The sequence below is a fragment of the Centrocercus urophasianus genome, unplaced genomic scaffold (assembly GCF_019232065.1).
Source record: "Centrocercus urophasianus isolate 14NV4802_14NV808 unplaced genomic scaffold, USGS_Curo_1.0 seq_20, whole genome shotgun sequence".
Classification (NCBI taxonomy): domain Eukaryota; kingdom Metazoa; phylum Chordata; class Aves; order Galliformes; family Phasianidae; genus Centrocercus; species Centrocercus urophasianus.
In genome coordinates, this window is record NW_024884756.1 from 2,129,389 (window position 1) to 2,270,699 (window position 141,311).

At 45.2% G+C, this 141,311-nt stretch overlaps 3 protein-coding genes and 1 long non-coding RNA gene across 9 annotated transcripts in view; 2 read left to right on the forward strand and 2 right to left on the reverse strand.

The window, feature by feature from the left end:
* Positions 1-2,969: 2,969 nt before the first annotated feature.
* ASB18 (ankyrin repeat and SOCS box containing 18) lies at positions 2,970-12,678 on the reverse strand. The gene is made up of 5 exons (XM_042822361.1): positions 12,444-12,678; positions 11,457-11,724; positions 4,662-5,160; positions 3,869-3,982; positions 2,970-3,155 (listed from the first exon to the last, which is right to left on the reverse strand). The coding sequence occupies exons 1-5, from the start codon at positions 12,676-12,678 to the stop codon at positions 2,970-2,972; spliced, it is 1,302 nt and encodes a 433-aa protein (XP_042678295.1).
* A 9,274-nt stretch (positions 12,679-21,952) lies between these two features.
* Positions 21,953-107,065, reverse strand: IQCA1 (IQ motif containing with AAA domain 1). The gene is made up of 19 exons (XM_042822045.1): positions 106,995-107,065; positions 99,536-99,860; positions 97,570-97,683; positions 95,169-95,357; positions 94,403-94,474; positions 83,904-84,094; positions 63,250-63,334; positions 56,935-57,063; positions 52,358-52,433; positions 47,366-47,472; positions 47,073-47,168; positions 43,013-43,071; positions 41,399-41,481; positions 39,163-39,270; positions 36,178-36,377; positions 30,271-30,357; positions 27,563-27,740; positions 25,532-25,770; positions 21,953-22,397 (listed from the first exon to the last, which is right to left on the reverse strand). Exons 1-19 carry the CDS (start codon positions 107,003-107,005, stop codon positions 22,311-22,313), a joined length of 2,436 nt encoding a protein of 811 aa, XP_042677979.1. The 5' UTR covers positions 107,006-107,065; the 3' UTR covers positions 21,953-22,310.
* On the forward strand, positions 82,765-97,823 carry LOC122162094. 2 transcript variants are annotated; one of them, XR_006169424.1, is made up of 7 exons: positions 82,765-82,996; positions 85,083-85,301; positions 86,612-86,907; positions 88,665-88,735; positions 89,719-89,775; positions 95,253-95,607; positions 95,882-97,823. It is a non-coding gene; the product is annotated as an uncharacterized LOC122162094 (long non-coding RNA). The 2 variants fall into 2 exon arrangements; XR_006169423.1 differs by lacking the exon at positions 95,882-97,823 and having other exon boundaries at positions 95,253-95,784.
* Positions 107,066-135,221: 28,156 nt separating the features above from the next.
* Positions 135,222-141,311, forward strand: part of ACKR3 (atypical chemokine receptor 3) — a 14,185-nt gene continuing 8,095 nt past the window's right edge. The window contains exons 1-3 of one of the 5 annotated variants that reach the window (XM_042822041.1): positions 135,222-138,722; positions 138,846-139,051; positions 140,472-140,950. The gene's annotated coding sequence lies outside the window, so the exon portion shown is untranslated. The other 4 variants (XM_042822043.1, XM_042822042.1, XM_042822039.1 and 1 more) reach the window with 4 other exon arrangements.

Below are 141,311 nucleotides of genomic sequence, written 5' to 3' on the forward strand. Positions count from 1 at the left end.
TCCCCCCATCCCGCAATCTTTTCTTCACTGCATTTTCGGGCTGGAAAGAGGAGGCAAAAAGGACGAATGTCCCCCCTCCCCCCCATCGCCCCGATCCTCTGCGTGCATGCGGACGGCTTTATCAGGAAGGAGAGAGGCTCTGGCAGCACCGTTGAACGCCCCGAATTCGTTCGGACTTGAGCGGTGGGGAATGGGATCTGATTCTTTTTTCGGATGTAGAAAACTGCAGGCAAAATATCTGGGGAGCGGCGAAGGAGCGGAGCGGAGAACGGCGCTCGGAGGGACAGAAGCGGATCGGGGGGACCCACACGGGCACATATGGGGGAATTCCGCCGCCTCCAATCCCGGAGAAAAGTCTCAAATATTCCCGGGTCAGGGGGCACCGGCTCATTAAAACCACCGCGGTCCTGGAACAGCACCGCAGACATTAAAGCGCAGTATTTTTCAATTAGAGCTGACGAATTCAATCAAAATTCCATAGATTAGGATGAAATGAGGCATGGGTCATTTACAGGGGAATTTAATTGCAGAGCCATTAGACAAATAGTATATTTGCCATTCTCACATTATCCATCATTTCAGACATCAATAGAAGGAACAGCATCTTTACTAATACAGCAGCACTTCCCAATCTCTGCCTGTAAACACTCCCTGTCCCCATAGCTCCTGATTATATCTGATTTCATTTAAAGCCATGGGGGATTATAAATGCTCATGCAATCAGGTTCATTAGGACTTCAAAATCTCATTTCTGATTCGTATCGCTTTGCGCATCGCCCGCCCCGGCGAGCTGCCACCGCTTTGCAAACCCAACGCCGGGGCCGGGTCAGGGCTGGGGGGGCTCCGATAGGAGCACGGGACCCCCCCGGGGCTTCTGGGCCGGCTTCTGCCTGGGTGGGGGGATCAGGACCCCGCAGGGACCCCTCGATGGGAGACTTCGGGATCTCCTTTGGGGTCTCCGTTGGATTTTCCATCGCGGTCCCATTTGGGATCATTCTCGGAGTCCCCTTCGGGGTCTTCTCTGGTCTCTCCCTTGGAATCCCTTTAGTGTCCCCTTCCCTTTGCGGTCCCGTCCGGTCTCTCCCTGCCCCGTTCCATTCCCAGCCCCCTGGGAAAGCGCAGCCCACGGCAGCCTTCATTCCCACCATTTGGGGGTTTTTGGGGACGGAAGCTGCCGCGCGGGGCTCTCGGCATCCCCTACGGCTGCGGGGAGCGGGGAGCAGAGCCGGACCCGACCCCCCGGGGCAGGGCGAGGAGAGGGGGCTCCGACATTCCGCCTTAATAGCGGCTTAATAGGAACCGCGTTCCATAAACCACGCGCATCCAGAGAGACCGACAAAAGCCTCCCGGAAAGCCTTCATTTCACCCAAATGTATCGTGTGTTAGCTGCCTCAGTAATTTAATTGGAATGAAACGTGAAAAATGTGTCATTTTTGAAGAATTTATGCATCGCTTCCCGGAAATCTCATTGTCTTAACTAGCAGCCTACTGCGTTCTGTTTAGCAGTCATAATCGCATTTTTATGTGGCTCCGTATTACAAGTTAATGCGACCTCCCGCCTCCGGCTGCCGTTCAGCCCCCGCCCGCTCACTGCCCTCCGCGGCTGCGGAGAACTGCGCGGCCGCGCAACTTTGCAACTTTGCGGAGCCGAGCCGCGAGAAAAGGGGCAAAACCAACAAAAGCAGCGCAAAACTATTTTGTTTTTATTATTGTTTTTGTTCTTTTTTTCTTTTTTTTTTTTAACTTTTTTTTTTTTTTTTTTTTTCCCGGTCGGGATTTGGATTTATTTTTTTTTTTAATTTTGCCTTCTTTCTTTCTTTCGCTCTTTCATCGTCTTTCAGTTGGCTTTTACGGCTTTCTTACAGTTCTTTTTTTATCTTTATTTTTTATTTTACCTTTCCTCTCTCTCTCTTCTTTCGCTTTCTATCTCACCTTTCCCTCCCTTCCCACCGGCCGCGCTCCGCCGTTCCCACGGCGCCCCCTGCGGGACGCGCGCAGCCGCGCAGCCGCCGCTTCCCACGCGTGTCTGCGGATCCCCCCACTCCCCCCGCGAGCTTCCCGCTGTCTCCTAGCACAGCCCAGCTAGGGCACGGCTGCTCTCCTCTCAGCAGCTTCCAATTCCCCACTTAAACCCCGAAACAAACGTGCAAAGCAACGGAGCAGCGTGTCACACGTGCTTTGCAGCGGGGTAATTCCCGCGGCCCAGGAGGCGGAGTCAAGAGGCACGGATGGCACATCTGTGCACATCTGGCAGGGATCACTTCCAGAACTCCAGCGAGGAACTTCTTTCTCTTCACCATCTCCATGCTCAGCACCGGCTGTGGGAATCAGGGCCTCCATCCTGTACCCATCACTGTAGTGAATAGAGGAGGGCTGCGTGGGTGCAGAGCTCTGTGCTCTGTGCAGCCCAACATGAAAAAAAGGCTGATTCTCCCCCTCTCCTTCATTTTATTTGATAGTGAGTGTCACTGAGCAGTGAAACAATTGGGTGAGTGCTTCCAAGGGGTGTGTTTGCACACGTGCTTTGCTTCAGCAGTCAATCATGTGAGGATCCAAATGCTCCCTGCTGTTCTGTGTCAAGGCACCACAGGCAAAGACAGCCCAAAGGGCTGCACGCCCACCATCCTCCGTGCCTGTTGACAACGACAGGCAGAATGGGCACAGGAGATGGCACCACAGCCAGGGGAGTGGGTGAGAATCCTTCTGAGCTCCTTGGTCCTGAATGTCACCCACACTTGCAGCACATCTGTAGCAGCCACTCCTCATTTTATTACTCCTTACAATCCATGGAAAGCACAATTAGAAAAGAAAGAAACAAACAAATCCATACCAAATTACAGCTGAAAGCACATTTTGGTTATGCTAGAAGTCCCTGAAAAGCACCGGTCTGTCATGACGACAGTGGCTCCTCTGCTTGGCCAGCAGCAATGGATGCTGCCACGGGGAAGACGCAGAGGATGGCTGTGCATTCAGAGCAGGACACCCTCTGGTTCCAGCAGCAGGTAATCCAGCAGTGGTTTGGGCACAGGCAGTGATGGGATGAGGCAGTGGCACCGGCTGCCAAATTTCTTCCGAATGGTGGAACGGCACAGGTGCTGTAGGGACCGGACTGCGCCTGCCAGCCGGAACAAGGACTCATAGAATGGCTGGTGCTGCTGCAAAGAGAGGCAGGGGAAATAAATGAGCACCTTATTATTATTATTATTACTGTTATTTAGTTAAGCCAAGCAAGCCAGAGATGGAGATTTAAGGGGTGGAGGTATGAAATCTGCCGTCCGTGTTTGGTGATGCAAAGCTGAGATGGCTCTGTTAAAATGGGCTCCAATGCTTACAGCTACACTTATTTCTGTTTTCTGTTTTCATTCTTTTTTCCTCCTGTAGTGGCAATGCTAAGTCATGGCCTGAAGCAGTGATTGAGCACCTGGTGAGAAGGCAGGGCCAACCCAAGGGAGCTCAGCTGCAAACAATGTACCTGAGTGATTGGAAGGGCTGGAGCCAGGATCCACCCCTTTCCAGACCTTATTTAAGAGTTGGCAGTGGAGGTGAGGGCCTCTCTTGCTGGAGATCCCTGTCTACCTGAGGTCTTCTAAAGGAAAGATCCATCTATCCTCTTTCTCTCTCATTTGCTGTAGCCAAAGACTTTGCCACTCTGCTTTTGTGGCACCTATTATAGCACTACACCTCTCAACAAAGGGAGCTTCAAGTGTTTTAATTTCTTTCTGGGATCCCGTTTGGTTTGTCTGGTCACCTGGAAGCTACCTGCTTATGACAGCATTTTGGTTTATTTTCTTGCTGGCACCAGTCCCTGTTTTGGCACAGCATGGGGGTGGGCTGTGCTGTACAGCTGGCCCCTTTGCTCTAGCCTTACCTGCAGGACCTCCTCTGGCACAGCCTCCACCCACTTCTCAGAGATGGGGATTTGTGAGTAGGAGTTGATGAGGATTTCAATGATCTCTGGCACAGCTGCACAGGACCTCAGCACCTACTCATGGGCAAAGAGGGAACAGGTGATTGGGGGGTTAGATGGCATTTCCCAGAGTAGAATGTTTTCTGTAAGCTGTCGATGAGGCTCATCCCTCCCTTCTGCCCTCTTACAGGGTGACTGGGGTGGTCCCTTATGGATCTGAGTTGCTGTCTGCCTCTGTGTATTTTGGACACATATTTGAAGGCAACAACTGCCTTGTTGTGGCAGTGTTTCGTCTGGATGTGGTTCTTGCCTCCTGTTTACATTTTTGGCTTGTGAGTGTTAAGCCTGGGTAATATTTTCTTGATTGTTTGATGTAAAATCAATGAGACGCACAGCCATAACAAGACTGCACTGATGGCTGCTGTGCCAAGCCCAGTGATATTAGGATGTGTGGAAATGGCCTCAAGTTGCAGCAGGGGAGGTTTAGATTGATTATGGGGAAGAATTAATGCTTGGACTGAAGGATCAAGCATTGGAAGGGGCTTCCCAGGGCAGTGATGGAGACCCTATTGCTGGAGGTATTCAGGAGGTGTGTGGATGTGGCACTGAGGAATACCAATTAGTGGTGCCAGGTGATGGTTGGACTTGATGGACATAACAAAACCAAGCAGAGGGGATCCTGATTTCAAACCCCCACATATGCTAGCCCACCCACAGCCCAACCTGTTTCCACACCACCTGTGCCCACCAATACCTTGGCAAAGGCATGGGGCCATATTTTTTGGGATCCGTAGTTGAGCAGCAGCTGCACGACTAGGTGAGGCCTCAGCTCCTGCTTGAAGGCAGCTGCCTGCAGCACACAGCCCAGTGGGGAGATGCCGTTGTAGTCAATGGCATTGACATCTGCCCCACGCCTCAGCAGGAACCTCACCAGCACGTTGTTGGCTGCCCCACAGGCTTCGTGCAGAGGGCTCCTCTGCAGCTCGTCGCGTGCATCCAGCTTGGCTCCGTGCACCACAAGCAGCCTGCACAGCTGCAGGGCATCCTCAACAGCATCTGGGGCCTGCCTGCAGACTAACCCCAAAGCCGTCTCACCCCGGGTGCTGCGGGCATCCACATCTGCCCCGTGCCTTAGGTAGAGGTGGGCATGGTCATAGAGGCCGTGCTTGGCTGCCACGTGCAGTGCTGTCTCCCCGCTGTCCTCGCTGGGCAGGTCAATGGTGGCTCCGTGTTTCAGCAGCAGCTCGGCGCATCTGTAAAGCCATGGTATGGGTGTGTGTTGGGGGGGGGTCTGCAGAGAGGATGGGGAAGGGTTGGGATCCCACGGGGCTGTAGTGCAACCATTGATTTCAGGGTGCAACAGAGGGCTGCTCTGCACTTTGGTGCCGTGTTTCCACTCTGGTGGTGGTTTGGACAACGTTTCCCTCATGCCTTAGAGCAGTTTCATTCATTTTTTGACTGCTATGACAACCGAGCTCATGCTGTCCCTACACCACTGGTGGATGAGGGCTCTCAGCCTGGCTGTGCCCATGCTCGTGCAGATGCCCTCAGTTGGCTGCGGGCTGGGTTCTGTCTCAACTGAAGGGCCACAATGAGGACACATAGGGAGATGGGCTCCTTCATGCTGTCCATCTGTTGGCTGAAGTTTCATCTCCTGGGGTACTTTGGAGAAGATCTACATAACCCAAAGCCTCAGCTGACATTCATGCCTTGGGGTCAAGTGGTCTCTGGAGCACCACTTGGGACACCCTCTTCCACCTGAGGTCAGGAATCCTTCTGACAACAGATAGAGGCTGAAGGAGCTGGGTATGCTGCCGTGGGTTTTGCGTGTATATGTGTCTGAGTAAGCTGATGTGATCAGCCAGTCCTAATGAATCAGGATGGCTGCCATGTTTCCAGGACTGGGTGCTGTGGGGGCAGGGAGGCACGCAGCTGTAGGGGCCGAGCTTTGTGGCACCAAGCATTTGTGTTTTTAGCTATTTCAGATGTTTTATGGGGCTTTCTGTGGGGTCAGGTAGCAATGCAGAAGCAAAATGAGGAGAACCTGAGTGGGAACAGAGAGGGATGGGGAAGACGAGGAGCCCTGGGGAAGAAGCACGGTGCCAGAGCAGTGCTTGTTTTGTCTGGCCTAGATGAATGGTAACATACCTAGGGATAATAATGCAGAAGTATTAATAATACTAAATAAAATAAAGGTTACTTGAGGCTCTCTGGTTTCTGCAGCAGCACTCCTTCTTGAGGCTTGCTAAGAACTTGCTGTCCTTGGCAGTGCAGGACCTGACAGCACCTCCCTGGTCCGCTCTCCTGTGCATGTCAAGCCCCAGTTTGCTGGGGAAGCTGCTGCAGAACAGTGTGGCCAGAATATTTCTTCAGCCTTTGTTGGTGTAGTGCTTCCAGACCCTGCCAGACTGCACTGGATCTGCTGCCAGTGTTTCAACAAGACATTAAAAGAACCCCAAGGTCTAGTTTTTTAATTGGTCTTTTTAGTTCTGAGGCTGCAGCTTGCACAGGAATCTTACACTGAATACTTTCTCTGTGCTCTGTGTCCATTGTTCCTTAATTGATGTTTGATACTATGGACCTAAAATAGTCCTCTGAACTTAGGCTTTGCAAAAGACATAATCTGACAGTGCAGGTGATAAGCTCAGGGCTGGCTGTCATGCATGTTGGTCTCTGCATTTCCTTCTGGAAAGGAATGAATTTACCCCAGAACTGTTGCATGTACTGGGCAGATCCCACTTTAAAACACACATGACTCCTGTTTCAAGCAATGACTTGTGCTGTCGTACCAGTGGAAAAAGATATTTCTGCCTTAGGTGAGAGCATGCAGCAGCACAGTCCTTGCTAGGAGGTGTGGAGGGGAGTCTGGGGGAAGAGGCTGTGCTGCAGTGGTCACATCCCATGGAGCAGGAATGTATTGCAGGACAGCTGACACTGCAGGGAGTCAAACTCCTCTCAACATCCCAAATATTCCTCCAGGCACACCAGTCTGGAAACCCCACCTTTCCCAGATGCTGTTTTTGTTATTGAGTTCTATGGCTTCATCTCATCCAACTTGCTGGAGGAAACCCAAGTTGTTTGGTGGTGGATTTTTCCCTCTGTAATGTCAGTGAGGGGCTATAAATAAGGGGTGATCTCCTGTGGAAATTGTGGGCCCCGAGGAGGACCACGTGCCTCCTGTTTCAATGTGTGGGGCAAAAGCAGGTGCTGGTTAGCAGCCAGCCTGGGGCTGTAGATGGGGTAGATGCCATTCATGTTTGCTAGCTATTTGCTCTTATTTTAGCATCTAATCTCTGTTGATGAACTCATGCACTCTAACACTTTCCCAGCTTGTCTGTCGTCTCGTTTTTCTATTCATATCTTCTTGTTTACCATCAAAGGTAGGCTGAAGTCCCATTGAACAAGGCTGAGTTAAACTTGCTGTTTTTTTGAGTCTCCTCTGCTTTGGTTTTCTGGAAGTACTGCAAGAAGTCAAGGGCTTAGTGCAGCCAAACTTAAGGTGTGAGGTGGCAAAAGAAACCGCCAGCCTGGTGCTGTCATCTGGTGCATGCGTTGGTGCCATGGGTGCTTTCTAAAGGGCAAAGTGCCCTCAGCTCTGGCCACAGCTCACAGTGCCTCGTGAAGGTGCCATGGAGATGAATGGTAGTCAGAGATCGGTGTGAAACATCATAGCCAGGCTAGGAAAGAGAGCTTTGGTTTGAAATGGGATGCAATGAGCAGCCAGCAGGAGGAGCAGAAGGCTGGGGCGGTCTCAGGGAAATTTCTGTCCCAAAACCAGAGTGAGCCCTCAATATTTGTAATCAAAATCTGTTTGTTTTGCTGCTGCTGCTGCTGCTTTTTCCCTCCCTAGGGTTGAAGTGAGGCTTTCCTGTCCTTTACTTGCTTGTTTTTCATGGCAAGGGCTGCTCAGAGTGAACTACTCTTGATCTTGTCTGTCATTTCCTGCAGCTTGAGGAACACTCACAAGCCTGAATGCGAGGATAACTTTTGCTAATATCATTAGAAAAGAGACTAGGAAGGTGCTTTTCTTTAACATAAAATTTCGCCCATTGGGTAGGGAAAGCCCATTGGAGAATGATGGTGATGCTTGAGCTGTGGGCAGGTGGCTGGATGTGGAGGGATGCTGCTCAGGGCCTGAGAGTGTCTTCGCCAAATCCTCACGAGCAGTTGGTGTGCAGCTGTCCTGCACCTCAGCTTGGCTTGTTCCTGTTACACCTCATCCTTTGACTTCTTGAAAGTCCTATTCTTTTCCAAAGAAGGCTCTTGTTGAGTTGTGCTTACTGTCTGTTCTGAGTGCGTTCTTTTCTGCCCAAGGTCTGTCACAGAGGTGGCCTTCCTTGAGTGAAGAACAAATTTCCAAAGCAGAGGCCCTGAATGCTCTGAGTTTTGTATTCCAGCAATACCAAACGGAGCAGAGGACTTGATTTAGCACTAGATGATGCTACATGCTGGCTCTCAAAATCCATGCTCTTTTGTTTGTTTGTTTGCAGCAACTTCTCTCTGGCTGCATCTGGTGAGGGTGGGCTGATAGTTGGACTGGATTGATCTTAAAGGTCTCTTCCAACCTTAATGATTCTATGATTCTACAATTCTGGGAGAGGGAGACCATTCTTACTCCTGTTTTCTGCTGGCTTCTTCCAGACTTGCCTTACTTGAGCTACCCTCACTTAAAAGCACCTCCCTGAGCTCCAGTGCTTGCCCCTTGCCTCACTTTATATTGCTGGGAGTCCCAAGGACACAAAATCCCCTCTTCACTGATTCTTCTCATGTTTTATCTCCTGTCCCCAAAGCTAGAGGGTCAGAGCTAGAAGACAATATCTCTTCCACCTCTCAGGGTGTAGAAAAGTAAAAAAGTGAGCACAAAGATCCGAGTCAGGCATGAAAAAACTCCTTCCAAGGGGGCCAGGTACTCCAGAAACACAATTCTGAAGGGGTTTGGGTGGCATTAGCACAACAAAGGAGAGAAAGAGTTGATGACCGAGGGCTTTTTTCATGCCAGCAGGTGGCTCTGGCTGGAGGGACAGCCTAACAGATGCGTCAGATTGCTGGAAGCCCTCACTGTCAGCACAATTTTCCTAGTCGCGTTGCTCGACATGGCACAGGGCAACAGGGAGTCGTTAAGCCAAGGGCAGAAGCAGTGCCATCTGTTCCCATCCTTAGCATGGCAAGCCCTCTTCTGCAAGGGAGAGCCTGGGGATGGGGAGCTCTGGGGGCCTTCCCCTCCGTAGAGACCCGTTGGGAAGCTCCAAGGGAATCTTGTGCTCTTTGGACAGCCTTTCTAACCTGGCAGATCTGGAGGACAGCAGAGCAGAGGCTCAGTTGGTGCCTGTCCTTGAGTTCCCCATCCCTTCTGCTGGGGGTACTGCTGTGGGATGGGGGAGAACACGTCCTGTTCTCCACTGAAACCACCCTGTGCCTGCTTGCCGTCCTGATGCAGAGAGCAGAGCCTCTTCCTCTCCCCCTCAATTATTTTTATTTTATTTTTTGGGGTGCCAAAGAAGGCGCTCTCCTTTAATCATCCCGGCTTGAGAGGGAAACGAGAGAGAGCCAGGGAGAGAGTGCAGTGAATTTAGAGACTCATCTTACCCCACCATGTTAATTATCTCTGCTGTAAAAAAGAGGTCAAGGAGAGGAACTCTACTAAATAGGGCGACGTTGGCATGAACAGCTCCTAAAGTGAAGAAGGTAAGACTGAACTTTACTGGAACTTTTTTTTTTTTTTTAAATCTCTTCAAAAAGCTCCTAGATTAAAGCTCTGATATCCTTTTTGTTGAAATCTCATGGATTCTGAAGCTCAAATGGCTGGAAGGAAGCCCAGATAATTTTTTTTATCCCAGTCACTGAGAGGCTCAAAGGTTTTAAGTCCTGCCCCCATGGTGAATTGCCGAGTATATGGGAATATAGAAGAACCCAGCACATTGGTGTTCTGGCCATTGTTATCAAGAGGGAGAAAAATAAAATAGCTCTCTATGTAGGTCAATGACCTGCTCTTTATTGTCAGTAAAAAATTAAGGATGACCTAAAATCTACTACTTAAAAAAAAAAAAAAAGACAGGGTAAAGTAGTCTCCCCCTAATCAAAGAGGAAATGTTTGTGTTACCTCAAGCTTGACCTCCTCAGTCTCTAACTTTAGCAAAGTCTTTGCTATTGAAAAGCAGTGGTCGAAACCTCAAAACCTGTCTGAAATGTCTATTAATTTTTGATCTTTCAAGGGAGTTGGCTTAGTTATTGTAGAAGCCCCCGTAGCGTAGTTAAGGGTCTCTCAGCATTTCCATTATAAAGCCCCAATATTCAAGGGCTTATCACTCAGCTGTTTCCACGTTGCACCTGCCTGGTCCCTGTGTTGTCTTTTTGCTGTCTCACCTGCCATCCCCCTCCACCTCTTTGGGGGGAATAGCGTGCAGATTGGTGATGGCTCTAATATTGGGATCTCTCTTACGTTTTGCTCAGATCTCTGTGGGATGAGGGATGTGCTGGTTGTCAGCCACATCCTGAGCCCCTTCCTCACTGTTTCTGGATTGAGGGGCTTAAAACACACCAGGTGGGGCTCTGGGGAATGCTGGTGAGATGGTTTGGGGGCTGATGGATTGGCAGTGTATCACCAGAAGGGCTGTCCAGGAGAGTCCAGAGGGAAGGAAGGAGAAGCAGCTTGTTATTAATGACAAGGGCTGTTGGTGCCATCCTCCCTCACCCTTCCAGCCTGGGAAGTAATTTGTGTTGTGGGCGCCGACACAGCCCTCATCGCATCAAGGCTGTTTGATTAATACAGGGATTTTGGCTGAATGGTTTGTGTCTTCTGCTCTATTGCAGAGGCTCTTATTTATATGACGGGTTTGAGATATTTATGTCTGAAAACCTTTTCCTCTCCGGCTGCCTTTCTTTTGCTGAGCTCTTGCTTGAACAGATCTCTGACATCTGGCCCACAATACATTGGATCTGTAGTGGGTACCTTGCCTTCAACACCTACTTCTATTTAAGCTCGCTGCCTGCCTTAAGGGGAGAGGTTTGAAGCCAGGGTGGCTTTTGACTGAAGCTGGCAGGCAATGAAATTCGCTGCAGCCCTAAGCGGTTTCATCAGGATATCAAGGGGCCGAGCTCTTTTTAAAATCCTGATTCCCCAGGCCTAATGATTCAGGCACTTAAAGTCCTACTGGGCTGAAACTAGACACACACACGCACACACAAAACCCACGGAGAGGGCAAACACATGTATTTCTAAAATGCAACATCCGTGCCTGTGTCTGAAACACTGAGACTGATGCAGCTGTAGAGGAGAGCGGATGCACGCGGCTGAGCCTCATAAACCAGGATAAAGTGAGATAATCCTAATTGGGATGGATCCACCCATGGGACAAGGGTGCAGGGCGCATCAGATTAGGAAGAGCAAGCGCGCTAAACGGCACTGATATCTCACGTGGATGGGGCTGAGGGTCAGGGAAGAAAACCCCAGGCATCTCCCAGGAGGAAGCATGGCAGCTGTGCGACCCTGGGCTGGGGATCTTTGCAAGGACAGAGGTAGGGGAGGTTTGGGGGAAGGTCCTCTCCTTACCGCAGCGAGTTGCGGGTGGTGCAGAGATGCAGCGGGGCCAGCCCCTCGTCGCTCTGGAGGTTGGGATCAGCCTGGTGCTCCAGCAGTAGCTCGACGCAGGCAGCGTGCCCCCCACGGCAGGCTTCATGCAGAGGGGCCCAGCCCCCCGGTGCCAGATCGGGGTCAGCCTGACGATGCAGGAGGTGCCGCAGGCAGGCGATGTGGCCCCGGCTGGCAGCGATGCACAGAGGTGTGCTCAGCTCCTGCTTGTATTCCAGCGACCACAGCCCTGCAGGGGCGAGGGAGGTGAGTGAGGATGGCCTAGGGAAGTGGAGAAGCACCCAACCTTGCAGGTGTTTATGTGGCTGTGGTACTGAGGGGTATGGCTTGGTGATGGGAGTCACTAAGTCAAGTTTAATGGTTGGTTATCCTGAAGTTTTTGTTCCAACCAAGGTAATGCTATGATTCTGTGGCACGGTATGAGAAGACACTCGTGCCAGGTAGATAAACACCCTTGCTGCAGGTTCTGTTCCTTCCCTTCTCCTGTGGGCAGCTGCTGAAAGCCAGCCAAGGGGTTCCTGCCTGCAGCAGAGCAGGAGGAACTGTTCTTGCTGGTACAAAGAAAGCCCAGCATCTCATTACTGCCAGACAGGAGTGAGGTGACCTCTCCCAGCTGCCACCAAGGAATCTGGGCTGCAAGCCCTCTTGCAAGCATGCCTGACCTACAGGGTGCCCCATCCCAGCCTGGAAAATGATGCGAGCACACACTTCTTGCACTTTCCAGCCCCTCCATGTTAGTAGTACGTACAGAACAGAAGAAAGCAACCAAAGTGCAGAGTGTTTCTGGTTAAGGCAGAAGGGTTCAACCCTTTAGCCAAAAAGGAGGCATCTCAGGAACAGGTTGCAGTGAAGGCAGCACCAGGCACTTCGGTGTCCTGTGCAACTCCCATTTGGTTAGGTTAGTAAATAGCTGGGGTTGATCTGGGCTGGTTTTTAAAGAAAAAGTACCTGAGAGTCCATAAAATGCTTGGCTTTTCACCTGCCACTCCATCTCGTTTTTACTGATCTCAAAAACCAGGTTGACATCTTCATAGTATCTGTCTGTCAGCACCTGCAGGCTCCTCAGGTTCCCTGTGACCAGGGCTTGGTAGTACTTCTCTGCAGGAGATGTCAGTGGATGCTGTGAATCCAGTTTGGGAGAAATCTGCAGCCTCTCTGTCACTGGTCCTGGTAACTTGTCCATGCCAGTGCTTCCCCTGCAGCCGGGAGGGCAGAGGGGCTTTTATAGGTCATTGTTTCCATTGTCCTGTCCTCATTGTCTAATTATAATCCAGTTAAGGCTCTATTGTTGTGATATTTATAACTCCAGAGGGGTCAGATGATAATGGATACCCGATACAAAGAGGGTCAGGTGGTCCCTGGGCTGTGCACGTTAGCACCTCTTTGATTCAATATTCTAATTGCCGCTGGCAGATTGATCCCAATGCCCTTGTTTCAGGCTGGGAAATGTAACCAGCTCCCATCCGACCAACCCCATATAAACATTCATGAGCTCCGTATAAGAGAGTACCCGAATGAGAAAGCCTTTTTCTCTGACACTTTTCCATACCTGTTGGCATCTCGCCACAGCTGCACAGAGAGATTCCGTGCATTGCATCAGGGGACAGCACCGTGCAGCTGGCGTGTCAGCAAGTCTTCTCAAGGATGCAAAGCACTTGGCAAAGCCCACTGAGGTAAAAACCCTCCAGAGCCTTTGGCAGGGAGAACTGCTTCTCCTGCAATGCCTTGTATAGGAGAGAAAGGAGCCAGGCTGCTCCAAGGAGGGCGCTTGCAGCCATCGGCTCCCTCAAGGTCATGGGAGAAGTCCATGGTGGGGCCAAGAATAGAGCTGGTATCTCGTGACTTGTGTCTCGTGGCTCTCAGTTACAAAAAGCCCCATGTCTTCACCTGCCAGCCCTTCCTCATGTGCTTGGGTCCTTCCTGCAGCCCTCTGCAAGGAGAGGTCTTTGGGGCTGCTGCTTAGAGAACCTGTGCGTGCCCTGGCTCAGTGCACCCATGCTGTTAGCTTTGCTTGGTGAGGCTGCAGTGACATCAGACTCTTTGGCCCTGGAAGAGCAGGGTGCTGAGGAGGCCTGGCTGTGAGTGCCCTGTTGTCACCACCTGCCCAACAGCAGCAGCCTTCCAGAGCATCCCCTTCCCCAGACCACCCTCTGTGTGTGCTGGGAAGCTCCGATATTCTCAGACAGACATGGGCTAATTTTGCAAGGGGTGTCTGTGTATGTTTGCATCTCGGGCATTAAATGCTGCCAACACACTGAAATGCTCCGTGACCCCTTCTTGTGAGCCTTGTAATCAGCATCTATTTGCACGTAGCACTCACTTCTTGGGTCATGCTAATGACAGGTTCAACAGCAGTACTTGCAGGGAGTTAAAAATAGTCAGGAGTGGTGAGAGCAGAAGAAAAAATCCTTTTGTATCTGAGTGGCACGAGCACATGAGCCTCTCCCAGTTTCCTCATGCAGGACCCAGCTAAGCCTGGTGCTTTTTCCACTGATGTGGGTAGAGAAAGTTGTCAGGATGAAATGATATTTCCATGTATCTATAATGTTATTATAGAAACAAAAATGATTTACTGGAGAGAGGATTTGGCAGGCAGAACACCTGCAAAACATCTTGAGGCTGACCGGAAGTGGGGAAGTCATCCCTGGTCGGGTGTCTAAGGTTAATTATAAAACCATGATGTGGTTTGTGTTGCCAGGGACCCTAGAGCCCACCCAGCTCCAACCCCTGCCATGGGCAGGGACATCTCCCAGACTAGGCTGCTCAGAGCCCCATGCAGCCTGGCCTTGGGCACTGCCAGGGATAGGGCATCCACAGCTTCTCTGGGCAGCTGTGTCAGGGCATCGCCACCCCCAGGGTGAGGAATTTCTTCCAAATGTCTGTAATCAAATTCTACCACCTGTGACCCACGCTTTGCAGTGATGTGTTAGAAGCCCTGGGCAAGCCTCCATTTTGAGTGGTGGAGGGCTGAGATCCCATGGTGTGCTGTGAAGCTTCAGGTTGTGCCATCCATTCAGCTATCAAGGTCTCTGTGCAAATGCTGCTCTGAGGGCCTGGGCCTGCCACAAATTTAACCTGGGATCACCTTATGTGTCCAAAATTCCAAATGCTGGTGAGAAAAGGGTGATCACCCCATCAGCAATAGGCTCGCAACCATTAATCTCTAACGTGGGGCAGCATCTTCACCATCTCCTTGAATATGAGCATTTGCAGAGTACACCTCATTTAACAAAACATTAAGCATTTTACTTCCCCAGATCAAGCATATCTATTAATAATGACTTAAATTGTCTGCACCAGCTTCACATTACAAGGAAAACTCATCGCTGTCACACAAAAGAGCACAACATGCAAAATCAAAACGACTAAAGCAAGAGCTTGTTTCCTAAGCCGTTGCCATGAGCTGCCTCATAGCAACTTTGCCATAGCACTGCGGAGACTTCAGATCATGGTTTCTTCTTCTGCCAACCCCAAAGCTTCAACACACAGTCTCTAGATGGGGTAAAAATCATCGGTGTCCAGACCCAGTGATTTAAAGCTGCCCTCCAGGAGCAGGAAAACAAGTTGTTGTATGTTTTTTTTTTTCCCAATGAAATTTCAGCTGTGTGTGCACGCAGGACCCCCTGATGCGAAGGTGGCTGGCCAGCTGCTCCTGGCTTCAAGCTGAATCCATGATGGATTTAAGGTTTGCACCCTCCCAGCACCAAAGAAACAGAGATAATTAAGCCAGGTGGGGCTGCCCCACAGCGTTATGTGACAACCCGCCTGCTGTCCCACCTACCTCGGGAGGCTGGTTGTGCAAGGCTGGCTCTGCCAGGCTGGGCTCTACGGGTCCCTGTGAGACTGGCATGGGCATCCCCAGCTCCTGCTGCAGGGCTGGGTGCTCCCGGCGTGGGGACAGCCTGCTGGGCACGCGTCACCACATTTATATTTCCTGCACTGCTCAGCCCCATGTGACAGCACCGTGCCCCCAGCCGAGCCTCTATGGCTGAGCTGCTGGGCAGGAGGACAAAGCACAGCGGGGATGCAGCAGGGAGGTGGGCATCGTGCCAGCAGCCCCCATAAAAGTCCTGTGGGTGGGAGCCTTGCAGGACTGGCCTCCTGCTGAAACACGCACTCGTCAGGAGGCTGCATCGATTTTCTCTAGGCTTTATTGGGAATTAACCTTTTTTTTTTTTTTCCTTCAGGATTGTCAATTAACGTGCAGACAGGAATAAAACCCTACAGCTATTAGCTGCACTAAAAATACAACGTGCAGGCTTCCCCTGTCCCCTCCCTGCCCAAGCAGCACTCGGCGTTAATTACCGTGTGTGAATTCAGCCTGGGTGTGCATCCTGTTTTAGGGGGAATCACGTTTCCATCGGCTGGGGGCTGGCTGGCACAGTGCTGATGATTATTTAACCCCTCAGCAATGTTGTGAGATGTCACATGGAGAGATAAGAGGGAAAGCTGTCTCCAACTGACCTTGCGTCACATGGCCGTGGATCAGTGCAGGGCTGCTAATGGCATTTGCTAATTAGCAGTCACGCAGCGGTCCTGTCTCTCTCCCCAGCAGTGTGGTCTCCTGCTTGCCTTATGTGCCTCCTAGCACACGCTGGCTTGCTCATGTCCACCAGGTCTTCTTAGTCCTTCTTTGAAGAGCTGTTCCCAATGAGCACTTCTCTCATTCTGTACAAGTATCTGGGATTGCCTCCACCCAACTGCAACACCTTGCACCTTGCTGAACCCCATTAGCTCCACAAGGGCCCACTTTTCAAGCCTGTCCAGTTCTCTCTGGAGGGCGTCCCTTTCTTCTGTTGTATCAAAATACGAGGCCAGAAGGAAGACATTGAGGATCCCAGGATGAGTTCCTGGGCCACAGCATCACCACGGAGCAGGAGAGGTTCTGGTTTTGCTCTGAGGCTAGGTTAGCTTCCAGCACCTGGAAGCATCACGAATTTGGGAAGGGCATATATTTACAGGATGGAAAGAGTGTTTCTCAAGCACGCTGTAATGAGAAAGTTAAGGGGATGATAACTTGCCCTCTGGGATGCAGAGGAACTAACTCAACTATCCCTTTCTGTACGTATGCATTTCTGAGGGATTGATTTATTCCTTATCAGTGAGCACCTCTGAACTTCACCTGACAGCATTAATTAGTGAGGACCAGGCCCAGTTCATTACCGGTATGACCTCTCCTTAGCACAGCTGTGGCTTACCAAGGTGGCCATCTGGTTTGTATGCTAGTTCACACCCATCAGGTTGTGCTCCTGCAATGGGTGAGGAGCTCCCTTCCATCCCTCACCCACTTGGGAAATTACAGGTTGGGGAAGCATCAGGATGGAGTGGCTGATCCTTGGGGCTGGCCGGCACCTGGTCCATCCATCATGTGGGTTGAGCTGTCAGCAGGTACCAGTGCAAAGGTACGTGAGTCTGTCGGAGTGCCTCTGGCCTCAGTTGGGGCTGATTTGGGTTAAAAGCAGCAGTTTTACCTGCAGGATTGAGTTAGTCTGGATAAAAGCGATAAGGAGATGGTTATCCTTCTACTCAGGCATCTGTTTGTCTTTGGGACCAATGTGCCATGCAGAAGTACATTGATGTGCTGGCACACCTGCGCGGGGAGTAGAGAAAGGAGAAGATGCTGGTCGGAGCAGGGCTGAGCCTGGGGCAGTGGGAACCCAGAGGATGGCTGCTTTGGGTTGGCAGGGAGGGGCCAGTCCTGTCAGTGACTGATAGAAGCGTGCTCAGCATCCTGCCTGCCTGATTGAGGGGCAAGAGGAATTTTCCCCAGGCAAAGTGTTGTCGGAGCAGGAGGCATGTTGCTCTTGCTTCCCCTCCAGAGTTAATTATACCTAATTAAGCCCTTGCCTTCCCCAATACATTGGCCCCCAGCAGCATGGTGTGGTTTCAGGCAGGCTGTGCAGCAGAAGAGCTCATTTTCTCCTGCTGTTGGGACACTCTATCCTGTGGTACGGGGCCTGCTGTGGTCTTGTGGGCTTGGATTGGTCTTTCTGCTTATCAGATGGCAACTTTCAGCCCATGTGAATGTATTTTGGCTTTCTGAGAGCTAAATGAACAGTGGTAATTTTGATGGAGAGGACAGGATTGTACTCAGCCCTTAAGCCCTCTTAACAAGGCTGGGCTGATCCCACCAGCTGAATAACAAATACTCAGATTGTCTTGTGCTCTCCAATCTCTCTTGGTGTTTTTCATAGAATCTTAGACTCATAGGATGGTTTGGGTTAGAAGGGCCTTGAAGATGATCCAACCTGGCCTTGAATGCCTCCAGGGATGGAAGCATTCTCTTTCTTCATGGCATTCTCCTTCCCTCCACCCTTCTTCTTTTTAGAATTTAATTATGATTAATTATTTACTTAGGAAGCAATTGTCCTACTCCATTAAATGGCCCCTCAGTGGTTTCTCCTCGTTTCCCATTGTGTATCAGGACACAGGGAGCTGGGACAAATGATGATCTAGCTGGGATTGAAAAACAGTCCCAGTTACTCCTGGGACCTGGGTTCTTTTGTTAATGATGGGATCAGTATTTTTAAGGAGAAATGGCCCACCTATGGGAAGCCGTACAGCAATGGCGTTGCAGGAAGCCTTGCAGAGATCAGAAACGCTTTGAGCCTCTTTTGAGACAAGGAAGATGTAAAAAGGCAGATGTTGCTCTTCTTCCAAGGTGAGGGGGTGTCTGCAGGTGGGTGAATGTGAGTGTCCCATCCCTGCAGGCACTCAAGGCCAGGTTGGATGGGACTCTGGGCAGGCTCAGTCTGGTGGGAGGCAACCAGCCCATGTTTGGTTGGGGCTGTATGATCTTCAAGGTCTCTTTCTACCTCAGCTGTTCTGTGTTCTATGCTTTGCTCTTGCTTTGTCACTACCATTGCCCATATAAAAAGTCAGTAGATGCAATGGGTTGTCCAGCCAGAGTAAGCCTTGTGCTTGGAGGAGCACAGATGCTGAGAGCGTGCAAAGCTCAACAAGAGCCCTAAATGATTTGGGGATCTTGTGCAGCTTGTTATCTTCAGTGTTTTATTATTTTTTTTTTTCAAATCCCAGCAAGAAGTAATACTCTTTCTGTTCAGAATAGAAATGGCTTGATGCCATGAGGAAAAATAAAAGGAAGCTCTACCTGGTGCTGTGATGATTTGCAAGGCTAGTGAGAGACTACATAAGGCGTTTTCAAATAGACTCTGATATTTTCAGTGCTTAAAGAGGGCCAACTACGTGACACCCTTTTTGAAGTCCTGATTTACAATGGGCCCAGGCTGAGTGCATTATAATTTGCTGCCAGAAGTACCAAAGTCGCAGTACTTTCAATAATGAGGAGAGAAACCCTAATATGATGAGACTTTTTGTATTGTGTTTAATGAAAAGCTAAAAATGTGCTAATTTGTAAGTCCTGTTGTGGTAGTGGCATCAGAAGCTTTTGAAATGCATTACTGACTTAGGAAGTATTAAGAAAAAATGACATTTTGCTACTAGCAGAAAAGTCAATTATAACGTTTCCACACTTTAGAAAATTGCTGATGCAGGATGGGAGTTAATAGAACAGTCAGTTTCACTTTGTATTACAGGATTTGGGGGGTTTTGCTGAGAAATGTCTTTAAAAAAAAAAAAAAAAATCTAACATTATCTTAAACAATAAACTCCCACCATGTTGGTGGGTCGCTTGGTGGATGGATGCATTCCCCAGTGATGGATCCAAAATGTCGTGCTGCTCCCCTTGGGGTGGGTTGGGTCAATCGTCAATACCAATATGGCCCTGCTTTGTTCTGCACAGGCTGATTTCTGCCTGATGGTGGAGGTGCCAAAGCATCAAGCTCTCTGCAAGGCTGCACTTCCCCATCTCCTTGAGAGGAAAGCAGCATTAAGTATTTCCTAAGCTGCTGGGAGCGGATGCTCACGGAGACTCATTGCCATTGACTGCAAGGTTCAGTGCTGGGTGCAACAACCCCCATGCTGGGGGGATGCTTCTCCCCATAACCCTGCTTCTGGATCACTTCGTGCAGGCTGGCAGGGAAAAACAGTTCCCATGAAATTGGCAGGGATCACCAACAAGTGTTGGTACTGCTTTTAACGGGCCCTGCGGCGCCTGATTAAAGGGCTTTGGCCACAGAGGCATAACCTGAGCTCTCAACATAAGCCAGGGGGGCTAATAATACCCGAGCACATTGTGAAAGCATGACCTCATGGTGCTGGCAGCCTCTGCTCCCAGCAAGGGCCGTCTGGGAGATTTATGGGGCAGGGGTAGTGCCTAGGGTTTGTAACCTGCACCTGGGTGCTCTCAGCTGCTTAGGGGTTTGCCCAGGGTGGTGGTGGGTTCCCAACCCTGGAGGTGTTTAAGGGATGTGGCACTTGGTGGGCATGGTGTCCAGTTTGATGGTTGGTAGTCTGTTCCAACCTAGGTGATGTTGTGATTCTGTGCCTGTTGACAGTTTCTTTCTTTAATTGCCCGTTGGCTTTCATGAGGTTTTCGATGAGAACAAGGATTTCTTAGGAACATCCCTTCCTTAGAACCAGAGGTTTTTTGGGGGGGAGGGTCCTACTTGCTGAGTTACAGCAGAAAGGCAGGGAGTGAGCACGAGCACTTTTTAAAAGTCATGTCATATGTACTTTTCCTGGGTTTGGAGGAAGCAATTAAGCCAATTAATTTATTGGTAAATTATCTGATGATGAAGTACAAAATAACTGCAATGAAACGCTGACATTCACATTAATACCAAATTAGTTACTGTATTATGACTGTTCATACAATGAATGCCCAGTAATTTAATAGTAATGGGACATTTAAATAATTCAGTTGATAATTCTCTAGATCACTTACATATATAAATGGGCATGACAGATTCGTTGCTCAACTTTGCTGTGGATTGCCTCCCACAAGGCAGCCTAGTGCCCAGCCTGCTTGAGGTGCTGGCCCCAAAACAACCTGGCCTCTTGCTGGGGGCTGTGCAGAGGATGGGGTGTGCTTCACCAGCCAGAATGTGGGGGGGTTACCATCCAATTCGAGAGCTGTGGAGATGTGGCACTGAGGGATGTGGTCAGTGGGCATGGTGGGGTGGGCTGAGGTTGGGCTTGAGGATCTGAGAGGTCTTTTCCAATTGGAATGATTGTGTGATTCTACGAAAGAGGATTTTTCTTCCTCGCCGGGTGTTAGGGCTGCCATGCAAGGAAGCTGCACCTGCAAAGCGCTGTGCAATGCCTGCAGTGGGCTTTGCCATGCTTTTCTCTGCAGCACCTTGGCATAGCAGCACTGTCTGTGGGAGACCTGTTAGCCTCACGGCATGGTTAGGCTCTGCAGCAGATCCAGCCAGGGCGACTTAATTCAGTACTTCATCCACTGACATTGAAATTACTGTGGGCTGGCTCTGCTTGTTGCAACAGCTTCATTTTCAAGTAGCTGCGCTTTCTGTAATAACAATTATAAACAGCATTACAATTGTTCCTTGGCTCCCTAAGAGGACTATAGGCGGGCTCAAGCTTGACTAAAGGCAGCCAAACATGGCTGAGTTTCCTGCTCTCTGCTGGCTTTGCCCTGGAAGCCAACCTCCTGCCTGCTTTGTCCCATCCTCATCACACTATGCACGCATCAGCCTGCTGCAAGTCACCAAGAAGAAGGTTGCAAAGACAGAGTCTGCAAAGAAGGAGTAAAGAAAGGGAAGCCAAATGTTGAGGCTGCTCTGTTGGAAATGATTAAATCAGGGCCTGGAAACTTGTACTCAGCAGTCCCTTGTGTAGGTCACGATGAGGCTCCAGCAGCTGCATTGCTGCTGGATGGCTGGAGGCTGCTGGAAGACTCACACAGCCTCACAAAACCCTGGGGCTTTGCACAGGGATCTGGCAAACATTTCCTCTCTTGTAATATGGGTCCCCCAGGGGATGCAGCCTCAAGGCAGGAGGGCTGAAATTCAGGAGATCCCTGTGCCAGGTGGCCGAAGGGGCTGGCCAGTGAGGACCACAAGAAAAGGGAGTTTGCTGTGTTAGCACAGCAGCCTGCTCCTCCTTTGAGGAGAAAACTCACTTTATTAACCAGACCCTTCTGCTGTGCTCAATGATATGATTACCTGAATTGTTTTCTGTACCTACAGGAATCTTTCCAGGCTTATGTTCTGCCTACCTCTTCCAGGAGCATCTTTTTCCAGCTGATTTCTCTCTGAGAGCAGGAAAGGCTCTGTTCCATCCCCCCCTCTTCCACCAACCTGAACATCACCCTTTGCTTTGGCTCTGCTTTTGGTGTTGTTTTCTGTGAATGCATGCATTAATCTATCCACACCGATGCATCAAAAGGTGAAGAAGTGCATGGCTATGTAAATACATGGCATTAAGTGTCTTATAATCCATCCCAATTAAAAAGCAGTCTTTACGGCCGTAATAGTTTTATCGAGAACTGTAACACATTAGACTTACAGATACATAAAGCAGTTAGTTTTATAAAGCATATAGGGTATTAAAGTAATGAAAGACATTAACGTGACATCAATTTTTAAGGAGAGTTACTTGCTGAAATAAATGAGGGTAGCCTAAAAGTTGATGGCATGTTACAGTTCTGAGTAATGAACCCCTCTGCCCCCTAAAACCTCTCGGAATAAATAATGCTTGAGCAAGTCGATGGCCATTAACTCTTTATCCTCTGAGAGCTACTCGTCACATTGATGTCTCGTCCTATTCTTTAACATTTAAAAATACATTCAGAAATGAGTTCTCTTTCTTTTAACTTGTGGTGCTTTATTCCAGAATGCCTGCTTTCCTAACATCTCCCCCTTGTCCAGTGATGGCCGTTGCCGGACACAGAATTCTGGAGGACATTGGTGTTGTCTCTTTTCCTTCACCTTCTTATTTCTTTTTCCCTTTTCCTGCTTTCTCTCTCTTTGCCACTGCTTTGCTTCGTGCTCGACCCAGCGGTGTCTTGGCATACCAAGCCTGGAGAACCAGAAAGCATAGGTATGTTTTAATAATGCTAAAAAAAATAATAATAATGAACAGTTAAGAGACTTTTTACTGCTACAATGGAGCACTCTGTACAAAATTCTTAAAACCTTGGCCGGTTTGTGGAGCAGCAGAAATAAAACCCTTAGATCTCTTGAGGACATCATTATAACAAGAAGTATGGTGATTGCCTGCGTGAAGTGTGTCTCATTAACAGGAATACTTAGCCAGGCCATTTGTGTTGCTATAGTTATGGAAATGTTAGAACTTCTCCGATCAACCCTATTTCCAAGGCGTATAGCTCTTGTCAAAACCCTTTCTGGTCTGAAACTTGGCAGCAGACAAAGCATATGCTTCTCATGGTTCTGCAAATCGACCCAGACAGTTTTTATTTCAATGAGAGAGCTTAAGAAACCAAACAAACCCCGAACATTAAAAACCTGTTTATTGCTTTCAGATGCCTGTTCACAGTCCTGTGACTTGTAAATGGTTTTGGTATGGTCGCTCCGCACACTTGCCAAGCTCCTGGGCTGTAATGTCAACAAGGCCACGTTAAAATAATGTAAAACGAAAGAGAGGGCAGTGCTTTAAAATGAGAACTGTGTGGGAATTAGTCAGTCCTCATATGTATACGCAGAACTTTATCAGCAAGGCCTGCCCACACCAGAGATTAACGTGCCACTAGGTGCTGACATGATGGATAAAACGCATTTGTTCTCATTTGGCTGTACTCTTCCATCTGAAACTGAAGTCTTTCCTCTGGCCACAAACCACTGTTTAATGCCACGGCTCTGTCTCCTCTGGTGCACGTTGGATATTAAGAACCATTTACTCTCAGAAAATTCTCAGTGCTGCAGTGGCACAGCTGCTCACGGTGGTCTTGGGGTCACCATCCCTGGAGGTGTTCCATAACCATGGGGATGTGGCACTGAGGGCCATGGACATTGGGCATGGTGTGGTGGAGTTGGACTTGAGGATCTGAGAGGACTTTTCCCAACTGAATGAATCTGTGATTCTATGAATCTATGTTTTCAAATGCAACAAACTGCCTGCTAATGGGCATGCAAGGCTGTTTGCTTTTGACTTTTTGATTAGCAGAGCAGCTACCTGGTTACCAGGACAGCTATATGCTTTAGGGAAACTCCTGGGAAAGATCCAATGGAACAGGTTGCCCGAGGAGGCTGTGGATGCCCCATCCCTGCAGGCATTCAAGGCCAGGCTGGATGTGACTCTGGGCAGCCTGGTCTGCTGGTTGGTGACCTTGCACACAGCAGGGGGTTGGAACCAGATGATCACTGTGGTCTTTTTCAACCCAGGCCATTCTAGGATTCTACCTGGTCTTAATGAAGCCAGCTCCTCAGATACGGCTAAAGGAAAAGATTTATCACTGTAGGCCACCAGCACCTGAGCTGGGGATGTAAGTGATGGACGGTATGTGACAGATCAGAGTTACAAACCTTCAGGAATGACATCCGCAGCTCTTTGGTATGGGTTTTCCTACATCTTACACGTGTTTCATATCAGCCACTGCCAGGCAGAGCTGGAGTGCTGGCTGAGCACCCGTTGCTCTGTAGGACTCCTGTTATTTCTGTGCGAGGATTTGTATCAGTCCCACTAGGGCGATGATTTTTAATTTCAGGAACGTGGCGGATGGATAATTGGGCCAGAAATTGGAGTAAATTGGACAAAGAAATCACGTTATCACAAAATTTTTGCATTATTTATATTCATTTCGGAACGCTGGCGGAATATAAATGTCAAACAGGGAGATTCATGTTTCCAGAGAATAGAAATCAAAGATTCATCACAGCGCTAATCTTCACTTTGAATGCTGCTTTAAGTTTTAGCCACCCCGCTTCAAAAGGGACAAAGCAAAGCAACAGAAGAGGTCCAGCAATGGCAATGATTAGAGGCTCAGGAAAAGGTCCTTCTGTGTGCGGAGAGATGAGGATACTGAGTTAATTGATGCACGAGGCCATTTTGACGGTCCTCATCCCCTGTGCCATATTACAGGTGCCAGGTTCCGTGACATTTAAAGGGAAACAAATTGAACGCAGATAAAAGGAAACACTTTCTTAAGGGCTGTAATTAACGCAAGGAAACGACGGCCGTGGGGCGCTGAGGGCGACAGTAGCAGTGTTCAAAATGAAGTGCTGCCTGCGTGCTCCTTGCTGTACAAAACAGGCACGGCTGTGGGAAGTGGAACAGCATTCGTGAGTTAGACTTGTGCTAAATGCTAGCTCTTGTGTTACAGGGCACCAATGGATTTACGACTCGGAGCTGGGAATGATAGGAGGTTTTTTTCTGCGCTGCAACACTGAACCATTAGCCTCTCCCTGAGGAAAGATATTGGTTTAGATAGGAAGCACGAGGAAAACAAGAGTGATTTGCCAAATATCACAAATGCTGCCTATGCTGAGTGAGCCAAATGGCTCAAAGTGGAAATTGGACAGCATTCAGCAGAGCTGGGAGAAATATCCACTATCATTAGGGTAGCAGTGGAAGGTGGTTTGCACCAGGCTGCTAGGGACTGCATCCTATTTATTTGCAAGGTGCTATGGGGATGCAGAGCCAAGGGATATGCAAAGAGCAGAACGGAAAGGAAACTTCTTGGTGGGAGACCTCCATGGTCTGCAAGCATGCCCATGGAATCATTGAACCATGTTAAGCTTGGAAAAGCTTAACATTTCAGATCATCTGTAGCTCAATCCCAGCCCACCATGCCCGCTGACCACCTCTTGCAGCATGACCCATGTGTATTTGAGGTGCGTGCAGCACACCAGTGTTTGCCTTAAATATTTTATGGCCCTGGGAGTGGAAACTCACTTTTTGAATCCCACAGACAAAAACTCGTGTGAGAAAATTCTCATTTGAGAAAACGTTAAGAAAAGGACTTAGAATTTGACCCCGAGGATCCTGGATGTCCAAGCTCTCTGCCTCCTGAAGAAAGTTCAGCCAGGCTTACACTTGTCAGCTCCCACCAAGCAAAGATGAATGCACCACACTCATGGCACACGTTTATCCACACATGCAAGGGCACCAGCAGAATGAGCAGATCCCCAGGTCAAATATGCCCGGACAACAGGGGATGAGAAGAGACAGCCAGTTAGCACAGCTCCTAGCATCACCTTAAACGTTTCCTCCTCCTCATTGTACACGGGGTCCTGGCTGGCCAGCGGGGTGAGGAACTCAGCAGTGCGCAAGGGCTTCCTGGCCATCTGTAGGAGGCGCAGCTCGCTCAGCACTGCCTGCACTGCCCTCACGATGCAGCCCTGGGTGAAGCCATCCGACAGCTTGGCCAGGCAGCTGATGCTCAGCAGCTTGGTGATCTCTCCACCACGCTGTGTGATGGCGTGTTTCCATAACGCTGCTCAGCAAAGTCCAAAATAGAAAGAGAGAGAATGCCAAAGACACATGTTAAGGAAAGCAGGAGAAATAGTTCTGCATTACGGGCACACAAGGTAAAAATGGAAAGGGCTGTTTAAATAAATGAGTGTACATGGAAAGGAAGCTAGTATTTTCCCATTTGGGGGTGCAGAGTGAAGCACCTCCATTAACAGCCTGGTTTTATTTGGGTGACCTGATGGGTCACCCTAAGGACAGAGTTAGGGTTAGGGTTCCTCCATGCGCATAGGGCTGGCATGGGGACTTGAAGTCTGGTTTTGAAGCCCAATGCCTCCACTATGCAGGCACATGTTGTATGCAGGTGTAAATGTCTCTGTGATTGGCATTTTGTTTCTTGAATAATGGTGGACCTGCTTGTTTCTTGTAGCTGCAAGCTCAGACCAGTGATACCCGAACTGCCTGAGATTTTGCTGACAAAAATGAAGTAATCAGAGCAATAGTTTGTTGTTGTTGATTTGCAATTTGCAATCAAGTGGAATATCTCAGAGAGATATGAAAAGGTTGGGTGGAAAGCTGGTGTTACCAGCCTAATGGTTTCCACTGCACGTTTGCCACCATGCACAGAATGGAGTTTTCTGGTCTGTAGCAAAAGGAAGGTTGTAGTGAATGGGTAAAGTCTGTGCACTGCGGCTGTTTGTGGTTGTTATGCCATGGCCAAAAAAGGTTTTCGTCAGTTCTCAGATTGGCTGTCAGGCACTGGAGTTTGCCATGATGGGAAGATGAGCGCTCTGTGCTGTAACGACCTTGTTTCCATTGAACGCCAGGGCAGGCACTGCCTTAAATGGGACAACATCAAAGAATTAAAACTAGAAATTTAATCTCCTTCAATATGTCAAGAGTTAACTTTTTGGGGCATTCTGAGGTTTGCAAGCTGAAATCCCTTCGGCTGGCCCTTCTGACTCCAAATTAGTGGTGAGAATCCCAGAATGTGACAGGTTCAGTCCCCAGGAGTGAACGTAGCTAAATTCAGCTGCTATCACCTCCTTTCTCTAGGTCTTATTCAAGTCCCTTATCTGTTAGCAATTAATCAGAGCTGTAACTTAACATGAAACACATGTTAGCCTGCTTAAGGACCGTTTCCCATCCACACTGAAAATTATTGAATGTGGGAGAGATTTACAACGTGCTAGACAGTCAAAATCTGTCTTGAGCTTGCCCAAACATGCATCATCTCAGTACCTTGGCTGCCTCCTTGAAAGGCAGCGCAGAAGTGGACTTCAAAACACAGTTGCATCATTTTGTAACGAGATGAAGATGTGGAGCAAGATTGTCTGGTTTACTCAGAGCACAGTTGTGTAGTGAGGTCTCCGGACTGAATGTGGCTTCTTTTCATTCTGTATTCTTCTGGGATATGATCCACCAGAGATCAGTGGCATGAAAGGAGTCTGTTCTCCTTGATGTGGTGATCAATAGGGATATTCATGCTAGGAGCTTCCGATGGGAGAAATGCACCATTCAGAGTCCTGGCTTAGAAGTGTTTGGTGTCACTGTGAATAGTCCTAAATCTTTCTTCCACATCATCTTTAGACTGAACCTCAACGGCCCTTCTGCTTATGAGTCACCACATCCAGACTACACAGTACCCAGAAAAGTGTATTAAACCACATGATACAATCAGGAGAAAATGATACCTCTGGGAACAAAAGCCCATCTACCAGCCACTTCTGAAGGACGTGAACAAACCACCACTTTTCTTGCAGTAATTCACATTATTAAGTGCATCAGTAGTTGTCAGAAAGACTCGAGGTACTTGCCAAATCTTGAAGCATAGTCAGGCCGAGGGATCAGGATGATTTTTTGGTAAACTTTGCAGAAAGGTTTGATCTTGGCATCAAAGGGCCGGCTGGTGGTCCCCACCAGCAGCACTCTGTCCTCTGCTTTCAAAGCCTTCAGGAATTTGGGGAGAATCTTTTCCAGACGTTTCGGATTCATCTTCAGAGAGCGCATGTGAATACAAGGGGGAAAGAGTTCTTATCAGTACTGACAATTTAGAGTTAATGAGGTGAAGCAACGACTGTAGATATGAATAATGTAGGTATGTGTGTTATCCACAGACATGCTATCTGCAATGGGATTTGGTTTTTTTTTTCACTTGTTTCTTTGCAACTTAGTACAAACAGGCTAGATGCTCAACCTGAGTAGAAAGCCCTTATCTTCTGCAAACTGATTTCTGCCCAGGGATTCGTGGGTTTGAGTGCTTGTGTTTTTTATTAGAGCATTTGCTGGCTCTCTCCTGGAAAGCAGGAAGGAAGCAACAACTCGTTTAAAGTAGGAAATCCTCATTTTTCAGTGCAAGAAATATTGCTTGGACCTGCGCACTTGGTGATCCCTAATGGATAGAAAGAACACATGGGTATGTAACCTGGCCTGGAATTCTCATAGTTCAGGAAGGTTCTCGTCTACCAACCCCTGCTGGTATTTTCAATATGAAAAACACACTCCCTGATTTCTTCTTTGATTTCACCTTGCTGGGAATCTCAGCTCTTTGAACTCGGGACTCAGATCTTTGTGATGATTGCTGTTAGACCTTATTATGAATATTCAACTCTTATCGACAGAACAGATGTCCGTTGAGCAGAACTTTTCACTGGCTACTCAAGTTTGAGGAGGATCAAGTGAAAATTGGTTGGGAAAACTTCATCAAATTGCTGAGGTGTTATTCTGCAAATGAATAACTGGGTTAGGGATCCAGTGTTAGATGTGAAGGTTGGTGGCCCTGCACGTTGCAGGGGAGTTGGAGCTTGATGATCCTTGAGGTCCATTCCAACCCAAGCCATTCTATGATTTTACGTATTCAGAAAAGTCTGATGACTTAGAAGCCTCTCCAGAAATAACTGAGGCTTAACACCCCAGTCAATCACACTCAATGGAGAGCCTTACTCTAGGTGTGCGTTTTTTCCTATGCAGTTGGCAGCTGCCTCAATTTCAGACCAGCCTTTCTTATACTAATAAAGTGTCTTTTGCTGGGAAAATGTGATCTGTCAGAAGATGCAGAGAATTTTTAAAGCAATTGACTCCTGTCTCACAAAAATAAGCCCCAATTTATCCCCTGCATTTAGAGCACTTAGAGTTTTTTGGGGGTGATGTGATATTCACGGATACCCATTAGTCCCTCTTTTGTTATGGGTGCTCATTGCTTAACCTGTAGGAATCTTTATTTTCAAATCATAAACGTACTGGTGCTAGAGACAAGGGAAAGATTCCACGCTTGTGTCAAGCCTACTGACAGGCATTTGTGTGTCAGCAGCTCCTGCTACACTTTTGAAGGTAATGCGTGTCCAGAGTGCACGCAGTTAATGGATATGTACTGAAAGCTAACATTACCTCCTCCACCTTGAAAGAAATATATCAGTAGCAAGAGAACCTGTCACAGAGGCAAGCTAGGATCTCAGCCATCACGTGCACCTGAGCTGGAGAAAAGTGGGGTGAATGGTGAAGGTGACCCCTATTTGTTTGAGTGGCTTAACTGCTTGCATGTCATCCATGGCAGCTGGGTTACCATAACGTATTTGATATCTGACTGCTGTGCACCCTTTACAGAGGATTGGACAGAGACTACTTTTTTTATTTTTCCTTTCAAAGCAGATAAAGCTTAAGAGTGCTCCAGGCAACCTTTGGCCTCTAGCCTTCATTTTAATCCCCATTTGCACTTGAACGTTCACTCCCAGCGTAAGAACCACTAGAGGGCATCAAGCCCTGCACACCCATGAGCTCACGCAGCCCTCTCAGCACTCAGTGGCCTCATCCAACATGACACAGTCTTCCAAATCACCAGGCTCGTGTCCATCACACAGCCCAAACACGAAGCACTTGCCTTAGGAAAAAAAGAAAGCTTTGGTTTTGTGAACTATTTTGCAAGCAGCATGAATCTAATCAGGACTTCAGGTGAACAGCTCTCTGCTGCAGTGGCTGAGTTGCTGTGCCTATTGGGCAGTGTTTTAATTTTCTTTCTGGTGGGGAAGCTGCACAAGGCAGGAAGGAATGGAAGCAAGCAGGACTCCGGGGAGCCCAAAGAAAATAATCTGTAAACATAAGTGTTTAATATATGCTCTTCGCTTTCACAGTGGAAATTTATCCTCGTTACTTTATTGTTCACTTTGGCTCCATCCAATTTCTCAAATTAATAGACTCGAACAGTTTAAGCTCATCTTAACTTTTAGCTTCTTGCCTCGCGTTTCGAAATTCTCCATTATTCTCTCCCGCTTTTCAGTGCACTGATGAGCAGTGGCTGGACTATTTTTAAATACAGCAAATACGGCTGGGTAGGAGAGAAATGTGACTTCTTAAGAGCCCCCGAGAGGTCACAAGACTCTCTTAAAAGCAAAAAAAACATTAGTGAGACAAGCGATCATCAAGCAAGCTTCGGTGGGTCCGGTCATACCAGTATGTGCTGAGCTGAGAGATACACCTGCTCCTTTGTGTTGGAAATTATCAGCACCAAAATAAGAAAGGAGCACCTCACCTGTTCTTCAGCCTTGGGCACTGCTTTGTAGAACGTTTTCTCCGTGTCTCCGATCCACACGACTGAAGGCTGCAGCTGCTTGGCCACCTAAGAGAAAATGGGAGAGGGAATGCGAGAAGTTGATTAAAATGGCCATAATTTCATACCTGGGTGCCTATAATCATGCTTCTGAATCCATATTTCGGCAATTACAATTAGCTGGGTTTATTTTTTTCCCCCAGAAATGAGCAGCACTCGTGAGCAGCGTTGGCTCTGCTCGGTAGCGTTGGCACATCAAACGGATTCTGTTTAGGAAGCTAAAGGTGAGAACTCATCCCAAATTGGATCATTCTGACTGCTGTGCTTATGCTGCACCTCCCGACCCGAATTCGGCTGTGGTTCTGCAAAAAGGAACCCTTAAGGAAAATAAGCTGGCAGGCAATCTGGCTTACAGCATAACATTTAATCCGCAGTCAGCCCGAGAATTAAAATGGAGCCTGTTAAATTGGAAGGGGGAGGGGGGTCAATAGAAATGGGCTTTCTGGCTCCAAAGTCAGAGCACTATACCTCTGGTTCACAGCAGGATGGCAGCAATGCTACAGGCTTCTTCACATCTTGCACTCTCCCTATTGCTATAGAAACGCCAGTGGTTTAGACATTCTGCTGCCAAATTTTAATCACTTTCCAGTGGCTCTCAGAGCTGTGTTGCTTTGCTCAGCAACAAAAGTGATGGCTTGAGGAATCAATGGGTAACAAGAAAGCATTCTTCTGTCCTGCTTATTTTTTTTTTTTTCCTTCCCCCAGTTGAAGCTGCTGCTTCCAGGAAGGAAGCTTACAAAACCACTAAGTTGTATACATCATAAGCTCAGCGCCTGACTGACAGCTGGAGCAGGAAGAATTAAGATGTGAACATCTTCCTTCAAAGCACCACAGTTCATTTTTATGGCCAAGAGCACGGCTGCATCCGTGCAGTAAAAATGCATTGAAGAGAAGGGAAAAGAATGGCAGATGAAAGCTGTGAGGCTTGTTTGCTCCGCTGTGCTGCTGATGGGTGAAGTGGAAACAATGCCATCTTTGGCACGTGGCACGTTATTTGCAGGAATGTGTCAGCCCTAGAGTACATCAACTGGTACCTCCAAGTTCATTGAGGAAAACAGAGCTTTCTCTTTGTTGGAAGGCAGAGCTATTCAGCATTAATAATGAAACCCATAGGTGGTGTCGTGAGGAACACAATGAAAATCTTGCAGAAATGAATATGTGGGCCTTAGCAGTAATGTGAATGTTTATACATACAACCTAAGGGGTAACTGCTCAGCCCAGCAGAGCAGTGAGCAAGCAAGCTGGAGCGAAAGGACAGACTGAAATAGCACAGCTGCCTATCTAAGGTCAGACACTTCTTATCTACCTTTTATTTATCTATTTTCAGAGGTGTGTTTTACATATTCCTACACCAGTCACTCTGCAAGGCACATCAGAGGGGACAGGCTTGCAGTTACACTGAGCAGAGCTGTACAGCAGCACCTCAGGGCTTTCTACTGAGCATCCTGTTAGTCCAGAGCTCACACACCTGCAAGAAATGCAAGCAGCCCTGCTGATTTGCACTTGCAGGTGAAGTCAATTAGCTCCTAGCTGCTTATAAGCAGTCTCGAAGGCAGGTGGAAGAATGCTGTGGTAGTGATCCTGTGCTAGAGCTGAAATGGGAGGATTCTTTGGATAACTCAGACTCATAAGGATCAGAAAGGTAGGTTGTTGTTTCTTTTAGGATGATATTTGCATTTTATGTGTTATGGAGTCTGTTTTGACATGTGGAAGCTCTGAGTTAGAGACCTTCCCCAAACTCAGCACTGCTAAGGGGAGCTTTCTAACAGTGGCTGACCTGCATGCTGATGTGGGCTGCTTTTCTACTAAAGCTGATGCAAAGCAATGCTGCGTGTTTTCTTTCTTTAGAGAACAGCCCTGTCCTGGTGGTTTTGCTCTGTATGGTGCCATAGTTGCATGAAGATAAAGAGCAATGCAGCTTTCCTGCAGTAATTCCTAGATACCTGTATGTCTGATGCTGCAGCCCTATCTGACACAGGGAATGAGGCTGGGGAAGGTTATTAAGCTGTTAGCAGTAGCTGAGCTCTGCTTATGCGCTTCAAAGGGAGTTGTGATGTCTCCTCAGCAGGGCTGCTACAGCCTGGAGGGATCTTCCCCATTTGGCTCAGAGGTGGTTCTGTGGTTAGCAGCTTTCTCAAACAGCCTGAAGGCTTTAACCAGCCTAGGGTTTCATTTTAACTCCTAAGGAAGAGCTCTTACCATTTTCACACCTGTGCTCTTCTTTTTTTTTGTCTCTAGTTAAGAATACAGTGCCAGCTGCCTCTTAAATAGATGCTTCCCTGTGTGCTCTGGTCAGGGCAATGATTTGGATGCAGGCTAGATGTGGCTCTGGGCAGCCTGGTCTGGTGGTTGGTGATCCTGCACATAGCAGGGGGGTTGAAACTGGATGAGTATTGTGGGTCTTTTCAACCCAGGCCGTTTTATGGATGCTGGCTGCTTCCTGCCTTTATCTTTCCAGTATTGGGGTGATCTAGCAGGCAGTGATCTAGCAGCCCAAACACAATGCATTGAGTTCTGTTGTCTTCTCCAGATGACAGATCAGGCTGCCAGGAGCTTCTCATTCACACTGTTGGCAGATATGCTGTACGTCCCCATGGAAGCGCTTAATCTGAATTATCCACAGACAGTTCGAATCCATGGATAATTAAACGTGCTGTACGTAATTAATTTGTAGCTGGTGTGTTCTTAGCTTTGCTGCATTCTCCCTGGTTTGGAGGAGCTGCCAGCAGATGGCTCCTTCACCCTTCTAATCCTGCCCAGTGTCAGCAGCTGGTGATATTTATCACCCTAGGGTTTGGGTTTCTAGCAGGCTGTGCTGCAGCAAGATAAGAATTGCTCCTGGAGAGCTCGAGGCAAGGCTGATAGCGCTGTTCCCACGTATCAGCTGTGATGGGAGTCCCTTTTGATGGTGAAATACTCAGTGCCCTAATGTAAACCATTCCTGATACTTCAGATTGTCTTAAAAATGACCTGCCCATAGGGACGGTACAGCAGTGGTTACAAATGAATGAACTTGATTCAGTGTGGGGGGGCGGAGAACCTGGCAAAGTTATGTTGCCTCTCAATGCAAGGATTATACCATTTAATCTTAAATCAACTCAACCACTCTTCTTTTTTTTGTGTAAGACATTTGCCTCTGATGTGCTATATAGCATAACCAAAGAGCCTGATAACACAGTCTACTGACAGTGATGGTGATGAAACACCTGCAGCCTGCTTGCACTGCAGAACTGGTCAGTGGAACTTGTGCACAGAGCTGCTAATCCCCACGCTTCTGTGCTGCTATTTCCTCCTGACCAGCTTTCCCAACCTTTTCACCTGGTCAGTGCTGTGTCATTCTGGTAGTGATTAACCTGGTGGCTGCTAATGGGGGACTGCTTTGTGCCTTGATGAGAGAGCTAACCCTTGGTTGGTACAAGCTGGCAGAAAACTCCATTTGAATTCAAGCTGCCTCAGTGTATTGGAAATGTGATTTTTAACTGAAATGTTCCAGAATGCTTTGGTTTGAGCTTTGTGTCTCTGAGACAGATCCTCTCTTCCCAGTAGAAGAGCTGACTTGGTAGGTTTTGTGTCTTTATGGAGAATGCAATTGCTGGAGCTTGGTGTTCCCAGCTTTTTTAATAGCTTTCCCATTCAGGATTAACCTTCCTTCTGTTTCTTTTGAATAGGCAGATTGAAATGTGGGGGTTTTCCTGCTCTGGTATGAGAAGTCATTACCCTCATGTGACATCTCAAATGCATGCTTTGAGCAACAAACACGTCTCTCTTTTGGATCAGGGCTGGTATGTCTCTTGTTGTCTCCTCCCAGAAATAACAGAGGAAAAAAGAAACAGATTTGGCTCTTGAATCTGAAATGAACGAGATCTTCATTTTTTCCAGTGCTATTCACTGGTTCAGGGCGTCTCTATGAAACAACTGCCAGCAGCCAGCAAACAACTACAGAACTTGAAGGAAGGGGTAGGGTTCCAAGCTGCCAAGGACAGCTTAATCAGCTCTGAGTGATGGCAGCTGGAAATGTAGATCAGAACAAAGATGGGAGCTGACCTGGTAGTACTGACCAAGCTGGCTTCCATCCTGGCTCTGAGAACCTGTGCAATACAGAATAGTGAGGGGATTAGACAAATTAGCAACCCAGCCATGGGGATGGAGGTGATGGGGAGAGGTCAAGCTGCCAATGGAATTGGGAATAAAAATTAAATGTAGCTGACTTGCATGATGCTGAGGCAGATGTTATGAATTGGTAGGGGAATTAAAATGCAGATGAAGTATCCTCTGGGAAGAGGGAGTGTGCTGTGCTATTTTCTGTTATTAGAGGAGTGGAGTTTGGGGCAGTGCTGCTGCAGTTGGAACAAGTCACCTTTTGGTAAGCAAGTGCCTGGATGCTTATTCCAAGTGACTGACTGTGAGCAACTTCCATCGTGGTGCTCTGTGGAGGAGCCCCAGAGTATCATCCCTACTTCTGGAGGGTCTGCAGTAGAGAAATAAATTTGGGTTGTTTCTCCCTGATTATGGGGATTTTTGGACAATGCTACCGTTTGATTTTGTACAATCTGGAAAAACTAAGGGTTTTTTAACAGATAAACATGGATGCAAACTTGTGTGTATATGTATATAATGTGTGCCTACATGTGTACACATGCTATATATACTGGTTGGAACATACATATTAAAAACAAAAAAACAAAAAAACCAAAAACCTCCTTAATTCACTCTGCTGGAACCTTCTGTAGGATGCTGCCCTCCTTTCTCCTGTGTTTAACAGCTCTGTGCTCCAGCAGGGACTGGGTGGTGTGTGTGCTATGCCTGCAGTCAGATGTGTGCTTTGCTAGTGATGAGGGCACAGAAAGTCAGCAGAGGGGGGTGAAAAGTGGGGAGGGGAGGGAGTACCAGCTGAGCCTGGTGGCACAGGGAATGCTAGACCCAGTGTTAGTGTTACAGCCTCAAAGGGCAGCTTTTCCCCAGGCACTGCTCTGACCAGCAAGAAATGGGCTCCTTGGGGATTGCATTGCTTTTAATTGTGAAACCTGTCTCCTGTGGTGATAGAGGCACCTGCCACAAAGCCTGCTCTAATACTGGCTTTAATAAAGGACACCTGATTGAATCCCAAGGAAAGCCCATTTGAATTCAGTCTTTTAGCAGGCCTTTGGTGGGGGAGAAATGCTGCATTGGGCTATTCCTAGTATATATGCTGTGGTGTTGTTTTTTTTTTCCTAAGTGCATTTCTTCTGGAAATGTTTACCAGCTTCCTTCCTTAGCAGAAATCCTGCCAGGGTAGCATCTCTTCTTACTATGAGGATTTGGAATATGTTCTTCACAGCTCATATGCCTTCTTTCATTTCCAGACTTCTTGTGTGTTTCTGTTAATGTAATCTTGAACTGAGATTCTCTCTTTTCAAAAGCTTGCTGATAGGTAAACAGAGAGCAGTACAGGAGAGAGCTGCTTTGCAGCAACAGTCCCAGGGAGGGAATTTGTGACCACCTCCAGTCTGGTATTTGATTAAATGCTGCATGGAATGCATTCCTGACTGACATGCACATAAACAGGAAACTTTTTATCTGATGCTTTTCATATTCGAGGTAACATAAAGCTTGTAGAAATGTTGATGTGAAAAATATGGCCACTACAGGGGATTTCTCAAGGGGCATTTCATCCTTGGCTGTCAGCAAGTGGTTTGGGAGGCATGAAAGCAAGAAGGGAATTTCAAATCTGGATTTGCACTCTTTTTTTGGATCTGGTGTACCTGCTGAAACAAAACTCGGGACCAGGAATCCATCACAAGGTTGTTTTCTGATTATTGCATCTTTAGTAGCAGTAAACAAGCACAGTACCTTGAGAACCATGTGGAGCATCATCTGCACGCCGTTCTTGCTTGGGTACTTCCTAGTGATGTTGGAAGGGGAGAGGTTGAAGAGGTTGGCTCCAGTTTCTGTGCAGATAGCATGGACCAGCATCTTCTTTCCAACACCAGCAGGGCCAGCTAGTAGCAAGGCTTTCACCAAAGGAGCTTTCTCATGGACAGTTTGGGAGCCTGTAAAAAGTCGTACGGTGCTGTTACTGCTTTCATTTAAGTCTTGCCATAAAGGTAATGAAACAACTCTACCTCTTCTCTTCACATGAAATATTTTATAATGTGAATTCATTGTTACATTAATACAGCACAAGAGCTGCGGAGTTGATTTCTGTGTAACCAGAGCTGTGGCAATAGCACACTTGAGTGCACAGTTGCTAACTGATGTCAAGTGAAGGCCTAGATAGAGGCATACCTGTGGCTTTAAGCTTAGCATTTGTCAGAGCAAGTCTTCCTGCACTTGGACAAAGGTGTAGATTCATGCTGCACGTGGGACTAGCAGAACTCCTTGCTGCTGTCTGAAATGAAGCTTTCCAGCTTCCCCAGCTTTAGAGAAAACAAGCTAATGGTACTGTCTATTACTGCTGCATTTGTCAGTGATTTTGAAACCAGATGTTACCATTGCACTTGTTTACTTTCTATCTGCACCTCCATTTTTAGGGCACATTTCCTCTCCACTGAAAATGAGTAACGTTTCAAACTGACCACCTCACTTAGGTTAGCCCTGCTCCAAAATCTTTCATTGCCTATGTTCCTCCCGTGCACTGCTGCTGCTGGGTGGCATCAGCTCATCTGCAGAGCAGCACGTGTTATCCTCCAGCCTGGAACATGGTAGCTGCATGCTGCAATGCAAGTGACATGTCTGCTTGCAGAAAGTGGATCCATTTTCTGTTCTCTTCATTTCATTTGGTTGAGCATTTCTGGTTGCTCTGCTTTGCTTGTAATGGGTGCTCAGTACTTCCAAGTGTGCCTCGTTGCCTGCTGTAGGTAAGTTCAGTCTGAGCTGTAAGATATCTGCTCCATCACCTGGGAAAGCCTGGCAGAAATGCTTGTAGCACAGTTCAGGTGCTTGATGGTGATAGAAACTCAAGTTTTAAGAACTTCCTTTCAAAGAAGGGTTTCTGATGAGGCAGACAGGCAGGCAAGAGTGGTACTGAACAACAAATCCAGTGAGGCTCCTCATCTGTGTCCTGAAGGCTGAACACTCTGCATGGATGTCAGTGATAAGTGCCATTACTTCAGCACTGTGCAGGATCCAGTGAAGTTGTCAGCCACCCAGCCTTTGGTACAAAATGACCAAATATTAATAATCTATTACTCTTATACATGGATGTGTTATGGAGGGGAGTAGTGAACTCCTCTGTGGTTGAAGATGAAGTGTATCTTCTACCATTGTCTCCTGCTTATTTCAGCTGCTTGTGTTCTCAGTGCTGTTTCAGCTGGAACTTTCCTTGCTCTCAGGTGAAAACCTCAAGAATAAACTGTACACAGTGATATAATGATTAACTAGTTCTGAGACCAATTAAGTGAAATGTCATCCATAACAGATTGCCCAGAAGGTGAAACCGTTCCTGAGACTTTCTTGGCTTGGGAAATATTTTTTTTAATTCAAAGGCATTTTTCAAACTCCTATTGCAAGTATGCTGTTTGCTTAACTAGTCCAGGGTCTCTTCTCTTTAGATGTTTTTGCCAGTTTCATAAATGGTAGAAAATTTACAGGCTTTCTTTCCCCCCCGCTTTGGGAGTGTCTTGGGGCTTGATTTCACTCGATTAGATGGTGTTAAAACATAACCTTGGAGTTATCTGATATGTGAAAAACCACATGGAGTCAGTGAGAAGAGGGATAACAGCTCAAGTCTCCCAGCTGACTGCAGTCATGCCTGTGGCCAACCCCTGAGCGTTACCCCGAACCAGATGGGAAGACTGGCTAGGGAGAACAGTGTTGGTGCTGGTAGCATCGTGTTCCAATAACTTGACTCTTCAGATTGAGCTGATAAGCAGAATGAACACTTCTCTTGGGGATAAGAGATGTTTCTCCCAAATTTCAGATGAAGAAGGGCTGTTGCACTGAACTTTGGGGCATGCTGAGCTCCTCTGGTGGGCACTGGGTCCTCTGGTGTGTGCACCCCAAACAGCCCAAGTGATTGTCTTTCTGGAAGGCATGCAAAGGGTGGGGAGAAGCAGAAGGCTGTGTCATCTTTGCTCCATTTGCCAGAATGGGAAGCACTGAGATGCTGTTTTGCCCATATTAAGGGGATGAGCAGACAATGACACGGCCTGGGGGTGGATAAGGCCAGTTAAAATCTTCCCCAAAATCAAACCACAAATCGAAAATGATGCAAATGAAGTATAGGAGGCCCTTGAGGCAGGCACTTCTTGCAATCAGTGGAGCTTGGCTTCGTGCCATTCCCAAGCAAAATATGAAGCAGACTTTGCATTAAAAATGAACAACCTAACCCAGCAAAGCTTTGCTGGATGCTGCTTAAGTCTGGCATTAAAACTGCAAGGGCATATTTAAGTGCTCTCTCAGATGTCCAAAACATACTCAGACTAATTCCTTAAATGATTGCATTGTTTGGTACTGAGTAACATTAGCCAGCTTGTAAAAGGTAAATTGCAACCTTGGCCCTTCCCTTAACTTGATTAATTTTGATCACTGGAGCTTGTTTTAGCTATTATCTTTCCCAAGTGATTTCTTTTTATGTGCTGCCATTCACAAACTGTTAACATGAGAACAGAGATGGTATGGAAAGGCAATACCTGACAATAGCATGTGCAAGCTCCTCAATGCACTATTAAAATGATACGGTCTTCACTTGGAATGCCTAATTGAAAAACAATTACCCTGCAAAATGCTTTAGATTACCATTAATCAAGCGCTGTCAAAGCCAGTAAAAATGCATGTTAGCAACAGGAAGCAAAGCTATCATAGCCTGCCTTGCAGTGATTGCTGCAGTGCTCTTACCTAATGGCAGTATTCCATACAGTGCTATTAGCTGTCTGATATCAGCAAGAGAGGGCATGGGCTCTACGTCCACCTGATGCAGAGTGGTCCCCAGATAGCTGTATTCACCTGTGGGGAGGAAGCATGGGATTAATCAATGTGACACTGTGTTTTTATAAAAAGTATAACTCAAGGAACGTGGAACTGCCATGGGAAATGCTGAGCCATCATGGGATGGGTTCTCAGATGGGGGGCAGTATTGGGAGTGTGACCCCGAGACATTGGAAAGGGGAATGGAATGAGGAACACTGAACACACTGTGGGTTCTCCCTGCTAACCAGGCTGTAGGTGTTCAGTCAGTCTTGAATAACCTTTTCAAGAAACGTTGTGAGGAAGAACAATTAATAGTGCTGCAAATCACGCTGCTGGCAAGTGGCTTCCAGACTTGGGCTTTTGCAGAGCTGGGATGCTGGTGAACTGCACTCTACCAGAAGGGTTTTGTAAAAGCAGGAAGAGACTAACACCTTTCCTCCTGACTGTGGCTCATCTCGACTTCGTGCCATGTGAGACATTTAAGTGCTTCTCCTCATTTGGTGGGGATTTCACTTTGTAGTTCACCTTTTTTGTTCAAAACCAACCCCAAGGAAGCGAAAAATCACTGACATTTACTGAAGTGATCTAATCTTGCCTCAGCTCTTGTTACAGAGCTGTGGTCGCATTGCTTGACCTGTCAAAGTCCATCTGGAAGGTGTGTTGGAAACCAAAGAGCCAAAAGGACAGGGATACTTGTGATAACTGAGTTGGTGATTGTTTCTTAGTGTAAGTTGTGTAATCATGATGAATACTGGTGAAGAATAGCAGCATTTATGTTCTATTGGAGATAAAAAGGGGAAGCACGAGGGCTTTCAGAACTGGTAGGTCAACATTGGCCATGTGAGGGAAAGTAGTGATTTGGGGCAAAAAGGCAGATGAGTTGTGGTGCAACTGCCCCTCCCTTCCGAAGGATGAAATTCACTTCAGGTTTTATCTTTTATTTAAGGAGAAATCAAAAGAACCGGATAGGAATTAATCTTCACAGATTTAATTAGAAGGCATCAAAGGGTTTAATTGCAACTGAACATAAATCACAGCGGATATTCTCTGACTAATTTAGATAAGGTCACCAAGAAAATTAGTTCAGCGATGTCGGTTTGTCATAGAGAGGGACGTTTTGGTGTCTTTACTCGCTGCGCAGCACAATTCCACCCTTTGTCCTTTTCCTGGGAGCTGGGAGTGAGTGACCTTCCTTGGGCTGCAGCCCTGTAGGAGCAGAGCAGGTGAGGACTGATTTTTCTGCAGGCTTTGTGCCCTTGGGTATTTAAAGGGAGAAATGCAGCGTTAAGAAATTACTTTAAAGTCCAAACCTTGCCCAACTTCAAACACTTTCTGTCTCTTGTTCTGGCAGCTTAAGCAGCATGACTGCTGTTTGGAAAGGCTACACAGACAGCCTGAGACACCTTGGTACTATGATGCGATGGGGACCTGTCATAAGTGTGGGTAACCAGATGGGCATTGCTATACTCTGCATTTTTGTGCCCAGGATCTTCTGCTGGCAAGGAGTGTTATTGATGTGACTTGGAGCAGACTTTGCATAGCCAAGAAGCCAAGATTCAAACCTCCCTTGACCTTGAAGATGGACCAAGTTCACCCCAGCTTGCTCCCCAGTTTGATATTGTCTGCTCTTCATCATTATCTGTTAGCCAAGACGTGCTCTCCAAACAACTGCACTTGGGATGTCTGCTGGATAGAAGCGAGTTTGGGAAGGACAGACAATACTGGTTGGGCAAGAGGATTCTGAAATGTAGAACTAGGCAGAGGGCCTTTCATTTGAACCAAAGCCCAGATACATCTCAAGGTTCAGGCAGGTGGAGGGAAGGGGCTGAGTTCTCTCTACCTCCTGTGTGCTCCTGAGAGGATGCTCTGGTTACACCTCAGATGGCTTGTGCCATCACACGCCACCCAAAGCCTCCAGGTGCTTGGAAACAGCACCAGCTCTACAAGCAGACCCAGGCTTCAGGAGCAGAAGTGAAAAGCATGAGGCACCCCTAAGGAGCAGACATGATTTGCATACGTTGCTTTAAGGTATTCAAGTAGGAAAGTCCTGAAATTGTAATTACTCTTCAACTCGTTCTTGACAGGAAACAGAGGTTGGTGAACCTTGAATGGCTGAGATTTGGTCAGATTAAACATCGTATTAGCTGTAAAATGTATACTTTACCAACATAGTCAGAGAGATTCACTGGCTTGGCTTTTATTAGTACTCCTTCTTCTGCCAGTTCCTTGTACAGAGAATCAATGGTCCTGTGGGCAAGAGGCATCACTCAGAAGTTCTGGGGCACTGTAAATAAAACCTCAGTCCTTCAGCAACTGAGCTAGCTTCACAGTTATTAATGCTTCCCCTGCTTTATAAATGTACCTTGAAGCCTGGAGTTTGAGGTGATCAGCTCCATCAATATGAAATCAATAAGCATTGCTTTGTACGTTACAGCAGAGTCCTTTGCTCCCCCTTGCACACTCCTGCACTGCTCCCATTACCCACTTTTAGGTGATGTGAGATCAGTTATGACTCATGTAATAGACTTGTTCATTAATATCAATTACTGGGAAATTATTTTTAAATTATACAATAATAGCAATCCTAACACTACTATACCTATTCACTTAGCTCTCCAATTAGTAGTAATTCATTAATTCTTCCTGGAATTTATTCTGTTTGCAATAGAGTCACCTCCAGTCAGGAACATACTGGCAATGACTCAAGCAATCAGTGATCCATCTACTGCAGTGTTTGGGTGAAGATGGCCAGAGGGTTGGGGGAAGCCATACAGTAGAAACTATGACATAACTTGTGCAAGGGAAGGGTTTCTTCCTGTCTCTACCACTAGTTGGTAAGATTCAACATCTTTATGTCTGTAGTCAGTTTCCTCCTTGGCCTCTCTTTTGGAGATCCATCTGAATATTAACTTCAGTGACATTTTTTGGCCTTAGATTTTACACATTGACACCGATGCAAGGACTTTATGCAATGATTGCAGCTATCTGAAGTTCTTGTTATACTCTTAGTGTAAATAATATAGATCTGAGCCTTTTTAGGTCTCTTACCATACCTGTACTTTTCACATTCTCTCATTTCAATATCTAAGCTTTTTCTTTCTGCTACCCATCTCATTGGTATGTCTTAGTATTGCTGCAATAAGAATACATAATAGAAGCTCTCAGCTGGACAATAATATTGTCCCTATATGTATTTGAGGACTGTAGCCTTTTTCCATTTCAGCTGGGAGGCTTTATGCTTATGTATCTAGCAGCACAATTGACATGGCAGTAGTAATAAGCAAACACAAAACCTCAAATTCTCCCAGTAAAACAAGGTTGTTCAAGAGAGCAAGGATAGACAGAAGGCTGTGAAGTCCTCTAAAACTGTTACTGATAAGACTGATTTACACAATGTGTTTTACCACCGAAGTGTGACTTGCAGAGCACAGGGCTGTCTGCAGCCTCCCTTATCAGACTGCAGCTGAGATGGGAAATCTGCCAGCCAGCCCAACCACCAGGTGCTTCTGCACCTGCAGACCCAATTGTTAATAGCTTTGGGAGGCCCATACTCTGTGTGTTCTCTACCTGTGACTCTACAGACTCAGAACAACCACACTGAAGTTAACAGAGACTAGCTCAAGTTGCAGAATGCACCTTAATTTGTGTGTGGTGCTGGAGGTGGGCTGTGTACCCTTAAAGCAGTGTTCTTTGCTCCTTTATTTGGGGGACTGTCCTTTCTGGAGGGCAGTGGAGAGGTAGTGGTGGTCTCGGGTAGAAAGGTCCTATCTTTATTTACCTGTCAGGAGTTAGATCTTCCTCCAGCTCAGATATTTTCTTCTTCCCCGCCTTCTTTTTCTGAAGATCACAGTGAGAGGCAGGAATTAGTGGCATTAGTACAGATATAGATTTATCTACTTGAACCTACTCAAGTAACATGAGGACCGCATCCATTATTTGGACATGATTTTCATTACCAAAGAACCCCAAAGGAACAATCATATCCTTGGATGCTATTGGGGGGCAAGTCAAAGTCATACCCCTGTGTATAAAAACACAGGGCATGTTCTCATTTGGAAGTGCCTCACTCACAGGAGAGGTGAAGCAGCTCTGGCTTTACCTGTAGGAACTTCTCTCCCTCGTTCCTGGAGCGGGCATAGCCTTAACCTACAGAAGAAGAAGGGTGTGGGATCCCATCTGCTTCTGCAGACACTGCTCAAGTTTTTCATGTGGTGTTAAAATACACGTGCAAGTAGCATCCCTAAGGTTCCTCTGTGTGAGCAGGACCTGGAGACAATCCTCCACCCCATCCAGCTGACTTCCCAACCTGTAGGCATCCCTTCTGCCCTTGCCTTCCTAATGCCTTGGGAAAGAAGCTCGAGGAGGTCAGAAGAACATGACCTGACTTCTTGACGTTTTCAACATGCTTTCACTATAGGAAGATGCTATATCTTAGGTGGCTGCATTCTTTATACGCTGATGGGGAGGAGGAGGAAATAAGAGAAGGAAAACATAGTAAGATGTGAATCAGTAGCATCAAGCTCCTCCATTAATTACGGCTTAGGGGATATAAAATACAGTTAGGGGTAATTAGCAGTGGAGAGCATCATTAATCCTTGTGCTATATATCAGCACCCAACACTGGTGTGCATGCAAAGTGCTTCAGTGGCACTACACACACAGGACTTGTTCTACAGCTTAAATCTAGGCATGCACTTAAATGGGTAGTAGGTCAAGACAAATTTTTTTTCTCCTTAGAATGTGCAAATGGGCTTTTCTCCTAAAGAAAAGGAGCAGGAAGAACAAGGCATGTGCAATGCTGCTTTAACGACTGAGGAAGTACTGAGATGCCAGCAGTTTATTTCTGTGCTCCTCCAGCTTTGCCTCTTTTAACCTTTCTTCCAGCAAATCAGAAGCTGCTTATCGTGGGGTCTGACTGGGAGGAAAAGCAGTTTCTACCTATGTGAAGACACTAAGCATATGGTGAATTTATTGGCCAACTGGTGGTGTCCTCGAGGCAGCTTCACCAATAAATGCAAGGCAAAACTGTACTGTGCAGTGGAAAAATGTGTTTTCCTAATCATATCAGCATTTAGGGGGAATTTGGCAAACACTGAGATGTGATAAAGGGAAATATGAATTGTAGACAATGGCTTCCCTCCAAAATGCCTTGCTGGGAGCTGCTTTTACTTAGGAAATGATAATGTTTAATGAATGTGAACATGCTCGTCGCTTATAATGGAAATCTCCTTGTTCCTATCTCTGAAATGTCAGTCTAGTTTCTGTTTAGCCATCCGTTCACTCGGTTATTTTCTGCTTTGACACATCACTGTTTAGTGAACTGCGTTTGTTATTACTTGGCAGATGACAGAAGACTCTTCTGTGCTCAATGTGGTGTCTTGTCTTGCTGTGTGGGCTCAGGAGAATGTTTTCAGTAGCTCAGAGGTTGCCATGAGCAAACACAGCCCTGGTTTGAGACTGCTGCCAACTGGGGGGGAAAGCAAAGAGAAGAGAGTGCTCTTGCTGTTCATGGGAAATGAGTGTCCCAGTCTGTGAAGTGTTGGGAGTGGATCCTTTGGATCACTTGTGATGCTGGGATAGGAGGCTGAGCTTCACTGGCTACAAAAAATCCAATGGGCCTTGTGAATCAATGTCCTCAGGCCTGTCCTGTCTTCAATTCTGGCCTTATTGCAGTTTTGCCCTTACCAAGTCTTTGGAGTGATGTCAAACTCTTTGTAGCAGCTGCTATGGTCAATCTCTCCTGGATTGAATCATAGATTCCTAGAATGACCTGGGTTGAAAAGGACCATAATGATCACCTGGTTCCAACCCCCTGCTGTGTGCAGGGTCACCAACCAGCAGCCCAGGCTGCCCAGAGCCACATCCAGCCTGGCCTTGAATGCCTGCAGGGATGGGGGGCATCCACAGCCTCCTTGGGCAACCTGTTCCAGTGCCTCACCACCCTCTGGGTGAGAAACTTCCTCCTAATATCTAATCTAAACCTCCTCTGTCTCAGTTTAAAACCATTCCCCCTTGTAATTGCTTTGCTTCTGCCTGGCTGCATCTATGTGGACATCCAAAGCTTCATTGGGATGCTAGCAAGGCATGGGCTGCTTTACCTGCAGTTGGATCTGAATCCAGTCCTTAATTCCTTTGGGGATTAGAGCAGGAAAAGCAATGTAATAGATGAGAGAGCACTCAAATGCAACTTCCATGTCAGTGGCTGCAGAAAGCTATCTGTTATCACCTACACGGGGTGCAAAGGCAATGTAAAGACAGCAGGTCTGCAGCAGTGTATGAGTGTTACACCTTCAGCCTGCTGATCCACGGCCTGCAGTCAGTGAGCTGCCACTGCATCATGCAGAGATGCACCTCTGTTTCTGTTGCGTATTCGTTCCCTCCCCTGTGAGTGTCTGAGGATCAGGAGCCGCCTGGAGCACGTCCTGCTCAGTCACAGTGCACCTCTGAAGGAGGACATCTGTCTCTGGGCCATAATGATAATTAACAGCAGAACTGTCAGTAGGATGGGATGCTTCCAGCATGGGCAGGAGCACGTAGGCTCTGCCTCAAATGACAGTGGTTGGGCTGTTGCAAATCAGGTGCAGTCTAATTAGGTGTTTCCAGGCTACCTTAATGATCTAGAGACCCGTTCATAATGAGCAGAGCAATCTGCCTTTCTGCACAAGCTTATCGTTCCTGAGGTGGCAAATGGGCTTTTTATCTTCAGGTGCTGAGAGAGTAACTCTCGATAGGATGAAGTGTCTGCTTTTAAAGTTAAGTGGTGTTTGATGGTTTGGGAGGTTGTAAATCCAAAGTTTCCCTGTGTGAAGCTGTTTGAAAAACATGTTTTGAATTGGAGAGCTCCTTACAATCCCCACCACTCCTTTTCAAAGCTATCTGAACCAATATTTCTCAGAGAAAATCTTTTGGGAACTTATTTAATTAGCACTGCTTTTCCTTCTTCCCCTCTCCCCTTCTCTCTGGCTACTGGCACAACATGGGAAAACAAAAGTTAAATAAACTCTCACCACCCAAAACCGCCCCAACGCCACTGAAGAAACAAACTGACTTCAAGCTTCGAAATCACGACATGACGTTTTGAAGCAGGGTTTTGTCCAGCTGATCTGAAGCAGCCCAACGTGTCTGCCCAGAACAGCTCACAGATTGCTGCAATGTTCAGTCTGGGCATCTTAAGCCTCGCTATTTTTGAAACTGACCTAGAAACCTAATCAGTATCACTTTTCAGAGTCGCTCCAGTCTTTCATTATTGAATTGCCCTTGCGCCTTCATCAGGTGAAAGAGCATTTCTCAAGATAATTCGAGTAGAAGTGCTGCAAAATCAAATATTTGCACACTAAAAGGATTACAGAAAAGGAACACAACACGAGATTAGGGTTGGCTATTTGCCCTGCGCCTTTTAAGTGGAACTGCTGATTGAATGGTAGGGTCTGTAAGCTCCCAGTTATTTTTGTACTGACGTGATCTCAAGTTTAAATGCTTGGGTAAGGAATTCTGGGAGCCCTGGGCTATGGTATTTTGTATATGGCAATCCTGTGCAAATAGATGTGAACGTGATGTGTGGGTAATGCATTAAAATGATGGATGTCTTGATTTGCGTAAATAAACTTGGCTTAGTCATGCATCCCCAGCTCCTTCCAAAGCAACGTAGTTAAATAAGGTGCACCTGGCTGTATGTTGCTGTAGGTAAGTGAAAAGTTTCACCAAGACATTGGAAGTGGTTGTTTGATGTACAGTTACCATCTTGCAATTGGTATCCATGAGTCTAACTCTTGCACTGATCACACTGTGGGTAGAAAATTGATGTTTACCCCCAAACTCTCACAATTTGCTGCTCTTACCTTTTCACTTTTTTTCCCCTTTTTCTTTTTGCTACTCTTCTCTCCATCCACGGCCAGCTTGAGATCCTCCAGCTTTTGTTGCATCAATTCATCCACCTGTCCAGACAGACACAATTAAATCTTTCTAAGTCTTCTGTTCTGCTACCAGCTTGCAATGAAGCGTGGAAGCAGAGAACAGATAGTGGGCACTCTGGAAGGAGGTAAGGTCAATGCCAGGACTGGTTCTTCCATTTTCAGAGAAATACACACAAGCAATGCACGTTATTAGAGTCCCCTCACTGTTGTCAGCTCACCTGCACTCTGATCTCTTCTTCTACTTCTTCCCGCTTCTCTGCTTTGATCAGCTCTGGGTCGTGATCCTGGAGGAAATCCCTTCCTTCGTCTCTGTTCTGCCAAACGGCTGTTATCCAAAAGAGAGAAAAAAGGGGGGGAAACTTACAGAAATCGTTGATTTCTTCAATTGCTTCTGGAAGCTTAAAAATAAAAAATTTAGTTGTAGGCAGCTCTTACTAAATTATTAGTGGTATGAAAGAAGCAGACTCGAGGGACCCTTACCAAGTTCAGAGCCCTGTTGTGGTAGGATCTGCAAATCTTGAGGTTAATTGTTGCTTTTTGTTTTTGTTTTTTTTGCCTTGGGCTGTAAATTGGTATTGGGTATCAGGAGGATAATAATGGGACATTGAGGCTGTCATGTGCTGGTTGTAAAGCTGAATGCCTGGAGTGTTGCTCACTACCCGCTTTGGACAGTGCGACGTTGCTTAGCCATACCACGTCTCATTTTGGCCTCTTTTTCTCTCTGCTTACCAGCATTATGCTCAATTCTTTATCAAAAAACAGTTGCAAAGGCAGCTCCTGTCTTGAGGGATGTGCTTGCTATGTGGCTTCTGGCTGGCACAAAGCAGGGAACCAGAGTAAAGTGTTGTTTATTCCAGGCATTTTTCCTTGTTCTCTCCTGGTCAATTCTTTAATGCTTAGTTAAAGAGGACTTCAGCTGTTGCAAACGTGTAGGAATTCACATGGAGTTGGAATGTGGGCCAGAAGCACTGGGATATGCAATAGACATAGGAGTGAGATGGGGCGACAAGTCTGACGAAGCAATATCGTGCATCCACCCATGAATGACACAGAGTTCATTTGGGGAGTTCTAGGCTTCATGGGCTGAAAGGTGGCTGAAGTCCTTCCCCAAAAGACACAGGACCCATCTGATAAGGCACCTTCATCTCTTAGTGTTCTCCAAAGCAGAAGTAATAAGGAGGCCAAACTCCAGGTTTAAAGCAAGCTGGTGCAGGTCAATGACCAAAAGAGCCCCTTATCTATAATAAAGTAATTAATGATATGGAGGTATGCTTTCTTTTTTTTGTTGGTGCAAACTGTAGTTTGGTCTTCAGAAAGAAAACTGAATGAAGTCTGGCAAGCTCTGTATATGTCTGAATTCTTGCTATTAGCAGAAAGTACCTTTTTAATGGAAACGCCTCTCCTCTTTCTACATTTTTTTTTTTTTTTAAAGCTAATTTAAAGGAGGACAATCCATAACTTTCACTTCCTTGCATTTCAAGCCCCGGCAGTATCTCTATAAATGACAGCTAATCTCCAGCAGTATGCACTAATTCAATTTCCAGATGATTTAAAATGACAGCTTTCTACTTTAAGACATAGGCTCCTTTATGAATCCGTTTTGTAAAGGGGACTCTTTCCTGTACCTACTGCCATTTCTAAGGCACTATAAATTCAGAAAGGCTTTCACAGTACCCATAGGAGATCATTCTGGTTTTAGCCCCGCTAATATAATACTGGCTGCTATTTCCATCCTCGACGAATTTTTCAGAGCCCAATTAAGTGCAGAGTATTTGCAACTTTACACGTGGGGAACAGTTTTTGCAGGTGAGTAGCTTTAGTTCCATCACAAAACGTGGTCAAGATGGAGAAGGACAGCGGGTTTTAGGGAACGAGGAAAGAAACTCAAAGGTATAGACATAAATTTCTTTAAATTACTCATGGGTCATCAGGCAGCATGACAGATGTCACATAATATTTCAAGAAGGAGAGCTGACTTGCCCTCGTTACAAGGTACCTCCTTCAGGGTTACCAGTTTGGAATTTCAGCCCTGGGGAAAGGGAATGTTACACGGGAGTGATGTGAATTGTTAAACACTTTCTTGCTTGGGTCAACAGGTTGCAGGTGTTTTGTTTTCACAGGAGTGCTAAGGTTTAGGTGTTTATTTTTCATGGAGGGATCTGCTGATTTCTTTTCTTTATTCTGTTCTTTCCATGATTGTTTGTTGTCATTTTGTAAATAGATTAGCAGTTAATAGCCATGGCAGACAAAGCAGTGATGCTCCTTGGAGCTGTCTTTGCTATTACCTGGCAGTGAGTTCTCTGCAGTATATTAGCAGTCTCAGGAGATGCATAGCTCATAGACATCAGATGCTACAGATACAGATACAGATGTGTTCTTTCACACATCAACAAAACACCTCAAAGTTATTTTTAAAGCGAGGTCAGAAGGCTGAGGATGTTGTCTGCAGTGGTCAGTCTGGTGTTTCGTTACAGACAGTCATGCAGCTATGAAGCTATTTTTGTGAGCGTGTGCAGTGCAATTTTATATCACCCCTTCTAAAGCAGTGCAAGCTTATATTTGGATTGTTTTATATGCAGACCTCTCCTAGCTAGCCAAAAGACAGCCAGTGCTGACATCTCTTCAGCAGCATTAGTTTTCCTTTTGCAGACTAGCAGGTAATTCAAACGAATAAGTTTTTCCCCCAGAGGGTGGTGAGGCACTGGAACAGGTTGCCCAAGGAGGCTGTGGATGCCCCATCCCTGCAGGCATTCAAGGCCAGGCTGGATGTGGCTCTGGGCAGCCTGGGCTGCTGGTTGGTGACCTGCATACAGCAGGGAGTTGGAACCAGATGATCATTATGGTCCTTTTCAACCCAGGCCATTCTAGGATTCTATAAATTTCAGAGCAGCTTGCAACTATTAATTAAAACACTTCTATTTTAAAGCATGATGCTTCTCTTCTTAATGTGACTGCTTTCTGGCAAAAGGGTTCAAAGCTTTTGACAGGAGGCAAAACCACACAGTGTCACCCCGCATTAAAGTGGGTGTTTGGGTGGAACTCCAGTTCCAACACCAAGCAAGTTAAGGACTGACTGGCTGCTGTAAAATGGGGTAATAGTGCTTTGCTGCCTTACAGCATGACGGGTTGCAAAAATGAAACCTAAGAAAGCTGAGGGGGTGATTCAGGCTACTTACATTTGCTCCACGTACGCTTTTGCTATTCCCCTGTAAAAGCAGATGTTGCTTGCACAGGAATTGCCTGTTTCCAGCAACACTATGTAAAGTAAGTGTTTGAGATAGGGCTTGGCAAATGTAGCTTAGCAACTAGTAAAACTGACAAATACAGTTTTGGGAGAACAGAAGTGTTCCTGAGTTCCACTGAGGTTTGTTTAATGGTTTTAGCTTGGTAGAGAGAAGGGGGGGAAGTGGAATGGAGACGCCTGTAAATGAGACGCTTAGAGCTTGGAGCAAACTGTTCTGCCTCTTTTTAAATGCTTAAGCAACCTAAGAATGCATCGGCCAGTCTCAAAGGATGGGAAGACTTTCCTAATTCTAAGAGCTGGGAGAGAGGTGACAGAACAAAAACATTCAGTGTTTGGACAGCTATCGTTTCAGCAGGCTGCAGCCTCATCCAGAAGGCTCTTGAAATAAATTGATTGCAGGCACCTGGTATAAATCTTACTTAACTCAGCTTCCTTACTTCAGTGACGCTTTCAAGATTTATGCAGTAATAATCTTGAACTTCTCTGAAGATTGCGACAGTAACTGAGCTATTTTGATACAACAATAGAGAAAAGCCCCAGTGTGGAAAGACCAAACTCAAGCTCCTTTTTCAAAAGAATTCTGCTGCGGAAATGAAAGCAGGCTGAAATTAAAAATACAAGAAATGGCTTGCACTGCCCTTGTCAGATGTTGCAACAGGTTTCCTTCTGGGAGCCTTGAAAACCTGAACCTCATCCATGACATTTTGTTGAACAGCCAGCAGGTAGAATTGCAATGAAGGGTGTGATAGCTGTGTGATCAGGCAGGACATAAGCATCAAGTGCTGGTGAAGGGGGCAGGAGATGGCTGCACGGAGGAATTAATAGCTGTTAACTGAGAATAAATATGGTGTTGAATAGCTTAACTGGAGGGCTACAGGCTCTTACTGTGTGTAAGACAAAACTGCAGCTACTACTTGAAGCTCGTATGAGGAGCTCATTCTGTCAGCCTCCAAAGGATGCTGCCTGTGCCTGAGCACAAGACTGTGGTGTGCCTGCAAGTGCTGTCAGTACCTAATGGTGTGGAAGAGCTATTCACACTCTAGGGACTCAATCCTGGTGCCTGAATGGGAATGTCAGCTCCCCAGACAGCTAATGTGCTGCTATAATGTCCCTGGGAGGCTTTGTGAGATGCAACACCCTCAGAACAGCTCTCCTGCTTGTACAAAAAGTTAGTGTGAGTAACCTCAACAAGTGTTATATCTCCACAGTGCTCAAAGGATGTATCTTGATAGAGGTGACAGCATATGAGCTAGGATTCAATTACAGTTTGGGTGACAAACACATTTCTCTTCCCCTCATAAGCCCCCTGACTTGTTACTTGAGATAGCTGTGGAGTATCAATCCTATCACAGGACCTTACCAGCCTCTGTGGTGCTTCTGTTGCTAACACTCACACCCAGTGCCAAGTCACTGTGTAAAGCCCCTGTGAGGTTTCCCATAACCTGCAGGAGCATGACGTGGATAAACACAAGGATTTTGTGAGTTCCCAGCTCAGCACTGCAATGAGGAGCACTAGATGCTGCAGGGACTCAGCAGAAGCAGCACTGTGGAGCACTGGGAAGCTGAGCTGCTACAGAATCGTTAAGCTTGGAAAAGACCTCTAAGATCACTTAGTCCTCTCTGACAGGGCTTTTAAATGACATTACTATTGAAATGTCACTTTTGTTGCCCTCAGAAAATCTAAGAGAGCCTCTGTATGTGCAGTGAAGCTCTTTGGTTCTTGTTGGGCCACTTTTATTCAGAAATGTACCATCGTGCATGATTAGCACAATGATTTTGAGAGACCTCTAGGAAGACTTGCAGTATTGAGGGACTCCCTTCTTAAATACCAGTTAAACTAATGTCTCCATTTCTATAATGTTTCACAGTTCAGGCAGCTGCACGGTTTGACCTTATAGGAATGACATTCAGATTGAGCTGAATGAGAAGAGCATTCCAGCTGTAATTGTTATCTTTTTGCACTGACCTTTGTATTGACTGTTTCCTTCCTCCAGTAATGGAAGGAAATTACTTGGAGCCATTTTCCAGCCCTCATCCTCTTCCTAGGTTTGTGAAAGGTGAAACAAAAAGCAGACTGTTAGTATGTGGAAACATATGTATAAGAAATTCATAATCTTCTTTGGACTTTTAAAGAATTGATGCAGTTTGAAGGAATAAGACACACCGTTTCATCACACCACCATGAAGTGTTTTGACTACAGTTCTCCAACCAGGCTCTAAAGGAATCCTCTTCAAAAGAAGAAGAGGGCGGAGTTTTAGTTTATCAGCTGATCTACTGAGGTTTCAGGAATTAAATTTAGGTTTGTTGGTTGCTTGCAACATGTAATTTAAATTACCTTGCTATTTTTTCAGTTACTCTTGGGTTGCCTCACTTCTCTCCCCAAGGAATTCCCAACTTGGCGTTAACTCCGAATGGTTGAAACCTCATTTTAATCCATAATTAGAAAAATATTGAACTTGGTGTAGTTTGAAAAACAAAATATTTTGTTTCAACTCCAGCAAAACATATGGATGTTTTCGAGCCTAAAGCAAACAGTGTTGACATGTTCCTCAAATAGCTTATTTTCATTGAATTGGTATTTCAAGTTGATAACGTTCTGGCAGGATTTTCCAAGTTTCTTCATGCTGAATCAGTCGTGAGTCCTCAAAATGTTAGTAAGGAAATAGATATATGGGAAATGGTATGGGAAATGGAGGAAGAGCCAAATGTGGATTCACCCAAGATAATATAGGTTGCTTGTGGCTTTTCTAATCAATCTGTAGCGTGTGAGTTCCTGGAATAACTAAAAGAAGCCAAAAGCAAGAACTATACATGTGCTTCTGTATCTAGGTGCCATTACATCAGCAGATACAGTTGCAGACAGGTCATGTTAATTATGAAATATGTTTTTAATTAAAAGGTATTATAGTAATTAGTCTGGGCCAAGGAGGACACGCAAAAGCATTCACCACTTCTATCCTATGATCCATAGCTATACTTCAAAGAGGTTCAGGAGTTTCTTAATCACTAACAATTTGAGTTAGATAAAAGCAAGTATTGGAGGATTTGACACTTGGAGCTTAAATTCCCAGTAGCTCTGGTGTATTCCCAGCTTCTCCAGGGTAGCATTTTCAGATGCATTCTTAGATCTGCATTAGGCATGCTCCAACTCTGCTGCCTTCTTTCAACTTTTTTTGTTACGTCTTTCAGAAAATCATTAAAATGCATTGGTCTAAAAGAAATACTTAACTGCTAAGTGTTAAAAATAATAATTAAAACAACCGAAGAGACAGCCTTAAAATTAGACTTAGTCATTTCTAACCTCAATAAAGGGAGGATGCATATTTTATTGCTAAAAATGTGACAAGTCATTTTAACTACTAGTTGAACTGATTTTATACACCAATGTAAATAACATTGTTGCATTGGTTTCAACGAGCTGAATCAAAACCACTGCATGTCCGACCACTGTTGGAAAATGCTGCTCTGAATTCCCTCTTCCTATGCTGACAGCATAGGAGTCAAAGTAAAACAAAGGAATTCTCTTCCTTTGAAGTCAGTTGATGTATTTTTCTGTGTTTGGTGGTGGGTGGATGGCCGGATGGCATGATCTTGAAGGTCTTCCCCAACCTTGGTGATGGAATCCATGCTTATTCCCTGTTATGTGCTGAAGCCCCTCAAACCAGAAACACACATTCTGATTTAAGCACGAGCGTGGAAATAGGTGTTTTTGTTTTCGAGGCTTTCTTCAGTTTAGCCCAAGTCAGATGGCTCTGTGGCTTTATATTCTCATTCAGGATGGTGAACTGACTCCATGCTGAGCTTCTGCTGTGGAGGTTTTGCTAATGGACTTCACGGAGGACTGAATATCTCACTGTTTAATGCCTGAGGATGAAATCTAGGGATTGCTCAGCTGCACTCACATTTGGTGAGAGAGACAAAGTGCATTACTGGGTGAAGCAGCTCAGGCTGGTCTAGCGTGTGGAAGAGGGATCATACGGTGCAGAAGTTGCTTTTGTTCTTAGGTGCCCCATGGGAAATCAGATCAACACCTTCCAGAGAAGAAAATGAAGTTGCTCTGATATCAAATATGCTTCTTTAGAGATTGCTATCAGGCTTCAGAAATATTTAAGTTTCCTTCTGGGATCAAACTTTTGTTTTCTTAAAGAACTGAAGTTAGGAGCAAGGCTTTTTTTCTGACTGCCCCACTATGACTTATAGCCTATACTTATTTTAATAAGAGTCCTGCTGTTAGAACTTTTCCATGTACTTCCCAACTGCTCTTAATATCTACTTTTCCCTGTCAGTATTATAACCTTGGAGAGAATGTTCCCTTTGTTCTTTCTCAATGAACCATAGAGAGCCTGATATAATGGCTCGGAATTTTACTTGACAGGACTTGTGATGGCTGAAGAGATGAGAAAGACATTGAGTTGCAAAGCCTCAGAGCTCTATGCTGTTATTTCACCCAGTTTCAAAACAACCTTGCAGAGGCTATGAGAAGAGATTCATTTCTGGCACTGTGTTGATTCTTATCTAATAAAAGGTGAAAGAAACACAACGAAGAATCAAATGTATCCTGTGAAAGTGCTGGTTTTAAGCAGGTGAGTTAGCTGACATCCAGATTTAGGAGCTCAGGATGGTTTTAGTGTTTTTAGCACGTACACCTCACTGACTTGGACTGTCTGGAACAGCTTTCTCCATTGCCTTTGCAAGACCAGATGCTTTGTTTTGGGCCAGCAAAGCTGGGAGGGCATAGGACAAGGACAAAGCCATTGGAGAACACCCTTGTGCAAGCATCTCCTTTCTGTGTAGCTGTGAATAGCAATGCTCTTGCAAGTCTGTAATTTCAAAAGCTTTTCGATGCAATAGCTTTCATCGCACATACTTTCATTTGATCTTCCCTAGAGATCTGCAATGCCTGTGCTGATTTAAGGGGTCACGGTAGGAAGTGACCCAGCAGGACCGAACTTGGCACTAGCGTAAGTGTCTTGAAATCTTATGGATAACTTGGTATCAATATTATTTGGCTTAGGTCTGAAGGCATTACGCTCCTCTTCCTTCCTTCCTTCCACCTGGGCTGGCTCAGCTCTGCCAGCTAAGGCATCACTATTCCACTTCCCACTCCTTGGAGTTTGGTGCCTTTGCTATTGCTGTCACCTTGATGGAAAACGAACAGATGTGTGATCAGAACTTAGCTTCCAGTTCTCCACATTCTATATTGGACTGACCACTGCCTCTTCTAGCTGGTGAAGCAGCATAAGGCTCAGAGCTTGGAAAACACATCTACGCATGCTTCTCCTTCAGCCTGCTGTACGTCTTCATTTATGAAGGAAAATAAATCCCATATTCTGTTTGGAATGACCCAATCAGCATCTTTACAAGTTGAAAACAGCTAACTAAGCTGCAAGTTGAGACTTTGGATATCCTCATCCAAATTAGTTTGGTTCTTTCTAAGTTCATGCCGTTCAGTTTCCTGGCTAGCTGTTATGAGATCTGTCTAGACTGATGGTTGATGATCTTTTTTTCGTTTTTTTGTCGTGGTTTTTCCAGGCTTAAGACTTAAATTCTGTAAAATTTGCAGAGAGGAGTAAGCTTTGTGCCAGAACAATCTGACATCTCCATGTACTCAATGAGAGATTAATGACCCATATTAAAATAATATATATTCAGATATATATATATCACTTCAACTTTGTTTATACTACAGTAAGCAGAAGTAGTTGCTTGAGTGAAAACCTACAATTTTTGTTGTGAAGCTTGCTTATGAAGATGCCCCTAGTCACTGCACTGTTGTTTCACAGGTTCCTTCCTCAGTAAAGCTGCTTCTGAAATAACTTGGAAGCACACCTTAGGGGTAACCAGAGCCTGAGTGTAACAAAGACTTCAGGGAACTTCTCATACATTAAGTGGTGTCCGCTGTGACTTGAAGCAGAAAAGAATTCATACCCTAAGAATGTAAACTGAAAATGCATGACTGCAATTTACAGGCATACAAAATATTGGCTTGCAGTACAAAAGGCGCAGCTGGCCATTAGCAAACTGTACTTAAATTTAAGCTGGATGTCCCAGCAAGCTTGGAAATGGGTATCTGTAAGAGATAAAGGTTCTTATTTCTTGAGTTGCTATGTAAAGGGGTGGTGATAGCCAATTTAACCGTACTGCACACTGAAAGTGTAGATGCTTGGTTATGAAACTGGCCACCATTTTGTCTGCACAAAAGGAAACAATGCCAAAGCCATAAAGTGTGTTGTTCCTCTCATCTGTGTCTCTGGCAGTCTGTCTGCCTATGTCAGCTCTCCCCACTGAGCTGAGCTGCGGCCATGCAGACTCCTTTCCTAAAACAGGAGAGGTAAACTGGAGTTCCCTGGGACTGTGGTAGTAGTTGAAAGTTTAAGGAGGACCAGCCTCAAACACTCCCTGGTTCTCCTGAACCTAAAGCTGAAACCCCAGTGATCATCAGTATCAGTATGATACACATTCATATCCTCTGTCCACTTACAGCTGAGTAGACTCTACCACATCTCATTTTCACAAACGAGTTTTCTTATGTGAAGCCTTACCTTCTTTCCTGTTTTCTGTGTCTTCTTTCCTTTTGCTTTTTCCTTTCCTTTCTCTCCTTTTTCCTTTTTTCCCTTTTCGGATTTTTTCTGCAAAGCCATTTCCCTTTGTTCAGCCAGCTCTGCAGCAACCTGAAAGAGAGGAGTGTCAGAATGTTCACATGCAAGCTGTGTTGGGCATGCTGTAAGAGTTGTGGGGTTTTTTTTTTTTCCCCTTGGTTTTGCCTTTCCTACATGGAGGAAATCCAGTATCCAGTACACTGCTTGGTAGTCCTCCATTGTGATGTACTTACTGCTTTTTTTCTCCCCCCTTGTAATTTGGATGGTGATGGAAACTCCAAATAGCATCTCTGTATTATGAGGGATAGAGGAGTGGGCCTGTGTAGCTCTGCACCGCTTTAGAGGTGAAAAAGAGAGCAAGGAAGGCCCTGAATTGTGCTCATGAGTCTACGAATCTGCATTTCAGCAGATCCTGGGCATGGCATGAAGAATTTTAGAGCTGATCCATTACAGAGAGACCCCTTTCATTTGTGCTGACAGGCAAACCTCAGCATGACTATCCTAATACATCTTTCAGAAAGTGATGATTTTCATGTCCCAAACCACCAGGGCTTTTATGCAGTATGAACGGTTCCCAAAACCACCCAGAAGCACAGTATCCTAATGATATACAACTGAAAGTTCCCTCTGGGTTTAGGGCTGGGTTATGGATTTGTCTTAGCGTTTTTGAGGCAGATTGATTTTATAGAGGGAGGTTTTGAGAGACGGCCTCAAGGCATGTCTAATTTCAATATTTGGCTAAAGACTGAAAGTGTTCTTGCAGATGAGATTGGATAGAGATACTGTGATGAGCTCTGACAGATATGCAGATAGCCCAGCATCTTTATCCCAGCAAGCTATCAGCAGCTGATAACCAGGCAGGGCTGTATCAGCTCACTTCCTGGCTATTTACACATTACTACTATTTGCTTTTTCTACTATTTCCATCTTCCTGGATGCCTCTGATTCTCTCATGCCAGAGATGAAATCTAAGATTGTGTACTGATGAGTAGATCTGTGGTCAATGCAACTAAATAATACATCATTAGTACTGGCAGTACTGTGAAAGCATAGAAAATAGATTTCCAAGTTTAAGACAAACGTTTCCTCTAACAGTAGAAATATTTGTTTTCTATGAAATGCATTTTAATGCTTTAAAGATTGGACAGGGGAAGTGGAGGGGCAACACTGGCTATACTTTGCAGTCAGTGAAATTTCATTACTGGATCTCCCCAAGCATTCCAGTGTTGTACATTTAATTAAATATGGTAATTTAAACCCCAAGCACCCTTCCGACGTATCTTGCGGCGATGAGCAGTGAAGCATTTCATCCTCTTGGATAGATTAATAGATTGACTAGAGTTAAAATAGGATTGTAGTGTCCCAGCAGGCCTGCTGTATCCAAAACCAACAGAGCTACCCAGAGTGTGTCCTATAGTGTAGTGCTGATACCCAGCCAGAAATCCAACCTGGTCCCTTCTGCATCCAACCTCTGCTCTGCATGCCTACCAAAGGGCAGCCATAACCACTTCCAGCATCTCAGTGCTGGGCTGATCCAGCAGGAATCCTGTAAGCACGCATGTGATCAGCAAATGGCTTTCGTTTTAGGCAGTGCTACCAAGTTTTACTGGCAGTGCTTTAAGCCTATGCAGAATCTGATTGCAACAATTTGTTGTTGTGTTTTTATACAGATGAATAGGGTTAGACCAAGCTTCTGTGCTTATTAACCCACTATAAAGGGGTGCAACTGTTGAACTGCCCTTATCCTTTTGTCTTGCAGAACATGTAACCATGTGCAGGTCTGAGATGCTGAGGCACCACGTGGCTGGCAGCTTGGCCAGCATGTGAAGCCTAACTTCTCTGAAGTCTCTGCTTCCCAAAAGAGCATGACAGGGCAAATATAATTTTGCTTTTTCTGCATCAGATACACCTTCTCCTCTATGTTCCTTTAGTGCAGATTTTGCAGCTCTGCTTGCTCCTCTGCTCTAAGCAGCTTCGTAATTGCAGAGGACTGGGAGCTGGGGTGAAACCAGCTGTGTATCCAACCTTGAATGGTTCATACTCTTATATACAGAACAATTTCCCCTCCAGCTACAAGAAGAAGCCTGAAGAATCTGACAATAGAACAGGAATGAAAGGAAAGGACAAGCAAAGGTTAGTTTGAGATACTAAGCAATTCACCTGCATTATAATACCTTTTTTTTTTTTTTTTTTCCCCACTGAAAGAAAACTTCATGGTGGAAATAAAAGCAGGTGTCTTCCTAAATTATTTTAGACTTCCCTTTCTTTGCTAGGTTGCCTCTTTTTGAAATGAGGCTGAAAGTGCTTTGAGAACTCTTAATGATGGGGAAGAGAATGCATATCAGTGAGGGTGGATGAATTTTAGCTCTGGTTTTTCCTAGTCTTGCTGTAGGAGCCCTGCTGGCCAGATGATTACTTCTACCCTGTAACTTTTTTCTTTCAAGGATGAAAAGATGTATTTTTCTCTAAACTGATCTTCCACAAAAGCCAAATCAAATTTTCTACTTGTACATCCGCTTAAGTGTTCCCAAACTTTCTTCAATGCAAATTCTCTTTATTGGGAAAGGAAGAGGCAATGGAACTGAGTGTCACCTATGGATGGAAATGCATTATGTTGGAGTTATGAGCCAAGTATCTGAGACTCCCTAGCTGCCAGCAGGACTTCCTCGTGTTCTCTGTTCCTCAACCACAGAAAGCTTGGCATTGGCTCAGGCAAGCAGATACTTGGGGTAAACGTTCTTCCTCAAGAATAAGCCCTTCCTTCATCTCTTGAAAGAATTCCTTTGTTGAGCTTTTTGCCTCTATTAGTGTTGTAGACATAAATAAATAGAGCTTGGGAATTTCAGATCCGCAGCCATAGTGGGTGTGAGACAGCCTCGGAGCCTTGCAGTTCTGGCTCTAAGACCATTTTGAACAGAAACACTTAATTGGCACGTAGCTTGTGGTCTCTGGAGAGAAAATTTGCTCTCTTTGAGAACTGTGTAGAGGAAGAAGCTATTTTGATGTCTAAGACAAAACAAAAAACGTTTCTTCTCCCAAGACCATCTGAGATGGGAAGAAATGCCACCCCCATGTTCCAGAGAAGCATACCAAACAGCAATGTGTGCACTTACATCGCCTGTGCATCTCTCTTTCCCCCAGCTTGAGGATGCTCAAGGGGCTGTTGATGCTGCCTGGCTTTAGGCACACAACCTAGATTGTCTCTGCTGGCTAGAAAACAAGTTCATCACACCCAAGAGGCAGTGAAGAACCTGCTTGGATCTGGCACTGCCATTCACAGTCCCACTGATTACTGGGATTCGTGAGGACCTTTAGCTGTCGGCAGTAATGAATAGTAATTAGTGCCACTAATAGCTCGCAGACTGCCAAATGAGGCTCAGGATCTGCAGCTAATGCCTGCTTTTTCTCAGCCCTCTTCTAGATGCTGCCGGATTAAATACTGAGATTATGGTAACATAGAAATGACTTTGAGCTCCAAGCAGCAATTTGAACGTGTAACCAAAATCTCAGTCTTATTTTGATAAGCTACTTAATGTTGGTAATGAAGGGGGTTTGGGAGCGAGGGAATGGCTGCTAAATGACAGCTCTCTTGGCTTACTTTCACGGTGATGAGGCTTAATGAACTACAGGAAGAGATTATCGTTCTGTTGGCAGAAGTGTGGGGGCAAAGCCAAAAATTGTCACATCTGATGATTATCTCTGGAGCAAAACATAAAAAGCCATTAGGGACAGGCAGATGCAGGGAGATTACACTCCTTCAGGAGATTCTGCTCCTGAAAAGTGCGTAGGAAGTGGAGGAAAAACTCATGTTCAGTTGAGACAGCACATTTTTCTGACTAAGTGACTGAGTATCTTGCATTGGGATCTCTCTGGCTTACCTTTTCGAAAAGCATTTGCAAAATGTCTTGAAAGCAGATTGTGCAGGAGGCATTACAAAGTCAAGTAAGGTCAGAGTTGTCAAAAGATAAAGAAATATAGAATGTATAATAATGCAGCAATGGTTCGTGAAGTGATTAATTTGTATTTTATTTTCCCCAAAGTGTCTTTACTTAAGCCTTGTAAAATGCTCACTTGTTAAATACAGTTCTGCCCTGGTTTTCCATGGAGTTTAACTTGGGAGCAACCAACCCATCCTAGGAAGGTAATAGATATAAGAAGTGAAACCTTCTGTCTCCCCTGAATTCAAGGACAAAAGTCCCATTAACTTCAATGGGGCCAGGATTTCACTTATAATGCTACACAGTAGGCCAAAGTGAAACAAAACCAGTTAGCCTTGGGATTTTTAAAACACAGGCTGGCTCAGATGAACACAAAACATTTTGTTTTTCTGACATTCAGGTAAAAGCATGAAACTTCCTTTCCACAGCTGCATTCTGGATGCCTGTAAAGGGCATGTGAAGCACCTCCTGCTCTCAGCTGTGCTGGATGGAAAGGGAGGAAAAAAATGGCTCTGGGGATTTCTTCAAAATCAGATAATTGCTAGTGAAAATTTGCAAGAAAACTGCCTTTTTTTTTTTCCTTACAAGTATTTTTCCTTTTATGCAGGGAAAAAAAACAGGCAGCAGAACAATCTCTGCAGGCTTTTGGCTTCCTTTATATTTTATGCAAAGAGAAAGCAGATGCGCAGGAACCACAGCAAAATGGCTGAAGGTGGGAGTTCAAAGCTGGGAGTAGGACGGGGAAAATATTTCTCCAGTGCATGTTACCATCCCTTTTTGCTCAGTGTAATTCCTTGCAATGCTTTCTATTTTTTTTATTTTTCCCCTCTCTGAATTGTGCTTATCCCTGTTGCTTGCACCTCTAATTACCATCATGTCCCCAAGGCCTTCTCCAGCAACAAGCCATGCTTGCTGGGCAGCTTCCCTGCTGCTCAGGGCAGCCAACAATGCCTTCTTGATTCTGGCATGTGTTTCTACTTTAGAAGCTGGAAACTGAATGGACTGGTCTCCTTCATTCTGGGACTGAACAACAGAGCGACTGAGTTGCAGAGGCCCGCGGGGTTGACCTTGTTGTACTCTGAACTTGATGGAAACAGGAGCATGCTCTGAGCTTGGTTTCAGTGAGGCACAGAGAGCTGTTTGTTGCAGAGCTCTTGTGTATTTTTGTAAGCAAAGTAACTACTGGTTAGAGTACTGTGCTTTATGCTGGGTTAATGTGTATTTACATCTCCCTGCACCACGCGGATGCTGCTAACATGCCCCAGGCTTTTCCCAATGATTCCAGGGACTGAATCCAAAATGTTGTTTTACCATAGTTGTATAAGATCATTGGTGGCAGGCGGCTAATGAACAGCCTTTCTCAACAGGGGAACTTTTAAGGACTGCAGAGGTCAATCAGTGGCTGTTTGGTTTTCCTAGCGTGTTGGTAGCCACCACGACTGGTTCACTTAGGGGCCAAATCCTGCTCCTATGTGCAGGGTTTATAAATTCCCTCAGCAGAACCTTTGTCCTGCAAAGATCATTCTGGATAGTGGAAGAGGTTCAGAGTGCCAACTGCTGCTTTCACTTCTTCAGCTGCTCTTAATCACCTTCCCTGTGTGACAGAGAAAGATTACCAGCCACTTCCACTAGCAGAGAAACCAGAAGAGTTCTCTGTTTGTTTGTTTCCAACTGGGAAAAGCAACTGAGATCATTACAAGGATGCATAGGATGAGCCAAGATAATTTCAAATTCAAACTCAGCAGCAAATCAAGGCCTAGGTCTACGTGCATAAGAAACTCTTCTCTGTTTAAACTCATTAATGGTAGATTATGCTGACACAGAATGCAGACACAGTAGAACCAATCTCAAAATGTATTTTCTAAACATGGCAGCCCCGGGTGCCAATTTAAATCAAAGCTTTCTAGATGAGGATTAAACTCTTTGATATATACCTCCATTAGCACCAGTATGGGTACCATACAAATCCCAGCTAGCACCAATTGAACCACGTGGATTTTGCTATAGGAGAGTGGCTCTTTGTAGCTGAGCCCATTGCTCCTGGCTTCCTCAGACATCTGTCTGTATAATCTGCATGGCTGGGTGTCTTCCACCATGACTAAGTGGGTACATAGTCTGAAAGGGAACTAATTTTGGTAGTCAAGCTTTGTGGTTTACCTTGGAAGAAAACAACTGTTTCTTTTTCATTGTGAAGCCATTTAACCACAAGATTCCTGAAGAATTAGAGGACTTTGTTCAGAAAAATTGCAACTTAAAGCATGTTTTATAGAGATTTCTTCCCCCATCCCATCAGCCTTTTGAATTAGAGGAATGATAGTACCTGCTCTGGAGTTTTTTGAGAAAAAATAGCCATTGAACCTCCTGCTTCTTTTGCTGGATAATCAGGAAACCTGCCTATGATATGCCTGCAAGAGAAAAGATGGAAAAGAAGTTAAAATCCGTATTTCTTCACCTGTTACTGCCTCCTGGGGTGGTGGCTTTTTGTACGATTATGTGACCCATTGAGCATCAAAACTTCTTAAGGAATTTCTTAGGATTTACTTCATAGCCAAGAGATGCAGCTTGAAGTGCTTACGTTTCTAGCTCTGCCGCTGTGCTTTCAATATCTAGCTTTAGAAAAAGGATCATTGGGTTTTAATCAGTTTTTGATCTGTAAATTCCAGATTGTATGTCTACATGATTCCCTCCCTCCCCCCCAGTGTTTCCAATGGACAGACAAAGTTGGGTAGTGAAGGTAGTGAAGGGGGAAATTGAGAGGCTTTGTGTTTGGTTGATAGTAAGGAGAGCATTGGTGTGCCCAGATCTTTTGCAAGGATTAAAATATGTGATTACAGTCCAAAGGCCATTTGCACTGATAGGAATCTGTTACTTTCTTCACATCAATAGCTTTTTGGATTACAGCAGTAAGATTTTTCTGTTTAGTAATATCAGGACAATTTTCTGTTCCAAATTCTGACACTTCAGAAAAGTACCTGTGCTGCTTTCAAATCAAATAATTATGTTTCCTCTAAGTGAAATTTCCCTTGAGGAGAAAGCAACTCAGAAAGGTTGACATGATTCATAAAAATTGCATTCATTCTTCTAAAACAACTGGTATCTTAAGGGACTTTCCTAGCCTACTGTTAAGCAGTAGACTCAATTTTGAGCTGAGACCAGTGTGTGTGCTTTGGATCTCTAGCTGTTATTAATGTAGTACCAATTAGAGAAGAATAAACATACATTCATCTGTGAGTGTGAGCTTTGACTTGCATGTTCTGCAATTACTAGTTCTGTAGGCAGGTTTAGAACTTTATTCATTGTATTCCCAGAAACTGCTTTGCATGAATGAAAGGGTGCCCTTGTTAGTGTGGGTCTTTTTTTTTCCCCTTAATAACGGGCTTTTGGCCTCAAAAAGCCAGCATCATCAGTTTACTGGATGGTAGATCGTGCTTTGTTTTTAGTCTAAGCAGCCAGAAAATAGCTCGATTTTTGTATTAAATGTGACATTATTTTAAACGTTGCTGCAAACCTGGCTTACAGCAGCAAGAAATCTCAAAACCTGATATTAAGGCTGTTGCTACTTTACTGATGCCAGCTGGGAGGAAGGAAAGGCAATATGCACTGTGGGTGAAGAATCATTCTGGAGTCCACCACCCACTGGATGTAGTAGTGCCAGCTTTCAATATTTATTAGCATTACATTTGGTATTTGCACTAGCTCTTCATTTTTAAAAATATTTACAGTCTTTGCAGACAGAAATATTTACCTTTTGGATACATATGATGAGTATATATCTGAGTGCTGATGAAATTACATCAGGTTCTTCCCATTTGGTTTGTTTATAACCTATATTCTTGTGTGATCTTTCAGCTCATAGTTGGTGCAGCTCTTTGGGATGGCACGACTCATCTTTTTGTGGCAGCTATTTTGCAAGAGCTTACATTGCAAAATAAGTTCATGTTAATAGAAGTTAATGCCAATCTTTTGAAGTGATAGGAAAAAGACTGTCAGCTATTTACTATCCTGTCAGCTGTTTGGGGGCTGGGTCTTTAGTCAAGGATCATGCAGAATGTAAGTTCCCATGGTCATCTGTGACCTGAGAGCAGGCAGCTACTGCACATTTCAGTCATGCTGATTCTTTAGGGACATCTGTTTGTTCCTTCTGAACTCCATCTTTTCATAAGTATCAACTGCTGCCCAGCAGACATGGAGCACTGTTCTCATCTCACTTCCCTATCTGACCTCCTGTGGGTTTTACTCTTGCTTCTCTAAGTTTTAATGCCCATGGCTTCGGTCTTGTAATGCCTGGAAATTGTGCACATGCACGACCCTTACGACCAAATTCCTTTTCTTATGAAACCCTCTGAGTTCAGAGGTTAAACCAGGGATTCACTTGACCTGTAAATCTGTACAGAAAAATTCAGCCACTGATTTTTTCCTGGTCTGAAGTCCACTTCAAACGCAGTAAGTCACAATTTTCTTCCCCACTTTCTTTTTGGTAGCAGCCTACTCAAAATGCCACCGCAATGGTTCGTCTCATGCATTTCTTGTAAGCTGTTATTTTGGATTCAATTGGACCCAAAGCTGTATTTTGTGTAAGCTTGCTTTATGGTTGCCAGTAATGACAAAGCATCAGGCTGAACTAAGTGACCGGTAGGCACTTTGCAAATAGCAAGGCTGTTCCTATATCCTTGCTCCATCGGATGTGCTACCTGTTGCCCAGGAAGATTTCACGTCTGTTCTGCATCAAAGAGGGAACACTCCTTGAACAAAGAGGATCTTCCAAACACTTGGACTGATTTTGTGGTTGCTTTAGAGTGACAATTGTTCAAATACTTTTAAACTGTGCTTCCTTTTAGAAACGTCCTACAACCAGTGAAGCTCTCGTGATCAGAGCCAGTTCTCAGGCAGTAACACTGGAAAAAACAAAACCAGATGATGTAGGAACTTCTCCAAACTAGAGAAAGCAGTTCTGTTTTATGGAACCAGGAGGGTGAGGTGTAGGAGGAAGGCTCGACAGTTGAAACCCTTCTCGGTTCCAACTCTGAAAATGGAACAACCATACAGAAAACCCAAACTTGCACAAGGTGGAGCTGTGTATGTTAGCAACATACCTGAAAATCCATACCATAGTTTGCAACAAGCCTGAAAATCGAAGTGGAATGAGGAGCATTATATATGCACCTTCATTGCTTGTTAATTCTGAGAGGTGAGGTGTAAGAACACTCACTGTAAAGCCTTAGACCATGAGAGATCAGTAGGTGAGAATTTGAGGCTGGTTATTTAGGTTGCTCTCTCAGTTGAGTGAAAAAGGAGACTCCTCCCATCTGCTCAGTTGGTTTTTTTGGTATTCAGAGTACCTTGATGCTTCCTTTGTGTAGGTCGCTATACCTAGCTGACAGATAACCCACAAAGGCCCTCATGCTTTTTCTGCGTGTCATTGCAAAGAGAATAGTATGCAAAAACTAAACTGTCAATCAAAGTCTGAAAGTCTGGTTGCACATTGACAAGTAGTGGAGAATACAGAAACAATTTAAGCTCTGGGTGAGAAGGCTATCGGAGTATGTAATGTATGAGCATACAGCACATGTCAGAAATGCCTGGTTCCAAGGCAAGTCAAAACTCAGTGGATCTGTTATTTATTATTGTCTCAAGACTTGCAGGAAAATAATCTATGCTTTTCCAGCGTCAAATAAAACTGTGCAAATGCCAGAACTGGAAGACACAACTCTTATTTTCAACGTGTTTGCTTCAGTGGGAGTGCTGACAACATGTTTAGGACAAGAAGCAAAAGCAGGAACAAATTCTGTAGCCATCAGACTTCATACGGAGGGTACAGTTCTAAAAGAACAGATGAAATATGTGAGAAGTCTGGCTGCTCACTTAAACTCAAGTGGCTGCATAGAAGCAAACAAGGCAAGACTAAAGACTCAGGGCTGGGAGGCAAATTTCAGCAGTAGCATAGGGAAGCCTGCAGGCAAGGAGTTGAGTTGAGGAATGGGAGAAATCCGCTCTCTCTCAAGAAAGCGGTGCAATCCTTTTAAAGGGAGCATAGCATGGGTTTGGTAAGCAGCTTTACAGAAAAGCCATTTAATTGGAGTGAATGGAAGCCCTGAATCTAAATCAAAACAGCTCAACTGGAAGAATAGGGGGATGAACAAAGATGGAGGAGTGAAAAGTGAAAAGAGAATTAGATGTCCAGCTAATTAGGAAAGGGTCTAATGAGATTCTTGTGTTGCTGCTCTAGATACATCCTGCTCTCTTCTCTGGTTCAGTTACTGCCCTCCCCATTTCCAAAGTTACTCCTCTTACGATAACACAGATCTGTCAACTGTAATTGAAAAAGAATGATCTTTTATGGTCTGCAATGTAAAATCTTTTGTCTCTGATCACAGCACAGATTTCTGGCACTTCTGGGCTCAATTTTCTTTTAGCGCACAGCCCAGGTTTTAATGAGGTTTGAATGGTTCTTCAACATCTCCAAATCACCCCCAGATTTGGTATGAGTCAGTGTGATCGGCAGTCTCCTGCTGAAGTCTCTGCTAGGCACTGAAATGCCACGGCACCCCAGTTCTGACCTGGCAAATAAATTCCTTGTCTGGACAACGGCCGTGCATTGTGCTCATCACATCTGGTGCTTCTACCCCTGCTCATTTCAGGAACATCACTGTTTTTCCTTGCATCTTTTCTCTCTGTTCCACATTGCTCAGGAATGGTTGTAGTTAAGGCTAAATATGGCTGTTGATTTACGAGAACATACTGTTGATATAAACAATTTGTCTGGTAATAGACTCAAGTTACTACCTACTTTATTCTCTGGCGTGATTTTACGTGTGTTATTCTTTCTTTTTGGCCACCACTTCTTTAGCTAATTGCATGAAAGGCCTTGTCACGAAAATAAAAAATGGTTCTTTGGAGAAAAGAAGAGCATTTAACTCTTTTCAGGTTAAGAAAGGATGTGGGCCGTGCGCAGAAGAGAAGGCATGAATGATGGTTGTCCTTTCTAGGCAGAGGAACAGCAGAGTGTTCTGCACAGAAAAGGAACAAAAACAAAGGGTGAGGGCTCTGTAAAGAAATAAACACCTCTTTAGTTTGTAATTCTTGCCTGTTCCTGTAATCCAACTCGATATGGGTTCTCTTAAATGGAAACATTGGTTTATTTTAAGTATCTTTGCTGCAGTATTTTCTTTCCTTTTGTGTGTGTGCTTCTGTTAGTTCTTCAAGAAAAAATAACCTACACAAATATAGAATTACTTATATAGCAAGATTGATTTCCACAGGCTCCCTGTCATCTTTAATGGGTTTGGACAGACATATTACAACTGATGTTTTATCTATGGTTCCGATCCTCCAAGCAGTTGCTTGAGGATTATGCAGAGAAGTAATTCAGTGGGGTGACCTGCAGGGAGAAGTGTTTGGAGGATTGGAACCCTTATTGTTCTGGCTAAATATTTGGCTTTAAGTTTAAGATCAAGTGTTGTGAGGCCAGCAGTGTGCGAGAAGAAACATTCCCATGGAGGACCAAGTGTGGGAAAGGTGATATCCTCTATTGTAGTAACTATCATAATGAGAAACAATAGATGGTCTTTGGGGTACCCAGTGACTTTCTTAGATCTGAAATGGCAGAACCGAGCTTCAAAGACAAGTAAGAGTTGGGAACAGTTGTTGGGGATGCAGCTCTAAATGTGGAATGTGGTAATTCTTTGTGATAGTTTTATTACACGTAGTTTTTATTGGCCAGGAAAGGTAGACCTTTGGCTGACCCAGTACAGCTGTTCTCAAGCTTCTTGAGTTCCCAAAGAACAGTTCTTACATTGAAATAAATAGGCTCTTCTTTGTCAAGAAGTTATTTTACGTCTTCCAGAATCCTCCTGGTCTTTTAAGGATAGCATTAGGTAATTAGTGGACCAGGAAAAAAAGAGAATTTCTGTTCCTGTTCAGATGGCCTCATCATAAGTTTTCTGTGCCACAGCTTCTGTCTATCCTGCCTCCTGCCATAAAAGGATTTTTTGACCTATTGGTTACTTCAGAATTCTGACCAAATATTCCTGGCTTGAGTTTTCTCTTTGAAATTTATCAGAAATATGGGAAGGTAGCTCTGCGAGTACTGCTGGAGTCTTTGAATGGGAATAAAAGGCAACATGGGCACGATTATTACTAAGGGGAAACAAAAAGTCTTATTTAACACCTTCAATAATTCAGCTTACATCTTAAAAAAAAAAAAGAAAAAAAAAAATCAGATTAAAAAAGTTGGCAATATCAACACTACCAGAATGTCTCGGCGCCAGTGATTTTGCATGCCCCTGCCTGCACCCCCAAAAAAGATTGCCAGTAATTTTCTTGGAGCTCAGATCTGAATTAATTCAGGACTGAGAGTCAGTCAGACCCTGCCCTAAGTAAATGAACTTGCTTGCAAGAGTTAGTAATAACATCCAACCCATACCGAAAGCTTAGGCAATCCTAGAGAAGTTGGATATTAAATTTACCCACCATGGCACAGAAATGGAAATAAAATTAAAGCGACTGGAAAGTAGATTCTTATGATTCAACATACTTTCCTTGACAAGGAAAAATACTTTCCTTGCAAGGCAGAACAGTAACAGTCTTGGGCAGGATTGCTGTGAGCCTGTGTGAAGCGAAAGCATCTCCTGAAGGACTCAGGGAGATCTGGATCCCATCACTGCCCTTGGAGGGAACGGTTTCTGAATGAGGAGCAGGGCATGTAATGCTTGTCACGTGGTAGTCTAGTCTGCAGTATTTCTACTGCTGTTGGCCCTACCAGACCTGTCAGTAGATGCCTTATTAGTGAAGAATTCATCTAATTGACTGTATGCAATTGGGGTAAAATTTTGATTATCAGTAACAGGCCCTAGAGAACCAGAACTCCTCTGGTTTTACTTCTCTGAAAACTACAGAAGGAAGAATTAGCAATCTATTAGTGTTGAGATACCAAGAACATACAAGGCAGATCTAAAAGCAAAATACAAACTCGATCAATCTGACTGATAACTCTAGAAACAGAGTATGGTGCATCACAGCTGTTGGAATGACCTGCAGGCACAGATGTCCAATGTGTTTTGTTTCTTAAGGTTACACTTTGGTTCCTCATTCTATTTTGGATGTTTCTGTGACCCAGTATTTACTGGACCCAGGTTGCAGGCTATGATTCCTCAGTAGTTTGTCTCATTAGGTGAAGGGCTGTTCATCACCTTCCACAGGTAGATGTCCCTAGGCTTATTTCCAGTGTCATCTTCCTGATGACAGCCTTCTGAAGAATGCAATTCTGTCAGCCATGCTGTAATGGGACTGCACTGTGCAATCCTTATGTGGAGAAAAGTCCCTGAGGGCCTGGCACCACGTTTGGGGAACTTGGCCACTGGAGTAATGGGTACACTGGAGAGCTCAAAAGTCTCATTAAACTCTCATCTGTTTTATTTTTGTACATCTTCCTGCTCTTTCCAGAGTGAGGTCAAAAATACAGAAGCTGACTCAAAGAAAGGCCAGGTCAAATTCCCCATGCATTTACTGAATTCCTTACCTTTGGTCAGCTTATCCCGCCTTCAGAGAATGTCAAATCCTGACTCAAATTGGCAATATTTCCTGTGCTTAGTATTAAACTTAAGAGACTGAAACAATTATGGCTGGTTTTAAGCAAGATTACTTTAACTCAGACTAGAAGCTTTGCAAGAATAGCTTTCCTGCAGAGTCAGCCAGAGGGAGTCAACAGTACTTTATTAACACAATATGAAATCTGCAAAGAGGGAAGTAAAGCATGCAATTTTGTAGCAAGGGCAGCCAAAAGAAATAACCTGCCCTCCAACATCACCAAATCACTTGGGAAGTGGAGTGAAACAGAGTGCACTGAACGTTTTGTCTTATCGGATTTGCTGGTGAAATATTTGAGCCATCACTTTTGCTTCTAGAAGCCATGGTGCCAGGGAAGCAAAATGCACCTCTTTTGGAGAAGAATGAAGGTGCAGACTGGGCAACTTTGAGTTGTTTTGCTGTGGCCCATCACTAATCTGTGCTTTAAGCTGTAGGTTATGCTTAGTTGAGGGCTGAGCTGCTGCAAAAATGCTGCTCATGTATGAGCGATGCGCTGGCTCTCTATGGACTTTGTGATGCTTTTGTGTGTGCTGTATGTCTTCTGCTACCACTTGACTGTGAAAGGCACTTGAAGTATTTAAAGGGAATTAGAGGTATTAGCTGACTAAAAACTGTGAGATGACCGTGTTCTCCATGTGCTGGATGGATAGTTGGATGCGTGCATAACAAATGCAACACACCTGGGGCACATCAAGCTCCCTGCATGCACTGCACAGTGTCTGCATCCTGGGAAACTGTGGATGAATAGCTTGAAAACAGAGAATCCTTGTGCTTTGATCTACCCTGTTTTTAAACACTTGAAGAAATACAGCATGTAAGAGTAATAGTTATCCTTGTGTGTCAGTGGTTAAAATGAGCAAGGCTGCCTGAGGCCATGTCTAAAACCATGTGATTTCTGTCTGGTTTATAACTGATTGCATCATTTTGCAGTACGAGGAAGATGGGTAAATCTGAAGGTAGTGCCTGGTGTGTTTCAGTGGTTCATTTCCCTCTTCTAAGTCTGCCTTACGTGCATGGCACCGGTGTAGAAATACAACTCAGTCTGATTTCACTGATGTAATTTTTGCCTCCTTGTACTCAAATGATCTGCATGTGGACATTGTCCTGTTCCTGCCCCCTGCACTGCAGCCATCCTGTTCATGGATCACTGTGCTGCTGACCTGCTGTGTAGCCACGACTTGTCTTCAAGCCTTTGTAAAAGGCAATGTGCAATCAGCATCTGTCTGATGTCACATTACTGCTTGCTGCTTTGTTTCAGACCAAGAGCGTAGTGCTGTGTGAATAGGGCTGCTCATAGCTAAGATGGTGCTTTCTTTATGAGTGCTTCTGATGTGGGAGTACTTCAGTGGGGAGTGAGAAGCTGAAAATGTGGAGAGTTATATTCCCAAGTTAAGAAAGCAACCAAATATGACGATGCCTGTTTTACTTCTGCTAACACTGTTGTCCACCTCAAGCACTCCTCCTGGTCCCTAATGCTTGTGGTCAATGCTAATAACTAAATGGCTCGATAGCACCAAAAATAATTTAGAACCTCTGCTTTGGCAATTCAGAAGCTGGTGAAAAAAGACAAGGAAAAACATAAGATCATAGGATGGCTTGAATTGGAAGGACCTCCAAGACCACCTAGTTCCAACCCTCCTGCCTTGGGCAGGGTTGCCAACCAGCAGATCATGTACATTGATGTTGGAAGTGCAATTTGAAAAGAAGGGTTGAGACTTAAAGGCCAAACTGTTTACTCACTTATTAACCCTAGAGGGTTTTTTTCTTCTCTCTCTCTCTTTCTGTTTTTTAATACTGGAAATCAAACTGCATTGCTTTATGGGCCTATAGACCGTATCAGTTGTTTGGAATGGCCTTTGTTATAGGAAAGCAGAGCTCCCCAGGGGGAGGAATGTAAAGATTAGTTTAGGACAGGAAAGAAATATAGGCATTATGTGGGAGAGGCTACAGTCAGCTTCTCCCACCTTGGCTCCCATGAGTTCCCAGGCCTCCCACAACTGCAGACCTTGCAATCCATAAAGAATAAAGCCTGTGTTATATAGAATTTCCCAGCAGAGGATGAAGGTGAAATGATACGTTGGGCACAGCACTGCCCTGTCTGCGGCAGCTCTCAGGGCTGAGCCAGTGATGGGAAGCACATGGACTCAATGTGAAAGATGGCAGAGCTCCGGCTCTGGAATTTGCTCCCTTGGAGCAATTGTATTTTGACTTGGAATACTTTGAGGACTCCTGCAGCTACACAGACTGCAAGCTTTAACTTACAGCTACTCTTTAAACCAATATCTTCAAAATTACTTGCTGGATTACATGCTTTCCAGAAAAAAATCTGCAGGAAAGACCCAGTCTCCTTGTGAGATGGGCAGCACAAAACAAGAAAGTAAATTTCCTTTCCAAGCCACCTAAGGATTAGTGCGTCAGTAAGGCACTCTGAGAGGACAGAGGGGAGTATGAGAGCAGATTTTATTTAGGAGTGATGCAGTTTCCTGATGTTATATAAATATCTCAGTAAGCACTGAACCCTTTCGTGTAATACTGAGCGCACTTTTATGCAAGCATTAAGCTCTTCTATGATTCTACACTTCTTTCCCAAGTGAACCAATGTTGTATTTCTAAGGTATCACACTAAATTGGTCTGTGTTGAAATTATTAATTTGTACAAGCCTAACAAGAGCAAGTAAACCCCTTGTAAGCACTGTAAAATCTCCCTCACTCAGCCTAGGATGGCGACTCTTAATACTGCAGTTGCCTAAGTCCTAAGGATGCCTGACACAGCAGACAAAACATAATTGGTGATGCTAATAGCTGGGCGTGTTTGGAGAAAATGACTGTAAGTAATTAGATTTTCTGTTGTAAATGTTCCGGGCTGAAACACAGCCTGACTTTAAAGCCCTGGACCCTGACCTGGATAATAAAAACAACCTGCTTGGTAAGGTCTGACCAATCACCCCTACACTGAAATGTTCAGTAAAACTGAAACATATTGATTCTGGAAGGAATGGGTGAGACTCAGGTTTCAGGCAAGTTCTCATCCCACCCACAGAAATACTACCTCAAAACCTTTTCAGTGTTGAGGTTCCAAAGGAATATAGGTTTGGATGGACCAGCTTTCATGCTGACTTTGCATGGGGAGGAGTCTACCTGCATGCTCGGCCTGCTTGCACAAGCTGTGGGTTTGCTACATGCTTGTGTAGCAAATGTGCTGCTTGCTGCTTTGAAGGGAAATAGCCAGAGGTGCTAGAATAGAACCACAGACTAGAGACATAGAATCGGGTTGGAAAAGATCTAACAGCTGAGTACAGAGGGAAGGGGAAAGAACTGAGACAGGGGAGGTTTAGTTTGGATATTAGGAGGAAGTTTTTCACCCAGAGGGTGGTGAGGCACTGGAACATGTTGCCCAAGGAGGCTGTGGATGCCCCATCCCTGCAGGCATTCAAGGCCAGGCTGGATGTGGCTCTGGGCAGCCTGGTCTGCTGGTTGGCGACCTGCACACAGCAGGGGTTGGAAGGAGATGATCATTATGGTCCTTTTCAACCCAGGCCATTCTAGGAGTCTATGAATGAGCCTCACCTGCCCTGGGCATACTACCAATCCTGGGATCACAGTCAGTGCAGCTGTCACCCACAGCTCATTTGCTATAGGGATGTGGAGGTGGATGGATGCAATCTCCTGCTGTGTACACCTCTTCTGTTTTAGCCCTGCTGGAATTTGTCTTCTGCCCCAAATGGGAGGGCATAATCTTATTTTAACTAAATGCATCTAGATATTTTATGAACCACCTAAGAATCTGCTTTCACTGAAGCTGTGCTCTCCACCCCCGTGGAAGCCAAGTTTGAGTCTAATTGGGTCCTTTGATATTTGGTTTGAGAAAGAGATGAGGCCAAGCCTACAGGTGAGGGAGAGATGAGAGCGGAATGGAAGAGGTCTCAGAAGTGCAGTAGATGTTACACTGATTTCCAGTGGAAGCCTGGATCTTCTATGCTGGACGATGCAAATCCCCTGTGTGAGGGATTCATTTAAAATTCAGCACTTAAGGAACTCGTCAGCAGCTCGTTAAATAAACATGCTGGCATATTGAAAGCACGTTGGCCACATTCAGCCTTATGTTCCATCAGACATTCTGCCGCTATCGTCTCCAGTATGTAAACTCCCAAAAAGCCGCTGTCAGTGAAAAGGGCGAAACAACCGCCTTTCAGAACTAAATATATCCCTCTCATCCTGTGAGAAAGAATAACAGGCTGCCATTCACAGCCCCATTCCCAACCATAACTCGCATGCCTTCATCCTCTCCATACTCAAAATCAGACTTCCTGGCTGGAGACAATCCTGTCTTTTTTTTTTTAATGTACCCACCTGAGCTCCCTTACTGACGTTTGGAGACTGCTTTTTTGTCTCTGCATTGGACATGCTTCATATTTTCCATCAGTCTTTGGTTCTGGCTGTACCTGTTTTTCAGATTGGTACCTTGTGGGCTTTTTTCCCCCCAGTTATATGCCTCTTTCATCCCTCCTTTTCTGATTCTGCTTCTCTAGCTCCTTGTGACTGTTTCTGCTCCCTTTTTGCTCTGCTTCTTGTTACAGTCCACACCACATTTCTTTTTTTCCCCACTTGCCTCCTTTCTTCTTTGCATTCTACAGAGCTAAGGCTGAAAATGTCTTTTCTACCTCCTTTGCTTGCTTTTCCAAAGAGATCTTTCTGTGGAGCAAGTTTGGGAACCACTGCTCTGTGCTTCCTGTTCGTTTTTATTCTCCTGACTTCTGAGCTCTTCCTTAGTCTTTCTTTTCCCAGAATATCTTCTAAACACCTCTCCTCTGCCAGACACTGACTCCCCAGTACCTGTCTGCCCTTCCATCAGGCACCAGTGGGACTCCTGATTCTTTTTTCTTTGCCTGTTCCTTGTTCCTGTATCCCAGCACATCTTCACTCTGCTGCTGGAAAGGGAAGAAGTGGGAAAATTGGTTCCTTCACCGGCACTGCATTAACTTGCTGGAGAAGATACCTCTCTCCACTAGTGAAGTGAAAAATTTGCTGGGCTGGATCCTTTCCTCTTCCTGGTGGGATTCACTCCCTTCCTCCTTTCTCATGGTTCAGTACTGTGCTGGTCAAACCAAGAACAGGTCAGGTGGTAGAGCAGACCCCTCTGGGGCAGTCACAGTGAGTAATGAGTTGGGTTGCTGAATCAGAAACCAGCTCTGAGGTGGAAATCTGGCCCCAGCTATTAATGCCAAATACCCCATTTGCCTGTTCCTGCCTTCAGAAATCCAGTCTGCTGTGTGGGGACTCTGCTTGAGAAAGGAATAAAGAAACAGCAGTGTGGGAGAACTGAGACCTAATATACGCAGGAAAAGCCAGATTTCTCAGAAAAAGCCTAATCCAACCTTTAAAACATGGACATAAACTGCTGGCAAGCGTGAGCCCTGAATCTTACTGATGTTTGTGTCTGCACGAGTATCTATGACAACAAATAAATCTACTGTTTGGGAAGTGTCCTTGAGAACATCGGTGGGGGGGCTGCGCATGATGTTGGTATCACTTAGCATTTCCAAGCTGTTAATTCCTAAGTATTACTGTAGATGGGTATGACTACGTTAGGAAAATGAACTAATTAGTTACAAGGTTTTTTTTCTTGCTTGTAAGTGGGACCGGCTCAGAGTAATGCTATTTACTTTAGCTGATTCCAGACTTTTTAGGCATAGGAAGGAATGAATATTTTTAGGAGCTTTAATACTAATACAGGAGGTTTAAACTCAAGGTCAGTGGACTTTGTGAGTCCCTTTCAGACATTTAAGAAAGGTAGGAAAGTGAATCTAACCTTAACTTGCTATAATGGTCAGTTTTCACTCTGCAATGCTACAAATCCAAAAGCAGAAAGCAAACGAAACCTGGCAGTTTAGATGCTGAGCATTCAACTTACAATATGTAGCTCTGAAAATGCCAGTCCAACTGATTCAGGTTTTTCCAATAAGGAGACAAGTTGAAGACATCATTTTGCCTGTGCAAAACAAAGGTGCAACTGGACCTATCCTTCTGATCCCAAGACACAGCACAAGGAGCTGCAGTGTGACAGTGATGGGTCACTACTGTGGGTCCTTTGGAGCATGGTGGTGATGGGTCAGTGGTTGGACTAGGTGATCTCTCTGGTCTTTTGTAACCTTTGCGACTCTATGGTTCTATATATCTGAGCTGTTCCTGTTTTATGTATCCTGCTGTTCTGCCTCCACAGGCTGAGCCTGTAGGCTCTAGGCAATTTTGCTTGTAGCCTACAGTTCCTTGAATATTTAGAGTTTTACAATTGAAAAGGCAGAAACTGGGGTTGTGAAATGGAGTGGGGAAAAGGTTAAGTCTGTCTGGACAAAGTATTTGAGAAGCGAGCAAGTTGAGGAGAAAAGTGGAAGAGCAGAGATTGGTCTGAAGAAGAACCTTGCTCATTATGGCTCTGTAATGTGTGACTGTTAAATCTGAATGAGCGTTTAATGCCACTAATGAATAATTTATATGCAAGCACGGTAAGAGGTGTGCAGTGCAAATCATGCCACAGTGAGAAGATGAATATGTGTCTGCAGATGCTAGAAGCCTGGAATGCTCCTGCAAGAAGCCCCTGATCTTGCACTGGTGGTGAACTGGTTGGAGAGCAAGCCTTTGTGGTGAAAGAGTATGTACCTCTGCCTGTAACAGCCTCTAAGCAGCTCTGATTCTGACAAACTTGCTCATTAAGTACGTGGACCCCTCTCTAGAAGCTAATGGGAAGCTTAGAAAATGACCAAGCAGTGCTAAACAATATTGGGATCTGACCGCATATTCGGTAACAAGAAGTCAGTCAGCAAACTGTCACTCCAAGGAGAGGTCGTCCAGAGAAGGTTGTTAACAATGTAGTGATTTAAGATATCTGAATGTCTATCTGGAAGGGAATAGCAGAGTTTGGAGAGCTGGTGCAGATATGTTTATGTGCAGCATTGGTGAGTAAATCACAGGCATGAGGATGATTTGTTATGCTGGGACTGGGAAACTTGACTTGTACCTGAGATGCTTTAAGAATCTTATTTTTCTTCCTTGATCATTGCAAACTTTTGATAGTTCGCTGAACAAAATGAGGAATTAAGGCACAGCAGCAGAGTCCTTTGCATATGTTTTTAATCACTGTGTAGATCTGGTAACCATTATAAATTTAAGTGTAAATTCAAGGAGCCTTATGAGAAAGGGAAGGCGACGTATTTCAGAGTTTGTGATGATTTAGAAAGCAGAGCTAGCAATGCTATCGAGGCCTCTCTGGAGGCCTGACATTGGGGTTCAACTGGTCTTACTGTTTCAGATACCCGCCGCCAAGATTTATCTGTGTTTCACCAAGTATGAGAAATATACGGACACAGGGGCTTCCGCCTGTTCCCCCCAAAAGCCATCAAGCCGCCTCCATTAATGTCAGTGCACTCGTAAATTGTTTGCTTGCACCAAAGTAGGCAACTCCTGCCACTGCACAGAAGCTCCCAGAGGTGTCCCATGCCTCCTGTAAATCCACGGGCATCCAATAAAGTAGATTCACTGCAGATGGACTTAATCAGTTGCCTCCCCTCCTTTGGAATTAGAGGGGATCACACTTTTAAAAGCAGAGTTCTCACAAGCGAGGAGGAACAAGGGTTGTTTTTATTAATGGCTATCAGATCTGGATAGTTGATTCCACTCAAAGGGAACACAGGTTGCAGAACCGTGGGCTGCGCTGGCCTTGTCGACATCCTGTTCCTCTGCTATTTAATCCTTAGCACACACTCTCTGCTCTCCCCCTCATGCACAAACAATCCTCTTGTTTATGATAACTTATTTTCCCTCTGTGCAAAAGAAACCTGGTGGGTTATTTGTTCTGGTACTCCTCCGGTAAGCCAGTGATGCATTTGCATTCCATTCCCCTCCAGCCCTGGTGATGTGTGCCAAAATTAGTCAATAGACAACAACACAGTGGAAGCTTTAAGAACATGTCAGAGAAGGCTTGAACGTTACCCATTAATGTTTACAGCTCCTAATTATGTTAATTAATCACTCCTAGAGGTTGCCTCACCCCGGAGCCCAAAGGCAGGAGTTTAGTTCTCACAGATACGCACTCAGATTTGGATGGCAGGATGGCTGCTTGCAACAAGGAGCTCAGCAAGGATGAGCTGCCACATTATTTATGTGGGGTGGACAGGTTCAGCTGCCTGAGCGATGTGCTGTCGTGGCTGCCTTGCTCCTGTTGGATCATGAAGGTTGCTTTGGCTGTCTACGCAAAGAACAGCTAAGCAATCTGGGTGCAGGCTCAACCATGGCCGAAAAGATTGATGTTGTATTCAAGCTGTTGCTGAAGAATGGCCTTTTGGCAGTGGAGAAGAGAGCACTTTGTACTGGCACTAATTATTACAGAGCAGAGATTACTGCCTTTGCAAAATCTGAAGTTGTTACTTCTGTCAGAAAACAGATGTTACTGATGGAAAAAACAGGTGTCTCTTCTATCTCTTGCTTGAAGGATTTGTTAACGATAGGTCTTGTCCCAACGTGAAATATGCTGTAAATTGTATTGAATTGAAATTCTGTATTAGTTGATGTAGAGACAACAAAAATATCACCTTCCTGCAGGAGAGATTTTGGCTGCTTTTTTTTTGGGGGGGGGGGGGCATTTTTTTGGCTTTTCCTGAGACTTCTCTCGTTTGCAGCAGGCCTGACGTAAGAACTACTCAGAAGTTTTAGTAATAAGCCAAAATTTAGCAAATGGGCCCGCTTACTGTAGCACTGATGTCTCTGTAGTTCTGCAAGTAGACAAAGCATAGGAACAGAAGAGAGCAGCCAAGCCCCTGCCATTCTTTTTCAGAAATTCATCTTCCCAGTTCAGAGCTTGTCTTCACTCTCTGAGCAAATGGAGAGAGCTGAGAGGAGACAATGCATGCTAGATGGCGAGTGATTCAAAAGCAGCTTCAGCATGTTTCCTGACATTCTCTAAAGAACTCACTTTGGGCAGGCTTTTGGTACGGTTTAGTGGGGAAACATCCATGGTAGGTAGACAGTTGGGCTGGGTGATCTTGGAGGTCTTGTCCAACTTTGGTAGGTGGACAACTAGATTGGGTGATCTTGGAAGTCTTGTCCAACCTTGGTAGGTGGACAGTTGGGCTGGGTGATCTTGGAGATTTTGTCCAACCTTCATGATTCTGTGGTAGGTTTCCCCGGGAGAAATGCCTTTGCATAGGTGGCAGAGAAGGAGGAAATGCATTTCCAAGAGTAGCAGGGCATAATAATGGCAGAAGACTGTGATTAAGGGTCTGGTGATATCTCTGGTTGGTTGTGTTCCAAGGATTTCCAGACTGGAGCTTGCTCTTTGAAAGAACTGTCTGCCTTTGTGGCTCATTACACAAAACCTAGTTATGTGAAGCAATTTTCCAATACAGCTGCTTGTGAACTGCTGCCATATTGTGTTGGGACTGCGTTCTGTACTCCTTGGTTACTTGGAAAGCACTGCTAGCAGGCCAAGGCCGTGCACGTACCATAAGGCAGATAGGACTGATGGATGCAACATCAGCTCCTGCAACCCAGAGCTGAGAGCGCGTGGCGGTGAGGCCAGTGCTTGGCACAGCCGAGGTGTGATCTGTCTCTGTCCTGTTGGCAGGACCTCAGCACTGATGAATTGCCAGGCAACTTTCACACACGTCAGGATTGACTTCACGAGGAGCAGCGCGTGCAGGGTGTGAAATGCGATACGAGCAGGTCCTGACACAAATACTTTCCTCATTATGCGGGGTTTCAGAGCAAAACCTTTCTCTCCATTCATCTTCCTCCTGTCTCCCCATTGCTCACCCCTGCTGCCCGGGGAGTCCCGTGAACGGACCCGTTGGCAGCACATTCAGCTCAACAAAACAGCCTTGTGAAAAAGGGAAATATAACACGATCGCTTCCTATTTCTTTCTCCTTTCCTCCGCATCAAAGGGCCGGGCTGGCTGTCAGGAATGTTCAAAATGAATAAATAAAGCACAGGAACCCCCTGCTTCAGACGGAGTCTCATTCAGTCACCGTGAAGCCCGGCCAATTCCTTTGCTGACAGTGCTCGAGTCAGCAGGCAGAGCAAGAAGATCATTCAAAGCTAATCAGTAAAGTGTAAACCTATTAAGAAAGCGCATTTACCCCTCGCCTCCTCCTCCCTCTAGAAAACCAATCCCCAGATCTGTGGGAATGACACGCCACGTACATAAAAGTTGCTATTACTCAGATCCCCTGTTATTAGGTCAGTGATGCCACTGATGAAATGCTCCCCAGAGCCCCGAGCAGGGGCACATAAATCCCGCAAGAAATTCACGACGTAATTTGTTACAGCTAGAGGGCATAAGATGCATTACAGCAAAGCCTGCGTGTTGGGCTCTCCCCTGTGATTCTCGAGGCTATCTCTGGTAATAAAAACCTCATCTTGATTTCTGATCCTTCATATTGATTTCTGTCAAAGGCTTTTCTTTGGAGAAAGACGCTACGGCATTTTTTTTCCATGTAATCAGGGGATCCTTCTGTGCTCTTCCCTCCGCCCCCTGTTTTTAATATAGAGATGAATCCAAGAAAGATTCGTTACCTGGGGACTGTGGTTAGATGCAGTGGAGAAGACAGTGAGGGCAGGTTTTGCATTTGCAGTGCAACACCCTGAATGTGAAATTAGAGAGAAATGTTTCTGGTCTGCAATACTGCAGGAAATTGAAACTAAAGCCCCAGCTATGCAATTGCTGTATTTTTAATATAACCCCCTGTTATTAATATAACGAGTAGAGTCTGTGGGAGTCCTTTGATTAAAATCCAGGCTCAGAGGTGTCTAATCACAGCAACTATTAATTTTTGGAGTATTTGCACTCCGTCTTGGGTTGTGAAATGGCCGACTCTGCTCCTTTTCCCTGGTGCAAAGCAAGTGGTAAATATTTATAGCAGTCATCCTTACAAGAGGAGAAACTTTATATGTGCTCGTTGCTTTTGTAACTTGATAGCAGTTGTGCTGAAAGACAACACCTGCTAATTGTATTTCCCATCACATCCTTTTCCTCTTGAAGGATAAAATATGGGAGTTTGGGTTTATTTTTCTAGCACATACAGCAAAATTCACTCAAAAGAATCTTTGTTCCCTTTTAGCTATCTGTTTATTTAATAGACTACGGAAAATGTTAAGCTCTGTCAAAAAGCCTCATTAAAGAATAATTTATAAGCTACATTTAGATGTTCATCTTGTACACTAGCTTAATGGAGAGCCAAAATACATCCTGGCAGGTAATAATTAATGTAAACCTTGACACTTCAGATCTGTTCTGCCATTCACTGGGCCAGGCAGGAGCAAGTCACAGCCAGTCCTGCTAGTTCTGCAGTGTCTCTGGCATTCACCATGCTGAAAGCTTGGCTGTGTGTGACACGCGTGCTTCCCATGTGCTGATCTTTTACCTATTTTGGATGCAAGCAAACGTGTCTGCTGGGAGAACTATTTTGATCACCTAAATGGAGGCCTCCCATGAAGAGGAGCTTCATAGCAGGCAGTTTTCTGACTTCTCCCTGTGCCAGAAAGTCCTCATCACTCAGCCAGATTCAAATGAACTGAAATATTGGGCGATGTCCAGCCTTTGCTGAAGCTGATGGCAGCTCTCCCACTGGCTTCAATAGGGGCAGGATTCTATCTGCCATGTTGTTAAGTCATCAGAGTGGATTTTATCAGTGAGATCTGTCTAGTCTTGGCTGAAAAATGCCTTACTGATTTTTAGAGAAGATGAGGGACAGCTCATTTAAAAGCAGAGTAACAGGGATTATGATCAAACATGCCATGCTGACTGCCACAGGTCTGTCACCCTCCCTGTGCCTTCAGAGATGACCCCACATGTGAGCACACTGCATAATTGCCATAATTGGATACACAGCTTCTCTTCAACTCTGCTCCATTAAAATGATCTGATTTGGGTTAATTTTTACAAGCAGATTGCTTTGGGTGGGTGGAGGAGCAGTTCTGACCGTGGTCATAATGCAGGACTGAAGGGGAGTTGTTTTCTCAGCCTTGCCCAGTTGCAGTAGAACAACTTGCCTGTCTAAAGGCTTGTGTACAAGCAGCACTGTCACTCATTAACTCTGCATGCCTGTGTATCTTAATCCCATTTAATAGGATCACTTGCTCTGGAAAAGCATACCCATAAAGCTATCCAAGAGCAGTTAATGTGGTGCTTATATTTAAACACCAGCTTTAATCTTTGTTAATTTTCAAGTCTAGATGAGATTCAGGACTACTGAACCTGACTAGATCAGACCAGACAACCTACAGCGTAGTTAAAGAACTCCTTTAATCATGTATTTATATGCTGGGATACTGACTATGTCTTCCTACAGTCTTGAAGCCTCATCTGAAGTTGAGCCCCTGGGTGCATCTGGGATATAAATTTAACAACAGGGTCCCATTTTGCCTGTAAGACTTACTGAATAAGAAGGATCAGCATGCAAACTCCATCTTACATCTTGGGAGTATTCCACAGGTACACCTATTTTTGATGAACAGCTCTTTCAGTCATTCCTCACTGCCTCCCTCCATCTAGCATTTGCTTCAGCTTCCTCCAAATGACTGTCTGGATTGGTTAGGCTCTCTGGCATCGTTTGCTGTTACTGTCTTAATAGGGAGGATTTTACTTTTAATATCTTTTAACTGTCTTTAAAGAGGTTTATCCTTGAACTTTGGGGCCCTGCTTCTCAATTTGCGCATACATAGTGACCCATTGGATGGTATAAATCCTAGAGAAAATTACTTGCATCGCAAAAACAGTCTATATTCCTTAGCACAAGGCCTTACAGTACTGCCCTATTAAAGCTGCCCATCTCCAACTTCAGCTAAAGTAAACTTCCTGAGAAACTGTAGGTGTCAGCACTCGGTGTAGAAAGGTGTAAGTATGTGCTTAACTCTGCTGAGACATGAAGTTTCACTGAGATCAGCAGCACTGCTAAATCAAGCTTCGTTTGGGGGAGCGTCTTTAAGGTCATGCCTCAATTAAAAAGGTCCTTCAGGTTGGCACAGGATGCTTGATAATGCTGACAGCAGGCACCTGGGCTGCAGCATACGTGATTTGCTATACAAAGAATTGTATTTGTGTCATGGCAGACTGCATTATCAGTGAAACCTTATGCATTCGGACATGTAAAAAGCCAGTGTGCCTGAACTGTATACATGCTTCGTATAGTTATGAAGCTAGACTGCATGAGGAGTTGCACACTGGTCTGGTTTCCCCACTTACGAGTCCTGCTGCTCAGGATCTCAGTTCTGCAGGCGCTGCTTGCAGCAGAACAAAGATCACTGCTGTAAAATGGATTTGTGCAGCCTGTAAGAATGCTACAACCATGCTCCCTGGAGCAAATGGTCTCCTTGAGGGCTGAGTGTTTATCTCTGCTCACCGACACTCGATGAAGCACTGGCCAATCTGATCCTGGAGGGTTTCCCTGATGTCGAGACCCTCTGTTTCTCGCAGCTGATCCTTGATGAATTTCTCCTCGTGTCTCCCCTGGACCTCACCTTGCAGGGCATCTTCTTGCTTGGTGTGCATCTGTGGGGTACTGTGAAGGGCCCTCAAGTGAGGAGGGAAGCTCTGAAAACGAGAGGAGAAAAGAAAAGGTGCGGTGAGAAGAAACTTAATACACACCAGAATGCCAGGTTGACAGTGATTCTGAGCTTAGGACTGAATTCATTTACGGGAAGGCAGGAAAAAGCCCTGCTCTCATAAGAAGTGCCTGGATGCACACAATGGCCTATTGTTAGTGTTTCAGCATTAATTAACAACGTTGCAATGTACAAAAACAACCCTTTCAGCTGTGGGATCCCGGTATCTCAATGAGACAGGTGAGAAAGCTGCTGTTCTGCAAATGCCAGCTTTATCCGTGTCAGAAGGGTGCCAGAGGTTTTTAATTGAGTTTTCAAATGTTTGGACTTCCCAGTGGTACTTTTTAATTAGCCGGTATTGTTTTTAATTTGTTCACTTAAAGTTTCATATGCTTGGTCATCGGTTTCCTGGTATTTTGTTGCAGCTGATAATATTCCTTTAGGAAATCAACTTCCTTTGAGGAACAAACAAACAACACAAAAAGAATAAACAGCCTCCCAAATGCTGCAATAAAAATCATGGCTCCCCAAGTTTCCCATGATTTGATAACCTTGGCAAGAAGGACTTCTAAACCAGCCTTACTATAATAATTTATGCTCCGTGATTGATTTTACATGTGTGCTTTAAGAGAGATAAAAATGAAAGTCTCTCTGGTATGCAAATACAGAAGCATGAAAAATACCATCTGTGTGGGTGGCCCGAAACTTTGCATTTTTCAGTTTGCAATGGTTGATAAAGTTTATGTGTTCCCAGTGTTTTATGAGCCATTCTCACCTTGGAAGGTAAAGAAAAGCGGATATTTTTTTAACAACGTAAATTAGCTTTGAGTTTTTCAGTAATTCCAGAACAAAATAATTCCCACTTACCCGGGACGGACTGATGTTATAAGACAGTGTGTGTGCCAAAGTGAAGAATGGGAAAGAGGAGAAAATGTGATAAGCTGTTCTTGTGATGCTGTGTTTTGTCCTCTTCAAAGGCTGTGGCTCACGTATAGGTGGCAGCAAATGTGAACAAAAGCCCACGTCTGCATTTCTGTCCTGGCTTCCCACCTCCAGAACGCGTCTTTAACTCAACAGATCTCAGACTGACTCAGTAACACTTTCTCCTCACTCTGACTCTGGAAATGTGTTTTCTACTGTGCTGCAAGTCCTAATTCCAGAGGACTCCCGCAAAGACAAGAAAGCTTCTATCAAAGGTTTGGCCAGCTTACAATTAAGATCGGTTATTCGGTGTTTTTCCATGCTTCAACCAGCTTCCAAAAATCACTAACGAGTGCCAAGCAAATTTGGTTTCAGAAAGTATACAGCGGGTTTGCACACCGTCCAAAGAAAGCGTTAGAGGCCCCGTTCAGGAAAGCAATTTACTGCCTTCCCTGCATCTGCAGTGTGTGGAAAAGGAATTGGTCAAGGCCATCACTGAGAAAATATTCAGACGGAAACAAGAAGAGCAGCATGCTTCAGAACGGCAGCTGCACTTGCTCTCTGTCTGAATATATGACCCGAAGATGTTTGCCTCTCACCCTGAGATGTTATCTTCACTCATTTGTCACTTTCTATAGCCATCAAGTGTTTCCAGTTCTTCCCTTTCAACAGCAACTCTTTGAAAGAACAGCACAGCTACTGTGAGCACTACTGATTTGTATTTTACTTGCAACGTTAAATGAACTTCTGAACAGCCAGCTCTAGCAAAGCGGACCCATAGGGCTTGCTTTCCAGGTTATAATTTAGAAGCAAGATTCACTTCCCTTCCATAGTTCCACACTCAACTTTTAGCTTCACTGGTGTAATGCTTAAGGAACTGTGCATTCCCAGCAGAGTGCTATGGCCCAGAGGTCCCAAAGAATGAAGAGATGAGCCAGCTAAAGCCAACACAGCTATTCCATGTCTTTCTACACTGCTATGGCACAGTCTGAACAGACACTGTGTTATGCTCAGACAACCTGCTGTTTTTTTCTAACTAGCTGCTCGCTGGGGAAAGTGGAGGGAAGGGCTGTTTATTTAGAAGTATGTTTTCCAGCATTTCCTGCTGAAGACGTGTGAGAAGAATGTGGATAAGGGAAAGAAATCTGGGAATGGAAGAAAGGGACTCAGTATTTCCATGAGCACAGGTAGCTGTGATGAATGCTGGAGGTGTGCTCGGTGATCCCATCCTGTCCTATCTCCTTTGGGAAGCTGGAAGAAACAGAACCAGTGATCAGGCTGAGGCAACTCAGTGCAAGAGGCACAAGGGTATCCTCAGCTTTAGGCTGTCTTGCAGGTGGTAGAGAAAGATGGGCTTCTCTGCATGAGTTATGTGACCTCTTAAGGGTGAATTTTCATGAGACGGTTCATTGCTTGAACAGCTGATTGGCCCTGAAAAGGGCCAGTTCCCCTTCCCCCCTGTCTGCTGGCTGTGTGGCCCTTGCCTTCTCCTTTTTGGGCTCTGGCACTCCGCTGACCTTGCAGTGAACCAGACCAGCTCTCTAAGAAATAGGAAATAATCTCCTTTATCTTTTCTCTCCCCCAGGTTAATTCTCTCTCATTATAATGAGGTGAATCAGTCAACCAAGGAGGCAGCTGAGAGCCAGAGTCATCGCAAGGGAAGCGGTGTGGGCAAGCATGGAACAATGTGCTGAGCAGGACAGTCGTGCAGCAGCACAGACAGGAGAGCATCTGTTTTCATCCACCTCTGAGCCTCTTCTTCACTCAGCTTCTCTTCTCAGCTGCTCTCCAGTCAGCCCAGAGGGAGCCTTTGATGGCTAGCTGCTCATCACTGCAAGTTTACTGCCCACGTGTCTTTCATCAGTGCCAATGTCAGATGAGGTAAGAACTATTTAAATTGGCAAGAACATGCCTGTGTGAGCAAGACCAGAAGCAGGGGATTCTTATCTCCCAGTAAACTAATACAGACCACACCTATGCTTGAGTCCAAAGTCACGAAGCTGATATGGACACAGTCCAGCTAACTCTAAACCAGCTGACTCAGATGCTGATGGCAACAGAGCTACAGCACATGCTCTAGTCTCCAAAATCCATGCAAGGCCTCTACCTTTCCAGAATGGCTTATGAAGAGATGCTCTGTTGTATTTGCCCTTGATCTTTTTCTTTTCCTTGTTTTGTTTTGCTATTATAAGGCAAACTAAACCACTTCTATCAATGAGAGTCCAGCTAACCATCTTCAATAACTCATTAAAGAACAGGAGGGTTGATATGGCCTCATTCTCATTCGACCGTTCTTTCTTCCAGTCCTATTCCTTCCCTGTTGTTAGTATTTTCTAAATTAGGGTATGCTCACTGCTCACTTATTTACATGGACAAAAAGGCTGCTGCTGATGTGAAATGCGCTGCTGCTTGATTGCTTCCATTGCTGGGAGAGTGGAATTTATCTAAGCTGGGTTCATGGGGAGGAGGCTATGGAAAGGAGCCAACAAGATAGTGAGAGATGGCAGGTACAAAAAGACACTTGATCTGAGTGGGAATCAGTTCTGGCAGGCAAGCTGTTGTGAGTAATGATAGAGAGAGATGTCCATAACAGACGGCACCCTTTGAAGGAGGCCTAGCGATGGACATCCAGTTTCCCAGTGGGGGTCCTCCGTTGGTGCAAAGCTCTGGAAATAGCATGCACTGAGTCAGATGGGTGAGGGAGAGCATGGAAAGAAGAGCAGATCTGGTCATGACAAATGAGTCCTGAAGGATTCATGGCGGTGTAATGGAGAACACATGCAGTGCACTGTGCTTCCGAGTGCAGAATGGGAGGCCTGCACATGTAAAGAACCAAGAGCTGGTTTCCTTTCTAGGGGAGGAGGAGGAAAGCACTGAACAGCTGTGAGGAAAGCATGCCACAGCTATCTGATTTTAAGGGCAGTTTTACAGGTGAACATTCAACTGGCCTGACTCTTCCTTCAGTTACTTTGAAATCAATGAGTTATGCCAACAAACTTGGTGTCTCTCTGGATCTTCCCAAGCAAACTCCAGCTGGTGGGGTATGAAAACGGACTGAAGAACTGACAGAAAACAGGGACAGGAAAAGAATCATTTTCATTTAGTAACAGGAGGAGAAAGGCGTTGACACATGAGGAAACATCAAAAGAACTTACATACATGTGGCCTAGGAAGTAAAATTGGTAATGTCTTAAAAACTGCTTCCTTGACTTGTAAGAACTGATCCAAGATTACATCAGGGTGTGGAAGACCAAGAAACTGAATCAGCGTTAGACTATTACCTACATTCTAACTAGAAGGTGAAATAGATAAAATGGGAGTGAATTGAATGATATCACCTAAAAATAGAGACTCCAGCTGCAGGAGCGGCTGAAGAGATGTAACAAGATGTCCAGATGATATCAGTTTTTAAATGATGTAATTGTACCATTGTTTTAGCTGTCAGTTCTCTGCCATCTGTTGTGCATTTGCAGCGCGTTTTCATAGAAAAGCTTTTTTTCTTTTGTCAGATAGACTCAAACCAAGGAAAGAAAACCAAGCCCATCCGGGAGCCTATGTATGAGGAAACACGGTTTCCATTTTCTTGCTTTGCAGTTAAAGAAAGAAAATGTGCTAAGCTTGCTTTCTTTTGACCACAGTTCTTGTGCTGATCACGAAAGTATACGTCACCCTAAACTCCTGACCAGTTGCGAGGAGGCAACAGCAAAAGGTGGGCACTGTGTTCTCTCATCTAGGAGCAGACTTCAGAAGGAAGTATATCTGAAAAACATTGGTCCATCCAATAATGGAAGAAATAGGTACTGAAAGGGCAGAAGCTGTGCCAAGACAGGTGGTCAGTGCAAAAGGATGGCTCCAAACAGCTCCATCAGGAGTGTTTTCCTGCTGACCAGTCTCTGACCTGTGCCTTGCAGCATTGCAGACCCACTCTCCATGCACCCATATACTTGATCTGGAATTCTGAAGTGTTGTAATGAGACAATTTGATGAGAGCAACTTTGCAGCTCTACTTAATGTGAACGTTAAGGAAGACAAAAGGCAATTTATTTCTAACATCGCTTCTCTCAGCGCCTCTAATGTTTCTGCTTCTGAATCAAAGGGAGGCATTCTATAGTAAGACACTAATAAATAGCTTTTCCTTGGGGGAAGAACTATTTTCCCATCTTTAAGAAATTTCTTTGGCCATGTGAAATTCAAATTTGTTAACTTGCCCCGCAAACAACGACTCATTTAGAAACAAATTACAAATATTAGATGGAGACAGTGAACTTGATAATGCAGTACTGCCACATCAGTTGTAGAATAATGCATCTTAATGAAGGCTTCCCATGTGAATAAACCATTATATTTACAAGCTTTTCACAGTTAATGACCCAGAACTGGATAACGAAACTCACATTTTTAGTGTGGTCCTCTGTCAGCAAAAGTATACATATTAATAATTGATGTTGCTGTGAAAATAGGGCATAATAGGAAGATTCTTGAGTTTCTGGGAAAATAGGACTGCATGGTCCATTAACTTAAAATGCTTATCTAATGCTTGATGGGCTTTGTCTTTAAAATCCTTGTTCAAATTAATAAGGCAAAATGGACGTTTGTTCTAAAAGAGAATTTCATTTCCAACTCATCAGTCACAAGTACACTGATGAGAGAGCTGTTTGATCTTCTGCTCTTTATTCCTTCTCCTCTACATAGAAGAGTGAAAGGACCAAAGTGAAAGGACCCACCAGCAGAGGGAAGGAGCAGTTCCAGGTAAGCCTATGTGATGAAAGCCTCTGTGCATACTCTCCTTCACACTTAGGAGCCCAATTGCAGAGATCATTCTTTCCTAGCTTGAAATGTCTGCCTTTCTGCTTAGTCAGCTCAACAACTTTTCCCAACACAGACTGCTTTATTGTTCATTATAAAACACTTAGAGGTGTGCAGGCTGGCTGAACATGCTTAAGGCTAGAGTTCCACATCTAGGAGGCCCCATACTGTGGAACTAACTGCTCTTCAATTGTTCCATTACAGCTGCACTTACAAGGAAAGATAGTCTTCGTTCCAGTGAAATAAATACATTTCATTCCATTTCACGTTTCAAGGCTAACACTCATACGATGCCTGAAAGGTGGATTTACTGCAGCTTTTATTACTGGGTACTTAATTTAGAATGGTTTCTTTTCTTAGATCTGAAGCGGCACAGCTGAAAGATGCACTGCGTGGTTTTAAGGGACTTTTTCACTCATTGTTTTGCTACAGACAGCATTGTCCAAGACTGTAATCCTTCAACAGATGTAGTGATTGAGTAGCATTTTGTTGCTTCAAACGTAGCAGAGTTTGTTTCTCCAGAGGGCTTTATTTTCCAAGCAAAGCAAGTATTTTTAATGGTCATTTATATTCATGAGCAGCAAAAGTGAGATTTTTTTACATTTGAACTACACAGACAAGAACTCCTTACTAGCAGATGAAAGGAATATTCTACCTAAGCAGCTGGGGTCTTGCTCTTTGCTAATTTATCCTGCTGAATTTTAAGCTGTGATCCAAAATCTCTGCGGAAGCTTAGTAGATGAGTTAGCTGTGCTCTTCCTTTCTTGTTTTCTTGTTTTGCCTGGCTGCAGGAAGGATGTGTTTCAAAGAGTTCTCTTGTCTGATGAAGATTGTGTTCATATAGGTTCCATGCTACACAAATGTGGTGATAGCCACATCAATTATATGGCTGAATTCCTAAATTAGGCGCAAAAGAGGAACAACTAAACAAAATGTATTGCATTCATTAAAGCTTCCCTACTATACGATTCACTTCAATGGCTTTCCCAATTAAAGTAATTGTCATATGCATTCAAACAGAGCATTTTGTAGTAAGAGGCCTTGTTAGAAAAATATTGAAAAAGGCTGCTTCGTAGATTTATGCAATCTATAAATAAATATTGACATGTGACAAGTTTCCATAAGCTCAAAGAGAACTGGAGGTGGAAAATGCCATCTATATTCATGGCCATATAGGTTTATGTAATTGCAGTTATGTTTGTTTAGATCATATACGTGGGCATGCTGTCAAACCTCTACTAAAACTGGCAAGTAGGTTTTGGACTCTGAAAGGCAGTGTGACTCCAGTCAATGAAAGCCTAATTATTCAGTGGGATTCTTGCTTTCCTGCACCGTTAGACAGACTAGTTATCACTCTTTAGATGTATCTGCGTGCCTGGCTAAATAACAGTGGCTTTTGCTGACATCTAAGCATCCTCTAGGCTGCAAGTATAACAGAAATCATTGCAATCTTAAGCCTGATAAAAACAGGCCTGGTGTGTAATGCTACCGTGTTTGCCCACTTCCAGGAACTGAAGAAATATTTCAAATGTTATGTATTTATGGAGCTTGCAGTTTGTCCAGTCCCATATAATATTTATTTAGCCATAGGCTTGAATGTTTACACTGAAGGCTATTCCAGGAAACACTGAGTTGTTTCTAACTGGGTGAAATGAATTATATTTATCAGGAATTCGAAGAACAAGCAACGTTTGGCAGGCTCTTTTCTCAGATATAAATAAAAGCATTAGCCAAGAAAACATGCCTAAATTAGGGTATGCTTAAAAGAGGTAAGCAGGAGAAAACAGTTATTTAAGACCACATTTGTCCACTCATATATGAAGGATACAGAAGGAGGAAGAGCAGTGGAAATGTTTTGTGAGAAAGCACAGATAAGCAAACGTTGTGCCACTAACTCCTTGGTTAGGGCTGAAATGATGCAATAGAACAGTGTGAGAGCTGTGTATATCAGTAGGTTTGTGTCTGAGATGACAAGGAGCTTGTGTGGGTGCACATCCAAAGCATTCAAGGCTCAGTCCTATGAACTGCTGTGCTCCTTCTATGAAAACATGGGCACAGGGTATTTACAAGCCAAAAACAGACAAGTGGAAGTCTGCCAGTTTAAAAACCACAATAATGGCACACTGAATTGGCCTGCAATGGTAAAATAGAGCAAGAAAATACAGGTTGGTGTGTAGAACATATGAATGTTTTCAAGACAGTGTGTCTTTGAGCATTCTTAAGCAGTGTGGCTTAAGGACTTGTTTTGCAGCATTGGTTATGGTGGTGGTGCTGAGAGTTAACAGCAGTATGGCAGCAGTGTCAGGAAGATCAGGAAATAGGTCAGGATACAGTTATCAAGATATATGTGCTCCTAGTGAGGCTTGCTTCTCTTTCCAAATTAAACTGGTATTGCAAATTGTGATTTATTGGAGATTTAGAAAAACATGTGCTGAGGGAATCATGCTGTTTCTGCAATTAAGCTTTAATAAATAATAATAATAATGAGGCCTTAGTTGTGAGCCAAGAAAAATCTCTGGAATACAGACTTCTACTCTGTCATCAGGCAAAAGAAATAGAATCAAATTCCAGAAAACAAACATAAATTTTTCTGAAGTGAGGAGACAGTAAGGAAAATAATACTGAGTTAAGCAAAAGGTTGAACTCTCCTTGTTGCATGTATTTGCAGACTTCTGAGATGAACGTGACTGAATTTTTCCACAAATCGTTATTCAGAACATCAAATGGTCTAGCTGTTTTTGTCAAGCACTCTTTACATGAAAGCAACACCCACATTTTAAAAATAACTATAATTACAAGAGAAATTACATTTATCGCAGTAAAAGTCAGGTCTCCTTTGGGATGGACTTGGAGTAATGGATGGCTAGAGCTTCTAATTTATCTGTGTCGTGCAGCATTAGAAAAGCAAATTCAACATATTTACACATGAAGATCTGTGGTCATTTTTTAGAGGGCTGACATGATCATACATCAAAGAGACTTGACCTTTGGAGCTCGCTGCCTATCTATCAGTGGGAACCCATGCTTTCTTGCCGTTCATTTCCTTTGGAGAGCATGGATGGGAATGTGGCATGAAAAGTAAAAGTGGAACACAATGGGGAAATATAAAAATACCAGCAATATGAACCAATTATTTTTATTTAGAGGTATTCTTCCCCCCTCTCCTGCTTACTTTGATAATATACTTGATAAAGAGTAATGAGTCTGAGTGCAGAACTGAAAACATCAATTCTCTCTCTCCTAACTGGAGGTCAGGAAATGAATTCAATCCATGTGTTTGGTTTGAATTCCCTTCATCCCTGTGATCAAATAGATCTTCCTTCTCATAAAATGCAGTAGGTGGCTATTTATGCCCTAGTGATCTGTTACTCCTTCCATTGGCCACTGTGAGAGGAGTGCTTAGCTGTGAAGACTTGTGAGAAACTGTTATGGGATTTGATAGGAAATGATCCCTTGTTTTGCAGAAGGTATATTGTCTAATATATATTTTCAGTACGTTCCAAACATTCCTCATTTAGTCTATGCCACTTAAAATCTTTGTCTTAAAGAGAGTCAGAATCAGCAGTCAAGCTCTGGTTACCTAAGCTGGCCACGTTTACTGTTAATGACTAGCAGATACGAAAGGCAATAATCCATAACAGTGTATCTGTATTTAACTTGGTGAAACTCAGATAAATGCACATGCTACTTCCTACGGATAAGATTTCATGGTCATTCTTAACTGATGACATGTGTTTGGCAGATGTCTGCTGCAGGTACAACTAGCTTTCACAAGAGCCATAACCTACCGAAGTGTAATCCCATTGCTGGCTAAGGAAATCTTTCAAACTCTCTGGGAGAAGCAGAAAGCGTATTTTCATTGAAAATTAAATCATTGTTTTTCAAATGATCATTTAAGAGCTATAATAAATAAACCAAAGGAAAAGCAAAGATGGATCCTCTGTGAGGCAGGTGCTCAGAAGCAGCTTCACGAGGACTTGAAGGAAGGGTGATGGTGGGAGGAGATGTGCGTTCTGGGTTGGGGGAGATTCCTCTCTCCATCTTCCTTGTCAGTAGGGTCACTTTCATTTCATTTTCACCCTATGCAATCTACCTGACCACAGACTTCCCTATACTTCTGCAATATTTAGGTTCTCTGTTTCTACACTGACATTGCAATGTGGTAATTCTAATGTCCCTTTCCCTTCTCTTGCCATACGCACACACTAGGTTGCAAAAGGTTGTGAGAAGACACTGCTCTTTTAATTCTTCAATTGTCTTGGCCCTCTGAATTAAAAAATGATAATAGAATTCCCTTTCTCTGTCATGCCTGCATCACATTCCTGAGGCAAACTCTAAACTGTCCCCTTCTGCCATGTGCGCTGCACTGTGTACACAAAGCACAAGAGCTTAAGACAAATTGAGGTGCTTCTGTGCCATCTATCATTTCTGTTTAGTTCTGCATTCCTTAGAGACTCCTTTTAAGAAGGGAAGACTCTTAGAAATTAATTTCTTGTCTTCTGTTAAATTAGGAAAGTCTGAAGAACAAACAGGCTATGGTACTTTATGTTCTCTAGACAGCACCACTTACCATCCCCAGAAATATCATTTCCTCTTCTCTCATTTTCTCTGTTTTCTTGCGCTGGATATATCCTCGCCAAACCTGAATTGTAAACAAAACTCTAATGAGATAAATGGGCCTTGTTACAGCTTCCTTTGCTGTGGCAGACAGAGGAAAAAACAAATAGAGGAAGGAAGGGCACAATATACAATTGAAACTATTACTCTTTAACAGGTTAGCAGCTGCTATGTTCTTTAAAAAAGAAATTCTGAAGTTTGTTATCCTCTCGCACTGGCAGACCTATCTTCTAGCACAACAACATCAGGGTTCAGAAAGTGTTTAAGGATTTAGAGTGAATTCCTGTTCTCATCAGGCTGAATTATTCCAAATTACTCATGCATAAGGAATTTTTCTGGAATTTAGCATTCTCATTTTTCTCAAGATATGAAATGAACTCTTTCCCCAGGGACCCCAGGAAAAGGCACTGCATTTCAAGGTGATGCCAGAAAGAGCAATTGAGGTCATAAAAATCAGAGCAGAAAAACAACATGTAGGTTATAGAGTCATCCTGCACCGCCGGAGCAGGGCTGTTTCCATTGATCTCACCTCTAGGGTTATGGCTCATTTTTTTAAGTGGCTTAAATGATGTATTTCACCTTGCTAAACACCCTGAGAGCAATCCATTCAGAGTGTTTCCCACCCCATGAGCTGTGTTGCTCTCTCTACCGCTGTTCTTCTGAATAAAACATATTGTCCCTTGCTCTCAGCAGAACTCTCGTTACATCAAAGCTCTCACCTTTTGAATGCAGGTGGCGGCGTCATCTGGATTTGGACCAGCCTGTTCCTGAAGTTTTGTATGTCTTTTTCTCTTCTGTTCAAGGTAGATTTGCTTCATGAATAATGCTCGACGCCGGCCTTGGCGAGCCCGCTCTGCCACCTGGATCATTTTAATGGCTTCTTCAAATGTCATGGCCTTGACAGGTTTCTTCAGCAGCGCAGCCAAAGAGGAAAGGACAAAGCAGAGCGGTTTTGTTAACTGCCTACCTCAGTTAGCAGATGAGACAGGGAATTAACCTTTAGTGGAAACCTTCTAAGACAAAACATCTCTGCTACAAACAGCAGAGACTCTTCTTGCAGGGCCATCATGCGGTATTTTTGAAATTTGCTACCTCCAGAGACAATTTTTGAGGAGAAAGTGAGCCTGACACACTGCTGTCGTTTCTGTGGCATCCCAGGTAGGTAGGTGGCGAGACTGGACATAGCAGAATGAATGGGTGGAAGATGGAGAGAAAAGAGATGCTAAAACTCTGGGGCACACCTCTGAGCAGCAAGGAACTCCTGATCCTACAGTGGGAAACACAAATGGTTTATGGTTTATGCTACCTGCTAAGCATTACCCATTTGGGAAAAAAGGCATGAAGAACCATAGAGCTTTCTCCCACTAAAAGAAAAACTCCTTGGGCTGTGCAATGTCTTTTTTTTTTATTATTTTATTTTTCCTTTCTGTAGGGATGGGTTCCTGGATGGGCTGCTGGATCTTCAGCTCTTTTGCTGAGTGAAACAACAGGCTGATTTGAGCTAGCCAGACCTGGTCAGAAGGTCTGACTTAGGGAAAAAAGCATGTCAGAACAGGGCAGCTGGAGAGAACTCCTCCTTCCCACTTCTGAGAACTCATCAGTGCCTCGTGTTCCCCATGGAAAGGCTGAATTACTGTCCTTTCCTGACATTAATCCCCCTATTGGAGACAGTTCACATTCAGTGTTTCTACATATATTGTGTGGAGCTCACTATACAACATTTTCAGCAGGGCTTTCTACAATGGAAATACACAGGAGAACGAATGGTCTGTGCAGCAGATTCCTTTAATAAGCCCATGTCCTCTGATAAAACTCCAGAGTTTTGTGTGTACTCTCAGCTGTTTGTAACAGTGCTGTCATGGACACTCAGCAGCACAGTGCTCTGCTGCACAGCAGTCAGGATTTCCTGAGTGTACATGGCTTGCTATGATGCATACAGAGGTGCTGATAACCCTCCAGCAATCGCAGCAGTGGTGGAACTGGAGTATAGCACAAGGCATGGGATTCACAGTGGGTTCATATGAGATTGTTTTCTTCATGTTTATTGAATCTTGTTGTGACATCCTGGCAAAGGGAACCTGGACCCTGCCAGAGCTTGGTGTTTGCAGGTGAGCTGGCTGCACGCTGGAAAGGCTCACCTGCTCATGGCTGCCATGCTGAAAAGGAATGAGAACAGAACTGTGGGAAACAAAAAGACTCCAAGAAGTAACAGAGGATTTCCACAGACTGACATCAGACCATTACAGAATTTACCCATAAATTTACTGTGGAGGCCAGCGGGGCTGCAGCTGCCCATCAAAGTAATCTGCAGACTGCTTCTTTCTGTGCCTGGGAACCCTCCCTCGGTCGCTCTGTGGGATCAATGCTACCACATACCCAGCAGGGAAGCAGACTTCCCCCAGCAGCACAATTACTGCGGAGGATTCGGTGGCTGTGGGTCTGATCAGGACTGTCTCTTATGGCTGCAGCATCTACAAACCTCACTCTGCAGACACAGCAGCCCAGTTGTTTATTTCAGGAGGTGAGAGGGCTGCTTGCGGGCAGCGGGCCATTTCCAAGAGGTCAGAAGTATATCAAATCCAGAACAGTCTTCACCAGAGCACTCATGTACTTCTCCATAATGACTTCTGCTCTGCCAAAACCCAATTTTCTACTCCTCCTAGCAGCTGCAGCTCGATGGCTGTACAGAAGAGACTGCAGCCATTGTTTGGAGGTTATAAACAACTGAATGCTGCTGTGCTGACCTGAACTCTGAGTTTTGCCCATTCCAGCCAGAAACCCTGGCTCAGTAAAACTGAAGCTCACCTTGATTTCAGTAGGACTGATTATGTGAGGAGAGTTAGCTGGGTAAATAAAGCAGCTTCTAAGCTTGAGCCAAGTGCTGCCCTTTCTCTGACACTCGCACACACGGAGTCAATTCATTTCTGCAGTCTTAGGCTTGAGATGTGACTGGGTATTGTTAGGCAGAAAAACTCAACGCTACTTTCTGTTTGAGCCTCATCTGCAAATGGACTTAACTACCATAAAAATACTTCTTACTTTAGTGGCTCACGCTCAGGCATGCATGGCTATAAGCTACAAAATTAAGCATGTTATTGTGTAGGTACATGGCATGCTTACCTGTGTTGCCAATCCGGCATTCAACAAAATCTCATCCAGAGTTTTCTCTCTCTGCTGCAAGCCTTCCAGATTCTCCTTAATAAAATACTTTGGGATAGGTATTTCTGTGTCTTCCTATAGGAAAAAATAGTTGTGAGGTGCTTTTTAAAACTGCGTGAAAATCATATTACTTATTAGCTGCACACCTTTACAAAGCAATTAAATTGCAGAGAGATTATTGAATTTTTTTGGAGTGTTAGGGAACCTGACCTCTGTTACAGCTGCCGAGCTGTTACTTTGCAATTACTTAAGGCCTAATTCAACAACAACAAATAAATCAGCCCAGTTTCTGAACCATAGCAGACCAGAAATCTTTCTTTCTATAATGGCTCAATTATATTATGAAACTGTTAAAACATTTGGCAGGGCTGCCAGTAATTTAAACATGATTTCTGTGGAATTGAATACCTCTGGTTGTGTGATCATCCCACTTCTTTTTCTAATCAGCATGAAAAATAGATCAGTTCTCCTGCATTTTTTGGAACCCTTACAAGGAACCAAAGCATATAATTCAGTTTGCCTTCAGGTATTTTTACACTGCCAATGACTGGGATATCTCAGTTACTACTTGCAATCAGGCCTGATTAGAAGAGGTTGTCTTTATTCATTTCCATCATTGAGAGGATGTAAACAATTCACATTTCTACCAACTCTTCTCCTACAGAATGTCACTCTTGAGATTTGGAATAAGACATGGGCAGGCAGACAGAAATGCCCCAAAAGTGAAGACGCTGCAGTGGCATAACCTGTTGTTTGTATTGTATTGAATCATAGAATGGCCTGGCTTGAAAAGAACCTCCAAGATCGTCTAGTTTCAACCCCCTGCTGTGTTGCAGGGTCGCCAACAACCAGACCAGGCTGCTCAGAGCAAGTGGTTTGTCTGGATGACCTTGCATATGATGAGTCAGTGCAGGGATGAGGAGCTGCTCAGCTAGCTAACCTGGGCTTTAATCACCAGAAATTCTGGGCTGTGACTTTTACTGAATGCAAAGATGAAATCCAAGCCATAATACCGAGACAGGCAGGAGTGGGGAGCACACGGACAGCTTCTCTTCATAATCTCTTTTTGAGGCCCAACACTGAAAGATCAGATTTAAGATGTTTATCCTCACGTCAAATTTGCAGCCTTTTAGGCAAGACCCAGCTCCGTATGGGATGTGTGTATCCAAATCCCTTTATAATTACCCTAGTAAATGGAGTCACTGAATGCTGGAAGGCAATTGTACAAAAATCAGAGGAAGATGAAACTTGGCCCTGCCTCTCCTTAGCAATATAGCAAAAAGGAGAGGAAACATGGTACAAAACTTCTTCAGCTCTTTTTATTTTATTTTTCCTTTTATTTTTGTAGTAGCTAGGCACTTCATGCCTTCCTAAAACAAAGGTGTGGCACAGGGATTTGAATTCGTGCTTGGCTTTTACTAGATGTCAAGCATTGCTTTTCAGGCTTGCCAACTCTCCCCTGCAGGTGGATTTACTGATAAGTCATGAAAAGAGCAACCCTTAATGATTTCAGAATACCACTTGAAGGATCAGTTCCCCCACAGGTGTGTTTATACTCTCCAGCATGCCTTCTCATAGCTCAAAATAATGCTCTGCTGTGCTTAAAAGTGAAGGGATGGTTGAAATTCTTGGCAATTGCTAGCCTAAGTTTGCAGCGTGAACTACGCATGCAATTTCAGCCAATACTATGGCTGCATATCTCAGATTAATGCTGCATAGGAGGCAATTTATCTCAAGTTATAGCTGAAATCCAGAAAGCAGCCGTACTTGAAGCTTCAATTATTTAAGAGCTGTTATCAGTGGTACCTAAACGTGACAATAGGTGGAGCTGTCTGCGAGAGAAGTAACTAGCTGTTAACAGCTCATTTCTCACGCTGCTTTTACAGCACAACCTCAAGATTTTGCCTTATAATCAAGGCAGACTTACCGGGAGAAGCTTTAGATCTTCAATGATATTATCAGTGTAATGAAACTCCGAGTTCTCCAGCTCCACCATCTCTTTCTTCACCTCCAGGATCCGGCCAATCACTCCATCCAGCACTTGCCGAATCGCTGCCCGTTTCTGCTGGTGAATGAGGTGGCTGTGGGCCTCCTCCAGGTGATGGAAGATCTGTAGGTACTCGATGTAGGAAGCAGACAGCATCCTGAATACTTTCACACGGTCCTTCTCTGGCTGGAGGAACTGTTCTCTCTCTGTCTGGAGTCGGGTGTCAAGGTCTTTCTGGGCGTTTGTCCATATCTTATTGTAGGTGCTGACAGAAAAGAGGAGACCATCTTAATGAGACATAACAGCTAGCACGCAGGGATGTCAGGACTCCACACGCCTGGTAGTGCAAACCATTATATTTCCAAAGGGAAAGGGCTGTGCTGGTGCCAATGACAGAGTGTATCCGCGTGTGCTATTTCAGAAGTGAAGGATTATTCTTTTCATTGCACTCTAAACAACTGCTGAGCATGTGGTCCAGAGGCTGAAGGGCTATGCGATATGGAAGATGTAGCCTAACACCAGATTTGTTTGCTGAAATGGCTATGCCATTTATCCAAAGACTGCTGCACTTTTGGTGGCAATGGGCTGAGCTCTGATGAATTGGCCATCAGTGGCTTTTCATTCTAAAAGCAGATTGATGCTGAATAAAGAAACAAACCAAAGCAATTACTTGTGTTCAGACACAAGCCCAAACAGCAGGTTTGTCATTTGATGGTGGTAACACCCACGGTAATGAAAGATCCTTTCAGCTGGTCCAGTTCTGCTTCACAAACTCTCTTCTAACAGAGAAAGCTGACTTGTTTCTTACACCTAGAAAGAAGGCTGCTGAGCTCAGTGGTAAAATCTAGACCCATCCACGCACTCAACCTGGCCATTGCTTGCAGCTCTGAGAACCTCTCAGAGTAGCATGAAGACAATAAAACACTCTGCCTTCATTAAGTGAGCTTTCAGGGCAGGTCTCTTGCTGTTCCGAGCAGCACTTGTGTATTCATTCTGACAAGAAAGCTGGGCAGCTGTTAACTTTGCTTGTGCTTGATAAAAAACGCCTGGGAAGGAGCTCTATCAGCTGATCTTATCATTCCCTGTACACTGAAAGTACAGAATGACCCACTTCCATTGCAAGAGAGACCGAGGGGTGGCAGGACAACACTCCAGCCCACAGGCTCATGTGCTCATAACACGGGCGTGCTGCATGGCCAGGATGCTGACAGAGCTGCCAGGACTCACCGGAGCAGCGAGCAAAAACATCAACAATCCCACCTCTGCTATTGAATTTGCTCCATTAACTTTTTCAAGTGCATACTATACTTTTCAGCTGACCTGCATTTATGCAGGATGCAGCTGGTCCTGCTTTTCCTACTGCCTCTGCAGCCCACCCAGTTCTTTCCCCTTCCTTTTTTCCTGCTTCATTTACATCCCTTAGCAGCAAGTGAATCACTCAATTGCAGCAATTAACCCAGGTGTGGGAGATAAACAAAATAAAGCCAGCAGAGTGGTCAAGCTGGCCACAAACAAGTGTACCGTTAGGTTTGACCTCGTGGCTTGGGCTGGTTGGTCAATGGGAGTTTTGTGCTCTGTCTCTGAGGCCAGGAGGGTGTCTGCTGATGAGATTCATTAGCACAGAAGGAAACAACGTGGTATTGTACTCACTTAGCTTTTGCCTACAAGCAGACAACTTGGTAGTGGAAAGGTTATAAGCCTTTGAGGAAGCTTGGCTCTGTAGGCTGTTTGTGCTGCTATGTGGATAACTTATAGTCAGCAGGTATCTACAGGACAGAGCCTTTCTAATGCAGCCTATTGCATGGAGACAACAGGTTTGTACTGAAACAACCGATTCTGCAATTGTCCACTCCAAGTTACAATAACCTCTTTTTGTCCCTCCTCTTAAGCAAAGAATGTTGAGTGGTTCCCCCTGCTGAGCCAGCTAATATCCAGTTTCTTTTTCTGTTTTGAATGACTTCTTGATGGAGGTGGGGGGAAGAGAGCCTTAGCCCTTCAGAGTATGCTAATGTAAGGCAATACAAATAGGACATAATTGTTTCCATAAAGCATCTGCTTATCAGATAAGCATGAAGATGGCCGCAAGCACGTTGCTACGAGCCTTCATGGTAAAACTATGGGTGTTACGTTTGCAGGCTTCATCAGTGCTGATGTTCTGAGAAAACGTGGGCGAAAGAAGAGCCAGACTGAAACGAAGCATAGAAGGATAGATGCAGAACTGCTAGATCTTCAGCTGTGGTAAGTGGGCAGTGCTGTCAGGGTGAGTTATACCCCTGGAGGGTCTGGCCCCGCAGCCCCTGTGTGGTTAGCTAGGTGTCTGGGAACAGCACGTGCTCCATAGCTGGCTGCTGCCAGCAGAAATGCGCCTCGAGTGTCTCTTTGGATCACCCTGATTAGAAACCAGAGGGCACACATACAGCCGTTTGTTTCTCCTCTTCAAAGCAGGATTAAAGTAATTACTTCAGGTTTTGCTAGTGACTGAAAAGAAGCCTTTCTGGGCTAGTTTGAAGGATCAGATATGCGTGGTGTTTATAGCTTTTCTTTTTGGAGGACTTGGCTCTTCAGGAGCAGCTTAATTTTGGAGTGACTGAAGGGAGTGCGTGTGTGCAACTTGCATCCTCAAGATGATGCATTTAAAGCAAAGGACAGGCCTGACTTTTCTTGTCTCTTTATCAGACAGCATGTGATCCTGAAATCCCTGTTTGAATCTTTCCCTCTCTGCTCAGTCTCCTTCTGCATTAAGTTGTAAACTCCCTCAAATTGCTTCCACATGCTGAGTTGGGGATACAACACAGCCTTGGGTGCACTGGCTTTTTATTTAGTGTTAGTGGTTCACCTTGTAGGTTTGCTAGGTTGTGAGCTATATGTGTGCAGTGGGATGATACTGCACCAAAGATGGATTAGAGCATCTAACTAGCCCACTAGTACAGGTAATCAGCAGGACTGAATGTAGTTTTCCTACTCAAGGCCTGAGTTTATTAAAACCCAGAGAAGAAGTCTGTCTCTTGATCTCTGCATACAGTCTGTGTATAGCAAAGTAAAGCTGCAAATTGTCATAGCAACTACAAAATAAGAGTGCTGTGGGGGGAAATAAGGAACGTTGTAATGGGATGAGGAAAAAGCACATTAAGTGACTTAACTCCAGAGCCCCCAGAGCACTTTTCTGGCAGCTTACAGCATGGAGTGAAGGTCAGGCCTTTCCTCCCAGCCAGCATCCCTTCTCTTTGCTCCCACAAAGTAGAAACAGGGTGTAACACAAGTAGATAAGAACACTCCCTTGCTGTAGCATGACTTCTAGCACAAACCCCACTTCTGGTGCTCCAAATAAAGTCTGATCTGCATATTAAATGAAGCTTAGAAATAAGACTTTCCTGTTTAAGTTGAGAAATGTTTTAAATATTGCCGAATGATAGGGCTCTGGAATATTAAAACAAGGCAATGCATAACTTCACATGTTTGTTTGACCCATCTCTTATAAATAAGAGAAATCTGCTGGTGCTTAGTACAGCTGAGATTAGCCTGCCTGCTTGCCTTCAACTGGTTTTGAGACTTGAAGCACAGCCTCCTGGAAGGATTTGTGCTGAGCACGCAGACTGTCCTCAGACCACTCTTGAGCCAGGACTGGAATCTGGCATCAGTGGGGTTGCTTTTGTGAGGCTCCCCCACCCCTGCCCTCAAGTTGTCCTGTTCTTATTTAGCAGCCAAAGGGAATGCTTTGGACAATGCCAAAGGACACAGTACAGTTTGTGCTCCAAGCTGTTGGCTTATGGACTCGTGTATGGGCTGCACCCAGGCTTCCTTGATGCCTGGCTTTTCTGGGCTGTCCTCTGAGAGCAGAAATAGCTCTAGATCCAAGCATGGAAATGCACAATATAGCACTGCATGGGCCCTGCTGTATTTTTTTGATAGATGGCCAAATGTAAAGACATAGAAGGGAAACAACTCTGAACTGGTGTCTCTCTTCACCTAACATAGAAGCTCCCTTGTTTGATTATACTGAGGGTTGTTCTAGCTATTTTTGAAGATGCATTTGAAGCATCTATACTGCTGTTGAAAACAACTTGACTGTCAGCTCTCCTGAAGGTGAGACTGTCCTGTATAAAAGGGAATGGAGGAAGGACCAGCAGAACTTCTGAACTGAATATGGCCCAGGAATCTGTGTGCTGGAGCAGGGAACTCTGGGCACTGACATCTGCTCACCACAGAATGGATCAAAACAGCAGGATGTTTAACTGCATCAGTGGACAAGGGAAGAGCTGGCTGATGTCATCTGTGTGGATTTTAGTAAGGTGTTTGACACAGCCCCCCGTAACATGCATAACACATCAGAGGGATGGGATGCCATCTAGAGGGAGCTAGACAGGCTGAGCAGTGGGCACAGGTGAAGCTCGTGAGGTTCAGCAAACCCAAATGAAAAGGTGTGCACCTGGGTTGTGGCAGCCCCTGCTACAGTGCAAGCTGGGGGATGTAAGGATGGAGCACAGCCCTACTGGAAAAAGAAAGGGAAACGGTTTCAAACTAAAAGAGGGGGATTTAGGTTGAATATAATGAAGTTTTTTAAAGTAAGGGTGTAGAGGAATGGGAACAAGGTTGCCCAGAGAGGAAGTGGATGCTCTGGAGACACCCAAGGTGAGGCTGGACGGCGCTTTGAGCACCTAATAGAGCTGTAGGTGTCTCGTTCTCTGTAGGGGAGTTGGACCAGATGGCCTTTAAAGGTCCCTTCCAACTCAACTGAATGTAGGTATGCAGCATCAAGGTGTCCGTGCAGGGCTGCAGGTGACTGAGATGTGGGCCAAGCAACAAGGAAGCGTGTGCAGGGGCCAGCCCTCAAGTCTCCTGTAGATGCTTGAGGCTTGACAGACCAGCCATTGTGCTAAGCCCTGGGCAAACAGGAGGCAGGGAAACCCTGCCCTGCAGTGTTTGTGAAAATAAAGAATCAGGAGACAAAGGTTGGAGGGGAAAGTGAGGCCCCGAGAGGAAAAGAGGCTCGCACAAATGCAGCTGCTTTGCTTCTACCTAAAAATCACCAGTCTTGAGCTGACTGCTGGTCTGTTGCAGTCAGCAGAGTGCCTGTTCCACCAAGACAAACTGCTCAGGTGACTGCTGGGCTCCATATATTATAGGACAGAAGCAGAGATCATCATGGCCTGTAAGAATGAAAAGAAATAGGTGTGAACATTGTTCAAATCAGTTCCTGCTTTAAAAGCATTTAGCCTGTGGTCTGGAGCACTGCTGACTCATGGAATAGAACTTGGTGAGGCCTTGCTCCTAATACAACAACAGCCCAATAATTGTGCCAAAATTCTTAGCTGTTGGTAGGGATAATGCTACTAGACATCTTCCCTTCGGCTTGCTTCCCCTAGCCAGGATGTCATACAGAATCAAGTATTTGGGGAACTAAAGCTCAAGGCAGTTATGCCCGCACCACAGCTTATTGGTGTGGCAATGAAGTTTATTTCTCTATTCATGATCCTTTTTTCTTTCTTTCCGTTCCTTAGCAAAGGAAAGGTCCATCTAGCTGCCTGTGGTTACATGCATAAAGCACAGATGCTCTGTCTGGGTGCTGCTCTACCTCTGCTAGGCTCTGTGCTCATTTAAAGTTAATGCTCTCTCCTTGGTTTCTTGGAAATTGTGGCCTCTTCTTTCAACTGTTTTGTAGCACAAGTGCTGCTGGGATATTTCCACTGACAATACTTTTTCCCAAAGGAGGAAATGTCTGAGCAACGCATGAGATCTTTCCCTGCCTGCTCATTACAGATGAAGGGAGGCATGGGAAGGAGTTGCAGCTTTGAGAATAGTTATGGTCGTTTTGATTCTGCCTCTTTTTCTCCTGCTTTAATATAAGGGGGATGACACACTGATGCTCACCAGGGGTGGAAAAAGGGGTGAAGATGAATCTGTGGATGTTTGGGAGAGAACATGATAGGAATGCCCAGAGGAAGTTAATAATTGTGGTGTTTGAATGGAATTTGAAGAATATGGCCTGGGGGCCACAGGGTGAATGAAGGGGAAAAGAAAGAAATGTTCAACAACAGCCCAATCGCTGAATGAGCCTTGGGCCCAGCGGGAAGAAAATAGGATCACAGAATGAGAAGCAGCATCATAGTACAGCCACCTAAAGCAGAGAGGAAAAGGGGATGAAAAGTTGTTCTGACTTTCTCTTACCTTTTCAGTTCTTGGTTTTGCAGCCTTAATTGTCTTTAACCAAGCTTTGGGGGTGTAATATAATAAATGTAGCTTTCCTTTGGTTGCTCGTCAGAAGCAAAAGTGGCGACTCTAAAATGTCTTAGGTTAATATTTAACCATTGGCTTTGTTATGTAAGTTCTATTTGTGACGTGAGATTAAATTTTTAGAGCTTTTTGATTGCTTAAAGCTCCTCGGTGGCAGTGGCAAATGTCTTACAGCCGATTAAAGTCTGGTACAAAAGGGAGCAGTGCCAGGGCTCAGCTTTGAACATGTCTAGACTGGGGCTGGTAGGGCAAGTTAAGGTCAAGATTCTATCGGTCAACTAAATGGTAAGCAAATTCATGAAAGAGGAGGAAACACAGCAGGAAAACATAAACGCAATAACACCAATGCAAATCTCCTGTTCAGTATCTGGAACAAAATGTACATCTGTATGCAAATGCTGGGGCTTTGAGTACTTTAGGAAGCGGGATATATTGCTTCTTAATCAACCTTACAGCAAACGTAGTGGGCGTGCTTTCTCGTGAGTGCTACAACTGTACTTAGAAAATGTCAAGCCTGTCTGCACATGCCAACTTTTCTTTTAGCTGGCTGATGGAGCACGTAGGCCCTAAGAGAATGCAGCTGAGTGCTTTGGGTGTCCCATCTATAACTTGATATAAAGCTCCCATAAGCTGCAAACCACGCTTCCATTAAAAGCAATAAACTCACATTGCCTTGAGGATGGCAGCGCTCCTCAAGAAGGGGCTGGAAATGCTGTGAAAGCTGTGTGTGGTGTAATGCTGTGCTGCAGGCGTTGCCAGCGTGTCCGCTTAGAGATGCAGTGCATGCGGGACAGCTGCCCTGTGCACATGCTTAGTAAATCCAGCACGTCCGACTGGCTGCACCAGACGTGTGCAATTCCTCTCTGTGCTGCAGCAGCTGTTTTTTCCAGATGTCTGAAAAGCAGCCTCGAATTTGAGAAAAAGCCGTGTGCTGTGTAGCATTTCTATCCAGGACACAGGATGTGGCTGCACAGCACTGAAATATCCGTACTGCAGGCTCGGCTGTGGCTCACTGCTGTGCCTGCCTCTTTGTTGCATGGAGTCTGCGTCTTGATGTGGCAGCCGTTCCTGCTTCCACCGCCTGACAAATAACGCTCGACATCCCTTTAAGCATCTCTGCCCCGTGTACCAAAGCTCCCCATGCTTTCCACGTCCCCGTGCTACTCACGCCTGCGACATGCCGGCCGCTCCCAGGGCTCAGGGCTGCGGATGCGGTGCTGCGCTGCTCCGCCGCGGCCGCGCCGTTGCCATGGAGACGGGGCGGGACGCGGCCTGGCCGAGGCGTGGGGCGCCCTGGAGACGGGGCCGTTCTCAAACTCTCTCTCCGCCCTTTCCTTTCTTCTCTCTTCTCTTTTTGCTTTCTGCTGTTTTCCTTCTCTCCTCATTTGCTTTCTTTTCCTCCAAAACAAAAAGCTCAGCAGCTGCATTCATATCCCCTTCAGTTTCACCTTTGCACGTCTGCAGGCAGAGGGCTGTGAGGAAGTTTGGTGTGTTTGCATTTCCTCCCAGTCACCCAGCACACACCTAGTGGTGCTCTCCCAGTGGGTGGACATGGCTCTGATGGCACCTAATGGAGCTGTAGGAGTCCCTGCTGATCACAGATAACCTTTAAGGGCCCTTCCAGTCTCAGCAACTCCACGATTCAGTGGCACGTTGCAATGCTGTACCATCACAGCCATCGTCTGGGAGCCCTGGTGTTGTAAGAAGCTGGTGGTGAGGGCTGCACATATGTTTAATTTCCTTGCAAACAATGGCTCAAGCTGCTCACAGGGTGGTGAAGCTGGAGCCTTTGGAAAAAAAATTAATTCTGTTTTAATTTATTGCATGTATACAGAACGAGGAGCATCCCTTACAGAACATTAAAGGCTGCCTCCTTTAAAAGGGGGAAAAATAAAAGCTAGAAAGGGAGGATTACAGCACATCATTCTGGGGGAAAAATGCACTCCTCCGCAGAGCGGGTAGGGAATGAAAAAAGAAAGAAGCTTGGGACAACGAGCCTTTGGCAGCGAGCGCATTTTTGGCCATAAATCTCTGCATGCCTGTGTTCCTTTATTTCTTTTGTTGTTGCTTTTTTTATGCTTTCCTCTTGAAGCCCTTGCTCATATAAGTAGGTGACAATCTTGGCTATAGGGTTTTTTGAAACAAAGCTCCTAGCTCCTCTGGTTTTGGAGAAAAGCTTGAAAATGTAAACCTTGAAGAACCGAGATCATAATAAAAAGCCTCTAAGATGTATTGGTTTTCAGGCAGCATGGTGGCTGTGCCTATCTCATGGGTTTGGCGTTTTGGTTCCTGTTTCTTTCTTTTTTTTTTTTTTTTTGTTTTTTTTTTTGTTTTTTTTTTTGCCAGGGGTTCTGTAAAATCAGTTTGTAATTAGCAGCATTCATTTGAAAGCTGGTGTGATTTCCATCAGAAATCTATCGGCTTCCTTTCACTGTCTTTGATTCTTACCCACTTGCAGGTTGGAAGTCCTCCACAGCAAAAACTTTGAGAGAGTTCTGCTCTCATTGAATGCCTTCATCAAGGTAACTGGTCCGCATGGGAACCTTATGTTTTCATTGCCATTAACACGGGCATTTGGACGGCACTTTTTTGCTGAACTATTTTTTTCAGCCAAGGGTTTTACCCGCAGAGTCCCTGCAGTACTGTTTCCATAAGTGCATGTGGTTTTAAGGAGTGATTTAGCCATAACCCCTAAGCAATATGCCTTTTCCCATCGGCCTCAAAATACCTTCCATTCATTTGCTTGGTTCCCAGGTCTCCAAGAGAAAGTGGAAAGCACTCATGATTCAATAAGTTCAAGAACTAGACTCCTAATAGGAAATTGCTTGAGTTCTTCCACTCTGCAATGTGTTGCTCAAAGGTAGCTTCTTAAATTAATAGCCGTGCAACCCATTGCATGAGCATGAGATTAAAAGGTGTGAAGCTTTCAGCTTTTTAGCTGGAATGAGAGTAGAGTTCAGCTGAGAGTAAATAATCGATTTAGGGTAAGAAAATACGCATCTATGATGAGAGGGACTGAGGAGTGTGAGATATTCTGTTTTGCTGCAGGTTTCCTGTTGAATCTTTGAGCTTTCATGTGAAGATTTGAAGTGAAATGGCGCAGGTTTGCCTGGGCTGTTCTGACAGTGCTTTCCTCAAATGGTTGCCCTGAGGTGTATCTTCTGCTGTGGCTGCATCTCCACCCGGGGCTGTCTCAGCTGCTCCCCATCCCCTTCTCCAAGCTTTCTTCTCCTTTTCCTGCCTTCATCTCCCATCTTGTCTCTTCGCCTGGAGCTGCCGCAGCCTGCTTTCATGTTTTATGCCTCTTTCCGAGCTTCCTTCATGTCGTGTGAGCTGAGAGCCTTTTGTGACAGGGCAGGTCCTCCTCTCTGATCCATTTCTGCAGGAAAGATCTAGGCATGTACCGAGCTGCCACTGAAGTCCAGCCGACTGTTGACAATCTGTCGATGCTGTGAAGTCTCTCAGTCTTTCCAGTTTGGGATCACGCTTCTCCAGCAATTCCTCCAGGCAGCTGGCTGATACCTCTGGTTCCTACCAGAGATTAAAGGGATTTGTAGCTGTTATTCCACGCATTGTGTACTTTCACGCAGCGTTGATAGAGACTTGCTTGTCCCCATCACGCCGCATTAAAAAATAATGCCGTGTTATTTAATCTACCCAGCAGGAATAGGTGATGGTTTTTCTACGGCGCATTCCTTTTGGCATCAGTAATTCCTTAGGCTCTTGCAAATGCAGGTTTAAAAATTCTGCTGCCTTGGAAACTAGGTGCCATCTTTTATTTTTTTTTTTTTTTAAAAAAAACCCTTTTATTACAAGCTTAATAGGCGACTAGTGAGCTTACGGGAGGGTAACTTAAAAACTGAGGGCCTTGTTCCTCTAAATTCAGGTCCCTGGCAAAGAGCTTAGTACACCTGTCTCTTATTGAGTAGGGGCTTAACGTGAAGTGAGGAACATAATAGAAAAAATGTTATGCCTTTGCAACTCCTATTTCAAAGCGTTTCCAGAGCTCTGGATTGTGCCTCGAGGTGCAGTGCTGAGGGAGGAGTGCTTTTGTGCACGCTGTTGCCCCAGGGAGCGTGCAGCACGGTGGGATATGGTCAAAAGGGCATTTCTCAACAACGTGAAGGGTGGTGGAAGGGGCCTGGGTGAGGCTGGGGCTGTGAAGGAGTGCTGGGAGGATGCATGTTGCTGAATGCCTCAGCCACCTTCCCCTGGAGTCCTGCAATAAACACCGATGCCTTCCCCATCCCAGAGGGCTCGACAAAGGACCCCTTTTGCAAGAGGTGGTGGCTGTGACTGCACACGCAGCAGGGCTGTGTGTCTGGTGGGGATTGTCCCCAGATGTGGACCTGGCTATCATTCAGCTGCATGGTGCAGCTGTGAGCCTGCAAAATGGGAAGTAGGATCTCCTAGGGTCAAGCCTGGGGAACCGTTGGTCTAGGCTTCTGTGCAGGTAGGGGTTTGGTTTCCCTTTTGGCTCTGATTGTGTGTGTAAAGGGGCTCTGGACATCATTCCCCTGCACCATGGAGGCTACACCTGTGTTACTGCTTCAGGACCGACTTCCAGCTCGCAGCAACGCATGCTCTGAAATTTAGGAGAAATGTCACTGCCACTAAGGCTGTGCTGGCCAGTTCATTTAGTTGTGTGATGAGCCTCTGAGCTGTTTGCCAGCTAGCATTAACCACCATCTACAGGAGGTTTGCTGCTTACTTCAAGGCTAAGTGAAGGGGTTTTGTCAGTAGTCAAGTCTATTAGACTTTGATATAGCACCAGCATGTTCATCAGGCCCGAGCACGGTGCATGGAGGAGGAGGACTGGAGCAGAATTAGAAGGTATAAAGTTCAATTCTAATTTGAAGAATTTTCCTCTACCACTTAAATGTGGGAAATGTTCCTGTGGTTTCAGGTATAAAATGTCATACTTCATAAGGAGTGTGCGTTTTAAATCTCAGCCAGATATTAAATGCCATGCCACACTCCACTTCTCTCTTTGTTAAAAAGTAAAATCCCAAATCATCCCTCGTGGAATGATGTTGTTCAGTAAAATTAAAGCTTTCAAAAGAGCCAGTTCCAATAGTGCCAGCTCTCTTAGCATTAGGAAACATCTGGTAGTGTATTGATTTTTATTCTGTATTGACAACTGTTCCTCAGCATTCAGCCTTTTAATTATCGATGATGTTGTTCTTCAGGTTGTCTACTAGAATAAATCTTGCCATCAATACAGACCAACAAGTAACGTACACCAGATGTTTTTTGGTGAGAAAGAAGCAGAAAAAGGGGTTGGACTCGGGCTCCTGGTGATTATCCAAGTAATTTGTTAGCAGAGGTTTTAGGAAACTAGCTGGCTTTAAAGTTTGGCTTCAGCTTGCTAATTTTGAATAAATTAATGCAAACTCTGTCAAGCTTTAATCACTTAGGAGGCTAAAGGCCACTTCTATTCTTTTCTGGAAAACAAATGCTGGAAAAAAGTAGCATTTCTTTTGGTCTTGTAATGTGAAGATGTATTCATTGTCAAATGTGACATGGCACTTCTGGACAGGCCCACTTTGGTTCTTTCAAGATATAGGGTACAAGGGTGGATAGCGATAGGATAAGGGGGAATGGTTTTAAACTGAGACAGGGGAGGTTTAGGTTGGATATGAGGAGGAAGTTTTCCAGCCAGAGGGTGGTGAGGCACTGGAAAGGTTGCCCAAGGAGGCTGTGGATGCCCCATCCCTGCAGGCATTCGAGGGCAGGCTGCATTTCAGAAATAATCATGGTGAATATCCATGACTTGTTTCTCGGGGTGGCCTCTGACCAAAATTTATGGAGAGGCAAAATGGTGATAGGTCTGTGTGCTGCTATAGAAAGGAAAGCTTTGCTTCACGTAGAGGGCTTCAGAAGAGCTGAAATGGGATTTAGGAGGCAACGACAGTTTGTACATGTCTCTTAGTCCCTGTGAATTACATAAGTGTAATTTTTAGCAGCTGTCTCAGTGACGTTTTTCCAGCTGAAAGCCCAAATGTGGGTGGTTTGCAGGGAAAATGCCGTGAGCTCTTCCGAGACCTTATGGGTAGGATGTTTTGGCAGTTCTTGAAGCTGTTCCAGTGATGTTGGTCTCAAGCTGCCTCATCCCATCCTTGGTCAAAAGGCTCATGCAGAGAAAGCAGCAGAGAGTTGGTATTTTCTGGTGGCTGCAGTTGTGGGGATGGTTTGGAGGCTTCAGGAAAGAGATCCCTGTTTCTCATGCTAGGTGAGGCCCCAGGCTGCTCCCATCTTTGAGCTGCCTGTGGTCGTTTCAGTTTCTATTTTGCATAGACTCATAGAATGGGTGGGGTTGGAAGGGGCCTCGACGATCATCAAGCTCCAACCCCCCATCTTCAGCTTTATTTCCCTCCCTCAAATTCTAGCATGCATTGCCTCATTGCTTTTGCCACCAAGGGAGAAAAGGCCAAGCCCAAATTCTGAAATATTTTCCAGAGCCAAAAACAAACTCGTGATTCTGATGGGGAAAAATGGCAGAAAGTTTGACTTCTAGCACTAGCTACTTCTGCACATTGTTTTCCTTTCAGTTGCTCAAGCTGTTATCCATTCCTTTCAACTGCATTTATTGTCTGTGGGATTGTAGTTGAGCCGAGTCAGTGTGTCTCATGCTGCCTAAAACAGGCAGGAGATGCGGTGTGGCTGGCCTCCTGGAGAGCCCTGGGTTGGAGAGAGCTCAGAACAGTGAGAGGCTGCTTGCTTTCCATGAAAAGAGGCAGAAAAGGGTCAAAGACGTAGGTCACTTCATCAGTGTGCTGCTTTGATGAGTCGTGGAAAAAATAGCTGTTTTACCCAGTTGAGGTAATTAAGTAATTATATATATTTGCAGCGAGCCATTAATGTGAATTTATGGGGCAGCAGCCTTGGCTTCAGCTGTCCTACGGAGATGGAGTTATAGAGACTGCTGGAAAACAGCTCATCTAGGGCAAGATGTTGTGTATATGACTAACGCACCTTTGTGGTAGAGCTGGTGTCTCGTGGGTTGACCAGGATAGAGAAGACAGCTCAACCTTACAGGGGTCACATCTGGATCAATAAGATCCCCTTCCAGACACACCATCAGATTGAAGGGAAGTGTTTGGCCTCTGGGACTTTTGATGTCTCTAAAGCCAGCAACTGAAAGTGAGGTGGGTCTAAAGGGGAAGGTGCTGTAAGCCATCTGCTTTAGCAGTTCCTCACCCAGAAGAGGAGTTCATCTGCTGTTTGTGCACGTAGGCTGTTGTTTCAGTGCGTCTTGTTTTGTTTTCCCTGCCACTCTCCAGTAAAGCACCTGTTGAGTTAATCCTCTTTGATTCATCTCAAAAGTAAGGAAGTCAGACTCCTTGGGAGGCTGGGCAGCCCAGCTCTCACCTCTTTGGGTTTCTGTGGGGGAGTTCTGGCTAGCATGGTTTGGAGGCTTCCAGAAGCAGGGAGTGAGGAAGCTGTAAGGGGATGGAATGGGGAAATGCCTTGGAGCTTCCAAAGTCATTGCTCCCCATCCTCAACAATGCCTTGTGCATTCCAATTTTGGACACTGAAGGCTGGACATCCAGTGCCACCTATGGAGGGAAGGAGATTCCTCCAGGAGGCTCGTTCTCTGTCCCTTCCAAGAAGAAGCACCTCCATCACTCTGCTGGCCATAAAGATCCAAACACAAGTGCCGAAGGCTAAGATGGATGAGCAGTTTCCATGATCCCTCCCCCATAATTGCCCATCTCTTTGTGTTTAGGCTCTAGGGACATTACAGTCGGTACGTGTCAACTGAATATCCAGCTGGAGTGTCCCAGAGAGCAAGAGAGCTTCAACTTGATAGGCTGTGTGCATGAAGCAAAAACAACTTATGCCCAGCTAATTCATTAGTCACGGCAAGAGCTCAAGGGTTAATATCCTACCTAGGAGGAAGGAACAATGCAAACCCAGTGCATGGTGCCCAGTCCCTTTTGCATTGCCCGTGCGTCACTTCTGCATGGAAATGAGTGTGAAACTTTTTTTTTCCCCTCCTCGTGCTATTAATAAAGCTGTACACTGTGAGAGAAAAATGAATAACAAGAGGCTGTAGTTTTTAGGTGCCTCGACAGGATGTTTTCTTGCTTATCCTGTTTCTTGTAAACACTGGGATGGCTTTTGTAGCCCAGATGTAAAGGCAGCCTGGATTCATTGTTCTAACACCTGCTGTCCTTTAAAACGCACCCAGCACAACCCATTGATAAAATTCAGGCTCAGAAACCTGCAGCACCAGACCGAGCTCCGGTAGATGGCTCAAAAAAAAAACACAAACCTTTGAGAATCTGACATCCGCCCGATTTTTTTTTTTCCCCCCATTATATTTGATTCGGAGCAGGGAGGGGAAGGGAAGCTGAAGATTATTTTTTCCCTGCTCTTGTTCCCACAATAGCAATAAAAAACAATGCTTTCTGGCTACAAGGTGGTAAATTGTGAGAAATAACCACAACAGCTCCCTTTTGCAGTGCGAGGGAGGGAGCCGGATTTATGAATGAAACTGGTGGCTGTGATTTTATTTCCAGGCCTGTCTCTGCTCTCAGTATGATGAGATGAAATAAAAAAAGCAGAGAGAAAACAGCTCCTAACTATCGCAATCAGGGGAAAGGCACAGCATAGATTTGAGTGCTACCAGTCCTCGTAAGGGAGGGGTGAATGATAGACTGTGGGTACCATAGACACTGTCCTTTTGACAGACAACTGTGTGTGCAGGTGGAGAAGGTTTATGTGCCTTGTGTTTACTGGAATGTTTCTCTAGGTAGGACTCAAGCCTGCTGTTCAGGGAGAACCTCTTTAAAACATGTTCTAGAGCTGTATTTCCTTGAGCCTCCTCTCACACAGGAGCTTCATCCCATTTACTTGAGCTTGTGTTTGCAGTTGAACTGCAGTTTGCACTGTTGATGAAGAAACCTGTGTGCTTCCTATGTGGAACTTGGATCTGCACCCCCACAGATGCTTCCAGCATGAGATGGAATTGCTGTAAAAGCTGTCCTATAGCCATATGGGTTGTAGTGGAGGTGCTAAGTCATGGCTTGAAGCAGTGATTGAGCACCTGGTGGGAAGGCAGGGCCAACCCAGAGGAATTCAGGTACATGCAATGTACCTGAGTGATTGGAAGGGCCGGAGCCAGGATCCACCCCTTTCCAGACCTCATTTAAGGGATGGCAGTGGGGGTGAGGGCATCCCTTGCTGGAGGTCCCTGTCTACCTGAGGCCTTCTGTGGGTAAGTAAGTTCTTTCCTTTGTTTCTGTGCCCATGGCTGCTGCATTTGGGCTTGTTCTTTCTTGCTGTAGCCTGGGACATTGTTACCCTCCTATCATTGCTATGTTTTCTGTTGCTTTATAGTGTTACATCAGTATAATTCAAAATGTCATTAGGGCTTGACAGTTCCTGTGGCAGAGTGGCGGGGTTGTGATGAGCTGGAGTGCTGAGTTGCTTCCTGCAGCACTGTAAGTTGCTGGAGTGGGACTGCATGCTTTCAGTATTGGATTTTATGGGCCAAAGCATGAGATTCAGTTTCAGCATCTTCCCTTAGCGTGTGCCCATTGCTAGTGAGGTATTGCTTTTTGTATTGTCACGTGCTATGGGGAAAAGAAGGCCTCACCAGGCTTTGGAGCAAGACATTGAGGACTTGAGATATTTAACTAGGTCAAGAAGGTGGTTCAGCAGCATCTTCTCAGAGAAGAGACCGTTTTCTGCAATGCTTTTCAGAGCAGGAAGTGTTGCCCTTATGCTGAGGTCACTTGCATGCTTCTTTGCTTCACATGCGCTGTGCTGCGCAAGCAGAGGAAGCACACTGCTACTTATTTACTGCTGCTATGGGCAGGGGATGAGACCAGATGGTCTCCAAAGGTCCTTTCCAACCCGAATGACTGCACGTTTATAGTGCTGTGACAGTGAGATGCTAACACTGATTCCTTCCTCATCTCATATGGCAGCATTTCGGTGCTAAAAGAGCTGTATGAACCATGGAAAATGCATCAATTTTTCTCCCTTGTAGAGAGAGGGGTGTTTAATAACTGTTCTCTGTAATTACAGCAGATGGGAGATGCTTGCCTCAGGTATGGTAGGTGTGCTCCTACCTCAGGTCTTTGTGAGCTTTATTTTGAATTTCCCCTTCCATGTTATGCTGTGAAGTGGCACTGTGGCCCCTGATGTATTCATTTTCCCCTAAAATCTATCAATTGCTCTCTGGAGGCAGTGAAAGCTGCTAGGTATTCTTACAAAGAATTCCAGTAGGGTTCTAAGGAAGCATTTATATTTCCTATAAGTGTTTTGCTTTTAGACTCTGGCTTCCAGAAACCCTTTTTTGACCAAGAAAACACAAGAAAATCGGGCTACAGTTTTCTGAATTGGGTAAAAGGTGGAGGATGAACATCCGTGGCTGGCAAATTGCCTTTCAAGAGATTCTGAGCAAAACGGAAGCCTTTTTGAAGTGGTTTGCTCTAACTGCATTTTTTTTTCTCCTTGCTTCCTGTTCGTACTGTCTGCTGTTTATTTCTTGGGCACACCTACCAGCACTTTGTGTGTGGTTACAGGCAGCTTAGGAAGCTAGAAGGCCAACAAGAAGCAAGGGGGTTTTAAAACCTTGTTGCTTAGGATGCTGCTAATGAGATGTTGCCTTTATTCCTTCGTACCATCAAGGCCTGCTGTAGCCCCCCAAATCAGCGCTGGTTGAGGCGATGAGGGATATGAGAGAAATGGGAATAACAGATTTCATGCTGTGTAACTCTCCAATTAGGGATCCAGACTGTGGGCAGCAGGAAAACCTTTGTTTAGTCTGCAGTCAGTAGCTGGTGGCTGCTCTTCATTTCTGCTCCAGGCGCCGAATTGGGAAGCTGGGTCTCCTTCACAGGGAGATTTGAGCTGGTGCCATTTACAGCATTGGAATACAGCTGCGATGCATTGGTGGTAAAGGCAGAGCCCAAACTGAGGGAGATGTGTGCTGGAAGCTCCTCTCAGCATCGGTGGAACAGAGCTGTGCTGATGGTTGCAGGGATGCTTGTTTTGGTAGCTGGGTCTTACTGCCTGCTGCTGTTTCTGGAACGTTTCTGGTCCACGGCTGTGCTGTGCAGAGCTGTTTGTGGGACCTTGGGATGAACTGGATGAGGATTAAGGAAGCTTGAAGATGGCTTTTCCCCAGAGAGGGCATCTCCATCTGTCACAAGATGGAGGCCATAGGGCTGGTGAACACACGTGTTGGGTGCTGCTTTACGGGGATGGGAAGGCAGGCTGAGGCCATCCTGTCTCCTTGCAGCCGTGTGCAATGTGGCAGGTTGCTATCAGCTCCTCGTGTTTTGGCTCTGTGGAGCTATGGCTTGGTTAGACGTGGTTACCTCACTGCATTGCTTGTCCTGTGAGCAAGGCTCTGCTTTCAATTACAGCCCAGAGTTTGAGTCTACTAGCATGGCAAAAACGCAAATCCATGAGTATAATTGTGGGGATTAAGTGGGGAAAAGCAAGCAACAAATGTTGGGACTAATTTGAAAAACGTTCTGGTGTTTGCTTAACCTCATGCATTCTTGCTTTTTTTTTTTTTTTTTTTTTTTTTTTTTTTTTTTTTAACCCTCCAAATTTAATTTTGCACACAGTTAACCTTTTTTTGAGAGGCAACGTTGCTACAATGGATTTCTGTCTTTGAACAGGCTGCTATGGAGTGGAGCTGACAGCTCCTCATAACAGCATGTTTTTGTACAGGTTGGGCAGGAGGAGGCTTGGCGTAGCAGCACATCTGGAAGATGTGTTTTGGTTGGGCAGGTCAACTTCTTTCTAGTTGACATGGTGCTATGGGCTGATTTACTCCAATGTTAAGCGTAGAGATCTCAGCATCTGGAATGTTTCCCTGCAAGAAGGGCAAGAGGAGGCAGAGCTACACCAAAGGCAGCTTCATGAGGCTTTAGGGTGTCTGGCCCTATAGCGTTTCCGCTGGCAGTTAGAACAGCAATTAATTCAGTTTTGGGCTGTTTAAAATGCACTGTAAAAGCTCTGCTTATCTTTCAGTCCAGGTCTTGACTCCTTTGATCAAGAATGACTTGGATGATGTGACATAGATGGATTTGTGGGGTTGGGATTCCCTTGCCCAGCCCTTCAGCTCCCTGTGGCTCTGGTAGGGATTTGGCTGAGTGAGAATTATAGTCGTAGAGCCATTCAGGCTGGAAGAGATCACTGATTCCATCTAGTCCAACCATCACCTCCCTGAACCACATCCCTCAGTGCCACAAAGAAGAGCAGCCCTGATCCAAACCTCCCTCAAGGCAGTTTTCCCTCTGATTCGGGTTTTTGCCCACTGTTTCCATTCAGAGGTTGCCTCTGGGCAATCTGAGGCACTATGCAGTCTGAGCACAAAAAGACAGCCTGTGTCCTAAAGGGCTCACGCGTCGAGCACATGGGCTTTGGCTGCAAACCCAGAGATTAGCAAGGAGCATATGGTCCCTAAGAGGTGTGGCTTGCATTGCTAAAAGCGCCTGGAAAACTGGAAACCAAAGGCATTCTGCATTTTTTTCCCCCTTCCCTCCTGCGAAAATTCCTGTCAGTGCGAGCTGTAATCAAAAATTTAGAGCAGCTCCACAAAAAGTGGGGGAAAAGGGAGTCCCTTATTGGCCGCAGTTGTGCAGGCAGTGGTGCCTGTGTTTTCTACCCTTAGCAGTCCTCTTCCAGGGACAATGTTGTGGACTGATCCATACCACATGATGGCCGTTGTGGGGCCGTATTTTTTTACAGCCTTGTGTTTCCACGTTCTTAAATTTCAGAATGTGCTTGAGTCTCGTCCTAAATGGAGACCATCTCAAGCTTTTGCTGAAGTGCTTTCCTGAAGCAGGGCCAAAGGCTGTGGAAATTCTCTTGCCTTTTCTGCTGTGTGTATGCTCACAGTGGCTGGCTTGGTATTTACTGCAAGGGGAAAACATCACTTTATTGAGTTACAGCTGGCTAAGTGACTGAGAATAGGCAGGTTAGGAGAGCGTGCGTATCTGACTGTGCCCTCTCTCTTGTTTCTATGATCCTAATTCTGCTCTAAATTAATTCTTTTGTTTAGCTGTTGGGTTTTGTGTGGGTTTTTTTTCCTCTCCTTTTTGTTTTCGCATGAATGCTTGTCTCTATATTTAGGTCTGCTGGGACGGGATGTTACAAATAATTGTTGATTTGATATTATTAAACACTAACACGCTTGGCTGTGTTGCACTAATGACGGGGCTTTGGGGATATGCAAATCAATTAATTGCAGTAATTGCTGTAAGCTGGTTTGGAGGAGGCTGTTGAAGAGCCCTCGGGGTGATGAGCAAAGGGGCATTTGGAAGTGCAAAGGAAGAGGGGTGCTTCAGAGTAGCTGAAGGCTGCTACTTCAAGCTGCTATTTGCCAGCTTGTGTCTGTGGTGTTCTTGCAGGGTCTGTGAAAAGAGTAGGATGTGGGGTATGATAAGGATGGGAGGAAAAGGTCTCTTCTGGCTTCTGCCCCACCTTACACGTGCTCTCCTTGCCTGGGTGCATTGTTGTATGCTCTTTTGTCTTGGTTTCTATACGCATCGTGGTTTAGTCCCTGCGCTCTGGGTTGAGTTTTCAATGTGGCGCACAGATGGTGCTCCCAGAAATCCTGTTATTTGCTAACGGGATTTTGTGCAAGGCTCTTCCACTGTTCATTTTCTATTTAAAAAAAAAAAAAGAGTGTGTTTGGGTCAATACATCCAGACCCCCGTCCAGCTGAAACGTGCCCTCCCATGCAGCTGAGAACACAGCTTTATTTCTTATTTATCTGTTTGTTAATCCCTGAGAACAATGTCAGAGCAGCTTCTGTGAGGGGCTGCAGGAGGAAGCACCAGGGGCAGTACTTGTGCACTGCACTGTGCAGGAGCGGCCCTGCCAGCTCTGCCAGATGTCACAGCACTGCCAGGTGGCCTGGCCACTTCCCTCCTGCTCTTCTTGCCTTGCATGTTGTCCCGCTCTCACATTTTGCACTGGCACATGGCGGAAATACACTTATCTACTTAGCAGCTTCCCTCTACTTTAGCAGCATTTCTCTAATGCAAAGTTCAGCTATTATGGAGCTGCACCCCTCTGTGCCTTCCATTCTTCATATAGAGCCCAAAATTATGATATAAATAGCAGAGACCCAGCGTATGTGGCTTTTATCAGCAGAGGCCTTTCAGAATAGGTTAGGCAGGTGCCTGACAATGATAATACAGCTCTGACACTTCCTTGCAGCACAGAGCTGGGCGAGGTGGCCTCCTGAGGTCTTTTCCAACCCCTGTTTTTTCCATCGCTGCGTGACATGTGTCAAGATCAGACAGTGGGGCTTGGTTTTGCGTCACGCTTGCTGGAGAGAGGTCAGGGTTTGGCAGCTGTCCTGGCTAACAGGCAGTTATGGGATGTACTTCAGGAAGTTGGCTGTCTGTCTGGACGCTCCTCATCCTGCAAAGTGCTCTTCCCTGAAATGCTTCTCAGGCTTCTCTGCAGTGGGAAGGTGAGTCATGCCAGGGCAGTGGTTCTCCTTGGCCTGGCCAAGGACTCCAGGTGGTTCCTCCGGGGCTGATCTTAGCCAGAAAAATCCCCTACTCGTTGTGACTCCGGTGATGGGCAAGCCAGGGACTGTTCCCATTGGGGTATTGTACTGCTGAGCTGGCTGGTTTGGGATCTGGGGATGGGGTTGACTTGATCAATGGGAATACGTGCATCAGTGCTAGTGCCAGAGGGAAAATTGGGATTCTCTTCCAGATAGCACAAGTGTGAGCCCCTTTAATTGCATATAGGCTCACAGCTTACAGCCCTGCTGTGCTTCTCTGAACAGCCAGATCTGTGCTGCCCTCCAAAGCAGGATCCAGCCAGCAGAAAACCCTCATCCTCAGTCCTTGTGCCCCCACAAGGGTTTGGTTCTAGGCTGGGGAGGGATGCTAATAAAATCAGCCTGCTGTTGCTATGAAGTCCATGCTATCTAGATTTGGATCTGTTTTATTTGGACATCACTGCACCTATTTAACATCTGGCTCATACAGTGTTAGGCCATTTACAAAGGTTTTGTGACCTTTTTGTCCAAAATTCAGGAGCTGCAGGGGATCCTGGAAATTGCTGTTTTTTGCATCCTATCTTTCTTGGGATGTAGCATCTCTTTAGGTCTGTAAAATTTGGCAGAAAGCCTACCCAGACACTGATCTTCAGCAGTGCCCCATCGTGATCTTCAGATGTCCTCTGCAGTGCAGGATCTCTACAAAGAAAGCATCTTGTCAGAGCTGTCAGCTTTCTGTGCCCATCACCAAACGGGGCTGCTGCCTGTGCTTTCATAGCCTCTCAGTTGTGCTGATTTCATCACCCCTTCCAATAAAGTGATTGGATCTGATTTGTTTGAATTACAGCCTGACAGCTTCCATGTCTTGCAGACACAACACCGCGTTGCACGGCGTGAGGGAATGTGCTGGGCTCACAGCAGCCTGCATCCAAGAGAAAGCAAGAAAGGGAGCCTTCCCAGTGCTCTGATACCTAGCAGATGTGATGTCACCAGGTCAAGGATTTGAGAGGATCAGGCAATGGAAAAAGCTGTACTCAGATGATGCTTTAAAGCTGTAAAGAGGTGGATGTGATGGACTGAATCATCCTGTGCTCAGCAGCAGGTCTGAGCACTGCTGCACAGCTTTTTTCAAGCTGTGTTGTGTTTGAGTGGTCCTTCATTGGCTCCTGAAGCTATTTCTTAGGGCCGCACTGAGCTTTACGTTCATGAAAATCAAATCTGCTCGTGGCTTGTTTATGGATTGGGCACCATTTGCAGTGTTTCAGTGTCCCGTTTCTAGGGAATTGTGATTCTTCTTTTTCATCTTCAGAAGCTTCTGGCCCCCTAGAAAGGCTTTCCCCCCTCTAACTGGCTTCTGTCAAGGTCGGTGACCTGCTATGAGCTTGACTATGATGCGTGCAATATTAAAACCTGGCTCTTCAGCTATGCTGGGAGGATTTTTTTTTTTCTAAAGCACTTGCAGTTCAAAAAATCTGGGGCAAGCCGGACTGCCAATTATTGCTGTGCCTTTGTCCTGTGATCTGTTGACTGAAAATCTGAAGTAAGATGTGATCCAGCTGTGGTTTTGGTGCTGTTTTGGACTCTGTAAGGGAGGGTGAGCCCTGTCTGTAGGTGCATCCTTTCTGCAGAGCTGGGCAGGGTGCATCCCTCCTCTTCCCCCAATTAGCTGTGGCATGTGATTTTTAAACCACAGCAGCAGATCCTGGTAGGAATGATATTTAGAGGACGGGCTGTGCTTTAACTTTGGCTGGTGATCTCAGCAATTTGGCTTGAAAGCTGTGTAACAGTCCTGGGCTCTGTACAACCCTCAGGACGAGCTTCCTGGCCTGATGTTGCTATCAGAGCAAGCGGTGGCTCCTGGTATGAGGCCAGAAAGCTGAGGGATTTTTTAAGCAGAGAATGGAGTGTGCAAGCAGCATGCCAACATGTCATAAAATAGGTGAAAGTACTGGAAAAAGCCTTGAAGAGTTATTCTGGAGGTACTGAAAGGACTGGGGAACTGAGCTTTTCCTAAAAGTGGTGATTTGCTCTTTAAGAGGGCTTCTGTAGAGAGGTGTGATGGGCTGGGGGGGATCATGCGACAGCAAAGCAGTCTGGCAGCATCCTCTTAACATGGAGGAGTGTGCTGGGGGGAACAGCTCAGCCTAGGCCTTTTCATCACTGGTATGGCTGTTACAGGCTCTTGTGATGACTTCATGGCAAAAAATGTGTCTCTGATTCCTCTGTTTTTATCCCTCTGCTCTCCGTGATTGCAGCTAAGTGTCCTCCAAGTTATCTTTAGGACTCTGGAAGGAAAGTCTATGTGTTTAAATTCATGACTGATTTTGGTACGTGCTGTGTGAATGCAGAGCAGTGCTTGAAAGTACAGCCAAGAAAATACCAAGGGGATATAAATGTGTGTATTTAGATGTGTTACACTGAGGCTTGCTTTCCTCTTTGGCTAATGTCGCATTTTCTGGATGCCACGTCCTACTATGTGATGTACTGAGAGCATTTGTGAACTCTTATGCCTCTGCTGATTTGCCATCCAGTGGACATGGGGAAGAAAATGGAAACACTTCCAGCATGCTTGCTCTCTCCCACTTCCCCCCTACATCTCCTTCCCCATCTGATTTGTCCAGGTCGGTCCCCATCTTTGGTCCTTCCCTATAATTGAAGACCACCAGTGGCCGCTTTGTCTGGAACAGCTCTGGTAGAGGCTTCTTCCTCAAAGTCACACCTTGATGGATGAGCTCCACGTGGTTGAATGCAAGCCTTGCCAAGCATGAAGGACTATCAGCAATGTTATGGATGACTGTAGACTTCCAGCTGAAAAGCACGTAAAGATCTGTTGGCTTCTCATTTTCAGTCTGCTAAAAGAGTGCTCGTGTAACAACTTTTGGCTTTCCTTAAATCCTAATGAGTTCTTCTCCCTTTTCCAAAAAGCCTGAGATAAGTCGTTCCTAAGCTATCCATCGCCTCTATTTGTCTGATTTCCTCCTTTTCTGGACGTGTATCAGATGAGTGCTGTTGGGTGGAGGTTGGTTGGACTTCGGCCATCCTTTGGCTTCTGCCATGAGTTCAAAGGCTTTTATCTTTTCAGTGTGACCATTAAGCAAAAAAAAAAAAGGCAACCCCCAAAAACGGAAATTAAATCACAAACGACTTCATTAAAATAATAATCAAAGCCTCATGAAAGCATACAGAAACCCTGTAAGCTCTCTCTTCTTTGAAACTTGAATCTTATCTACCCCTGTCAAGGTTAATTGTTGCTGGGTTCAAAGCATGGACAAGCTTTCATTAAGACTGGAGTGCTGAGCAGTGGCTGGGCTGGGTTTATCTGCTGGGTGGTTTGATCAGGGTCGAATTCAGTCCAGTGTGTTATGGAGGGAGTTTAATCTGTAACTGCATTTCATCATACGTGTGGGTTTAAATCTGACTTTTAGTATTTCTTGAGGGTCTTCTCCCAAGGTTGTAATCTGTGGAGCCATTATGGAGGTGGTTGCTTGACGTTGTTTCTCTCCATATTGCTTTGAAGACATCAGTGTGGCGATGTTATTGGATCTGGAGTGCAGGAGCAGCTGTTAGAAAGTCACCCGAACATAAAAGAACCTCCTTGTTTATCTGTTGAGAAGCAAACGTTCTGTCCTGGGAGGCAAATCTTAACTCTCTACTTAGTTAACCTATGAAGAACCAAGGCTGATTTTTGACCCTGGTTTGAATCACTGTAAGAGCCCAACCTGTGCATTGCAGTTGGACTTGATGATCTTGAAGACCTTTTCCACCCTGAGCAACTCTGTGATTCTATGTGCCTTCAGGATCACAGCTCTGTTGGCTGATGTTTTTATTCCTGTAGCTCATGTTCTGCTGAAGGGGTGCATTGATAAGAAGGGCTATAAAGAACGTTAGCAATGAAAAAAATAACAAACTACATCAGTGTTGAAGAAAATAATAATGAAATGGGCATAATGAGTACTAGAAATAGCTTTATAACCTCTTGAGCTGGGAAATATAAATACATATTCTAAATGACAGTTCCCACCCTCTGCCCTGAGCTTCTATTTTAATCAGTCATGTTCGACTGGCGAGGTTAATATGGGAGACAGTATTTCATAGGCAAATGAGTTAAGATTATGGTTCTGCTTGGGTAAATCACAGAAACTCTTCAATGCCTCCATTTACTCAACCTCAAAACGGGGCTATTGGCGTTCTCCTCACCCCTGTTCTATCCCTTGAGACCCTCGAGCTGAAAAGGGCGCTGATGAGATACAGGAAGAGGAGTGCGATGAGCGAGGTCAGGTTGATGGTTGGGCTTGAGGATTGTGGAGGTCTTTTCCATCCTGGATGCTCCTACGGTTCTGCATTATTTTCTGACTTTCTGTAATTTGTATGAAGTGGAAAAGAGGCTTGCTTGTATTAGTGCTGGAATCCTTCCTGGTAATTGTGTTAGAATTGGCAGTGGGGAAAGTAAACTTGTTTTGGAAACAGTTCTTGATTATTTTTTTTTTATTGTTTTTTTTTTAACAGGAATTTTCATAACTTTATCAAAACTTTCCAAATCTTTTCATACCGAATTCCTGAATTCCTATTAAATGCAACTCGATGTGATTGATTAGCATTACATCTCCAGCTTTTCCTTCAGCCCACTCCTTTCCTGTGGCCTGTTTTCATTTCCTTGCTAATCCAAGCGTGTCTAATGTGCCTGGTTAGCTTGGGGAGGTTTTTTTTATGGTACAGATATGTGAGGGAGATCTGGCTAAGATTGTGTCTAACAGTTGGCATCCATAAATATAGGTGGGGGGGTGAAGGATAACAGAAAGGTCAGGGAGAGATGCTGTTGGTAAAAAGAGATGGTGGGGAGGTAAAACGTGTAACTTTGGCAATGCTGGATGAAAAATACATGCGAATGGATCCAGGTGCAGGAACTGCAATCCCATTGGGCTTGTATTGCTTTCTGCTGTCATGTTAGTTGCTCAAAGAAATGTGAGCACCCGCTCCCTGTCTGTGTCCAGTAGCCCTTGCCTTCAGCTGCAGGGCTTTGGCTCTGTGCACTGTCACGTTCCTCCTTTGGCGAGCTCAGAAGTGCTGGTGATAAGCAAGCATCTTTTGCTGGTGTGCTGAAAGAAAGGCCACCTTGCCTTGCAAGTGCTCTCTCTGAAGACAGCTTTGGTGATTGCATTTAGGGAGGTGAGTCCATTTGTTCTTGCTGTGAATTACAGAAACCAGACCTCTCATTTTCATACGGTCTATATCCACTAGCAACCAGCTGGTGCTAGCATTGCTATCAGCTGGGAGCCTGGTCAGGAAGCTTTTATTTACTAACTATTTTTAAAATTCATTTCTTAATCTCTGCTGCCTTTTCAGTGTTTCTCTCTACCTTCGTGACCTGTCTCATTCACCACTTATACAAGCCCCAGCAGTGTGCTGTGGGTAGGTGTGAGTTTCTTGGTGCAGTGACCAGATGGTGTCTTGCAATAAGACCATGCTGGAGACTTCCCTCGTCTCACTTCAGCACTCTGGGAAGTATGAACTCAGCATGATCTCTATGAAGCTGGAGTAAATGACTACGCAGCTCTGGAACAATCTTTTGCAGTCTAGTGCATTTCCATGTGTGAAAATGGGTAGGCGTGCAATTTATTAGGCTAAGAAAGCGAAGGGCTGTGGCTTTTAAATGATTTGTGTGTTTATTTTTGTGCACAAATCCCACACTTCCTTCATTAACAGCAAGTATTTACATTTAGGTACGGCACAAATCTGATGTTGAGTTTAAGATTAAATAAATCCCCATTTATGGAAAAGCTAAGTTCCTGTGCTTCCAAGTCTCTTCACAGTAAGTTTGGGTTCTGTATCTGTGTTGGAGACTTGAAGTTGAGCAGCCAGAGCTCCAACCAAGCAGGAAGGGTCAGATTTTAGGCTGTGTTAAAGGCTGGGGCCATTGAATAGCATGAAAATCCTTTCATGTGGCTGGGGGGATCCTCTGGAGACAGGCAGAGGCCAGCCTTGGAGGAAAGACTGGGAGCAAGGTGAGGACAGGAATCCAGCCTGTCTGAGGCACAGGATAAGGTTTCGCTTCTGGGGTTTGGTTCATTTGCTAAAGCAAACAAAACCTTGGTTTTGACTTTGCTCATTTGTTTCTCTTTTTTTTTTTTTCTCCTGGAAATGTATTCCTTCATCAAGAGGTGCAGGAAGCTTCGCAAAACTCGATTGGCAATGAGACACTCTCAAGCAATTTCATTTCTTCTTTTTGAAAGGTTTCCAGGTGTGGGTTCCAGTCAGCCGAGCACGGGACGCCCAGGCTCTCTTACAGGTTTGGTACCAGGGTTTTAGTCACCAATGTGATTCTGCAGTGTGCTGTAATGGTGGTTTATTGCTCTATGAAGCAGCGTGTTTTGTTTCAGTGGCATCAGACAGCTTTTTGAGGTTTGAACACGTTTGTTAGAGACTCGGAGGTCTCTGGGTGATGAAGCTTACAGAGGAGCTAGCATCTGTCTTTGGTGCCAGTGTTGATGTGCCTTGCAGCAAGGGTCGTTAGCAGACGATTGTCTCCTTCTGAAACTGGGTGAAGCCTTTAGGCTTTGCCTTGATTTGCCCTGTGTTGGAGGAGTGCTGTAAGGCTCTCTGTCCTCCTGCCCAGAGGTTCACAGTCACCTCAGGTGTGATAGGTTAACAGACACCACAAAAATCATAGAATGGTTGGAGTTGAAAAGGACCACGATGCTCATCTAGTTTCAATCCCTCTGCTGTGTGCAGGGTCACCAACTGCCAGGCCAGGCTGCCCAGGCAAATCATAGAATCAGTAAGGTTGGCAAAGACCTTTAAGGTCACCTAATCCATTTGTCAACTCATCACCATCATACCCTTGCCAAGAGCTTCATGCTGCATCATTTTGTAGAAGCAGATCTCCTGTGCTCTGAATTCCTCTATCAGAGCCATGGGTGATGGCCGCCAGGAGCTCTGCCCTCTGCTCTCACACATGGAAACCAATCTGCCACCTAAAGCCACTGCTAATGATAGGCATTAGCATAAGCAAAGCTAATTCACTGACTTCTCTCCAGTGCACCATATAATTGATTTCATCAAATGAAGTCTATGCGATAAAGCTCTGGAAGTGAAGGGAGATCTACAACTCAATTGTAGTTCAGCCACAGATCTATTTATTTTTTGTTTTTTGACAGCTTCAGCTTGCTGGGGAGGCCAGAAAGAATGGAGGTTTTACGAGGGTTGATATGTTCTTTATCACTGACATTTCATACCCTGGCTGAAAATGAAATGAAAACGTTGCAGGTATTTTTTGGATTAGTCACGGGAGGGAGAAGTCTGGGTCAAGACAGTTGTCTGGCTATGAAGAGCTTTAGCCCTGCATAAACCTAAGTATGCTTTTTATCTGTAAGTTTTGTTGTTGCTCTGCAGAATGCAGAATTGGGGAGAGACGAATGTGTATTCATTCAAACTGACAGGCATTCAGCTTTTGGTGATTCTTATTCTCTTTAGCAAAGTCATTGCAAGTCAAGGGTAGCTCTACACTTGGGCTGTGCTGGTGTACGTAGCAATAGTGGGCTGCTTTCCAGCAGTCAGAAATGGAGAACTGACCTTTAAATGTGCCTTCCAGCTCAAGTGATTCCATGGTTCTATGAACTGCCGTGGTCCTGTCCCAGCTTTTTCCCATGACTTCAGCAAGTCTCTCCACGATTGAGGATAGTAGGTTCAGTCTGTCATTGAGCTGGTGACCCCAGTATGTGCCAGCTGCCCTGTCTTTCCTGGGTGCTCATGTTTTCCTAGTCTCACTCCCTACTGAGGCAACCACACCACTGTACACAGTGGTTTTATATTTCTCTCCATGCAGAGCGATTTATGAGGTTGTGATATTAGCACTCGACTGTGTATTTACCTTTTCTTTTTTACTGCTGCCTGCAGCTCTAGAGAAAAGCTGAAAACGTTACTGAAAGAGAGCTGATCCAACTCCTGTCTGTGCTGTGATCCCATGGGAATGTGGTGGTCACCTAGGATGTATTCCGTACCAGGACGTCCTTGCACTGAGCTTCTAAGGGAAGTGCTGGAAGGCAGTGGCAATTGGCAAAAGGGATCAGTGCATCACTGGGAGCTGCTAACATGCAGCTTGGCAAAAGCAAGCTTTAAGGATGGATCTGTAAATGGAGAAGGCATCAGGGTGCAAGGTAATGCTTGCTGTCTGGGTAGAGGAAAGGAAAACTGGGGGAGGAGGGAAGTATCTTCAGAGAAGCAACAGTAATCCATGAGAAACTAGCTGAGAAATAGAAGCAATAAACATAGTGAACTTTGAAGAGACACTGCAATCTCTTTTTTTTTTCTTTTTATTTTTTTCCTGTCTGCTGCTCTGTTTCCTATTCACGATAAACACCATGTCCAGGAGCAAAAAGGAGAAATTAGACCACATCTTCTGGAATGCTTGTGTAACTGGAGGAATGATGGATGCTCTCTATGAATGGCCACCGTGCAGAAATAGCTTGTGCAATACGTGCTGTGGGAGTACAGCCCATCCAAAATATACTAGTTAGCTTTTTTTTTCTATAGATGGAACTGTTTTCCCTTGGGGTGCCTTTTTAAGAATGGCTTGGATCTATCCAATGGATATGTCTGCTGCAGCTTTTGAAAGCTTCGCGGTGGATCTTTTGGGAAACTTTGATTCTCTTTTGTTCAGTTGCCGCTGATTTTCATGGCTGCAGTGGATGCAGGATTGGTTTAGGCCAAGCAATAGACCTTAGGCTCTTCAGAGAGTGATGTTAAGGGAGTGGTCAAGTGAGAACTGGTGTCTCCTATCACTGATCTCGTCAGCCTCATGGCTTCCATGAAGTTGTATGAGATGTGACTGCATCATACAGATTGCTTGGGTGCTAGCTTATGTCCAGGTAAGCTGAAAGTGCCAGAAAAAGCAGTTTTGTGGGTTCGTTAGCTTTAAAGTAGTCATGTCACTATAATCTTTTTATGTTAAGGTTGCTCCCTTCTGAAAGGAGCTAAGATCACACAGATCAGAGAGGTTCAGAAATTGAAGGAGCAGAAAAACTGAGCACACCATCCAGAACCCTAAATTTCCCTGTGTGCCATCACCTTATTCTTGAACTGACCTGCAGACTGTGTCCTGCAGAGCTGTGCTTCACCAGCGATCCTTGTCCCTTTTGGCTTTGCTTACACAGCTGGTTTTCAAGTACTCTTGGAAAAACATACATTCAATACAAATATTATCCCTGTACATCCTCCCTCTGTTATTTCTTGTGTGCGGGATCAGCAGTTTGCAGAGCGTACCTCGAATCCCATCAGGGGCCAGAGCTGCCCACAGCCTATGAGAAATATTGCCTTACAAACTACTTCACCCAGTCGGTCCAAAGAAGAGCAAGTGGTGACTGGGAAAGGTATAGCAGCCCTGGGATGGGTTGTGTTCAATCAGGCTGTAAAAAAAGGCACCGGGTTCTGAGAGAGGCTTCAGTCCACGGGGAGAGATTGCGAGGTGTGAGGTTGCTGGCTTTGTGCAGGTTATTACACTTCCATTGCTGATTTCTAAATGGAGTCCTGTTGCTGAGAGAGACCAGGTTTGTCTTTACTAAAAACTTAGGGGTGGGTTTTTTCTGTTCCAAGGCATGTATGTAACTTTAGATGGCCATCTCTGTGCCTCATCACCTCTGAGATTTTTCCACTGACATTCACCTCGAGAAGCTACAAAGAGGTAAAAACTACAGTGGCTTGCCGTGTTTTTGCTACAGTGGCTCGCTTTGATATAAATCCTCAGGGTAAAAAACACCTTCCTTTTGCAGCGAAAGCAAAGGCTTGAGGGATCTTTCATGAAACAGGCTTAGTTCCTCTGGAGGACTGACATCCCCATTTTTAAGGCCTAATTGCATGAAGTCTCCTGTGATAATTTCTTAGACAGCAAGGGGAAGCTGTTGGAGCCAGCCTCCAGCATCGAGAGGCTCGAGCCCAGCGGGTCGGTGTGGTGGCTCGATAGGGCAACAAAGAGATCCAAAGAACTGAGCAACAGCAGCCCTGTCCTACGTGCTTAGAGCTTTGATTTCTCATCCATTACTAACACAAATTCCTCGGGTTGATCAATATTAAAACGGCTCACTTAAAGGCACGTTTCCTTTTGCGACTCACCTCTATTTTCGTGATGTTCTCATGATAAAGGAATGCTCTGTAGCATCAAGTTATCACTGCTTGAGAGCGGAGGCAGCTCTCATAAAAAAAAGGCATTGGTCTGACACGTGTTGTCCAACACTTTGCATTCTGGGCTCAACCAAGGCTGGACTTCCTACCTTCGTGTTGGAGCTGCTGACATACACTTTCCTTCTCAGCTTTGTCCCCCATAAAATGTCACAGCCCTCTGGTTCCTCTTGTTGCCACATGGGTTCTTGTTTCCCAAGATGACAGCCATCAAAGGATGGCTGGGCAGCTGCTCAGATCTCCCAGCCATTGGGAGCTGGAGCCTTGTGTGCATTAAAGCTTTCCTGCTCCTTGGTAGTTCAGATGGCTTTGTGTCTGTCAGAGCAGGTAAAAATTTCTCAGGTTCTCCATCTTCTAAACCTTTATTTTTTATTTTTAAAAAGCTACTTCAGTTGGATTTGACAACCCAAAGCCCACAGAATGCTGGTTTGTAGGATTTCAGCCCCCCACGCTTAACCTGACCATCACAGCCCCCTCACAAACCTTAAGTAACAGCAATTTTAAAGCCCTTTGCAGCATTGATTTATACGTTTTTCTGCAGTATCAGCATTGCTTTAAAGGACAAAGGTTTTTATAATACAGTTGTAAATTATTTTTCTTAGTGTCTTAAGTGCCTCCTGGGAACGCCTGATCACTTGAGATGCTTCATAATTTATTTCTTCTCATGTTTTTCAGCAAGTGCAATAAAACACTTGTAAATACCCCAGAATGAGGATCGTTACAGATGGCACTGACAAGCACCAGGTTCACGTGGAAGTCCTTGTATCACTGCATGAAGGAAAAAGAAGATAGGAATGATAAGCCTGAAGTTTTCCTGAGCTGTGTGACAGGTGTGAGCAGATGAAGTTTCTAAGAAGTTTATAAGCATGGTAATTTTGCTTTCTGAATCATCTTCTTGGGGTCCCCACTGGCATCTTTCTTTGCTGCATTTGGGCTCTGGAGGCCAGCTGCTCATGTGAATTGGTTAAAAAAAACAGCAACAACAACAAAAAAAACAAACCCACAATAACAAAACACCACAGCCTAACCTGTGAAGAGCAATCAGCATCAGTGCTTACATACCCTAATATGTGCCCAGGTGAAAGGTGTTATCGCCCCATTGCTACTCTGAGAAGCAGAAGGATGTTGGGAGTGGGATGGTCCCTACTGGTGGGACTCTCAGCTACAAAAGCAAGTTTTTACTGTGTGAGGTTTGAGTGAGCCATCTGTTTTCTCAAACAGTGTAATTCTTGGCACACACAGTTTTATTTCAGAACTGTACAGTTGGCAGTAAGTGCTTTTGTCCAGATCTGAGCCTGGATGGCTGGGGCGTGCATCACTTGTCTTCTTGTGAGCCAAGCCTTGTTTTGGCTTTCGGTAGTGCTGTTTTACCCTCCTGATGAGTGCCCCATGGGCTGTTTCATGTTGAACTGGTAAATCAGGTCTGAAAGGACATAGAAAGTCTAACTCTGAAGCTTCAGGTGTCACTCAAAAAGCTCAATAAATGTATGAAAGAGACGAAAAGCCTCACTTTTCTTGGGTGCTTCTTGCTGCTGAGGAAGGCTTATGCTATTTCCAGCCATCTCAAACCAAACGTGAATAAATTACATTGTTTTCCATCACTTGAGACAGTTCTTCTCTCCCCAGCATTGACTTTGCTTAGAGCATTCTCAGCTGATTACTGAGAAGTATTTAAAGGGAGTTTACTGTGCAAGAGCCTCCAAGCTCAGCAACTATGTGTAGCAGCTCTCTGAGCTACTGACCACCCGATGCTCTGAATGACAGCATCAGATGTGTATTTTCTCTAAGAGGCCTTTTTGCTTTCCCAGTGCTCTATATCTCTTTCATGTAGTTTTTACCCGTAATGGCCTCAAACACTTGTAGCCACTCAATCTGGCTGTATTCCCCAGTCAAAGTGCTGTGCTAATCTGTGTGATTTGTTACAGGGATGTAAATGCTGGTTGAAATACTACGAGTGCGCGTTTTCCTTTGGTGAGAAGGCCAAGAAGATTGCTGATCAGTAAGTAAACATAGAGGAATGGCCTTTATTTCTTGCTTGATGCTGGGGTTTCTGGCTAGCTGCACCTCCAGGCACGCTTACAGCATGCCAACAGCCTCTTGTGGTAAGGCAGGGCGTGCTGGTCCTTTGACAAAACAGATCCAGAGGGCTTGAGATATCATCAGCACACCCCGTCTGCTCCTGTTAGCTCATGCAGAACCAGCAGTGGTTGTATTGCTCACGGCATGAAGTGTAAATAGCAGTTGCTGAAGAGTATTGATCTTTGTAGCAGAGGAATTGATCGTGGCATATTGACCTGCCCTGAGCTCCTGGTAAATCACAAAGCGTCACTGATCAGTGCAGTACAGATGTAATAAGTGTGTTTTGCTCTGTGTAAACATACAGGGCCTGCTTGTGAGATCAGTTATGAGCCCCGTCCCAGTGACTGCCTTAAACTCATTCTCCTTTTGCTCATGACCTTCCCTGTGTTCTTCATTCAAGAACAATTCTGCAGCAGCTGGTCTTTGGTCCAGATGTTTGCCTGACTGTGGATGCCTGCCCATGCGAATGCATACCTTGTGCCTGAATCCTGAGGGATGGAAATGCCTGCCTAGGAAGCCAGGACAGCCCCTGAAGTGTGCCTTATGTCAGCTTCGTAGACCAATCTTGATGTGTGGGCCTCTTTCCTGAGCAATTAACTGCTTGGTGAGGATCTCACAGGCTTGTTGGAAGTGCCTTTTGACCTTGCTTTCATTCATCTGGCCACTAATAGCTTGTTCAGGGATCCAGAGGGTTTAACCCAACCAGCAGACATCGCAGCTGGCCCGGTTGTGTCCTGTTGCTCACAGCTCAGATTCCTGGCTTCGTGCAGTAATTCATAAATAAATCTCCCTTCTTCCCAATGCTACTGGAGCCAGCTCTGGGTGTGTGCTGATTATGCCGTGGTGGTTGACATCAGTATCTTAACTCTCTTCATTGCAGCCCCATCAAAAAAGCAAATGTGTCTTTTCTTTGTTGTGTCAATAACGAGGTTAACTCTTGTTGCTGTGCGAGAAACATGACAGGCCCCTGCAAGAAAAAGCAATCAGCTTGGAGCAGCTGCCTTGTTTTCTTTCTTGCTGGGCTGTGTTTCTCAAGATACAACAGCAGTGCCAATGATGCAACGTCTCCCTTGGGAGAGGGTTGGATGAAGCGTGCTGGTGGAGCTCCAGCAGAAAGCTTCACCCACAGAGGGTGGGGAGCAGCAGCTGATTTAGACCGAACGATGACTTAACCTTGCCTTAAAATGAAGCAGCTTTTCCTTTCTTTTTTTTTTTCCTGTTGGAAAATTGATTTTTTTATTCTGCGAAACCCAACTTTTTCTTCCTGCAGTGCTTTTCTCTACCCAAAGGTTGCCTGTTGGAAGGCTCTCCAGCAGCTCTATTGGTGGGCCAGGGAATTTTCCAGGGCTAGCTTGACGTTTCCATTAGGCGATGTGAGGCAATTTTCTTTCTGCTTTCTTTTAGCCTATTTTTAAAGACAGCCAAGCAAAACAATTGCTGGTGAGAACTTCAGTACCTGATTTGTCTCTATAAAACTTGCTACTATGTGAGAGGGCTTTTCCAGAGCTATCTGCAACTTACTTTTGAAAGTGCCTTTTCTCTAATGCTGCAAGCAGGAGTTAATAAAATGGCTCAGGAGTCTGGTTCATTTTGGATGCCTAATTGGGTTTTGATTTATTTCAGCTGAGACTTGTTAAATTTATCCCATGACCCTGTAAATATAATCTGCCTTTTCATCCCTTAAATAGTCGCCATCTCCTTTCAAATGTTATTTTGTGTTTGCCTTTCTGGCTTTCCAGCTTTAAGTACTATAAACTCTGAGGAGCTTGGTTCTCTGCTTTCCGCTCTCCTGTCTGAGCTGAGGGCTGCAAGGACTTCACTTATCTGCACCGGTAGACTTGAAATCAGCTCCAAATTTATTTCTTGCTTTTCACTTGAAAGCTGTTCAGGTGATGAGCAACTTTTGGCTATTGAAAGAATGGAAAGAGGTCTTGAGGAATCTGCTTTTTCTCTCTGACAAATGCCAGTGGTATTACGATGGTTGCTTTTATGTTTCTTTCCTGCCTTGTGGAATTCAGTGCCACAGGAAGGTGCTGGTGTGGACCTTCAAAAGCAGAGGTCCTCCAGGAGGAAAGGATGGGGCCATCCTGCCTGGAAAAAAGGCAAAGGTGGAGCAGGTTCTGCGTTAAATCCTGTGCCTTCCTCTCCCATAGCATGACACCCATCCGCCTCTGCCCTCAGCACACGCTGTGTGCATGACTTCATACTGGCGTGGGGATGAAACACCACCAAGAGATATTTTACTTGTGTTTTTAAAGCTCTAGGCTTCAGTATGAATCCATCCGGTAGCACAGGGAAGCTTATAACAGAGCTCATTGCTTTTTCCTTTGACGTTTGCTTGGCTTTCACCGCTCTGCAGGCGTTTCTTATGTGCTTTGGAATGTGATTATTTGTGAAATAGTGTCGTGGGTTGCTTTTTGTGGGTTTTCCTAGTCTTTAGTGACTACCCCTCCTTGCATTTTGTCTGAAGCGGAGGAATGACTGACTTAACCTGGTGAGGAGAGATGGAATTAACATGGCTGCAGCTTTACTCTGCAAACTGGTGCACTCAATCAAGAGCTGAACTTCTTCCGCATCAAATTCATAATCAGTAATTCTGCCTTTCTTCCTGTTACTTTTGTAGGTGCTGTCTGTCAAGCCATACCAGAAGGGCTCAGAGTGCTTCACGTTGCACTTGATACCTGAGCAAAGAAGGGGCAGGTAGAAGCTATAAGGGTGCAGGTCCCCTAGGCACCCACCTGTAAAGACACTCCAGGCAGACCAATCCATGCCTTTCTTCTCTCATTCCTGCTCTGGAGGACAGGTCTTTACCAGGAGCCTACTGTCAAACAGCTTGGATGGCTGAATATTCATGTGCAGCCTGTTTTTGGAGCCAGCGTGAGGGGAGCTGTCGAACTGCTGCTAATGGCAGTTGAAAGTGTTAATTTTCACACTGAGGTAAAACATCCCAAATTTTGGAGATTTCGCTGGAGTCAGGGCCGAAGTTCCCAACAGCTTTAAAGTGTGCAGATGTGAAATGCTGAGTTTGAACATTAAGTCCCTCTTAAAATGCTTTATTTCATCTGAAAAGGTCTCAGACTTGGTGTTGCTTTCTCAAACTCAACTTTTTTTCCCCTCTTAGAGAGCTTGACTTCCTATTGCAGCTTTGTTTAGTTGAGTTTATGCATTCTTAGGTCTAACATTATACAGTCCGACTGGGAATCGTGCAGTCACAGTGGGAGATGGGAAGGAGCAGAGTAATTTATTCTTTAAACAATGGGATCATCTGCATTTGAGTGCAAGTTAGTTAATAAAAGGGGTTTTAGTGAAATAATAATAATAAGAGGAATTTTGCCTGGGTTTTGCTTAGAAATAGTTGCACTCAGATGGGGAATGTGGCCCTCAAGTTGTGCCACAGAGAGTAGCTTCATCTGTAAGCAGCTACCCTGGTCACTCTTGCATCCTTGATGGATGCATCCTTAGGGAACTGGTGTCACGTCCTCTGTGCTGTGATGAACTGGGCTGCTCTGCTTCTTCCCTGGCAAAGCAAAGGGAAGGGTCTGTCTCTGCGTGCTTGGGAGAAGAGTGGAGTAGGAACAGACTGGGAAGGCTGGAGGGCTTTGACCAGATCCTAGAGCAAAACAGAGTGGATAATTACTGCTGGCAAAAAGATATCATGATACGCATGATACTATTTAACCTGAGATGAGCCCATGCTAGGATAAGCAGCAATTCCAGCCGTGTTTAGAAGCCAAATTAGGTATTGAGTGGTGCCTGGTAGAGAAATGCTAGGTGCAGGGAAATTAGTGGTCTGACTCCCCATAGCATGAGCTGGGGCAGGACTTGACCTTGGACCTGCAGCGAGTACTGTGAGAGTTTCTCCTGGCCTGTAAACCAAGTAACTGAGCGTTATTACGTACACGTGCACACAATAGTGCTTGGAGCCTTTCTGCTGAGGTCTTTCCTTGGGGATCCATATAAAATACTTCTCACAAAAGCTGCCCTGTGCGCAAACAGAGGAAACTCCATCTAGTGACGTAAAAAGAAAAGCCAACAAAACCTTTTCACACGTGTATGTGTATTACCTCTTATCTTACTGCCAGTCTGTTGAAGATATCAGTCCAGCTACGCAGCGCTCACCATATGTGAGAATTAAAGTGCTGCCTGGGAAGCACTTCCAGGCCCTGTTCTGTATTCTGCCAGTGCAAGCAAAAATGTCCCCTTTGTCGTGTCAGTGAATGAATATTCTTGTTCCCCTTTCTCCTTGGATTTATGTCAACCCTGAGTTTCAACCGAGTTTGATCTCCTTGCTTTATTGTATTGCAAACAGTAGTCAATAGCTCTTCGGCTTGAGATTGCCTGGATTTATTTTCAGGTCAAGTCAACTCTCCTTGACCCACATCTGAACCAAAATACATTCCCAGAAGATTCCCCCACAGGATATCAGTTCCAAAGACAGAGTGACATTGTAATGAGTTCAAGGTTCAGTACAACAGAGTCCCTGTTGGTGTGGGGAAGGCAAGCAAGCCATCCTTCTTGTCTCAGAGCTGGGACCTCTCCCGGGGCTTTTCAGAGCAGATTTTGTCATCCACTGGTTGCTGCTCTTCATAGGACAATGCCATTGATTGCATCCCTAGTATTTGCAGTCTCCTGACTGGTCCCAGTTCTGTGCATGTGTGTATTCATGGCTATAATGTGTGTGTGTGGGGAATTTGGTGTGCAGGCTTTAAACAACTGATGGGTTGCTCTGCATTCATGATTTTTTTTTTTTTAATTCATTTTTCTTAAAGAGAACAAAAAATGGCATCTCCTTTGGGGAACTGTCTGGCACACAGGCAAAACCAAATGATATTGCATCATAAAGTAAAAACACTGCTTTGAAGAGCTGGGACAAAAATGGAATGAACTCATGAATTTATCCTGGATGATAAATCTTCCTTCAAAAGAAAGCAGCCTTATGTTTAGTACAAAAGACTGTTTATTTCTTCTATGGAAAAAAAAGAAGTGGTGTAATCGGATAGGATTAACTTTCCAAGGGGCCCTGGACAGAAGCTGAAGTATGGGCTGCCTTCTTGTGCTCACATTGGATAATTTGAGCTCTGGAGTAGTCTAAGACCCCTCTGGCTTCCTACAGCATTTGGCTGTGACCAGCTGCCAGCATGACTTGCACCTATAGCCAACATTAAGAACCCCAGCAACAAGAGTTTCTAGAGGCAAAAGAAATCCAAATGCTTGGCTGGTATAAGCAGCTTGTCTCAGCTGGGAACCTGGCCCAGGTGTGGGTAGAAATACAGCCTTATTGGTGTTCTTCATCTCAAGCAGCAGTTAAATACGTTTTTAGCAAATACCAATAGTGTACGGCAGACTTAATGTTGCATTAAGAATCTTTGTGGGCTGTGTGTTCTGACTTTGTTGTTTTGACCATTGGTGGTTGATGTTGCATTCGCCCTTTTAATTTCATCTACTCAATTACCTAGGAACAGTCTTGTGCGTGCTTTTGTCAGCGGGAGCAATGATGCTTCCAATTTCACACCTCAGTGGAATGGATGGGAAAGTTTTGACTGAGATAGCTGTGTAAGCAAAGAGGCAAAAGCAAAGAGGAAAGTGAGAGCCCAGTTTGCATGTGTGTGCGCTTTTATTTTTGCTAGAAGTCCCAGGCAATCCGAGTGATAAGCAAGCCCCTTCATTAAACCTTTCTGATGGACCAAGTTGAGTTCCCTGTGCTTGAGCTGGGTAAGGTTCTGACTTGCCTGTGTTGAATTATTGTGTGAGAGCTGTTCAACGGTCATTGCTACTTTGTGTTGGTAAGTTTGGCTGTTTTACCCTTGTTCCTCCAGGTAGAATAATTTTGATAGAATTTGCTTTGATAGAATAATTTGCACGACAATTTTTTGCAGGTAAAGGTCGTGGTCATGAACAGTTACTGTATGTTAACTTGTATGCACCTTGAAGACCTTCCCAGAGCTATTATGAGAGCAGCTGTACAGCAGAACAACACTGAACCCATTTGGGATGATTGGACTTGTGCTTACGGAGCTGTGTGAAGTTGATCTGAGCCAGTCTTGAAAATAGAGGCATGTGAATTGGAGATATCTGGGAGAACAGCTTTGCTTCTTGGCTAATGCAGGCAATTACATTTAGGTGCCCGGGGGTGAAAGGAACATCCCTTCCCAGGTATGAGGATCCTATGGTTCCCCAAGGGAGGTCCTCTAGGTTACAAGAAATTGGTTACAACCAGCACGGAAAAATTTACCACTGCTGAAAAAGTTTACAGCTTTACTGATAATTTTCCACTAGGTTTTTGATTCACTGGAGTGCCTGGCACCATCTTGTTTCAGTCTTGTGCATCTGATGCAATAGAAAATGAAGATACTTGTAGGATTCTGAGAGGGAGCTGTCATCTGGAGAGGAAATGCGCACAGCAGTGGATTCCAGCGTTCTCCATGCTTCAAGCCAACCTGGGGGAAATTGGAACCTGCATCTCCTATGCAGCTGCCCTAAAGGTAGGGAGAAAGGGAAGATTAGGTCCCATTTGAAAGGAGTGGAAGACCTGTGCAGCTGAAGCAGGGCTATAGTGAGCCCTTATTTTGCAGCTGGCCTTCCAGTTCTACCCAAACCCTGAGAGCCTGGCAATTTCTAGTGCTGAGCCCGGCAGCAGTCAGAGTTCCAAAGGAGCGTGCCAGATAATTCCCACCCAACAAACATCAAACCTGTGGAGAACTTAGTTGTAATGCATTCGTTGTCTCACCTGCTGTCAGCATTTGCTAGCAGGCTAGACAGCATTCATAATGGGCCCAGTAAAAAATTACCCTTGGTGTTCATGTAATATTTCAAGGAACTATGGCTCAATTGGGGTGACCTTCATTCTTAGCTCCCATGCGTGGGCTTAGCTCCAGTAACTCTGGTCAGGCTATGCTGACTTTCGGCAGCTGGGACTTGGGCCTTGCTTTTTATGTCCCTTATTCTACGCTCATGTAGTCAGTTTCCCTTGCCAAGATTATATTTGCTTTCCTTCCTAAAGGACTGCTCTAAATATCGTGCTTTAAAACAATGTGTCTTTTCTCCCCACAGAGAACAATATGATATGCCACTGTTGAATTAATATGTCTATGAAAAGTGAATATAATCTCCCCAGTAGATCCCCTTTCCAAAAGATTTATGATTTAATGAATTTTTTATTTCTTACCGGTGTGTAGCATTCAGTCATTTTACACCTAGCAGGAATTTTTCCCAAGGAAGCAAGGCAAGGTGGAGAGGGGGGTTCCACCATCCTGATTCAAATCCTTTTTTTCCCCTCTCTGCTCTGCTGTGCCACTTGTAACACTCATTGCTGCTGCAGATTCTGTCAGAATCTACCCTTAAAATGTGCAGGTTGTGATGCTGGGCTGAGACAGTGCAATATGGAGAGAAGTTTGGAGCAGTGCTTATATAAAAATCAATGCCTCTGAAGTCTTCGTTGCTCTCTGCTCGACTGCTCTAGGCAGGATTTCTTGCTCATAGTCCTACTCTATCTTCCTTGTGGTCGTGGTCCAGTGCGTTTTCAAATAAATTGCTATAATGCCTCTGACAGTAGATTATGAAGCCACAAATAACATCTGCAGGTAACACCTTTATTTAGTGGAAGAGGAGTTAAAGCAGAAGCGAGCTGTGAAGAAGAGAGCTGTTATAGATAATTATTAGCTATGTGGGTAATATTCCTAATTGAGCCACCAATTGATTTCTCTCTCTTAGCCTTGAAAATGGGAATTGATTGCTCTGCTGGCCCTTCCCTTGGCTGCTAGGATGCGTGCCGTACCTATGCTTGGCTTTTGGGAAACTTGCTGGGATCAGCGGCTGCAGATCCTGCTGGGATGGACAGAAAGTGCTGGCAGGGTGACTGGGCAAGGGGCACTGGCATTAACCTCTCTTATGCTGTGTCTTCAGAGGAGAAAGACAAAGAGCAGCTACAATCCTGGGTGGCCCCATTGATTGAGACGCATGTGAAGCAGTGCGTGCTTTATATTGTCTCCCTGAATCAGCACTGTTCATCATCACTTGTCAAGAGGTAAATGCTACAGGCAGTATCCTCTCTGCCTGGAAAACACCAGTCTCCAGCTGCAGGTTCTCACAGGCCTATTGGCATATGATACCTCAGATGCTGAAGCCCTGTGACATCCCAAGAAGCTCAGTGTGAGCACAACATCCCAGCCTGTCCCACCTAGCACCACCAGCCCGTGTCTGGGTGGGCATTAAATGACTTAATTGTTTTCTGTTGAAGGGGAAGTGAAACTGGACTGTGCCACAGTCACGGCCTGCTGGACATTCCTTGTTTCCTGCCATTTCTCAGAGGTGTCTCCAGATGTCTTACAGAGCGAGGAACGTGACTGGCAGAGGACAGAGAACCTTCATGAAGGAGAGAGGAAGTGAGTGCTGCGTTTCCATCTAGCGGCCCGCTGGCACTGACTCCCAGGACTGCAGGAAGCTTTTTACCTTTGTGCACTTCATGTATCACAGCCTGATTTCCTGCAGGCGCCTGTCTGTTCAGCTATCCCTGGCTTTGTCATCTCAACGTGGGTGTTTGCACTCCTGGCCAGCACATTGTTCTCTGCCTGTGCATCATGCTGCTGCCTTCAGACACGCTCGGTGATGCTGCTTCCGTCTTCTGCTGCTGCATGCATATCCTCTCTTATGCAATGGAGAAATGTTTCCCTTTGTCCCCTTTTGATAGGTGACATGCAGTTCTAATGCCCCCTCTCCCAACGCACACACATGTAATTTGCCATA

Excerpts from the sequence above, each read along its gene's own strand:
- ASB18 (XM_042822361.1), bottom strand. The coding sequence starts at position 12,678 with ATGGACAAGTTACCAGGACCAGTGACAGAGAGGCTGCAGATTTCTCCC. Across the intron at positions 3,983-4,661 it reads GGCCCCATGCCTTTGCCAAG|GTGCTGAGGTCCTGTGCAGC; the intron begins GTATTGGTGGGC and ends GCCCATGAGTAG. Across the intron at positions 3,156-3,868 it reads TGCCAGAGGAGGTCCTGCAG|CAGCACCAGCCATTCTATGA; the intron begins GTAAGGCTAGAG and ends CTCTCTTTGCAG.
- IQCA1 (XM_042822045.1), bottom strand. Across the intron at positions 84,095-94,402 it reads AAATGATATTTCTGGGGATG|AGCTTCCCTCCTCACTTGAG; the intron begins GTAAGTGGTGCT and ends TCTCGTTTTCAG. Across the intron at positions 47,169-47,365 it reads AAGAAGAGATCAGAGTGCAG|GTGGATGAATTGATGCAACA; the intron begins GTGAGCTGACAA and ends CTGTCTGGACAG.